General features: G+C 43.0%; 5 protein-coding genes and 2 long non-coding RNA genes across 10 annotated transcripts; 3 read left to right on the forward strand and 4 right to left on the reverse strand.

Annotated features, from left to right (window-relative positions):
* Window positions 1-23,363: 23,363 nt before the first annotated feature.
* On the reverse strand, window positions 23,364-52,955 carry LOC124263513 (protein downstream neighbor of son homolog). The gene is given in 11 exon segments (XM_046698174.1): window positions 23,364-24,081; window positions 24,481-24,676; window positions 25,415-25,546; window positions 26,921-27,047; window positions 28,530-28,611; window positions 28,614-28,713; window positions 29,846-29,902; window positions 38,444-38,559; window positions 39,759-40,004; window positions 48,420-48,581; window positions 52,580-52,955. Coding segments are annotated over 11 exon segments (1,842 nt in total). The 5' UTR covers window positions 52,859-52,955; the 3' UTR covers window positions 23,364-23,736.
* A 230-nt stretch (window positions 52,956-53,185) lies between these two features.
* Window positions 53,186-72,554, forward strand: LOC124263507 (microsomal glutathione S-transferase 3-like). Its single transcript, XM_046698167.1, has 5 exons — window positions 53,186-53,392; window positions 62,846-62,922; window positions 65,380-65,437; window positions 70,050-70,122; window positions 71,612-72,554. The coding sequence occupies exons 1-5, from the start codon at window positions 53,267-53,269 to the stop codon at window positions 71,710-71,712; spliced, it is 435 nt and encodes a 144-aa protein (XP_046554123.1). The 5' UTR covers window positions 53,186-53,266; the 3' UTR covers window positions 71,713-72,554.
* Window positions 72,555-73,750: 1,196 nt separating this feature from the next.
* LOC124263509 (uncharacterized protein C2orf16-like) lies at window positions 73,751-74,776 on the reverse strand. The gene has a single exon (XM_046698169.1). The coding sequence runs from the start codon at window positions 74,774-74,776 to the stop codon at window positions 73,751-73,753; it is 1,026 nt and encodes a 341-aa protein (XP_046554125.1).
* An 8,615-nt stretch (window positions 74,777-83,391) lies between these two features.
* Window positions 83,392-84,839, reverse strand: LOC124263506. Its single transcript, XR_006894860.1, has 2 exons — window positions 84,665-84,839; window positions 83,392-84,479 (listed from the first exon to the last, which is right to left on the reverse strand). It is a non-coding gene; the product is annotated as an uncharacterized LOC124263506 (long non-coding RNA).
* Window positions 84,840-85,154: 315 nt separating this feature from the next.
* Window positions 85,155-85,601, forward strand: LOC124263505. The gene is made up of 2 exons (XR_006894859.1): window positions 85,155-85,231; window positions 85,335-85,601. It is a non-coding gene; the product is annotated as an uncharacterized LOC124263505 (long non-coding RNA).
* LOC124263504 lies at window positions 85,365-115,291 on the reverse strand. Of its 4 annotated transcripts, none has more exons than XM_046698163.1 (6): window positions 115,168-115,291; window positions 100,870-101,116; window positions 99,593-99,722; window positions 89,325-89,454; window positions 88,735-88,874; window positions 85,365-85,950 (listed from the first exon to the last, which is right to left on the reverse strand). In XM_046698163.1, the coding sequence occupies exons 2-6, from the start codon at window positions 101,054-101,056 to the stop codon at window positions 85,812-85,814; spliced, it is 726 nt and encodes a 241-aa protein (XP_046554119.1). In that variant the 5' UTR covers window positions 101,057-101,116; window positions 115,168-115,291; the 3' UTR covers window positions 85,365-85,811. The 4 variants fall into 4 exon arrangements, with proteins under 4 accessions (XP_046554119.1, XP_046554121.1, XP_046554122.1 ...); XM_046698165.1 differs by lacking the exon at window positions 115,168-115,291 and adding an exon at window positions 113,420-113,511; XM_046698166.1 differs by lacking the exon at window positions 115,168-115,291 and adding an exon at window positions 106,867-106,985.
* A 15,582-nt stretch (window positions 115,292-130,873) lies between these two features.
* Window positions 130,874-142,134, forward strand: LOC124263510 (probable beta-D-xylosidase 7; the record flags this gene model as incomplete). Its single annotated transcript, XM_046698170.1, has 5 exons — window positions 130,874-131,181; window positions 131,520-131,679; window positions 134,186-134,356; window positions 138,617-138,767; window positions 141,839-142,134. Coding segments are annotated over exons 1-5 (1,086 nt in total), but the record flags the coding sequence as incomplete, so codon positions are not given.
* Window positions 142,135-144,179: the final 2,045 nt, after the last annotated feature.

Consider the following 144,179-nt stretch of genomic DNA (forward strand, 5'->3'; position numbering starts at 1 on the left):
AAAGGTATGTTATACATTCTCCCAGCTCACGATCTCTGTGTCCTAGAGCCACAGTGTCAATAGTATGTAATACATTCTCCCATCTCACGATCTCTGTCCCCCGAGCCACAGTGTCAAGGTATGTAATACATTCTCCCATCTCACGATCTCTGTCCCCGAGCCACAGTGTCAAGAGTATGTACAATACATTCTCCCATCTCACGATCTCTGTCCCGAGCCACAGTGTCAATAGTATGTAATACATTCTCCCATCTCACGATCTCTGTCCCCGAGCCACAGTGTCAATAGTATGTAATACATTCTCCCATCTCACGATCTCTGTCCCCGAGCCACAGTGTCAAGAGTATGTAATACATTCTCCCATCTCACGATCTCTGTCCACGAGCCACAGTGTCAAGAGTATGTAATACATTCTCCCATCTCACGATCTCTGTCCCCGAGCCACAGTGTCAAGAGTATGTAATACATTCTCCCAGCTCACGATCTCTGTCCCTGAGCCACAGTGTCAATAGTATGTTATACATTCTCCCATCTCACGATCTCTGTCCCCGAGCCACAGTGTCAAGAGTATGTAATTCATTCTCCCATCTCACGATCTCTGTCCCCGAGCCACAGTGTCAAGAGTATGTAATTCATTCTCCCATCTCACGATCTCTATCAATAAAGTCCAGCATACAAATAATGCATGGTTTCATAGGGAAGTAAAGAGGCGAAACGTTCATTGGAAACAAGGACAATGTCCAATCAAAATTAATGCAAAAATATATATTTAAAAACTAATCCGCGAGGAACAATGCCTGTTTTTAGAAAAAGATAAACTTTGAAAACTATCCGACATCAAATGCCAACCATTCTTGTAATAAATATGTAACATACAAAATACAACTGTGCCGAGTCACAAATAACATCACTATTAAAGGCAGAATTCACTTAAGACTTGTATAGAGGAACTAAATAGAATGACAATATAAGTAATGAATTCCTAACATCAATCAATATGCACATTGTTCAGTGATGTGTTTAAATCAGGACACTTTCCTAGCATACGGACAGCATCAGTCATCACACCACTTTGGTAAACTTACGCGAATAATTACAGAGGTATTGTGACCGGCGTATCGCACTAATGCACAATAAATAACATACAAAGAACCATGTTAGTCCAAAGTAGTCATGTTACGACAGCACAACACAAGGAACAAACCACTGAACTGGCCAGCACAAGGAAGGCCAGTATCTGGTCATACAGCGTCATGTAAAATGGATAGTCCGTAGATTTGTATACAATCAAAAATAATATTGTTCACGCTGATGTTCCAGTAAAACTAACAATAAATGATTAAAACGTCTCTGTTAAACATGTAAACAATCTCCAATTTTAAATAAATTCCACACTCCTCACTCCTCATACTGTTTTCATATGATCATACAACATGTTTTCAAAAGGGATAATGTACCTCATTTACATGTGCAATGTATCTGTGTATTTCTATATCACTATTGCTACCAAATATGTTGTCATAGTTAATAGAATGTAGCCACTCTTCCGTCATAGGATGTGCAATAACATCTTATTTTAAGTGCAGCTTCGGCAGTTCCCTTGACGTGAGTGCCTGATAGTGATGGCTGCATAATGGCCAGCTCGTCCCGTTATTAACATGTTGACCCTGTGAGTCAAGACCTCAACCACCATGCACAGTCTGGTCATTCAAACATGATGTCTGTGTTTTACCCTCGACAATGTAGCTGTGCTGGAACATTAGGGTCGCGACAGACAACGGTTGGGTCCCTGTGATGGCGGCACCAGCACGGCTGCATTGTTCCCGGGTAGTCGCCTGAGGGGTGCGCTGTTGTCTGCGGTGAGGTAGTTCTTGAGCTGCTCCTGTCAGACTTGTAAAAGACTTTCCTGTTTTCGAGTGGCAACTGAAGTTGATCTCCTCCTCAGTGTTGTCTCTCAAGATATCAACAAAGATGTGTAAGGGGACAATCACTCTGTTTGCGTGTTTGAAATCGACCGATTAATGTTTACAATAAACCGCTAAACAACCACTCGAAAGTTGAAGGTTTGGAAGATTAACTAAGTTGGGTTTTTTTTTGCTTGAATCAGTATGTGTAACAGACGGCGAGATGAGACACCTCTCGGCTGCTATCCGTGTGGTGTAGGTTACCCGAGTTACCCGAGTTATCGGAGTTACCCGAGTTACCCAGCACAAGCACACCCTGCAAGGGAACACGGCAGACACACAGCCATCGAATCAACATATATATCCGAACGATGTCTGAACTCGCCAATTTTGAATGTGGTTTTGGAAATATCAGTCCGTAACGTCTGCTTCAGGTATACCTGGAGTAAGCCAACAAAAAACAGACGGCTACCAAAACGTCATACCCGAGTGAATAGGTATAGTTAGTATACGTGTATTTACCAGGTAAAATTACAATTTATCATAGATACAAGCTGAGCAACTTCTGTAGTTTGCTGTGAGGCCTGCATGACGGAAGGAGTATGTATACATCCAAATGTTAACCCACACCTTTAAAACACGACTGACCGTCTGGTACAGATGTTTTCAAGTTGTGTTTACCGACAGGTAGCCAGGCCTCCCTGTATATCGTTGTTTACGTCATCAGTGTGTTGACATATGTGTCTGCGGAGACAATGACGCTTATCCAGCGACACATCAGAGCACGCCGTTGTGCCACCAGACCACCAGAGCCACTAGGGCCGGACCAGGCCGCTGTGTCCGCACCATCAATTTCACACTTTGTTAGCCTCAAAGCATGACAAGGTCACGCAATAGGCTATTTACGGCCATCTTGGCCACTTCCGTCCAGTGACCACTTCCATGTAGAGCCTAACGAAGGTAATCAGGCGATGAGTTACCACAAGCTTTGTTCAACACTCAGACAGATGGAGCTGAGCAATGTATTGTCGGTGATCATTGCTGCTTCCTATTTATCTCCCCAGACCAACAAGTGACGTCATGATGTCACAAACAGTCAGGTGTTATGTCGACGAAACCGGGATTTGACAGTTGAATTTGAATTTTGTCGATTGCGTTATACATTTCATTTGTTTAGCTACAATAGGAGTATGTTTAGCTTTCGCGGGTAGTTGATTTCGTCTTTTACAGTACCACCTTGCTTTTGTTTACAATATAAATGTTTTGCTGAATTTTGCTGAAACAATAGGTTGCTGAGGGCCCAAATTCTTAACCCTACAGGAAACCCAGAGTCATGGCAGACAAGTATAGGTTGGAAGATCAGTAAGTAGAGTCAAGGCAGACAAGTATAGGTTGGTAGAGTAGTAAGTAGAGTCAAGGCAGACAAGTATAGGTTGGTAGAGTAGTAAGTAAGTCAAGGCAGAGTAGAGGCGGGTCAAGGCAGATCGAAATATCCGTATAGACAACACAAGGTTGGTCCGTATAGTACACAAAGTATAGACGTGGTCCTCAACAAAACATAGATGTTTACGTGTCCGTATAGTAGTTGTCCATTTGTCCGTATAGACAACACAGCGTGGTTGTCAACGTCCGTATAATACACAAGTTGTCCACGTGTCCGTATAGACAACACAACGTGGTCCTCCACGTGTCCGTAGATAACAACAAAACATAGATGTCAACGCGTCCGTATAGACAACATAACGTTGTTGTCCACGTGTCAGTATAGACAACACAACGTGGTTCCTCCACATGTCCGTATAGACAACAAAGTATAGATGTTTACGTGTCCGTATAGCCAACATAACGTAGTTGTCCATTTGTCCGTATAGACAACACAGCGTGGTTGTCAACAGTCCGTATAGACAACACAACGTTGTTGTCCGTATGTCATGTATAGCCAACACAACGTCAAGGTACACATTTGTCCGGTACAGAACACAACGTGGTCCTCCACGTGTCCGTATAGACAACAAAACATAGATGTTTACGTGTCCGTATAGCCAACATAACGTAGTTGTCCATTTGTCCGTATAGACAACACAGCGTGGTTGTCAACGTGTGTATAGACTACACAACGTTGTTGTCCACGTGTCCGTATAGACAACACAACGTGGTCCTCCACGTGTCCGTATAGACAACAAAACGTAGTTGTCCATTTGTCCGCATAGACAACACAACGTGTTGTTCCGTCAACGTGTCCGTATAGACTAACACAACGTTGTTGTCCACGTGTCCGTATAGACAACACAACGTACGGTAGCCAACATAACGTAGTTGTCCACGTGTCCGTATAGACAACAACAACATATGATGTTGCACGTGTCCGTATAGACAACAACAACGTAGTTGTCCACGTGTCCGTATAGACAACACAACGTATAGATGTTTACGTGTCCGTATACAACATAAATTTGTCCGTATAGACAACACAGCGTGGTTGTCAACGTGTCCGTATAGACTACACAACGTTGTTGTCCACGTGTCAGTATAGACAACACAACGTGGTCCTCCACGTGTCCGTATAGACAACAAAACATAGATGTTTACGTGTCCGTATAGCCAACATAACGTAGTTGTCCATTTGTCCGTATAGACAACACAGCGTGGTTGTCAACGTGTCCGTATAGATAACACAACGTTGTTGTCCACGTGTCAGTATAGACAACACAACGTGGTTGTCCACGTGTCCGTATAGACAACAAAACATAGATGTTTACGTGTCCGTATAGCCAACATAACGTAGTTGTCCATTTGTCCGTATAGACAATAACAATAGATGTTGTACGTGTCCGTATAGACAACACAACGTTGTTGTCCACGTGTCCGTATATAGACAACATAGATGTACACGTGTCCTGTATAGATAACAACGTGGTCCTAGACAACACAACGTGTCCACGTGTCCGTATAGACAACAAAACATAGATGTTTACGTGTCCGTATAGCCAACATAACGTAGTTGTCCATTTGTCCGTATAGACAACACAGCGTGGTTGTCAACGTGTCCGTATAGACTACACAACGTTGTTGTCCACGTGTCAGTATAGACAACACAACGTGGTCCTCCACGTGTCCGTATAGACAACAAAACATAGATGTTTACGTGTCCGTATAGCCAACATAACGTAGTTGTCCATTTGTCCGTATAGACAACACAGCGTGGTTGTCAACGTGTCCGTATAGACTACACAACGTTGTTGTCCACGTGTCAGTATAGACAACACAACGTGGTCCTCCACGTGTCCGTATAGACAACAAAACATAGATGTTTACGTGTCCGTATAGCCAACATAACGTAGACAACACAACGTGTCCACGTGTCCGTATAGACTACACAACGTTGTTGTCACACGTGTCAACGTGTCCGTATAGACAACACAACGTTGTTGTAGTTGTATAGACAACACACGTGTCCACGTGTCCGTATAGACAACAAAACATAGTTTTACGTGTTATACGTGTCCGTATAGACAACACAACGTAGTTGTCCACGTGTCCGTATAGACAACACAACGTAGTTGTCCACGTGTCCGTATAGATAACACAGCGTAGTTGTCCATGTGTCCGCACAGACAACACAACGTGGTTGTCCACGTGTCCGTATAGATAACATAACGTACTTGTCCACGTGTCCGTATAGATAACACAACGTAGTAGTACAGGTGTCTGTATAGACAACACAACGTAGTTGTACACGAGTCCGTATAGATAACAACGTAGTTGTACACGTGTCCGTATAGACAACACAACGTAGTTGTACACGTGTCCGTATAGATAACATAACGTAGATGTACACGTGTCCGTATAGATAACACAACGTAGATGTACACGTGTCCGTATAGATAACACAACGTAGTTGTACATGTGTCTGTATAGATAACATAACGCAGTTGTACAGGTGTCTGTATAGATAACAAAACGTTTTTGTACACGTGTCCTTACAGACAACAAAACGTAGTTGTACACGTGACCGTATAGACAAAGCATAACGTAGTTGTACACGTGTCCGTATAGATAACAACGTAGTTGTACACGTGTCCGTATAGACAACACAACGTAGATGTACACGTGTCTGTATAGATAACATAACGTAGTTGTACAGGTGTCCGTATAGATAACACAACGTAGTTGTCCATGTGTCCGTATAGACAACACAACGTAGTTGTACACGTGTCTGTATAGACAACACAACGTAGTTGTACACGTGTCCGTATAGATAACACAACGTAGTTGTACACGTGTCCGTATAGACAACACAACGTAGTTGTACACGTGTCCGTATAGATAACACAACGTAGTTGTACACGTGTCCGTATAGACAACACAACGTAGTTGTACACGTGTCCGTATAGATAACATAACGTAGATGTACACGTGTCGTACACGTGTCCGTATAGATAACATAACGTAGATGTACACGTGTCGTACACGTGTCCGTATAGATAACATAACGCAGTTGTACAGGTGTCTGTATAGATAACACAACGTATTTGTACACGTGTCCTTACAGACAACAAAACGTAGTTGTACACGTGTCCGTATAGATAACAACGTAGTTGTACACGTGTCCGTATAGACAACACAACGTAGATGTACACGTGTCTGTATAGATAACATAACGTAGTTGTACAGGTGTCCGTATAGATAACACAACGTAGTTGTCCATGTGTCTGTATAGACAACACAACGTAGTTGTACACGTGTCCGTATAGATAACATAACGTAGATGTACACGTGTCCGTATAGACAACACAACGTCGTTGTACACGTGTCCGTTTAGATAACACAACATAGTTGTACAGGTGTCCGTATAGACAACACAACGTAGATGTACACGTGTCCGTATAGACAACACAACGTCGTTGTACACGTGTCCGTATAGATAACATAACGTAGATGTACACGTGTCCGTATAGACAACACAACGTAGATGTACACGTGTCCGTATAGACAACACAACGTAGATGTACACGTGTCCGTATAGACAACACAACGTCGTTGTACACGTGTCCGTTTAGATAACACAACGTAGTTGTACAGGTGTCCGTATAGACAACACAACGTAGTTGTACACGTAGATGTACACGTGTCCGTATAGACAACACAACGTAGATGTACACGTGTCCGTATAGACAACACAACGTAGATGTACACGTGTCCGTATAGACAACACAACGTAGATGTACACGTGTCCGTATAGACAACACAACGTAGTTGTACACGTGTCCGTATAGATAACATAACGTAGTTGTACACGTGTCCGTATAGACAACACAACGTAGATGTACACGTGTCCGTATAGACAACACAACGTAGTTGTACAGGTGTCCGTATAGATAACATAACGTAGTTGTACACGTGTCCGTATAGACAACACAACGTAGTTGTACACGTGTCCGTATAGATAACATAACGTAGTTGTACACGTGTCCGTACAGACAACAAAACGTAGTCGTCCACGTGTACGCATATTTTTCGAGCGTTCCTTGACGTCATGTTACCTGATTGTCAACCAGCAACTGTCTGGGTTCCCCTAGTGAGGATGTCACCTGCATACACGGTGACCAGGCGGACCCTTGTAAATACCGGGAAGTATCTGTCATAAACTGTTGAAGGCAAACCCTTTTATATTACTCTATTTCAAGCGTTGGGAAAAACACTTCACAAAATATCTAACAGATGAGAAAGAATACACCTAGCTATCTTCATTGATCTAAACATTAGTAACTATATCGCTGGTGTATTAAGGATGCAATGTGTGAAGCATAGACTGGAAAAATGGATTGTGGAAGAAACTGTTTAAAAGTGGCGAAAGAAATTGAACATAACAGACAGACATAACGAGCGCGCGCGCACACACAAACATACATACATACATACTTTAATATAATAATATGAATGCTGATTGGTAAACAGTTTTAGTGACATTGGCCTGTGGCAAGGCGACCATCTTCAGTCTTATTTACACTGTCCAATGATGATCTAAAGTGAGTGAGTTTGTAAACAGTGTTTCGGGCTTATCACAGTTTGTAAGGCTGATGTTTGAAGAAAACCGTTAATAGACAAACAAACGCTTCTCTTTACTTTCACACATCATTAAGATCGGAAACATCAAAATGTTTTCAAATATTCGAAACTGATTGTGAACAAGGAAACTGAAGGCGTTTCCTTCAATGCTACGGACTGGGGAAGGAACGGAGGATGTTGTCAAGACGGTAATACTTTCATGTCAAACAAATCTGTATTACATCCAGTTAGAGAATGTTGATTTAGAGACGCAGTATTTACAAATAATGGTGGATCCGCTAAAGCAGTGTATTCACTTTAAGAAAATATAGCAATTGAATAACCAGTGTTCAGTTTATCCTTGATGATGTTGTTCAGTCTGTTTCATTATGTGGATCGGAAATCTGGGGCGTTTAAAGTGAATGGAATACTTTTTAGAGCAAATAAATCTCAACATATCTTGTAAATGTTGTAATTCACTCCAGGTGTTTAGAGAGCTCTTCGAGTAGCTATAACTGCTGTGGCACAATCAATGTAATATGTGGCCTGCAGAATATTATCTGACGTTTATTTAGATAAGCAAGACCTTGACCCAAAATGCGGCCATAATGACAGAGTTGAGAGTTGAACAGAGCGAGTATTGCATCATATAGTTCTCCGAGTTAACCATTTCTCCCTGACCAGTTCGACCACAACCGTTATATTGTCACATGTTGTTGGTGAGACTGAAGCCAACAGAAGGTGTTCATGAACACTCCTGCAACTCCATGTTTGTCATCCTACGGCTTCGGTGGTTGTTCACGCTTATACAGGCTGTTTGTCTGTTCTAGATTCGACCGTCAACAGCCCGCCATGGTATAACTGGACCACACTGACGTGTATCACACAGCCGACTGTAACCACCATGGGTATGTGTGTCCGACAGGTGGCGCCACCAGCCGCCCCACCCTGCATGCTCTACCCAAACTGTATGTGCGCATTGGTCCCTGCGGGCAGCAAACCCCTTCCCAAGCTCCGGGCTACTACGGGGCTAACGCCCTTCCCTGACCACCGGTCAAACACTGACAGATGCCCTGGGACCCAAACAGAGGTGGGCTAATTTTACCCCAAACTGACCAGAGTTAATTTTTCAATTTACATTCAAGCTGTCTTTCTGCCCTCGCCAATAACCCTTACCGTTCCTGGGCGTTCTGCCCGAGGGGTAGTGTTGGGCCTGATCGACCCCCGGGCACAGGGTGCTTTGTGACGGTCCAGCGACCACAACATGGCAAATGAGATGTAAAAAGTGACAAGCATTGTCAAAATAATGTTTGAGAGAAACTGCGCGTTTTGTTGCAATGCTAGCATCCCGAGTTAAAGATGTTTGTCAATCACCCTGGCTTGACACTAATGGATTAGTAAATAACAAACTTCGCAGTTATTTATTAAGTAATGTCTTTAAAAAACGGTGCATATGAGTGCGTGCTTCAAGCCAGGCTAAGTATACCCTGTGTACAAACCAATCTAAAATCGCCTCAAGCTCCACAGAGCGCTGCTACATCAACTCGTCAGCCCATCAGCAGCTTGTATATGACTGTACCATGTCATTACTAGAGCTGACATAACTGACGATAAGGAAATAAACATTGAAGAGCAATAATAATAGATATAGTTGAGATGTTAATTGTTTTGCTTAAGGTTATTAATAGGAAAGTGACTCTCGTGTAGGAGACTGTGTGAGCCCTCTACTCCCTGCCACTGATGGAGTTACACGTGCAGCAGAGGACAACAAACAACCATTAGGTCCGTCTTTACCGTGTGGTGTACCTGTCAATGTGGGGTACTTCCTGGAAGGCGCTGATGTGAGAGTCCACAGTAGAAACAAAATGCACCTGAAGTATTAGACTCTTGTAAATACCATTACCTTACTGAGGGAGTTTATATACATATTTATATATCACACAGTTGACTGACTGACTGACTGAGTTTGGTTTTACGCTGCTCTAAGCAATATTCCAGCAACATCACGGCGGACACAGTTGACAGTGACACTGACGTTACAGGCATAATCGAGGCTAACAACTGCAGTTTACCATCACTGCATGTTTGTGTTGATGTACAGTTTATCACTGTAAGATGTTGGCCGCCATGTGTATAGTTTACCATCACGGCATGTTTGTGTTGATGTGCAGTTTATAACTGTAAGATGTTGGCCACCATGTTTATAGTTTACCATCACTGCATGTTTGTGTTGATGTGCAGTTTATCAGTGTAAGATGTTGGCCACCATGTGTAATAGTTTACCATCACGGCATGTGTGTGTTGATGTACAGTGTATCAGTGTAAGATGTTGGCCACCATGTGTATAGTTTACCATTACTGCATGTTTGTGTTGATGTGCAGTGTATCAGTGTAAGATGTTGGCCACCATGTGTATAGTTTACCATCACGGCATGTTTGTGTTGATGTACAGTGTATCAGTGTAAGATGTTGGCCACCATGTGTAAAGTTTACCATCACGGCATGTTTGTGTTGATGTACAGTGTATCAGTGTAAGATGTTGGCCACCATGTGTATAGTTTACCATCACGGCATGTTTGTGTTGATGTACAGTGTATCAGTGTAAGATGTTGGCCACCATGTGTATAGTTTACCATCACGGCATGTTTGTGTTGATGTACAGTGTATCAGTGTAAGATGTTGGCCACCATGTGTAAAGTTTACCATCACGGCATGTGTGTGTTGATGTACAGTGTATCACTGTAAGATGTTGGCCACCATGTGTATAGTTTACCATCACGGCATGTTTGTGTTGATGTACAGTGTATCAGTGTAAGATGTTGGCCACCATGTGTATAGTTTACCATCACTGCATGTTTGTGTTGATGTACAGTGTATCAGTGTAAGATGTTGGCCACCATGTGTATAGTTTACCATCACGGCTTGTTGACGCAGTTGTATCAGTGTAAGATGTTGTGTGTTGATGTACATGGTTTGTTATCATGCAGTTTGTAAGATGTTGGCCACCATGTGTAAAGTTTACCATCATGTGTATAGTTTCAGGTTGACCCACCATGGTTGATGTGCAGTTTTATAATCGATAAGATGTTGGCCACCCATATCACCATCACGGCATGTTTGGGCGTTGATGCGGTATCAGATGTAAGCATGATTTTACCATTCTACCGCATGTGTATCGGCGCAATAAGATGTTATACCATCACTGGGCATCAGCGTACGTTTGTGGCCGTATATGTGCAGTTTATATGTAATCAGTGCGTATGTAATGCCGCGCGATGCGTTGATGCCATCGCGGCATGTGTAAGATGTTGGCCATGTGTAAAGCTTACCATGCATGTTTGTGTTGATGTACAGTGTATCAGTGTAAGATGTTGGCCACCATGTGTATAGTTTACCATCACGGCATGTTTGTGTTGATGTACAGTGTATCAGTGTAAGATGTTGGCCACCATGTGTATAGTTTACCATCACTGCATGTTTGTGTTGATGTGCAGTTTATCACTGTAAGATGTTGGCCACCATGTGTATAGTTTACCATCACGGCATGTGTGTGTTGATGTACAGTGTATCAGTGTAAGATGTTGGCCACCATGTGTATAGTTTACCATCACGGCATGTTTGTGTTGATGTGCAGTGTATCAGTGTAAGATGTTGGCCACCATGTGTATAGTTTACCATCACTGCATGTTTGTGTTGATGTACAGTGTATCAGTGTAAGATGTTGGCCACCATGTGTATAGTTTACCATCACTGCATGTTTGTGTTGATGTACAGTGTATCAGTGTAAGATGTTGGCCACCATGTGTATAGTTTACCATCACTGCATGTTTGTGTTGATGTGCAGTTTATCAGTGTAAGATGTTGGCCACCATGTGTATAGTTTACCATTACTGCATGTTTGTGTTGATGTGCAGTTTATCAGTGTAAGATGTTGGCCACCATCAGTGTATGTTTACCACTGCATGTTTGTGTTGATGTGCAGTTTATCACTGTAAGATGTTGGCCTCCATGTGTATAGTTTACCATTACTGCATGTTTGTGTTGATGTGCAGTGTATCAGTGTAAGATGTTGGCCACCATGTGTATAGTTTACCATCACTGCATGTTTGTGTTGATGTGCAGTTTATCACTGTAAGATGTTGGCCACCATGTGTATAGTTCACCATCACTGCATGTTTGTGTTGATGTGCAGTGTATCAATGTAAGATGTTGGCCACCATGTGTATAGTTTACCATCACTGCATGTTTGTGTTGATGTGCAGTTTATCAGTGTAAGATGTTGGCCTCCATGTGTAAAGTTTTACCATTACTGCATGTTTGTGTGTTGATGTGCAGTGTATCAGTGTAAGATGTTGGCCGCCATGTGTATAGTTTACCATCACTGCATGTTTGTGTTGATGTGCAGTTTATCAGTGATGTTGGCCGCCATGTGTAAAGTTTACCATGGCATGTTTGTGTTGATGTGCAGTGTATCAGTGTAAGATGTTGGCCGCCATGTGTATAGTTTACCATCACTGCATGTTTGTGTTGATGTGCAGTGTATCAGTGTAAGATGTTGGCCACCATGTATAGTTTTACAATCACGGCATGTGTGTGTTGATGTACAGTGTATCACTGTTAGATGTTGGTCACCATGTGTATAGTTTACCATTACTGCATGTTTGTGTTGATGTACAGTTTATCAGTGTAAGATGTTGGCCACCATGTGTATAGTTTACCATCACTGCATGTTTGTGTTGATGTGCAGTTTATCAGTGTAAGATGTTGGCCGCCATGTGTATAGTTTACCATCACTGCATGTTTGTGTTGATGTGCAGTGTATCAGTGTAAGATGTTGGCCGCCATGTGTATAGTTACCATCACGGCATGTTTGTGTTGATGTACAGTGTATCAGTGTAAGATGTTGGCCGCCATGTGCAGTTTACCATCACGGCATGTTTGTGTTGATGTGCAGTTTATAACTGTAAGATGTTGGCCACCATGTGTATAGTTTACCATTACTGCATGTTTGTGTTGATGTGCAGTTTATCAGTGTAAGATGTTGGCCACCATGTGTATAGTTTACCATCACGGCATGTTTGTGTTGATGTGCAGTGTATCACTGTAAGATGTTGGTCACCATGTGTATAGTTTACCATTACTGCATGTTTGTGTTGATGTGCAGTTTATCAGTGTAAGATGTTGGCCACCATGTGTATAGTTTACAATCACGGCATGTTTGTGTTGATGTACAGTGTATCAGTGTAAGATGTTGGCCACCATGTGTAAAGTTTACCATCACGGCATGTTTGTGTTGATGTGCAGTGTATCAGTGTAAGATGTTGGCCACCATGTGTATAGTTTACCATCAGCGCATGTTTGTGTTGATGTACAGTGTATCAGTGTAAGATGTTGGCCACCATGTGTATAGTTTTACCATTACTGCATGTTTGTGTTGATGTACAGTTTATCAGTGTAAGATGTTGGCCACCATGTGTATAGTTTACAATCACGGCATGTGTGTGTTGATGTACAGTGTATCAGTGTAAGATGTTGGCCACCATGTGTAAAGCTTTACCATCACGGCATGTTTTTGTTGATGTGCAGTGTATCAGTGTAAGATGTTGGCCACCATGTGCAGTTTACCATCACGGCATGTTTGTGTTGATGTGCAGTTTATAACTGTAAGATGTTGGCCACCATGTGTATAGTTTACCATTACCGCATGTTTGTGTTGATGTACAGTTTATCAGTGTAAGATGTTGGCCACCATGTGTATAGTTTACCATCACGGCATGTTTGTGTTGATGTGCAGTGTATCACTGTAAGATGTTATCACCATGTGTATAGTTTACCATTACTGCATGTTTGTGTTGATGTACAGTTTATCAGTGTAAGATGTTGGCCACCATGTGTATAGTTTACAATCACGGCATGTGTGTGTTGATGTACAGTGTATCAGTGTAAGATGTTGGCCACCATGTGTAAAGTTTACCATCACGGCATGTTTGTGTTGATGTGCAGTGTATCAGTGTAAGATGTTGGCCACCATGTGTATAGTTTACCATCACGGCATGTTTGTGTTGATGTACAGTGTATCAGTGTAAGATGTTGGCCACCATGTGTATAGTTTACCATCACGGCATGTTTGTGTTGATGTACAGTTTATCAGTGTAAGATGTTGGCCACCATGTGTATAGTTTACCATCACGGCATGTTTGTGTTGATGTACAGTGTATCAGTGTAAGATGTTGGCCACCATGTGTATAGTTTACCATCACTGCATGTTTGTGTTGATGTGCAGTTTATAACTGTAAGATGTTGGCCACCATGTGTATAGTTTACCATTACTGCATGTTTGTGTTGATGTACAGTTTATCACTGTAAGATGTTGGCCACCATGTGTATAGTTTACCATCACGGCATGTTTGTGTTGATGTGCAGTGTATCACTGTAAGATGTTGGACACCATGTGTATAGTTTACCATTACTGCATGTTTGTGTTGATGTGCAGTTTATCAGTGTAAGATGTTGGCCACCATGTGTATAGTTTACCATCACGGCATGTGTGTGTTGATGTACAGTGTATCAGTGTAAGATGTTGGCCACCATGTGTATAGTTTACCATCACGGCATGTTTGTGTTGATGTGCAGTGTATCAGTGTAAGATGTTGGCCACCATGTGTATAGTTTACCATCACGGCATGTTTGTGTTGATGTACAGTGTATCAGTGTAAGATGTTGGCCACCATGTGTATAGTTTACCATCACGGCATGTTTGTGTTGATGTACAGTTTATCAGTGTAAGATGTTGGCCACCATGTGTATAGTTTACCATCACGGCATGTGTGTGTTGATGTACAGTGTATCAGTGTAAGATGTTGGCCACCATGTGTATAGTTTACCATCACGGCATGTTTGTGTTGATGTGCAGTGTATCAGTGTAAGATGTTGGCCACCATGTGTATAGTTTACCATCAGCGCATGTTTGTGTTGATGTACAGTGTATCAGTGTAAGATGTTGGCCACCATGTGTATAGTTTACCATCACGGCATGTTTGTGTTGATGTACAGTGTATCAGTGTAAGATGTTGGCCACCATGTGTATAGTTTACCATTACTGCATGTTTGTGTTGATGTGCAGTTTATCAGTGTAAGATGTTGGCCACCATGTGTATAGTTTACCATTACTGCATGTTTGTGTTGATGTGCAGTTTATCAGTGTAAGATGTTGGCCACCATGTGTATAGTTTACCATCACTGCATGTTTGTGTTGATGTGCAGTTGTATCAGTGTAAGATGTTGGCCACCATGTGTATAGCTTTTACCATTACTGCATGTTTGTGTTGATGTGCAGTTTATCACTGTAAGATGTTGGCCACCATGTGTATAGTTCACCATCACTGCATGTTTGTGTTGATGTGCAGTGTATCAATGTAAGATGTTGGCCACCATGTGTATAGTTTACCATCACGGCATGTTTGTGTTGATGTGCAGTTTATCAGTGTAAGATGTTGGCCGCCATGTGTATAGTTTACCATCACTGCATGTTTGTGTTGATGTGCAGTGTATCAGTGTAAGATGTTGGCCGCCATGTGTATAGTTTACCATCACTGCATGTTTGTGTTGATGTGCAGTTTATCAGTGTAAGATGTTGGCCGCCATGTGTAAAGTTTACCATCACTGCATGTTTGTGTTGATGTGCAGTGTATCAGTGTAAGATGTTGGCCGCCATGTGTATAGTTTACCATCACTGCATGTTTGTGTTGATGTGCAGTGTATCAGTGTAAGATGTTGGCCGCCATGTGTATAGTTTACCATCACGGCATGTTTGTGTTGATGTGCAGTTTATCAGTGTAAGATGTTGGCCACCATGTGTAAAGTTTACCATCACGGCATGTTTGTGTTGATGTGCAGTGTATCAGTGTAAGATGTTGGCCGCCATGTGTATAGTTTACCATCACTGCATGTTTGTGTTGATGTGCAGTGTATCACTGTAAGATGTTGGCCACCATGTGTATAGTTTACCATCACGGCATGTTTGTGTTGATGTACAGTGTATCACTGTAAGATGTTGGCCACCATGTGCAGTTTACCATCACGGCATGTTTGTGTTGATGTGCAGTTTATAACTGTAAGATGTTGGCCACCATGTGTATAGTTTACCATTACTGCATGTTTGTGTTGATGTACAGTTTATCAGTGTAAGATGTTGGCCACCATGTGTATAGTTTACCATCACGGCATGTTTGTGTTGATGTGCAGTGTATCACTGTAAGATGTTGGTCACCATGTGTATAGTTTACCATTACTGCATGTTTGTGTTGATGTGCAGTTTATCAGTGTAAGATGTTGGCCACCATGTGTATAGTTTACCATCACTGCATGTTTGTGTTGATGTGCAGTTTATCAGTGTAAGATGTTGGTCACCATGTGTATAGTTTACCATCACTGCATGTTTGTGTTGATGTGCAGTTGATCACTGTAAGATGTTGGCCACATGTGTATAGTTTACCATGTACAGTACAGTTATCACTGTAAGATGTTGGCCGCCGTGTGTATAGTTTACCATCACGGCATGTTTGTGTTGATGTGCAGTGTATCACTGTAAGATGTTGGCCGCCATGTGTATAGTTTACCATTACTGCATGTTTGTGTTGATGTGCAGTTTATCAGTGTAAGATGTTGGCCACCATGTGTATAGTTTACCATCACGGCATGCTTGTGTTGATGTACAGTGTATCAGTGTAAGATGTTGGCCACCCTGGGCAGTTTATCATCACTGCATGTTGGTGTTGATGTGCAGTTTATCACTGTAAGATGTTGGCCACCATGTGTATAGTTTACCATCACGGCATGCTTGTGTTGATGTGCAGTTTATCACTGTAAGATGTTGGCCACCCTGTGCAGTTTATCATCACTGCATGTTGGTGTTCACTAATAGTTTACCATTAAGCCTTATTGATGTACATGTGTAGTTTATCATAATCAGATGTTGGCCATCCTGTACAGTTTACCATTCCCAAGGTGTTGGTGGACATGTTTAGTTTTATTGTTGACTATTCACTGAATGGTGTACGTGAAGTGTTGTCTACACAACAACGAAACGTCAATTTTACTATCCAGGGCAATTCATAAACAGCAGATAGACATACGTGTTACATCAGATAGCCCACAATATTACAGTATCTTAGTTCTTCCATAGTATCTGGTTAAATTCAGATTATTGAAATTAATGTTCGTGTCACCGAGAACGCACCTTTTTCAGGCACTAACGCCTGCACGTGTTGGGGTGTGTCGATATAATGACGGCGTGTTGAAGTGGACGATCATGGTGCGTGTGACACGCATGGCACAGTCAACATGCAACTCTCCACGGTCAGCGTGTGGTCACCACCATAATACAGGAACACTACGACCCCCCGTCATCGCCCACTTGACCACAGCGCGGCCTGCTCCCGGTCAGCTCTGGACCTCCACCACCTCACCTACTCTGATTAGCTGAAACAATACTCCCTCGCCTGCTCCTCAGCATGACGTCATTGCTTATGTCACGTGTACACTGACGTCAATGAGGGGAAGACAATGGCGCATAATGTAGCGTGTCATGTGCAGATTGTCGTCAGTGCTGAGCCATTATGATACACTTGGATGTGACAGCAGTCATCGGTTAAGGATTACATGCTACTTCAGCCGGAGGTTTGAAACACTCCCTGGGATGTACGGAGAACAGGCGGAGACGTCAAGAGGGAATCTTCAATTAACAGGCATCAAGAAGTGAACATGAAGTTCGGTGCATTGTGAGTCACTTAGGTCAACAAATTAAAGATATTCGGGTGAAATGTAAACGTCACAAAATCAAGAACCTACCATCTTGAAGCTTTGTCAAGTTACACCTGGTGTTGGTTCGGCGGGCGAAAGCGTGTCATGCTCCACTTTCAGCACCCGTCGTAACTAAGGTCAAAGTCACGGTACATTTCGTTAAAGAAACAGGTAGTCTATTTTAACCGAAGGAATAAATGAAATAAAGAATATCATCCAACGAAGTAATTATAAACGACTTGTTCTAAGGAAACATGTTTTACTGTGAATTTAGTTAACACGTTATACATGTCTTTCACTTGACATGATCGACCGCCAAACTGACATTCATGAGAGTGTGAACGACGCATTTTGACGTCAATAAGTTTTCACGGGACTGTATTGTGTATATATGTCGTCGACACTACCGAACTACTTCCACATTTGTATTGAAAATACCTGGAAATCCCTCGCTGGAACAACACCTAGAGCTAACTATATATTAGAGTTTAGCAAACATCGGGGCAAGTCCAAGAAACGCTCATGTCAACAATGGTCTCGATCCGTCACACGGTCCAGATTGACAAGAGACAGTGGACAACACTATATACATTTGGTGTCCGCCCGGGAAAGCCACATTTGAAAAATACCAATTGTCGCTAAAGAACAAACCTCAGTGCCGCGACAGCCACAATGAATCAGGGAATCCATACCGTTTCTCCAAATAAGCGTCACCCAATGATCACAATGGCCGGCTTATTTTCGTTCATGTTTTTAGCTAACATATGATACCATTAATCTTCTTATATTTATTTTGTTCTTTAATCTTGCAATCTCTGTTATTATTGTAGATTGTATTATCTTAATTTCTATGTATAGAATCTGAGATAAAATGAAACATGCTAATGGGTCATTCTGTGCAAAAAGTCAATTTCAGCTTTTGGTCTTAAGAAAATTTCATTTTTTTTGTATTTATATGTCTTCATGTAAACTACTTTGGTTTGTATGATTGGTATATTGCATCAGCAGAGAAGTTTAGACATGAATTTTCCATAAACTTTATTGTGACGTTTCTACTTTAAATCAAAATGTCATTACCGCAACGGCGAAAAAAATACTGATTTTGGAAAATCTTTTCATAAATTTTGCATACACACAGCTATGAAATGGGAAGAGTTGTGAGGCGTCACACATGTGGCTGTTTATAAGTATATTTGTGCAATAAATGGTCATTCTTCTGAAATTCTTTTTTGTTTTAGTTTTTAGCTTGAATATAGACCTAATAACTCGGGCAACAATAGCTCTTATCTCAAACAGGTATCAGTAAAGGATAAAACATTGAACTAATTTGACACTCCCACAAGTTAAAAGTCTTCAAAGAAATGATTGGTTGTACAATCATAAATAATTCGTAAAAGGTGGGTAGAGTGCAGAAGTTTCACCAAGGACATGTGGAACCAGTCTGGGAATGATGGTCATGAAACCTATAACAACCTTGAGGGATGACATCACAAGGTCAACCAGTTAGCCCGAAAGTGCCACCCAACATTTAGAGATGTGACGTAAACCCAACTCAACTCAACTGAGATTGTCAAACTGTTCAAACGCGAACAATCATTTACGGAAGTTGCAGTCTTGAGACCGTCAACCTGCTCCATTTACAATGAACTATACTAAGCTATACTATGTGTTTGCTTGCGATTGATGCTGAGAATTAAGTATGAGAATTGATGATGATGATGATGTGAATTAAATATGAGTTATGTGAGTGTTATTATACTATGCTTGTTATGTCTGTGAAACCTCCCGTGAATAAAACTGAAAATAAATGGTATATATCTTTGCTTTTCTATGTTAAATACGGTACCATATTACGGGGCTAACAATGTTGGGATAGCATTGCCGCAAAAGCCACATTCCCTCCGTGTCCTTTGCCGGGAACGCCACACGAAGTTCATCCTGTTTTTTTCTCAAATGTGGCTTTGCCGGGCTGTAACCATACATTTACCTCAGTATCTGTTCACACATTGTTCTATATATTCACCTGAGCTGTGCAATGAACTTAAAATGTATTGAAAGGTATTGAAGGGACCAACAGCTATATGAATGGGAAAACCACCACACCACACCTCCCCGTCAGTTATCTCCTGCTAAATATGTAACTAGCATGAGAAATGCTGGAATGGCTTTGAGACGTATCGCAACTGAAACTGGCCCCAATCCCTCCACAGTCAACACATTAGCGTGGACCAAACCATTCTCTTCCCACAGAGGTTACTCCTGTCATATTTTCCTACGTAGGAAGATATGACAGGAGTAACCTCTGTGGGAAGAGAATGGGACCAAACAGGCGATGTGAAGGACAGGAAGCACAACGGAGAGAGATATGACGTCCGCAGCTCTGATGAACCTTGTAAACCGTAGTCCATTTGCTACAAATACGCTTCTCTATGTGACAAATACAAATACGCTATTTCAAGGTCAGGTTATAAACGGGAACCTTCCTACAGACGGTCAGAAATCACCTGGCAATAGAGGTATCGCGCCTGGAATCCTCCAGAAAGTGTCAGAAGTCTGACGAAACTACTCTGTGTGTTTTTTCCATGGCAGAGTACGTGTATGGCGTCATAGCAACACGGTATATGCACACAGAAAGCAGGTTCCAGTTGGTGGCGGGTCCGTTCCAGTTGTCTTACGAACGTAAACTTTAACTTGTTTCTGTGGAAGGCATTCTTCAGGGTTAAACGTATCAGTGAAGATACTGGAGTAGGTTGTAACATTTGGAGAACAACCCTGTTCTCACAAGTTCGGTTTACATGCATGACAACGCTAGTCCCCACTGAAGTGGTGCTATGTTGGATTGTCCACGAGCATTTTTTGGACATTTAGGAGGCAGTGGCTCCCCCGGTACAGAACCTTGGCTATTTGGAACAGGTTCTCAGCCAGAAGAACAGACTGCCTCACAGACGGATGCAGCATCAGGTGCCCTCGATGTGAAGACGCCTTCCCTGACGGGGTGTGTCTACACGCGGTATTGACATGATCTCCTGTTTCGGTAACTTTAAGTCCTTTCTAAGAATGCATCACACGTGTGATGTCTTGTTATCGCATATACTTCAGGTGTACACCATTATTTGTAACAACCATTATAATAGTAAAGTAAAACTGACTGACATTTTTCTTCGTATTTTCTATTCATACACACGCCTTCGTCACGATGTAATACGATATGCAAACATTTATCGCATTGTGATTCCATAAAACGCCAGGAACTTTCATAGGCCATCTAAAAACAAGATTGCAGGTTTGTGATTACACTTCCACAGTGGAAGCTGCGTTGGCTAAGTGGGTTAGATTGCTGACTTCGTGTGCTGGCGACTAGCCTGGCTCTGAGAGTGTGGGTTCGAATCACGGATGCGACTCAACCCAACAAAATTGCTAGAATCCGTTCTTTCTGAGAAAGTGTTACCTCAAATAACATGTTACATTTACCACTTTCTAAAGGCATAGGGTATTCAGACTATATAGAGGGACAACCACATCTCACGCATTACACCAAGACCACAATCTAGGAACTGCTTTTCGAAGTGATTCACATCAAAGGTGAGAATTTATGGATGTCAACTTCTGTACTATGATTAGCACTACGTGGAGTGTATTCTTACTCCATCATTCACCTGGTGAAGGGGTAAGAATATACTTCAAAATGCCGTGGTCCCTATAATAGAGAAGCTGACATCCATAAGTTCTTACCTTTTCTGTGAAGATAGTTATTCCCACCTGGGGTATCTCGGGAAAAACGCATTGATATCACAACTTTAATGAAAGCACGAGTATCCCCCAACTCACAAACCAGCAACGTGCACGTACCGTGGGTTGGCTTAATGCTCCGTTGCAGTAGTTGCACGAGCCGTGGGTTGTAGTCGTCAAACAAACAGTCTGTGGACCCTTTGTTCAACAACGGGTACTGTTGCATATCGTCCATAGGTTTTAGAAAACTTCCCAGCTTTCCAATGATACCAAATGGATCTTACCTCCGGCACACCTGTCGCCTCTGTTTTGCTAGTTTGCTTGAGATTTGTTACTGGTCGCATATAATATATGAAAGGCCTTGGGCGCCGAGTGTGATTTCACACATCAGGTTACGTCATCTTCGCAACAGATTTGGTCAATACCATCTACAGATATAGCTGTTCAGAGGTGGAACGTCAGCACAGACAACCAGGAATCCACTGCGCATCGCAAGTATCCGAGCTAGAAGACCATACACTGGACCGACCCAGACGTAATTTCATCGTGCTAAACGTTTACGATGGGTCCGCAGACACACCAGATTCAACCAAAGGCAGTAGAGCAGTGTCTTTAATGACGAGTCACGCTTCACACTGTGCTTTTCCGATGACAGAGAACGAGGGTTGGTAAAAAATAAGTCAGCCTAACTATATTCTCGATGTCCAATGTTTGCAAACAAAAGCTTCCATTCTATTTTGAAGGAATCATTAGCCAAAATTTCACATGTGGGTAATGTGGTTAACGAGATATTAGTCATCACAACACATTGGGGAGTAATATATTTTTAAAAATGCAGAAAATGAAAAACGATCTGTCATTTGGTACCTCGTGGATAATAGTATGCCCTCGGATATCATATAAAATATGTTCAGTATAGTATTGGATGACTTCTTGTCATAATCAACAGTCAAAGATTTGGATTGCTAAATTTAGATTTAGAGCTGACACTTGTGTGACCATTCAGTATTTAGTTTGAACCCTTGGCATCATACATGAATAAGTAAGAATGTCCTTATCATTATCTCATCTCAAAGAGAGGTGGGTAGTGTCTCCAAAACAAGCTCTTTCAATAAACGCAAAGAGGGGTGTCCCTTTAACAAGCAATTGTAGTTTCAAATTGCTCTTTTTATACACTTTAATATCTAAGTTTGATTCTAACAGTTTTCTACCTATCTCAAACACACAAAATGTTTCTTGCATATTTTGTTTCCTGAAGTTTGTGCTGCATTTATTGCAGATTTTGCGTTTTGGGGAGTACCAAGATAAAACGTCAAACAAAATGGGGATCGTGAGGCTGGGACATAGCAAATTCAATTTGCTTGAGATTGACATATAATATGCAGAAAAAGAAAACAAAAAAACCCAGCTGCATTTGTATCATTTTCTAGGTGAGGCTGACTACTTTTTGACCGACCCTCCTACGCTGGTGGCAAAAGCGGTGAACGCCGGTGTTCGTGATGTCGACCGATTTGGAGAGGACATATCGTGCTTAGTGCCAAACACCAAGTGAATGTCTGGCTGAGACCTCGTGACTGATTTGCCGGTGGATCGTGTTTATGGTGTAGGGTGGCATCTGGATACATCCGCTGCCCTGCTCCAACACCAGGTCAAGCACGGGCCTCATGTACATACATGTATATTCATATCTACTTATCTCGCTCGAGAATCTCATGAAACGCCTTAAATTGTATGAATAAATAGTCAATTCCCAATTTGTCTAAGTTTTCACATTTCAGGGTTATCACTCACGACTCTTTCAATACCACACGTTTTCCTCCTAATGATAAGTCAATGGATGTAAAAATACTGTATGTACCAGAGGCAACCAAGTGGTCCAGTCAACAGTTTTATTAACATGATAAAAAAGTATATCTAAAAACATTATGTAGATGACATAAATTAAATATATATTGTATATGTTCACTTTAACACAGATTTACATAAATGTGTCTGAAAAAAGAAACCTGCAACACTTCAGTTGAGTTATTATGAATTGTTGAAAATACACATTTATCAGCTTTTTTCATTGAGATCATTTTGATACAAAACAAAACTCAGGCATTGTTTGTGAAAAAACCTAAACCTGACAACATCTAAGATTTGGATCATTACCACACATTTACTGTGAAACCCTTCCCATTACCTTCACACCCCAAGATTTACTCAGAAAAGTCATCTTGATTTCAACCTGTTAGCTCCTTTCATAAAACCTTCAAAGGTTAAAGCTGAAGCCATGATGTGTGCTGGTCACTTCCTTGTACACAGTGTTGTCACGTAGGTTGAAGACGCTGGACAGTGTCTCCTCGGCTTTGGGGTGTAAGCCAGATGCTTCCACTTCCTTGCATGGATCACTCTGAAGCAATGTACCCCTTAGGTTCAGAGATGCTGTAGGTTCATGTGTGTTGAATGTCAAGGTGAAATCCTCCTCTTGGAGATCTCGCAGGAGGTGAGATACATTCAGCACATGGTGGGGAAGGATGGGTCCAGACATTTCTATCACGTGACCTTTCTGGATGTTTCCTGAAGCATCCGTCTGTTTGGCCACCGAGTGCTTCAGCTGCAGAAAGGAAATGTTAAGAATGTCTCAGAATGACACACAACAGTAAGCTCTTGTGAACAGAAGTGCTATTAGGAGCTTGGTTACAAACATAGGAGTGTTTTAGTTAAATCACAAGTGATATTATGAGTGCTTCAGCTGAATGACAAGTTCAGAGCATTTCAACATATGACCTGTGACATAAGAGTTTCGGCAAAATGACATTATCAGCATTTCAGCTGATGATATGATATAATGCACACTTCAGATGCATTACAAGTGATATGAAAAGTGCTTCAGCTAAATGACAATTACTATTATAAGAAGGAAAACTACTATGAATATGTCAGCAAAATGATATTATGAGCCCTTCAGCTGATGACAAGCCAGAGTATAAGAGTACATGTATGATTAACTCACTTTATTAGGCTTCAGTGTGGCACCTTTGAATGGTGTGGGAGCTAGGATGGTTGGGGGAACGCCAGCCTGAGGGCCGCTGGTGGCTGTGCAGCTCCTGCAGTTGAGGAGAAAGTTGAACATCGCCTGAACGTCAGCACCTTCCACGTATACCAGCGACTCTGGTCGGTTGTCTACACGCCGGAAACCTTCACGCTGACTCCAACAGTTAAGGAAATACTATCAGCATACTTCTGTGCTGTTGCAACAATGTCTACAAAAAAAATTAAAGCCGGGCTATCAGTGGATGACTACCTCTATCAGTGGGTGAGTTTGCCTATTATTATTATAATATCATTGGGTGAGTAGGTCTATCAGTAGTTCTGTCAGTGGCTGAGTAGGTCTATGTGTGGTTCTATCAGGGGGTGAGTAGGTCAATGTGTGGTTCTGTCAGTGGTTGAGTCGGTCTATGTGTGGTTCTATCAGTAGGTGAGTTGGTCTATCTGTGGTTCTGTCAGTATTGAGTCAGTCTATGTGTGGTTCTGTCAGTGGTTGAGTAGGTCTGTCTGTTGTTCTGTCAGTAGGTGAGTTGGTCTATCTGTGGTTCTGACAGTGTTGAGTCAGTCTATGTGTGGTTCTGTCAGTGGTTGAGTAGGTCTGTCTGTTGTTCTGTCAGTGGTTGAGTAGGTCTGTCTGTGGTTCTGTCAGTGTTGAGTTGGTCTATCTGTGGTTCTGTCATTGGGTGAGTAGGTCTGTCAGTACATGGGTAGGTGTATCAGTTGATGAGTAGATATATCAGAGGCTAATTTTATGGACGACTGAGCATCTACTCCACTAAATACGAAGGAGACAAGACAGTGAACCAATGACCTAGCATTAGTGTTTGGGGCTGGATGTACAAAGGGTTACTATTGCAGATGAAGACAGGCTACAACTCAGGTTGGATTGGGGAGGATACAGTTTGACCTTTTTGGGGTCAAGTGAGGGGAAGCTCTTCTTGTCCAGGCCCATGCTCTCCAGCCACACAGACGCGCCTTCATCATTGTCAATCAGATCATCATCATCTTCATCACCGTAGCTGCAGGCAGTCCTGTACAATAAACACAAGGACCTGTACTGGTGTAACACGGACACAATGGTCTACAGTTATAAAATAGACACAAGGAACTACTGTTATAAAATAGACAAAGGACCTATTGGTATCACAAAGACCCTACCATTATCAAATAGACACAAAGACATAGACACAGCAACCTATGGTTAAAGCACAGACATGACCTACTATAATAACAAACACAACCTGAAACATTTATAAGATCCACACAGAAACCTGTTATAACACAGACACATCAACACACAGGTTCTATCAAACACAATTAACTGTTACTGGTGGATTGTCCATCGTAAGAGAAACTGGTGAAGTTTTTGATGGAGTGTAATGTGATGATGGCTGTCTTGTCTGAGGTTGGGGAAGAGAAAGAGTGACTAATGTAAATGCCACATGGCCACACCACCCATTTAATGCTACAACACAGACACAACAACCTGCTGCTACAACACAGACACAACAACCTACTGCTACAACACAGACACAACAACCTATTGCTACAAACAGATACAACAACCTACTGCTACAACACAGACACAACAACCTACAGCTACAACACAGACACAACAACCTACTGCTACAACACAGACACAACAACCTACTGCTACAACACAGACACAACAACCTACTGCTACAACACAGACACAACAACCTACTGCTACAACACAGACACAACAACCTACTGCTACAACACAGACACAACAACCTACTGCTACAACACAGACACAACAACCTACTGCTACAACACAGACACAACAACCTACTGCTACAACAGACACAACAACCTACTGCTACAACACAGACACAACAACCTACTGCTACAACACACACAACGACCTACTGCTACAACAGATACAACCTGCTGCTACAACACAGATACAACAACCTGCTGCTACAACACAGACACAACAACTTACTGCTACAACACAGATACAACAACCTACTGCTACAACACAGATACAACCTACTGCTACAACAGACACAACAACCTACTGCTACAACACAGACACAACCTACTGCTACAACACACACAACGACCTACTGCTACAACAGATACAACAACCTACTGCTACAACACAGACACAACAACCTACTGCTACAACACAGACACAACAACCAACTGCTACAACAGATACAACAACCTACTGCTACAACACAGATACAACAACCTGCTGCTACAACAGAGACACATCAACTTACTGCTACAACAGACACAACAACCTACTGCTACAACAGACACAACAACCTACTGCTACAACACAGACACAACAACCTACTGCTACAACAGACACAACAACCTACTGCTACAACACAGACACAACAACCTACTGCTACAACACAGACACATCAACCTACCTATGAGGACCTGGTGTGTGATCTGGCTCTGAAGTGGCTACGGGGTCAGTGTTCTGGTCAGCAGAGACTATCTCTGCGGACAACTCCAGCTTCTTTCCCTCTAAGTTCGGCATCCGGAAACTAATTCCTGATTGAATGTGGCAAAGATATGAATGAGTTCGAGTACCTAACAGGCACAGCTGCTGTCAAACCACAAATTCTGCACAGAGAGACAGACAGAGCAGCAGAGTGGTGATGCTTGTATCACATGATGCACAGACAGACAGACAGAACGAGCAGCAGAGTGGTGATGTTTGTATCACATCCTGCACAGACAGACAGACAGACAGACAGACAGAGCAGCATAGTGGTGATGCATATATTGCATCCTGCACAGACAGACAGACAGAGCGAGCAGCAGAGTGGTGATGTTTGTATCACATCCTGCACAGACAGACAGACAGAGCAGCATAGTGGTGATGCATATATCGCATCCTGCACAGACAGACAGAGCAGAGTGGTGATGTTTGAGCAGCAGAGTGGTGATGTTTGTGCATCCTCACATCACATCCTGCAGACAGACAGACAGACAGAGCAGCAGAGTGGTGATGTTTGTATCGCATCCTGCACAGACAGACAGACAGCAGCAGTATCACATCCTGCACAGTGACAGTGCATAGTGGTGATGCATATATCGCATCCTGCACAGACAGACAGACAGAGAGCTGCAGACATGTTTGTATCACAGACAGACAGACAGACAGACAGAGCAGAGTGGTGATGCATATATATGCATCCTGCACAGACAGACAGACAGAGCGAGCAGCAGAGTGGTGATGTTTGTATCACATCCTGCACACAGACAGACAGACAGACAGACAGAGCAGCATAGTGGTGATGCATATGCATCCTGCAGACAGACAGACAGACATAGCGAGCAGCAGAGTGGTGATGTTTGTATCACATCCTGCACAGACAGACAGACAGACAGCATAGTGGTGACAGACAGACAGACAGAGCAGCAGAGTGGTGATGTTTGTATCACATCCTGCACAGACAGACAGACAGAGCAGCAGAGTGGTGATGTTTGTATCGCATCCTGCACAGACAGACAGACAGACAGAGCAGCAGAGTGGTGATGCATATATCGCAACCTGCACTAGACGTACAGATTTGTACCACACAAACGTGATGTCTATAAAGTTTCACATATTACTGAAATATATGCCCAGAACCATAAAGTTACATCTAAGGCAGGGATTGGGAAAGGGAGGGATTGGGAAAGGCAGGGATTGGGAAAGGCAGGGGCCATGGGCCATTTTGCACATTAGAATAAAAAATGGCCCATTAAAAGTTTGAAGTTTACTACTGATACAAGGGCAGTGGCTCATTCTATGTTCAGAAAATAGCTAATCATCATGAAAATGGCCCTTTGTCAAAGTTCTCTATCCCAATCCCTGCAAAAGTAATGAATCATACTATCTAACTTTGAAGACATGGTATGTCCCTTTTAACAGTGTTAAACCACTTTAGTCAGTATTTATTGGAAGTATAATGATTCCTGTTTTCCTTGCGGTGAACCATGCACTTCAAACATCAGCATGACTCCAGGAGCTTGTCAACAACATACCGTCTTGCTTGAAGGCCTCCCTGAGACCACGTGTTGTAGGCGTGAGACAAGCATTAATATTTGTCTGACTGTTGACGCCTACCCCACGGCACGGAACAACACGGTGAACTGATGAGTGCACAGGTAGAAGTACGGACATTTCCCAGCTCTCAGTAGGTGGAATACTGACGTCAAGCTATCAGTCCTAAAAGCACACAAACAATCTCATAAGAAGTTACTTTATTAATATATCAATAAATTTGTTATACTATGGTAACTTACTATAAGTTGTATGGTTCTCTCGAGGGTAATACAGTCTGATGTACGCCTCTTTGTAGCAGTGTCACCCAAGCCAGTAGGCAAGGGATGACACTGCTACAAAAAGGTGTACATCAGACCGTATTACCCGAGGGAGAAGCATACAACGTATTAACTAACCGCCATGTTAAATGTACAAAATATCATTTTATTTTATTTTGAATATCAATAAGCTCGCTACCAACTATAGGACATGTAAACAAAATGGTGTCTGTTTCCCGACTGGATTTTTAAAATCAGTGAAACATATTCTGACAAGGTTAAAGCTGCTATAAAAATGTCTAATTATGTTTAAGTTGAGTGTGCAAATGATTCAAAATATAAAATAGTTTTAAAAAATCAGTGAAAGTCGGTAAAATAAATGCGTGTACATAGTGAACTCAAAAACAGCTAATCAAACGGTTTTCGTACTCCGTGCACCACATGCGTCATATTATGATGTCATACGATTGTTAGCGATACAGCTTCTCGGTGGAGAGTTTGGCGGTTACCGTGGCAGCGGGTAATAATTTTTCCAGTTGTCACCCTCCTGGGAGTGGTGACACTGAAACTTGTTAAAGTGTCATTGACCAATGAAATTAAAGTATGTTACATGACGGTAAGATAAAATGTAATGTACAATGTGGAACAGCATCTTTGTTGGTCACTTTGTAGTGTCAGATTCTGATGATACAAACTTGACAGTTCATGGAACTTTTCAATAATATCATATCAGAAAGGAGAGACAAAAAATAAGTCAAGATTCTTCAAAACCATAGTACTTGCTCCATGCTCATTGGCATCAATAACAATTATCCAGTGGCTGAAATAACATAAACATCTAATCATGTCATTGTATTGTTTTAACAGGGGGCTTGTAAAAGACACATGTCTTCTTCATGTTTCAGTGGATTAAACTTGCATCCTTCAGATCTAGGGCCTAACTTAGATTGTGAGAAATTCCAAACATTGTGTTGATACCTTACATATTTCTGAAGGTTTATAGGAACAATCAGCCACTGGGACATGCAGGGCCTTACCAGTCTCTATGCAGAGCAAGTGTTGCTTCGTCATTGGATCCCACAATACTGACATGGCTGAAACAGAAAACACAGTACAAGTTACCTTCTTAAACAAGTAGGCAAGTACTCCTCCCATTGTAGCAGTACAAGTTATCTTCTTAAACAAGTAGGCTAGTACTCCTCCCATTGTAGCAGTACAAGTTACCTTCTTAAACAAGTAGGCAAGTACTCCTGTCACTGTAGCAGTACAAGTTACCTTCTTAAACAAGTAGGCTAGTACACCTGTCACTGTAGCAGTACAAGTTACCTTCTTAAACAAGTAGGCTAGTACTCCTCTCACTGTAGCAGTACAAGTTACCTTCTTAAACAAGTAGGCTAGTACTCCTCTCACTGTAGCAGTACAAGTTACCTTCTTAAACAAGTAGGCTAGTACTCCTGTCACTGTAGCAGTACAAGTTATCTTCTTAAACAAGTAGGCTAGTACTCCTGTCACTGTAGCAGTACAAGTTATCTTCTTAAACAAGTAGGCTAGTACTCCTCTCACTCTAGCAGTACAAGTTATCTTCTTAAACAAGTAGGCTAGTACACCTGTCACTGTAGCAGTACAAGTTATCTTCTTAAACAAGTAGGCTAGTACACCTCCCACTGTAGCAGTACAAGTTATCTTCTTAAACAAGTAGGCTAGTACTCCTCTCACTGTAGCAGTACAAGTTATCTTCTTAAACAAGTAGGCTAGTACTCCTTTCACTGTAGCAGTACAAGTTATCTTCTTAAACAAGTAGGCTAGTACTCCTTTCACTGTAGCAGTACAAGTTATCTTCTTAAACAAGTAGGCTAGTACTCCTTTCACTGTAGCAGTACAAGTTATCTTCTTAAACAAGTAGGCTAGTACTCCTCCCACTGTAGCAGTACAAGTTACCTTCTTAAACAAGTAGGCTAGTACTCCTCCCACTGTAGCAGTACAAGTTATCTTCTTAAACAAGTAGGCTAGTACTCCTTTCACTGTAGCAGTACAAGTTATCTTCTTAAACAAGTAGGCTAGTACTCCTCTCACTGTAGCAGTACAAGTTATCTTCTTAAACAAGTAGGCTAGTACTCCTTTCACTGTAGCAGTACAAGTTATCTTCTTAAACAAGTAGGCTAGTACTCCTCTCACTGTAGCAGTACAAGTTATCTTCTTAAACAAGTAGGCTAGTACTCCTCTCACTGTAGCAGTACAAGTTATCTTCTTAAACAAGTAGGCTAGTACTCCTCCCACTGTAGCAGTACAAGTTACCTTCTAAAACAAGTAGGCTAGTACTCCTCTCACTGTAGCAGTACAAGTTATCTTCTTAAAAACAAGTAGGCTAGTAGGCTAGTACTCCTCTCACTGTAGCAGTACAAGTTATCTTCTTAAACAAGTAGGCTAGTACTCCTCTCACTGTAGCAGTACAAGTTATCTTCTTAAACAAGTAGGCTAGTACTCCTCTCACTGTAGCAGTACAAGTTATCTTCTTAAACAAGTAGGCTAGTACTCCTTTCACTGTAGCAGTACAAGTTATCTTCTTAAACAAGTAGGCTAGTACTCCTCTCATTGTAGCAATTCAAGTTATCTTCTTAAACAAGTAGGCTAGTTTTCCTTTCACTGTAACAGTACAAGTTATTTCATCAACAAGACCCAGGTTGTCTCCCCATGTACTTAAACAAAATAGGTTGGTACTCCACTGTAGCAGTACTAAACTCACTCACTCTTAAACAAGTAGGCTAGTACTCCTCTCACTGTAGCAGTACAAGTTATCTTCTTAAACAAGTAGGCTAGTACTCCTCTCACTGTAGCAGTACAAGTTATCTTCTTAAACAAGTAGGCTAGTACTCCTCTCACTGTAGCAGTACAAGTTATCTTCTTAAACAAGTAGGCTAGTACTCCTCTCACTGTAGCAGTACAAGTTACCTTCTTAAACAAGTAGGCTAGTACACCTTTCACTGTAGCAGTAAAGGTTATCTTCTTAAACAAGTAGGCTAGTACTCCTCCCAATGTAGCAGTACAAGTTACCTTCCAAAAGAAGTAGGCTAGTACTCCTCTCACTGTAGCAGTACAAGTTACCTTCTTAACCAAGTAGGCTAGTACACCTTTCACTGTAGCAGTACAATCCAAGCAATGGAAACTCATGAGGAACATTTCATTTTTGTTAAAAAAAGAATGATTATGAATGTGCACACTTTGATTAAACAAGGAATATTGGAATTTTTTTACCATGAATTGTATGTTTATATACTTATCCTATCGCACAGTATGCACATCTCTTCTTCTTCTACAACCCATGCGTGGAAACGTGCTGTAGGCTAAGTTGAATCAAATCTTTACGGCCTCTGACCCACCTGACCTCTGCCCCTACTCCGATAGCATGACCCGTCAATCATCTCTATAAGTGTGCAGATCACTCAGATGATCATGTAACATCCCATTACTGTCATTCTTGTCTTGGAGCTTCCCGCAATCTGTGATGCAGGTCAGGTCGAGTGGGAATCAATCGCATGAGATAGGATAAGTATATAAATATACAATTCATGGTTAAAATTTCCAAATTCTAAACTTATCCTATCTCACAGTATGCACTATCCCACGGTTGGAAGGTGGGCCGAAGATTACTCTGTGTCAACTCTACAACCGTGAGGTCGCATAACACAAGGAGGCCAGGACAAAGCACCAACTCCCGATATGCTAACTCTGAACTTGTGATGGGTTGCTTCTGTGTGATAACCCCTTGGCTTACACAGCACAAAAACTCTAGAGGTGGACGGTCCCGAATTAATATGGTTTTCAGCCACAACTTTTGGCAAGTAGGCCCCGCCTTTCCACGATTTATCAGGTGACCCCAGTGAACTAAAGTCGAAGACCTTAATCGGGACAGCTCCTGCTTCGACACCATCCCCCCAGACACATGCTGGAATGGGGTGAAAAGGGAGAACGGCCCAGTTGCTCAACTTCGTTTAATGTTCAGTACCAATCCCCCTAATTTACCAAAGGTGATAAAGGACTTAGGAGCGGAAAGCTTCAAAAAACATGTAGGTAATCGGAAATCAACACTTCGCTGACGTAATTGCTCAGAGAGTAGAGGTCAACAAGTGGAGTGGTGACCACCTCTGCATGAAGTATAAGACTGGCCTCACAGTCTATCGAGTCATTGGTATGACAGGACTGACACGACCTCGTTCTAGCTAGGTGAGGTGATCTATGCCCAAATGAAGAAAGAATACCAAGAAAAAGGTAAGATCAATATCTTTGATTGATATACATAATGCAAGACTGACGCGAGGGAAGGATTGCATCTCATCTGCGATTGCGGGCCGACGACAGCTGCTGTGCCAGGACCAAGGGACCAAATTGGTGGAGACCTTCCACATCCATGACGGAGATATCCCGGAGGTAGTGTGAAGCTAAGACGGTGTCTGACTTCCAGAAGCAGCCCTCCATGATGGTGTGAAGTGAGCAGTTTCTGTGGAGCGCCATGGTAGAGGCCAATGCCCTCGGCTTGGGGGGTTGGCCGCAGATGGTGGAGGAAGGTCAGCATAGGTATAGGCGCGCAGGATGGTGGATCGCATCCAAACGCCAGAGTGGTACGAGAGACTTCTGTAGAAGAGGCAGTTGACAGAGGTATAAATAGTCTCTTGCGCAACCTACGACAGTCCTTGGATGCAGCGAGGTCCTCTGTGTCGTCAGGGCCCAAGATGGTGGAATGGCAAAAGTTCGATCCGGCTGTCCTGGTAATTGATTCTTGGTGACAAAATCCCACCACAAACCAAGAAAAACTTTAGCATGTTTGGACCTATCAAAACGCACCAGGGCGTGAAGCTCGGAAATGCGCGCAGCAGTTGCCAGAGCTAGGAGGAAGAAGGTCTTAAACGTGACCTGCTCAAAATCCTTCTCCGCCAGAGGTACGTAGTCCCCTGACATGAGATGGTTAAGAACCACGGAAAGGTCCCAAGCTGGTGGCAGGAACTTCTGGGATTGATCAGCAACTTTGTAAGATCTGAGGAGAGCCTGGAGCTCAGGGACTGTAGACACTGTCACAACCGTAACCGGCGCAATAACTGTGTTAAGCGCGGCCAGGTACGTAGACAAAGTCAAACGCTTCAGAAGTTGGAAGATGCTGGAGGTACTCTGCAACCACCTGCGGCAATGTTGTAGTGGGAGATACAATTCTCTCCACCGTGCATTTTGCTTCAAAATTCTTCCATTTGTCGTAATAGAGTGACCTGGTAGAAGAACGTTGCGCTGTGGTGATTGTTGTAGCGACTCGCTCGAATATCCCTTTGCAGTTAGCGATTTATGTAAATGCTCCACTCGTGAAGATGCAGCTGATCAGAGTGAGGATGAACCAGAAGATCGGCGCGATCGGGAAGTGGTAATGGATTTGGATCATCCACTTCTTGTAGGTCTATGAACCATCTTCTGGCCGGCCAATAAGGGACGTGAAGTAACTTGAGCAGTAATCGCGTGGAAGCAGAGCCACTGGTGGAAACTCCACAGCTGTCCCAGGGGATGGCTAGAGCGGCGGTTCTGGCCAACGGACCCAGATCGGGGACACACGAACTTTGGAAGCTGGTGATTGCAGCGAGCTGCAAACAGATCCACTGTCGGGTTCAACATCGGAAGACACAAAGTCTGGAACACCTGCGGGTGCAGCTTCCACTCCGTCAGGGATGGTCGAACCGGGCAGGACAGTCAATCTGCAATGATGTTTTTCACACCTGGGATGTGATTGGCCAAGTGGAAAAACTGTTGTGTCCACTGAAGCAGCTGAGGAGACCCTGTGGATCCCATTCAATTGATGTGCCACACAACTGCAGCTTTGTCCAATCAAATCAAAAGCTTGGTTGATTGTAGAAGGTGTTGCCAATGAATGATTGCTAAAATCACTGCCCTGAACTCCAGAATGTTGATGTGGCACGCATGGTCTGCGATCGAGAAGGTGAGCTCCCCACCCTTGTAGAGAGTCGTCTACGTACAGGTGGTGAGTCGGGACGAACGGCCTTAAACAAACTCTGCCACAAACATTCAATTCGTCCATCTACCACTGGAGATGGGGATGGAGCACCAGAGGAAGAGCGATCAACACATGAAGATCGCCTACCCTGATGTGCGGAGCCAGAAAGAGTTGGAGAGAACGACGTTGAAGTTGACCCCTGAGATTGAAAGCCTGGGCCGATGTCAATAAACCCAGAAGCTCTTGCCATTGACGAAGAGTCCTGGGTCATCACAGCGCAAGGGGAACTAACTGCTTGATCTTGTTGAAACGTTCCTTGGAATAAAGACTTTGTTGAGCTCAGTGTTGAACACCGCCCATAAACCGCTGGTGGCGTGTGGGGACTAGTTCCGATTTCCGCACGTTCATGAGCCACCCTAATTGGCAAAGTAGCTGAATCATGAAATTCATGTGATGAAAAAGCAATAGAGCATGATCAGTCTGTGCCTGAATGCCAAACGGGAGGACACGCCCCAGGTAATGGGTGCCCTCGAAGATGAAGCGAAGAAACTTGCGGTGTTCCGGGCAGATTGGCACATGAAGGTAGGCATCTTGTAAGTGAAGGCTGATCACATAATCACCCGGTTGATCACAGTTTTCAGCACAACTGAAACCATCCGGAAATAAGGAGGTTGTTGCAAAAACATCTCCTTGAAAATCTTCATGTTGAAGATAAGGCGTAACTTGTCGGAGTCCTTCTGATGGACCAGGAATATGGGAGAATAGAATCCCGGATCGGGGACTCTACCAGAGTTTCTATGGTGGACCGTAGGACTGCAGTCTGATGAGCGGGATATCAGACTGCAGTCCTAGAGTGAGGTTGATCCGGAAGAACAGTCAGAGGCGGGTTGCTGATCAACGGGAGTCGAAACCCCCTGGGGTCAGAGTTGTGAAAACGTAAGGGTCACCCAAAATGATGCAATTTTGGGCATAAGTCCCCAGGCTTCTGCCTACCAGGGAATCCACTACCAGTACGACTGGGGGCGGAAGGTCCCAATCTGGCTGTGATGTCTACAAGTCATTGTTAACCAGCTCCCGACGCAGAGGGATGGTCAGGTCTGGTGGTTGATCGGGAAGCCGTGAAGGAGAGGCGCTGGCGATCTTAACGACCTCTGGAAAAGCCTTTCCAACGAAAGGAGCTGTCAGGCTCCGATCGGAGGTCCAGGTTGTTAGGGATGTATCTGGCTGGTTGACGCTGTCGCAGAGAATCTTCCACCTGCAACCATTGGAATTTCAACAGCTCGATCGAGACCTGTAGGTGGGCATCCTGCCAGACCCTGGTAGCTATGTCATGAATAGCACCACTGAACATAGATCTGCCAGACCAAGTATGACGAAAGAAGTCAGTGCAGAATCTGTCCATCCCAGGACGACAAATGTAGAGGTCCCTTGCGTCTAACCGCTGTTAAATACAGCTGATCAATGGTCTGAAACTGCTCCTGCACCAGAACCATTGACGCCTGAATAAATGCTGGGGGGGGGGGGAGAGAGGTCGCATGAGACACAGACATGGCTACCGCTTCCGCTGCTGTTAACACCATGTTAAAAGGAGCCAAAATCTTCCTTACAGCGCCATCCAAATGAGACAATTCCCTGTCTTCAACCAAGAAGGGGGAGTATGTACGCTGTTTAGTCCCCAGTAAAGGGATGTCGTCATCCACGGGGGATGATGTACATGGGCAGAAGCAAGATGAAATTGAGACATAGCAAATCCATCTTTGACCTTCACCCAGAGAAGCCGCCAGCTGAATGCAGGAACGAGGAGAAAAAGTAATAGAGCTCATATCAAAGCAGGTGAGAAGGTCCGATGGCGATCTGCTCCGAGATAAGTGTAGATTGTCTGCAATCCAGGTTAACAACTGGGGCGTCTCAACCGCATCCACGCTTGTATCAGACGTTGAGATACAATGACACGCAGGAGAAGGCGTGGCCGAGGGAAGTGCTTCATCCAAAGACGGAGCCGACACGGTCCTAGGACCAGCCGACTGTAACACAGGAACTGAGGGGTTCTGACCCAGCCCCGAAGCCACCGCTCTAACTATGGAATCAAAGTTGAAGGGTTGGGGTGCAGTAACATCTGAAGACGGATTCGAAGACATCGGAAGAATCGGTCTAGAAGTAGATGAATACGTAGTCACAGGCACTGATCTAGTGTCGGGTATAGGAGGATGAAGCGATGGAGCAAAAGGGAGCGCCGAACATCCCAAAGGTTGAGCCAAAGACGTAGCCTTAAGCGGCGCATTGGACATAAGCCTAACTGGTTGAAAGCGTCGCACTGGAAAGGGGCCCAGATCCAACAAAGAAGGTGTACCAGAGGATAACCCAGTAACAAAAGGAAGCGGTCCAAAGGAGCCGATGGATGAGATAGTTGACTAGACTGAAGCGACGCAATTGGGTAGGAAACATAAGGCATCGATGTTGTAGCATGAGACCCTGCAGTGTGTGGAAGTGTTGGACCATATGAAAGCGGTGCATGGGAGGAAAGCAGCGTTCCGTAAGCAAGTGTGTGGTGTTGAAAACGCCATACTGGATATGACCAATGCTCCGGTAGACAGTGTAGGAGGGTAGAGACCAGACCAACGCATAGAGAAAAAGCGCCGAACTAGATGAAAGCGGCACATTCGAGTGAACGCTCTGACTAAGCACACACACTGCAGGCGTGGGAAGCGTAGTACCCATCCCAAGCGGCGCACTGGAAACAATCGGAGGGCCCGTCGTAAAAACAAGTGCCTGGGAAATTGTAACTAATGCTGAAGGTCGAGACTGCGATGGAGAAGTAGTTAAAACTACCACTCTCGGGGAGAAACAGCCTGTGTAGTGACGAAATTCGATGTTTGAGGGCGAAAAAGTCGACGCAAATTTTCACTCAGATATGAATCATAAGACACCTCTAAAAAATCTTCGTCTGGTGATGGTGATTTATATTGTCTAACAGCCACTTTAGTACGGCGGTCCGTCTTAGCATGTTTGGTAGATGAAGGGCCCTCAGAAGGTCTACGTCGATCTCTATCTGCCATTCTTCTAGATCCAACCCGTCAATAAGCCGAGAAATCATCGTCGTCCAGGTGAGCACAAAAAGAATAACGGTGCAACTAGTCACACCATCCCACGCAATCCACACACAAAGTATGTGGATCGGCGGCTGAAAAGTTGTGCTTGCATTTCTCACAATGTTTCCATTTACGTGAAGAACTTCGATTAGAATTGCCCATGATAAAGCAATCAAATTCTGTTGTCTAACTGAGGGAACAGCACACGTCCACTCAGTGTAGCGACAGCAATGGGATGTCACGTGATCATCTGAGCGATTCTGCACACTTTTTAGAGATGATTGACAGGTCATGCTATCGGAGTGGGGGCAGAGGTCAGGTGGGTCAGAGGCCGTAAAGATTTGATTCAACTTAGCCTACAGCACGTTTCCACACATGGGTCGTAGAAGAAGAAGAGATGTGCATACCGTGCGATAGGATAAGTTTAAAAATTTGCTTTGAACAGTATTACATTTCTATCATTGACACAGCATCAGCTTGTGTGAAGAAAGCAGTGACACTGATAGTGATCAGCAGATCTGGCCCATCTGTGTAAGAGAATGGCTATGTCTGCAGGCTACCTGATCTTCTGTTCTGCTACAATGCGTGGGAAGGGCTTGATCCAGGGGATGCTGGGATGCACCCAATACAGGCAGCAGCTGTGGAAAGCTGAGGTGCGATCAGCATCACTGTGCCACTGACAACAAACAACATCACAAATTAATAACTTCCAGTAATGTCATCCTAGTTTGTGATTATTGGGAAGTAAGTGCTGTGGTTTCCAGATCTTGAACACTTGAAACTGAAGAAACTAAACATATAGGATGTATAACAGACTTAGAAACTGTCATCTCATCGTAATACAGATTACATTTAGCTGAGGACCTGTTATTCTATTTCTTCTGGGAGAAATGTTCCCAGCGTCCTCTTCACAGTTTCCTATTAGCAATCCTGTTAGATCCCTAAAGGGCAGGTTAACAGTCTGCTATTATCAGGAGATCCCTACAGGGCAGGTTAACAGTCTGCTATTAGCGGGAGATCCCTACAGGTTAACAGTCTGCTATTATCAGGAGATCCATACAGGGCAGGTTAACAGTCTGCTATTAGCGGGAGATCCCTACAGGTTAACAGTCTACTATTATCAGGAGATCCATACAGGGCAGGTTAACAGTCTGCTATTATCAGGAGATCCATACAGGGCAGGTTAACAGTCTACTATTAGTGGGAGATCCCTACAGGGCAGGTTAACAGTCTACTATTATCAGGAGATCCATACAGGGCAGGTTAACAGTCTGCTATTATCAGGAGATCCATACAGGGCAGGTTAACAGTCTACTATTAGTGGGAGATCCCTACAGGTTAACAGTCTGCTATTATCAGGAAATCCATACAGGGCAGGTTAACAGTCTGCTATTATCAGGAAATCCCTACAAGGCAGATTAACAGTCTGCTATTAGCGAGAGATCCATACAGGGCAGATTAACAGTCTACTATAAGGGGGAGATCCATACAGGGCAGGTTAACAGTCTGCTATTATCAGGAAATCCCTACAAGGCAGATTAACAGTCTGCTATTAGCGAGAGATCCATACAGGGCAGATTAACAGTCTACTATTATCAGGAGATCCATACAGGGCAGGTTAACAGTCTTCTATTATCAGGAGATCCATACAGGGCAGGTTAACAGTTTGCTATTATCAGGAGATCCATACAGGGCAGGTTAACAGTCTACTATTATCAGGAGATCCATACAGGGGAGGTTAACAGTCTACTATTAGTGGGAGATCCATACAGGGCAGGTTAACAGTCTACTATTAGCGGGAGAAGGCTGCAAGGCAGGTTAACAATTTCCTGTTTGCCAGGAATCCCTGCAGGGAAGGTGTTGTTGATGGAGTACCTGTTGCTGCCCCTGCACATGCTGGCTGAGAGCCCGTGCCTCCTCACTCATCTTCAGTTGGGTACACCATGCCAGAGATGCCTTCGACACAATCCTCATCTTCACCTTCAGGCTCCAGTCTAGTGGCAGGTGCTTGTGACACTGTACCCTGGGGTGTGGGGAGTTTGTCTTCATGGTGGGCTGGTCAGCAACTAACTCTGACAACTCAGTGTCATGCAGTTGCTCATTCCTATTGACTGCATGTGCCTGAAAAATGTTAATAATCAATGTAATCATGATTTGATACTATCAAAAGACAAGTATACACAAACCGCAGCTACAAACAACTTCTTTGAGTGGCATTTTAGAAGCTGGGAAGTACAATATAGACAAACTTATGGATATAACTTCTTTATTGCAAGAGTGTGACGGGTTTTTTTGGTACCCAGAGGGAAAAAGTCATGAGACTACAACCCTCTTCGTCTAACAGCTTGGGCAATACGGGTAATAATAATCAAGATTGTTTGGGTGCTTCGAACATGCATTGTGCATGGTGCAATGCACATGATAAATGGACTATAATCATTATGATATGTTGAAATTGGGTACCTGAAATTCAACCTGCTGTATTGTAAAATTTTAACTATAAATATGTAATTTTCTGAGTAAAATTGATATTTTATACTTATCCTGACTCATGTATTATTGCTTGTCTCCTTCCCTTCCCGAACGTTAGTGGAACACTTGTATCTCCTTTTTGAAGCTCCCTTCAATAAAGCAGACGTAAAATCACTACTCACCATGAGTTGTCTTCCTCTCAGTTTTGGCGGGAAAACGGCGCCACCCGTCTTCCCACGCTTCACTCTCTCCGAATAGCTAGCCCGACACTTCGATTTACAGGGAAATCCAAAGTGCCTAGCGGGGAGGTTGGGAGGGCTTACCCCATGAGTCAGGATAAGTATAAAATATCAATTTTACTCAGAAAATTACATATTTTTCCTTATCCTGACTCATGTATTATTGCTTGGTGGTGGGACAAGCCACTTCTGGATTCCAATTAGTGATTTACGTCTTGCATACCCCCTATGGGAACTTCCTGGTAGCACTTCAATTTACTGCTAGGCTCTGCTGCTGCTGTAACCCTTTACTTCCAGCTTTCTCTGATGGGGGACCACAATTGTTAACTTTTGGTCCTTGCTTCTGTTAACATTTTTATGTGGATTTTGCAACTCCATCTCTTGATGCAAGCATCAAGTGGAGAAGCGACCCTTTTATGTACGAGTACGTCCTTACAAGTACTGGGTCTTATCACTTATGCTAGTCTGTCTTAGACGTGCATATGGACTCTAAAGCTGTAACTCTCCTGAGTGTAGGCTTTTGCAAGTCATGTGATAAAAGGGCTGGAGACTCCGTCTCAGCCTTTGTGGAACTGTCAATTGTTGTGCTACAACAAGTGGGCCGAAATGGTGAATGCCAGAGACGTCCTCGGTGGCGATGTCTCTCAGGTAGTGGTTGGCAAACACCATGTCCGATTTCCAGAAGCAGCCCTCCATTATCGTTGTGATAGAGCAATTCCCATGTAGAGCGAGTGTTGGCCTTAAAGAGCTCTAATTTCATGTGGATTGGAGGCTCTTGGAGGATCAAGTCCTGCTGCTTTGTAGGCCCGTAGTATGACAGTTCTCATCCATATTGATATCGTAGTGCGAGAGATCTCCGTCTGTGTCGCTGTCGATATTGGGATGAAAAAACGCTTGAATTTTCGTCTCCTGGTCCTAGACCTTTGTAGGTAGACTTTCAATGCTCTTACTGGGCATAAGGATAGGTCCTGTGTATCCTGTGGCCCAAGGACTGATGATAGTGCTTGGATGTGGAATTGTCTGTCCGGTTGACCTGGCAGTGGATTCTTTGCTATAAAGTCCCATCTCAGTCCCCATATGCACGATGTTTCGATTTTCGTCAAATCGTGTCCTCTTGAAGTCTAGAGCATGTATTTCCGACATCCTTGCTGCTGTTGCTAAGGCGATCAGGAATAGAGTTTTCTGCGTCAAGAACTCAAAAGATGTCCTATCTAATGGTTCATAAGCGTCACTGGTGAGATGCCGTAGAACTATGTTCAGGTCCCGAGCCGGAGCTTTAAATCTCTGTTGTTGGTCCTCCAGTTTAAAAGAGCGTAGTAAGGCCAGTAACTCTGGTACCTTAGTCAGTTTTACACTTGTCCTCATAGTGATAACTGAGCTCAGTGCCGCTAGGTTTGTTGAGAGTGTTGACCCTTTCAACCGCTTCGTTTGTCTTAGGTGACAAAGATAGTCCGCCACTTGAGGGTGTGTCGCATTTATGGCTGTGAAGCCTGTTTTCAAAGCGTAGGTCTCGAAGCTTCGCCATTTATCGTCGTACAAGTTGGGTGTTGACTTGCGTAAAGCTAGCGTGACTGCTTTCGCTGCTCTGGCCGAATATCCTCTCTTATTCAAGCACGCCTTGATACGCTCCACGCATGTAGCCGGAACACCTGTGGGTTGCCGTGTGCTTCCTTGTGTGTGGATGTACTAGCAAGTTAAGTTCGTCCACTCTGGTAGTTGCAGTTGAGGCGGTCCTAGTTCTTGTATGAGAATGGGGAACCATATTCTCGCTGGCCAGTAAGGCGCGACCAAAATCAGTTGCAGGTTCTTCGTCTGTATGATTTTCTGCAACACTTTCGGTATTAGAGCTGGTGGTGGGAACGCGTAAGCGTTTAGTCCTTCCTAAGAGATGCTTAGAGCATCTGTTGCCCATGCTCGTGGATCTGGTATTGGAGAGACGAATGTTACCAGTTGATTGTTGAATCTTGTGGCAAAGAGGTCTATTAGTGGCGCTCCTATCTCTTGTATGATCTGTTTGAAGATCTCTGGATGTAGCATCCATTCTGTTGGGGATGGCTGCGTTGGCCGAGATAGTGCGTTGGCCGAGATAGTGCGTCTGCTATCACATTCTTGGCTCCTGGGATGTGTCATGCTTTTATGTGGATGTTCAGATTGTCTATTATGCTGAACAGTTGAAAGCAGAGGTTCAGAAGGTTCGCCGACCTTGTTGATCCTTGTCTGTTTATGTAGAACGCCACTGTGGAGTTGTCCGTGTGTACCGTTAGATGAGCATTCTTTAAAATGCTGGTCCAGTGGAGTATGGCGTTTATCACTGCTTTCATTTCCAGCATGTTGATGTGCAGATCTTTCTCGTCTATTGTCCATTTCCCAGCTGACACTTCGTTGTCGAGGTGTGCTCCCCAACCTTGGAGAGATGCGTCCACATAGAGATGCGTCTTGCACTTCGGCTCTGCTAAGTAGGTGCCTCCGCAAACATTCGATCTCTGAGTCCACCATATTAGATATGGTTTTAGTCTGTCCGGGAGTCCGAAGGGGTCCGGATCGCCCAGATGTACATTCACGAAGACCTGTAGTGGGCGTAGTTGTAATCTCCCTCTGCGCGTCATATCCTGTGCTGATGTGAGGAGACCCAACAGGCTCTGCCACTGTCGTAGTGGCCACGGAGAGAGTAGAGCTTGCGATACCATCTGTTGTATCTCTAGCCACTATGATAAAGTTGTTTAATGATGACTACACACACTAGTGTACAACTTGGTGAGAACGATCTATGCCCAAGGAAAGTAGAACGAAGTTGTAACCAATACATCCTTATTTACTATTTACAAGGTAACTTGAACTTCGTATGCGAAGGGTGCCCCAATCTGCCGATGATAGTTGCTGCACCAGGACCAAAGAAAGGTCCAAACTGGTGGAGACCCTGTACATCAGTCACTGAGATGCCTCGTAGATAGCGGGAAGTGAAGACTGTTTCAGATTTCAAAAACACCCCTCCATGATTGATGGTAGTTGCTGTGAAGAACCATCGTGGAATCCAAGGCCCGAGTCTCATGAGGGTTCGATGTGGCTGCAGGGGAAAAACCAGCTAAGGTGTAGGCCTGCAGGATAGTTGACTGCATCCAAAAGGTCAAGACAGTACAGGAGACTTCCACCGATGATGCTGTAGGTAACGGGATGGAGAGATGTTAGCGGAGTCTGCGACGCTCTTGTGAAGCAACCAATGTATATTCTCAAAGCTCTCACTGGGCAAAGAGAAAGGTTCAAGTATGGTCGACAAATATGGAATGTTAAATAGCCTTTCTGGTTGTCCCAGCAGTTGATTTTTCACAATGAAATCCTAGAGAAGGCCCAGAAAAACTTTGCCATGTCTCTTCTCAAACCATACCTGGTTCACATGCAATGCCTAGAGTTCTGATATACGAGCAGCAGTGGCCAAGGCTACCGGGAAGTATGTCTTGAAGGTCAGTTGATCCAAGGGCTCATAGTCATCGGAAACTAGGTGTTGTAGAACAATCGACTAATCCCAAGCCGGGGAACAGAACTTCTTAGACTGGTCCACCAGTATATAAGAGCGTAGGAGAGACTAGAGTTCCGACACAGTCGAGATCTTGTTCCCCGTAGTTGTCGGTATTACAGAGTTAATGGCTGCTAGGTAGCTTGCCAGGGTAGAAGCCTTTAGCTTCTTAGATAAGCGCAATTGTTGAAGGTATTCAGTGATCTCATTGGCTGAAGCTGTAATGGGAGACAGAATATCATGCACTCTGCAATAACTTCAAATTTCCGTCCACTTATCATTGTAGAGAGATCTAGTGGAGGTACCATGGGCTGAAGTAATAGCCAAAGCTACTCATCTGGAGTATCCCTTGACGATTAGAATCTTTGTAAATGCGCCAGGCGTGAAAGCGGAACGTCTGTCGAGATCCATGTTGTTGGTCTGAATGAGGATGGGTTAACACATTGCCTCTGTTGGGTAGAGCTACTGGCGGAGGATCGGTGAGAAGTAACAGGTCGACGAACCAACTTCGAGCTGGTCAATAAGGCGTGACCAAAAGCAGTGTTATCTTCTTGGTGGACCATAGCTTTTGTAGTACCTGAGGTAGAAGGGCTGGTGGTGGAAACATGTAAGCATTTAGGTATTTCCCTGATATGGTGAGAGCGTCTTGATCCCACGCCAGTGGGTCTGGGATAGGTAAAACGAATCTGGGTAGCTGATTGTTGAACCTGGTTGCAAAGAGGTCGACTTGGGGATGCGCGAGTGGGAGACAAACGTATTGGAAGATCTGTGGATGTATCATCTCTGGATGTGGTCGGAATACCATAGAGAACTGCCTTGAACTTGAGTTCAATGTGATGTTCGTTGATGTGAGGAGATTGCTCTTCTAGTGACCACAGCCCTGCCGCTTGATGCTCACGAAGGTGAGCTCCCCAACCTTGGAGTGACGCGTCCATGAACAGGTGATGAGTGGGGTTGAACAGTGTCAAACAAACTCCTCCACAATAGTTCGATACATCAAGCCACCAAGAGATATGTGGATGGAGTGACGAAAGTAGACTAGATATTCTATAGTGCTAGTATCCAGTTTAGTAACTGCTCTGAAGCATTATGTTTCGGTGCAAAAGTGGGTTTTCAGCTGAAAAGTAATCGGGTTGCATTTTGACATTGCTGAAGCTTGTTAGACAAGGTGTTTCAGGATACCGTACAGCAATGCATTGCAGTAAACCAGGTGCAACAACACATAGAGACTAGAGTGGCAGCAGTCTTTACATTCAGGAATCTTCCTACTTGGCTGATGTTTCTGATGTTATAGAGTGTAATTTTACAGACTTTTGAAATGTGAGATTCTGCACTTAGAGATAAGTCAAAGGCAAAACCGAGGATGCGTGCTTTGAGAAAGTTTGTGGTCATCCACACCTTGATATTGTCCACGCATAGCATTATGCAATCGAAAGCATTCTGGACCGACAGGGTCTCTGATGGTTTGAATGCTAGATAAAGCTGAGGATCATCATCATAAATGTGGAATGACAGATGATGTACCCTTGCAATGTCCCATATGAGTCCACTGATTGCAGTAAGCTGAGAAGCTCCTGCCATTGACGTAATGACCTCTCATGAGACAGCACTAGAGGCACCAAAATGTTGTATCTTGGTACATCTGTCCTGGGGAACAAACATCTTGTCAAGATGTGTGTCGAAGATGGCCCCAATGAATTGTAGACGCTGTGTTGAAATCAACTCTGATTTCTTGATGTTGACAATCCATCCCAGTTGGTGAAGTAGTTGGGTGGTGAATCGTGGATGAGGCTCTTGAGAGGCATTTAGAAATAAAAACGCAAATATTATGGATGTCAACTCCTTCTTTATTGTATGTCACAACGGTTCAGGGCTATTCCTTGCCCCTTCATCAGGTGAATTGCATTTTACTTGAATCGGAGATGTCGATGGAGGACCTGAGGGTCTGCCTGGGCTTGAATGCAGTCGTCGATGTAAGCCTCAAAGACAATGCCCCAGCAACGAAGGAATGGGGTTCGTATTGCGGGTAAATAGCCACAGGGCCATAGAAATGGCAAATGGGAGTACACTCCACTGATAATGAATGCCTTGGAAAACAAAGCGCAGAGACTTCGATAATCTGGCAAAATCGGGACATGCAGGAACATGTCCTGCAAGTCAAGCTGATCATAATGTCTCCTGGTTTCAAGATCAGGCACAGAAGAGCCCACTGTGCTCCATCATGGAAGAGGAAGATCATCAAGTTTTCTTGGTTGGTCTGTCTTTCTCAGATGTCTTGGTGCAGAGGTAACATGTTCATCCGACTTGAAATGGGAGTCTCTATCCGTGAGGCGTCTGGTCCTCGGCTTTCTTGCAGACTGAGGAAGGTTTAGTCGTCAAGCTCCTAGCAATAGCTGCACCTATCAATGCATGAAGGGTGAAGGTCGGACTTGGAGAAAACATTCTTGCATTAAGGAATGGTTTTCCTCTTCCTTGACGAAGAATGATGCTTTCCCATTGTGACAAAGTATTAAACGGAAGTCACTTCAGTGACAGTAGTACAGTACGTCTGCACAGCTGCGTGACAAGAAAGAGACCGGAAGGGCGTGCTGCATGCTTCACAGAGGTTTCAGGATTCCAGGAAAGGAAGCAGTGGGGCATGTTCAGGCCAATAGTACAAGAGAGGCCAAACACTTCATTAGCATTTAGTTTCCACTCAGCTGTCGATTCATGAGAAAGAAAGAGTGTACAAATCGTGGGAAAGGATAAGTTTTCAAAATTTAACATTTTATGCACTTTAGATGTATTTTGAAAAGAAATATTCTTAAGAACACCACCAATTCAATGCACCATTTAATAAAGATTTCAGAGTCTGAATAATAAAACAAGAAAAAATTGTGTCCAGGGACACAGATGGCCCCGCTGACATTCATAAGACATATATAGATCAATAATTGAACAAAATTCACGAACAAGTTCAATAAACATCTATGCAACTAGGACATGCACACATTTCGAGTTTCAATGAAACACATGTATAAGCTTAATCAATTCTGTTGAGCAGTTTTTGTGGAGAAGTTGATAGACTTCATCCCCTATAACACTATATTCAGAGAGAAATTCAACAAAATTTATTCAAGTTTAAACGGCATTAAAATTGGAAAAATAAATAAAATCTAAAATCAAAATATGAGATGCACACCTTTAGAGTCCCTATAAAGCACATGTGTAATCTAAATGAATTCCATAAAGTAGTTTTTGAGGAGAAGTGGATAACGTACACCCCCTGTTGTATGGGACGAACTGGATGAATAGAACCAAATTCAACTAAGTTCAAACATCTGTAGAAGTGACAAAATGAAGAAATTGGATGAACAAGGTATGAGATGCACACCTTTAGAGTTCCAATGAAACACACGTAGAAGCTCAATCAATTCTGTTGAGCAGCTTTTGTGGAGAAGTGGAAAGACTTCACCCCCTACAACACTATATTCAGAGAGAAATTCAACAAAATTGACCTAAGTTCAAACGGCATTAAAATTGAAGAAATGAATAAAATACAAAATCAAAATATGAGATGCACGCCTTTAGAGTCCCTATAAAGCACATGTGTAATCTAAAAGAATTCCATAAAGTAGTTTTTGAGGAGATGTGGATAACGTACACCCCCTGTTGGATGGAACGAACACTGGCTGAATAGAACAAAATTCAACTAAGTTCAAACATCTGTAAAAGTGACAAAAGTAAGAAATTGCATAAAAAATTATGAAATGCACACCTTTAGAGTCCCTACAAAAGACATGTAGAAGTTCATTCAATTCTGTTGAGCAGTTTTTGTGGAGAAGTGGATAGACTTCATCCCCTATTACACTCTCATCATAGAGAAATTCAGCAAAATGTACCTAAGTTCAAATGTCTCTAAACTTACAAAAAAACCCAATAAAATAGAAAAACAAAATATGAGATGCACACCATTAGAGTCCCAAGAAAGCCCATGTATAAGTTCATTGAATTCCACAGAGTGGTTATGGTGGAGAAGTGGATAGAATACATTCCCTGTTTCGTACGGACGGACAGAAGGACAGACGGACGGACACCGAGGGTAACCCTATATGCCCCTGCCATATATGGCGGGGGCATAAAAACTTAATGGTTAAATGAGCGCTAAAAATACTGAACAGACATTTCTGTAAACAATAAATAAAACAAGAGAGAGCACACAACCCTGAGGGGCTCCTGTGGATGTGAAGGTAAAAAATATAGATCATTATTTGCTCTGTGGGCAAACTGAAGTGGATCAAGTAAATGTCCTGTCAATATGCATTTCATACATACAGATGTTAGTTTCACAGCACATCTTCTGGGTGATCCCTCGCTTGTCTGCCACTTCTGCTCATCTTGAAAGTTAGCCAGGCTTCTCTCTCCATCACCGCCGTCGGACGTAGCATGTGGATTGTGGCTGCTACCGTCCTCACAAATCGATGCATCATTCTCTCTCTACAACACATTTCATCAAGACTGTACAATGGAGAGTGAGGTCAAATGCATAAGTAGCTAACTACATTCTGCGCGTACAAGTTACATCGTACCTGGTTTAAGTTATTGCCCCAATCCTGATATTTCAGATATATCAATACAATTTGTCCTCATTATCAATACTGTTACAACTTAGGAACTGCAATAAATGTTATACTTTAATTTGTAGAAAGCATGAAACTTAAAAACTGATTAAAATATGTGTTGGTTTTCATCAAGTTACATTGACTGTGATCAGTCATTAATTCAGAGAGGTGACGTGATTAACCCACAGACCACCATAATAAAAAGAAAACATCATCCCATGAGAACTGTTGAGGAAATTATGTCGAGAATGCTAGGTGCCAAGCTGTTCACTGTTCTTGACGCAGAGTCTGGATTTTGGCTGATTCAACTTGATGAAAGCAGTTAAAGGTTGTGTACCTTCAATACCCTGTTCGGCAGATACCGATTCACTTGACTGCCTTTCGGAGTGAATTTTGCCGCCGGAGGTATTTCAGGGAACAATGTCACAGATGCTGGAAGGTTTGTCAGGCACAGAATGTATTGTTGGTGACATTTTGGTGTGGGGTACAGACGTACAGAATACAGCAGGGCTCCAGATAATATTTCAACATTAGGTGTACGTACTCCTTAATTTTTCAATATAGGAGTACTGGAAAATCTTAAGAGTACATATAGAGTACTGACTGGGAGTTAATGGTGTATCAGTAATCTTGTGTTTCGTTTCGTATATGCACCACAATTTTGCTACTCTTGTGTAAACAGGTCAATAAACAATAATACAATACTTTTTCAGATAAATATGTCTGTAAATGATTCTAAGACCGTACACCATTGCTGTGGTGCGTATCTGCTACGTTGTTTATATTATTTCCTACCGTATCTTGCATATTTTTTATCCGTACATACGCTGATACGGCCCTTATCTGGAGCCCTGATACAGTCAAGTGGTCTGAAATTCAATGTAAAAAAATGCAAGCTGAGAATGACGGAGGTTGCATATGTAGGGCATCTTCTGGGACTGAAGCCAGATCCTGAAAATGTGGAAGCTATTCGAGAAATGCTGGAGCCTGAAAACAAAACAGATCTGATGAAATTCCTCGGTATGATACAGTATCTGGGAAAGTTCATACCAAATCTCTCCAGTGAAACTGCAGCTCTACGAGAGTTATTGCCAAAAGACATTGCATGGCACTGGGAAGAAAGGCAGGGAACACGAATTTGAAACAAAGGGTGACAGAGACTCCAGTACCACAGTACCTGGATGTACTGTAGCATTCCAGATTGCCACATCAAATGACTCACATCTACAACAGCTGAAATCTGTGATTCTGTGCGGATGGCCAGAAAACAGAAATGATGTTCCACAAGTGCGAGAGACTACTTGAATATTCGTGATGAACTAACAGTTGTTGACGACCTCATCTTCAAAGCCCACAAAGTTGTAGTTCCTACAACACTTCAAACAGAGATGTTAAACGGAATTCATGATGCTCATTTCGTGTGACTAAGGGCATACTCAGAGCCAAAGATGTAATCTTCTGGCTAGGAATGACTGTTCAAACTGAAGAATTTGTATCACGATGTAATCTGAAACAAGCATTGAAAAGCCATGAAATTCCTGATAGACTGTGGGCCAAAGTCGCAGCCGACATGTTTATGTACAAGAACACTGACTATCTGTAGTGTGTAGACTATTTCTCAAAGTACCCTGAAATTGTGAAATTGTCTGACCTATCCAGTAAAACGACAATCACAGCAGCAACATCTATATTTGCCCATCACGGATAACGAACCACAGTTTGCGAGTGCAGAGTTTTGTAACTTTGGTCTATAATGGGACCTCGAACACACAACATTAAGTCCGGCATACCTACAATCAAACGGACAAGCTGTGCAGACAGTTCAGACAGTACAGAAACACACCAGTTGACATGGTCAACCTATCTCCAGATCAAATGTTAATGAATAGGTGCCCGAAGAGTCGATTACCTGTGTCCCATGCTTTGCTGAAACCTCAGATACAGGACCAGAAACAGCTACAGAATCATCTGAAAGCATGTTAGGACCAGCAAAAGTACTACTACGACAGCGGTAGTAGAGAGTTACCTCCCTTGACTCCCGGGCAACACGTCAGGATTCAAGAAAAGCAGTCATGGAAACCTGGAGTTGTCAAATCAGTTGATGATTCATCAGTCCTACAATGTAACGACATCAGATGCAAGACAGTATTGACGACTTTGCCACCATCTGCGTACAACTACTGCGAATCCAACAGCTCAGCTAAGTTAAAACTGTGAAGAGACTGTGAACTGTCTGATACAGATAATGAATCTGAGACTACAGACACTGTCTGTAACCAAACTACTAGTTCCTGACAGAAAATCAACATGCCAGAATGATACTGAGGGTGATATTGAGAACTATGGTGGAAAGTGCTCCATGAAAAGAAAGATGATATGTGTAAATGTTGAATTTCAGATTAAACAAGTTGAACTGTGTTAATTGCTAGAAAGCATATTTCATTATTTCTTTCAAAGTTTGAAGAAGTTAAAGAGTTTATCTTCTAAGTCTGCAAATTCATTTTCATGCACTGTTAAAATTTAAAGAAAATATGAGTCATTCTCAATATTTGTGCATATTTATGTTATATGATTGTACCCGACAAACTTAAGTCAAAATCAATAAATTTTTTATGGTAACTAATTTATCTCAATTTATTCTACACTTTACAGTAACAAACTTTGGAAAAAAATACTTTTATATTTATTTTAAAACCCCAAAACCACCCAATTTTCATGTGTCACAACTCCAGTGGCTGATGTGCAAGTTGTTGTTTTTTTGTCTTTTTCATGTTTTTCAAAAGGCATTTTTAAACATATCATAATTAATGATGCCACAGCTACATGCTTGGCGTGGTTTGTCATGACTGTCAAACACGGACACAAAACAATCATTTTTCTGAATTTTATCGCAGAAAAGGTGTGAACAAAATGATATCTGAGATTTTTGCATGTCATGGTGGCTGCCGCTGAAACCAATTAATTTTGTGAAGCCAAACAACACCTACAATCCGTTTGACTTCATTTGTGACCGATGAATTACTAACACAAAATCCGAATAAATGCAACAAAACCAAATTTTGCACACTCACATGAAATCGACAGACCAACTCTGATGATTTGTTTCATAATTTTGGACACCGGATAAAAATGTACATTTTTTGCCTACATGAAATATGCATGAATTTTGAGAATGACTCATATATGTTCATGGACTTTGAAGAAATTTGGATTGTAAGAATTGGATATAATAATGAATTGAACTTAATAATGAATATATAATTGAGTTTATGTGAATTTGGTAATTCAAGTTCCAAATAATATAAACTCTGTGTATATATAGACTACAATAATGCCTCTTGCAGTTTTCTAATGAAGGGAGATGTAATCAAATTGACTTTTCGTGGATGTGCACATAAAGTGTGACTACACTTTTTGTGATGTAGGACGTGTCTTATTGCATAATATGCAATACACATAGTAATGGCTGTGCCTCGTGTCATGTCATAATTTAAACCTTGTGAAACATATTTAATTTTTGGGACTCTGTGGTTCAGTATGGCTCAACTGCAGGACAAATGAAGACTAACAAATAGTAACATACTAACCTATGTTAAGCCTTAGGTTTGTTCTATTTTGTTGACCATATATAAACTTTATAAGCTCAAATTCATTATTTCAAGTGCTTTATTAAATGAAATAAGTATTTGCTAATGTAGATATGTGAATACGACAGGTAAATATAATTATCTATGGACATAACTTTGGGGTACAAAAATAGAGAATTTGGAGTATAACATCACAAGGGTTTACCATAAATTTGTTCTGAAGTACACTCTTCCTCTACCGCCATCTATCTACGACATGGGGAGGAGCTCTTAGTCTTAGACATACCTCATTCACAACATCTAACGCCTTAAAGAATTCTTTGGGATCCTCTTTAAGATTATTCCCATGATTCGGCCTCTTGTTGTGGTCTGACGTACAGCCAAACGGGTTCTTCCTCTTGCTGACTGGACGATGACAAGCTGATCTCGAATTCAGCAATGCAGACGACAGTTCAGTGGGGTCGTGGATAGTTTTTCTACGAGCTAGAGTTCGCCGTTTGATATTTCGAACTTTCATCACATCAGACGGATTCTTCCATTTTGGTGAACCTTCGGTGGCAGACATTTAGGCGAATGAATGAAATCAGCTTGCATATATATGATGTCCCTTATCAACTATTTTCACAATACTCGACTCACTTTGGTTCACAAATCCCGCCTGGTGTAAGGTGACTAGAAAACTTGGAATGTTTTGTTGTTGTTTTAGATGGAAGACGATAATCGTGTCAATGGGTCAGCTTTAACTGAATATAATGACGCCCTCGGAACAACTATAAAACATATACTTCGACCTTTTAATCATACTGATGGCATTTTTAACATTTGAAACATTATATAGAACCACGTAGATCCATCAACAAAACGCAGCCAAGTTTTACATTAAACAGTAAGACCTTGACCTTTGTCTTATCGGGAAATACCGAAGATCCGCTTGGTAGTTCTCGAAAGTTTTCGTTCATTATAACTGTTTATAATGGGTGTCAGTGTAGAGATTCATTCTGATTTTGGCTATGTGGTTTTAGTCATCGTGGCTACATGGGTTTTGCTGAACTGGCTTGGACTACAAGTTGTAAAGGCAAGACGAAAGTATGAAGTCCAGGTGGGAATGTTGGTTTCTTTCAGTTTGGGCACTCACCCGAGACACCTGTCGGTGGTTGTAGGTTGTCCTCGTGTTGATTGTCGGTAATGTTTACAGAGCTTTACATTCATAATGAAACAGTACTGTTCCCACTGGTCGGCAGCTTGTCCGACTTCGATGATCCAGAATTCATAAGGAACCAATTGACCATGCGCCTTGGAAGATTGAGTATATCTTAATTGCACTGCTTTTTTCATGGATCCAAGAACTAAGAATAAAGTCTGGGTAACTTACCTTGACAAGACACACTTGCAGGACTGGCCATTGGATGGGGTTGGTGCCAGGACTGTTGCTGTCCCACATTTTCTGTACCATTGGTTTCATGGTCGCTCCGATTAAATAAATAATAAATAAATACCACACAGACCCTCCCCTCTCACCACACAGACCCTCCCCTCTCACCACACAGACCCTCCCCTCTCACCACACAGACCCTCCCCTCTCGCCACACAGACCCTCCCCTCTTACACACAGACCCTCCCTAGTTCATATGAATAAACTCAGATTCCAGCCAAGGCCTACATCGAGCACACCTTGGTATTGTGCAAAGTCGTCTAGTTATATGCTGACTAAGACCCTCACCTCTAAGACCCTCCCTCTCACCACACAGACCCTCCCTCACACACAGACCCTCCTCTCACCACACAGACCCTCCTCCCACAGACTCCTCCTCTCACCACAGACCCTCCCCTCTACCACAGACCCTCCTCTCTCACCACACAGACCTCCCTCTCACACACACTCCCCAGACCTCCCTCTCACCACACAGACCCTCCCCTCACCACACAGACCCTCCTCCCTCTCACCACACAGACTCCTCCCTCTCCCTCACCACAGACCCTCCCTCCTCCCCTCACACCACACAGACCCTCCCTCACCTCAGACCACACACAGACCCTCCCCTCTCACCACACAGACCCTCCCTCACTCACACAGACCCTCCTCTCTCACCACACAGACTCCTCCCTCACCACACAGACCCTCCCCTCTCACCACACAGACCCTCCCCTCTCACCACACAGACCCTCCTCTCACCACATACAGACCCTCCCTCTCACCACACACAGGACCTCCTCCCTCACCACACAGACTCCTCCCCTCCTCTCACACAGACCCTCCCTCACCACACAGACCCTCCTCTCACCACACAGACACCTCCCTCACCACACAGACCCTCCCTCTCACCACACAGACCCTCACCACCCCTCACCACACAGACCCTCCCCCCTCACCACACAGACCCTCCCTCTCACACACACAGACCCTCCTCTCACTTACCACACAGACTCCTCCCCCCTCACACACACAGACCCTCCCTCTCACTCACACAGACCTCCTCTCACCACACAGACCCTCCCTCACTCACACAGACCCTCCCTCTCACCACACAGACCACAGACCCTCCCTCACCACACACACAGACCCTCCCCCTCACACACACAGACCCTCCCCCTCACCACACACACTCCTCCCTCCTCACCACCCTCCCCTCACCACACAGACCCTCCCTCACCACACAGACCCTCCCTCACCTCACCACACAGACCCTCCCCCTCACCACACAGACTCCTCCCTCCTCACCACACAGACCCTCTCCCCTCTCACCACACAGACCTCCCCTCTCACCACACACAGACCCCCTCTCACCACCACAGACCCTCCCCTCACCACACACAGACCCTCCCCTCTCACCACACAGACCCTCCCCCTCACCACACAGACCCTCCCTCCCCTCACCACACAGACCCTCCCCCTCACACACAGACCCTCCCCCTCACCACACAGACCCTCACCCTCACACACAGACCCACTCAGCTATAATTTTGTTTTGTAGAGTTTATATTGTTATTATTCTTGTGTAATCCCTCTCACCACTGACCAGTGGTCAACAGACCCATCTGTCCATGTCAATTCTACCACAGTGGTCCTCTCATCTGTCCATGTCAATTCTACCAGTGGTCAACTCATCTGTCCATGCTCAATTTACCAGTGGTCAACTCATCTGTCCATGTCAATTTACCAGTGGTCAACTCTATCTGTCCATGTCAATTTCTTACTCAGTGGTCAACTCTTATCTGTCCATGTCAATTCTACTCAGTGGTCAACTCATCTGGTCAGTTTACCAGTGGTCAACTCATCTGTCCATGTCAATTTACCAGTGGTCAACTCCATCTGTCCATGTCAATTTCTAGTGTCAACCACCCTGTCCATGTCTACCAGTGGTCAACTCATCTGTCCATGTCAATTTACCAGTGGTCAACTCATCTGTCCATGTCAATTTACCAGTGGTCAACTCATCTGTCCATGTCAATTTTACCAGTGGTCAACTCATCTGTCCATGTCAATTCTACCAGTGGTCAACTCATCTGTCCATGTCAATTTACCAGTGGTCAACTCATCTGTCCATGTCAATTTTACTCAGTGGTCAACTCATCTGTCCATGTCAATTTACCAGTGGTCAACTCATCTGTCCATGTCAATTTTACCAGTGGTCAACTCATCTGTCCATGTCAATTTACTCAGTGGTCAACTCTCATCTGTCCATGTCAATTTACCAGTGGTCAACTCATCTGTCCATGTCAATTTACTCAGTGGTCAACTCATCTGTCCATGTCAATTTACCAGTGGTCAACTCATCTGTCCATGTCAATTTACCAGTGGTCAACTCATCTGTCCATGTCAATTTACTCAGTGGTCAACTCATCTGTCCATGTCACTTACCAGTGGTCAACTCTATCTGTCCATGTCAATTCTTACCAGTGGTCAACTCCATCTGTCCATGTCAATTTACCAGTGGTCAACTCCATCTGTCCATGTCAATTTACCAGTGGTCAACTCCATCTGTCCATGTCAATTTACCAGTGGTCAACTCATCTGTCCATGTCAATTTACCAGTGGTCAACTCATCTGTCCATGTCAATTTACTCAGTGGTCAACTCATCTGTCCATGTCAATTTACCAGTGGTCAACTCCATCTGTCCATGTCAATTTTTACCAGTGGTCAACTCATCTGTCCATGTCAATTTTACCAGTGGTCAACTCATCTGTCCATGTCAATTTTACCAGTGGTCAACTCATCTGTCCATGTCAATTTAACAGTGGTCAACTCCATCTGTCCATGTCAATTTACTAGTGGTCAACTCATCTGTCCATGTCAATTTACCAGTGGTCAACTCATCTGTCCATGTCAATTTACCAGTGGTCAACTCATCTGTCCATGTCAATCTACTACCAGTGGTCAACTCATCTGTCCATGTCAATTTTACCAGTGGTCAACTCATCTGTCCATGTCAATTTACCAGTGGTCAACTCATCTGTCCATGTCAATTTACCAGTGGTCAACTCATCTGTCCATGTCAATTTTACCAGTGGTCAACTCATCTGTCCATGTCAATTTTACCAGTGGTCAACTCTCATCTGTCCATGTCAATTTACCAGTGGTCAAACTCATCTGTCCATGTCAATTTTACCAGTGGTCAACTCATCTGTCCATGTCAATTTTACTCAGTGGTCAACTCATCTGTCCATGTCAATTTACTCAGTGGTCAACTCATCTGTCATGTCCAGTGGTCAACTCATCTGTCCATGTCAATTTACAGTGGTCAACTCCATCTGTCCATGTCAATTTACCAGTGGTCAACTCATCTGTCCATGTCAATTTACCAGTGGTCAACTCATCTGTCCATGTCAATTTACCAGTGGTCAACTCATCTGTCCATGTCAATTTACCAGTGGTCAACTCATCTGTCCATGTCAATTTACCAGTGGTCAACTCATCTGTCCATGTCAATTTACCAGTGGTCAACTCATCTGTCCATGTCAATTTTACCAGTGGTCAACTCATCTGTCCATGTCAATTTACCAGTGGTCAACTCATCTGTCCATGTCAATTCTACCAGTGGTCAACTCATCTGTCCATGTCAATTTTACCAGTGGTCAACTCATCTGTCCATGTCAATTTTACCAGTGGTCAACTCATCTGTCCATGTCAATTTACCAGTGGTCAACTCATCTGTCCATGTCAATTTACCAGTGGTCAACTCATCTGTCCATGTCAATTTACCAGTGGTCAACTCCATCTGTCCATGTCAATTTACCAGTGGTCAACTCATCTGTCCATGTCAATTCTTACCAGTGGTCAACCTCATCTGTCCATGTCAATTTTACCAGTGGTCAACTCATCTGTCCATGTCAATTTACCAGTGGTCAACTCATCTGTCCATGTCAATTTACCAGTGGTCCACTCTCATCTGTCCATGTCAATTTACCAGTGGTCAACTCCATCTGTCCATGTCAATTCTACCAGTGGTCAACTCATCTGTCCATGTCAATTTACCAGTGGTCAACTCCATCTGTCCATGTCAATTCTACCAGTGGTCAACAACTCATCTGTCCATGTCAATTTACCAGTGGTCAACTCCATCTGTCCATGTCAATTTACTACCAGTGGTCAACTCATCTGTCCATGTCAATTCTACTTCAGTGGTCAACTCATCTGTCCATGTCAATTTACCAGTGGTCAACTCATCTGTCCATGCCAATTTACCAGTGGTCAACTCATCTGTCCATGTCAATTTACCAGTGGTCAACTCATCTGTCCATGTCAATTCTACCAGTGGTCAACTCATCTGTCCATGTCAATTTACCAGTGGTCAACTCATCTGTCCATGTCAATTCTACCAGTGGTCAACTCTATCTGTCCATGTCAATTTACTCTCAGTGGTCAACTTCCATCTGTCCATGTCAATTTTTACCAGTGGTCAACTCTTATCTGTCCATGTCAGTTTCTTACTTCAGTGGTCAACTCATCTGTCCATGTCAATTTACCAGTGGTCAACTCATCTGTCCATGTCAATTTTACCAGTGGTCAACTCATCTGTCCATGTCAATTTACCAGTGGTCAACTCATCTGTCCATGTCAATTTACCAGTGGTCAACTCCATCTGTCCATGTCAATTTACTCAGTGGTCAACTCATCTGTCCATGTCAATTTACCAGTGGTCAACTCCATCTGTCCATGTCAATTTACCAGTGGTCAACTCCATCTGTCCATGTCAATTTACCAGTGGTCAACTCCATCTGTCCATGTCAATTTACTCAGTGGTCAACTCTATCTGTCCATGTCAATTCTTACCAGTGGTCAACTCATCTGTCCATGTCAATCTTACCAGTGGTCAACCTTTATCTGTCCATGTCAATTTACTAGTGGTCAACTCATCTGTCCATGTCAATTTTACCAGTGGTCAACTCATCTGTCCATGTCAATTTACCAGTGGTCAACTCCATCTGTCCATGTCAATTTACTCAGTGGTCAACTCCTATCTGTCCATGTCAATTTACCAGTGGTCAACTCATCTGTCCATGTCAATTTACCAGTGGTCAACTCCATCTGTCCATGTCAATTTCTACTTCAGTGGTCAACTCATCTGTCCATGTCAATTTACCAGTGGTCAACTCATCTGTCCATGTCAATTTACTCAGTGGTCAACTCCATCTGTCCATGTCAATTTACCAGTGGTCAACTCTATCTGTCCATGTCAATTTTACCAGTGGTCAACTCCATCTGTCCATGTCAATTTACCAGTGGTCAACTCATCTGTCCATGTCAATTTACTACTAGTGGTCAACTCATCTGTCCATGTCAATTCTACCAGTGGTCAACTCATCTGTCCATGTCAATTCTACTCAGTGGTCAACTCTATCTGTCCATGTCAATTTACCAGTGGTCAACTCATCTGTCCATGTCAATTTACCAGTGGTCAACTCCATCTGTCCATGTCAATTTTACCAGTGGTCAACTCTTCATCTGTCCATGTCAATTTACCAGTGGTCAACTCCCATCTGTCCATGTCAATTTACCAGTGGTCAACTCCATCTGTCCATGTCAATTTACTCAGTGGTCAACTCATCTGTCCATGTCAATTTACCAGTGGTCAACTCATCTGTCCATGTCAATTCTACTCAGTGGTCAACTCCATCTGTCCATGTCAATTCTACCAGTGGTCAACTCCCATCTGTCCATGTCAATTTACCAGTGGTCAACTTCCATCTGTCCATGTCACAATTTACTCAGTGGTCAACTCTTATCTGTCCATGTCAATTTTACTCAGTGGTCAACTCATCTCTGTCCATGTCAATTTACCAGTGGTCAACTCATCTGTCCATGTCAATTTACCAGTGGTCAACTCATCTGTCCATGTCAATTTACCAGTGGTCAACTCCATCTGTCCATGTCAATTCTACCAGTGGTCAACTCCATCTGTCCATGTCAATTTACTCAGTGGTCAACTCATCTGTCCATGTCAATTTACCAGTGGTCAACTCCATCTGTCCATGTCAATTTACCAGTGGTCAACTCCATCTGTCCATGTCAATTTACCAGTGGTCAACTCATCTGTCCATGTCAATTTTACCAGTGGTCAACTCCATCTGTCCATGTCAATTTACCAGTGGTCAACTCTATCTGTCCATGTCAATTTACCAGTGGTCAACTCATCTGTCCATGTCAATTTACCAGTGGTCAACTCCATCTGTCCATGTCAATTTACCAGTGGTCAACTCATCTGTCCATGTCAATTTTACCAGTGGTCAACTCCATCTGTCCATGTCAATTTACTCAGTGGTCAACTCATCTGTCCATGTCAATTCTACCAGTGGTCAACTTCCATCTGTCCATGTCAATTTACCAGTGGTCAACTCATCTGTCCATGTCAATTTACCAGTGGTCAACTCATCTGTCCATGTCAATTTACCAGTGGTCAACTCATCTGTCCATGTCAATTTACCAGTGGTCAACTCATCTGTCCATGTCAATTTACTTACTCCAGTGGTCAACCTCATCTGTCCATGTCAATTTACCAGTGGTCAACTCATCTGTCCATGTCAATTTACCAGTGGTCAACTCATCTGTCCATGTCAATTTACCAGTGGTCAACTCATCTGTCCATGTCAATTTACCAGTGGTCAACTCATCTGTCCATGTCAATTTACCAGTGGTCAACTCATCTGTCCATGTCAATTTACCAGTGGTCAACTCATCTGTCCATGTCAATTTTACCAGTGGTCAACTCTATCTGTCCATGTCAATTTACCAGTGGTCAACTCATCTGTCCATGTCACAATTTACTCAGTGGTCAACTCATCTGTCCATGTCAATTTACCAGTGGTCAACCTCATCTGTCCATGTCAATTTCTACTTACTAGTGGTCAACTCATCTGTCCATGTCAATTTTACTCAGTGGTCAACTCCATCTGTCCATGTCAATTTACCAGTGGTCAACTCATCTGTCCATGTCAATTTACCAGTGGTCAACTCATCTGTCCATGTCAATTTACTCAGTGGTCAACTCCTATCTGTCCATGTCAATTTACCAGTGGTCAACTCATCTGTCCATGTCAATTTACCAGTGGTCAACTCATCTGTCCATGTCAATTTACCAGTGGTCAACTCCATCTGTCCATGTCAATTTACTCAGTGGTCAACCTCATCTGTCCATGTCAATTTTACCAGTGGTCAACTCCATCTGTCCATGTCAATTTACTTCAGTGGTCAACCTCATCTGTCCATGTCAATTCTACCAGTGGTCAACTCCATCTGTCCATGTCAATTCTTGTTACCAGTGGTCAACTCCATCTGTCCATGTCAATTTACTAGTGGTCAACTCATCTGTCCATGTCAATTTACCAGTGGTCAACTCATCTGTCCATGTCAATTTTACCAGTGGTCAACTCATCTGTCCATGTCAATTTACCAGTGGTCAACTCATCTGTCCATGTCAATTTACTCAGTGGTCAACTCTCATCTGTCCATGTCAATTTACCAGTGGTCAACTACCATCTGGTCAACCTATCTGTCCATGTCAATTTACCAGTGGTCAACTCATCTGTCCATGTCAATTTACCAGTGGTCAACTTCCATCTGTCCATGTCAATTTACCAGTGGTCAACTCATCTGTCCACGCCAATTTTACCAGTGGTCAACTCATCTGTCCACGCCAATTTTACCAGTGGTCAACCTTCATCTGTCCACGCCAATTTACCAGTGGTCAACTCATCTGTCCACGCCAATTTACCAGTGGTCAACTCATCTGTCCACGCCAATTTACCAGTGGTCAACTCATCTGTCCACGCCAATTTACTCAGTGGTCAACCTATCTGTCCACGTCAATTTACCAGTGGTCAACTCCATCTGTCCATGTCAATTTACCAGTGGTCAACTCCATCTGTCCATGTCAATTTACCAGTGGTCAACTCATCTGTCCATGTCAATTTACCAGTGGTCAACTCATCTGTCCATGTCAATTTTACCAGTGGTCAACTCATCTGTCCATGTCAATTTACCAGTGGTCAACTCCATCTGTCCATGTCAATTTTACCAGTGGTCAACTCATCTGTCCATGTCAATTCTACCAGTGGTCAACTCATCTGTCCATGTCACTTACTCAGTGGTCAACTCATCTGTCCATGTCAATTTACCAGTGGTCAACTCATCTGTCCATGTCAATTTACCAGTGGTCAACTCCATCTGTCCATGTCATTTACCAGTGGTCAACTCATCTGTCCATGTCAATTCAGTTACTCAGTGGTCAACTCATCTGTCCATGTCAATTTACCAGTGGTCAACTCATCTGTCCATGTCAATTTACCAGTGGTCAACTCATCTGTCCATGTCAATTTACCAGTGGTCAACTCATCTGTCCATGTCAATTTACCAGTGGTCAACTCATCTGTCCATGTCAATTTTACCAGTGGTCAACTCATCTGTCCATGTCAATTTACCAGTGGTCAACTCCATCTGTCCATGTCAATTTTACCAGTGGTCAACTCATCTGTCCATGTCAATTTACCAGTGGTCAACTCATCTGTCCATGTCAATTTACCAGTGGTCAACTCATCTGTCCATGTCAATTTACCAGTGGTCAACTCATCTGTCCATGTCAATTTACCAGTGGTCAACTCATCTGTCCATGTCAATTTACCAGTGGTCAACTCATCTGTCCATGTCAATTTACCAGTGGTCAACTCATCTGTCCATGTCAATTTACCAGTGGTCAACTCATCTGTCCATGTCAATTTACCAGTGGTCAACTCATCTGTCCATGTCAATTTACCAGTGGTCAACTCATCTGTCCATGTCAATTTACCAGTGGTCAACTCATCTGTCCATGTCAATTTACCAGTGGTCAACTCATCTGTCCATGTCAATTTACCAGTGGTCAACTCATCTGTCCATGTCAATTTACCAGTGGTCAAGCTCATCTGTCCATGTCAATTTACCAGTGGTCAACTCATCTGTCCATGTCAATTTACCAGTGGTCAACTCATCTGTCCATGTCAATTTACCAGTGGTCAACTCATCTGTCCATGTCAATTTACCAGTGGTCAACTCATCTGTCCATGTCAATTGATTTTCAGTATCCCCTCATGTACTGCACGGACACGTTCGGTGATGGCCAAATGTTCAACTGTATTCAGAGAGCTCATCAAAACACGTATGTAACACTCCATGCCAAGTGTCTGTAAATTAATCATGATATGCATTGTGCAAAATTTACGCTGGTCCTGTGGTCCCTGGCTAGTAAAAATTCATCAGGACCACTAAATACTAAGTTTGCAATGGTCCTAGTGGCCAGTGAATTTTGTATTGATAGTAAATCTACGAATGTTATTTTGGACCAGTGAAGTACCGACAGGACCACTAATTATTGTCCACTCACTGGTCCTGTGGTGTAGTAGGAAATTTTGAAAGGTTTCTTTCCCTGATATGAGTTGTTGTTGAACATAAAGAATTGTTTTAGTATGACCTGCTCAGCAGCTTATATTCAGCTCCACAACTGAAGCTGATGTAGGTACAATTTAACTGAATGTGAATGTTAGGTTCAATTAATGTAGATCTTTATACATAAGGCTAATACAATATCTTCCTCATGTTGCACTGAAAACAAAAACAGAGGACTAGATAACTCAAAAGATCACAACATTACACATAAGAGAATGTTGATTGATCAAACGACTGCAACATACAGGCAAGACCTCTGTTAACTCTTGACATGACTGCGACATACAGACTAGACAGTGTTAACTCTTGACATGACTGCAACATACAGACTAGACAGTGTTAACTCTTAACACAGTGCTCGATTTAAGAAATGTTAATCTACTTGCACCAGCTGCAGGTGCAACCTATGATAAAAACCTAGTTGCACCAACGAAATTCCAGTTGCACTGCTTTTATTGCAATATGTAATGAAAGAAATATGCTATTGAATTATTTAGATGTGTACAATCTCATCATAATGCAACCAATCCCTGTTTTTTTTCCCATTCCGCTTTAAAATTGTAAGTATGAATTTTTTTAGCATTGCTTGTGGCTAGATTTATGTATGTCTCTAATTTATGTTTCAATCATCATCTGTAGTTTTATCACCCGGCCTCAAAATGCCACACACATCGGCAATGTCAGTGGAATCACTCGGGTTCTTATTGGCAGGTTTCTTAGTTTCCGAGTTTTGTTTACCAAATTTGTCAACTACTTCATTTGATTTCTGTCTACAAGAGCTGTCATAGCCGAGAGCTAGCCATAGCCATAGCTATTCAACGTTTAGAAGAAAAAGGAGCTGACACAATTCTGTTTATAATGTTAGATTTATCGTTGATTTATTTCTCAAAATTGACTTGCACCTGGTGCAAGTTAGACTAATAGATAGGTCGCACTTTGTAATATTGGGTTGCACCAGTGCAAGTAACAAAGCACTAAATCGAGCCCTGTAACATGACTGTGGCATACAAACTAGACAGTGTTAACTCTTGTCTTGACTGCAACATACAAACTAGACAGTGTTAACTCTTGTCTTGACTGCGACATACAGACTAGACAATGTTAACTCTTGACTGCGACAAATAGACTGGACAATGTTAACTCTTGACATAACTGTGACATATAGGTAAGAGCTCTGTTAACTCTTGATATGACTGTGACATACAGACTAGACAGTGTTAATTCTTGACATGACTAATAAATGCGACATGCGGACTAGACAGTGTTAACTCTTGACTGTGACATACAGACTAGACAGTGTTAACTCTTGACTGTGACATACAGACTAGACAGTGTTCACTCTTGACTGACATACAGGCTAGACAGTGTTAACTCTTGATATGACTGTGACATACAGACTAGACAGTGTTAATTCTTGACATGACTAATAAATGCGACATACAGACTAGACAGTGTTATCTCTTGACTGTGACATACAGACTAGACAGTGTTCACTCTTGACTGACATACCGACTAGACAGTGTTAACTCTTGATATGACTAAGTGACATCGACATAGGGACTAGACAGTGTTAACTCTTGACTGTGACATACAGACTAGACAGTGTTAACTCTTGACTGTGACACATAGACTAGACAGTGTTACCTCTTGACTGTGACATACAGACTAGACAGTGTTCACTCTTGACTGTGACATACAGACTAGACAGTGTTACCTCTTGACTGACATACAAACTAGACAGTCTTAACTCTTGACTGTGACATACAGACTAGATAGTGTTAGCTCTTGACTGTGACATACAGACTAGACAGTCTTGACTGTAGACAGTCTTAACTCTTGACTGTGACATACAAACTAGACAGTCTTAACTCTTGACTGACATACAGACTAGACAGTGTTAACTCTTGACTGTGACATACAAACTAGACAGTCTTAACTCTTGACTGTGACATACAAACTAGACAGTGTTAACTCTTGATGTTGAAGACATTGTGTTTAGGGCATAAGGTTGTAAGATTAACACAAGACTATATTTTTTGGTGCACAAGATTCTAACATGCAACCAAGACTGTGTGATTTTGGTATATGGTTGTTACTTACAGACAAAACAGAGTGTATGGGGCACAAGGTTGTAACTGAAGGCACTTATCACAAGATGGTTTTGTTTCAGGCTTGAGGTGTATCCTGTGACTTTGGTACTATTAATTTTTGGGGGACTTGAATTTCCAGTAAGTATGAACAAGTGAAAAGGATACATACAAACTGTAGTTTGATCAGTGATATGACTAGTCGTACAATCAGTAGTATGATCAGTGATATGACTAGTTGTACAATCAGTAGTATAATCAGTGATATGACTAGTCGTACAATCAGTCTTATGATCAGTGATATGACTAGTCGTACAATCGGGCAGTATGATCAGTGATATGACCAGTCCTACAATCAGTCGTATGATCAGTGATATGACTAGTTGTACAATCAGTAGTGTGATCAGTGATATGACTAGTCGTACAATCAGTCTTATGATCAGTGATATGACTAGTCGTACAATCGGGCAGTATGATCAGTGATATGACCAGTCCTACAATCAGTCGTATGATCAGTGATATGACTAGTTGTACAATCAGTAGTATGATCAGTGATATGACTAGTCGTACAATCAGTCTTATGATCAGTGATATGACTAGTCGCATTAATCGGGCAGTATGATCAGTGATATGACCAGTCCTACAATCAGTCGTAGTATGATCAGTGATATGACTAGTTGTACAATCAGTAGTATGATCAGTGATATGACTAGTCGCATACAATCAGTCTTATGATCAGTGATATGACTAGTCGTACAATCGGGCAGTATGATCAGTGAAATGACCAGTCCTACAATCAGTCGTATGATCAGTGATATGACTAGTTGTACAATCAGTAGTATGATCAGTGATATGACTAGTCATACAATCAGTCTTATGATCAGTGATATGACTAGTCGTACAATCGGGCAGTATGATCAGTGATATGACCAGTCCTACAATCAGTCGTATGATCAGTGATATGACTAGTTGTACAATCAGTAGTATGATCAGTGATATGACTAGTCGTACAATCAGTCTTATGATCAGTGATATGACTAGTCGTACAATCGGGCAGTATGATCAGTGATATGACCAGTCCTACAATCAGTCGTATGATCAGTGATATGACCAGTTGTATAGTCAGTAGTATAATCAGTTATATGACTAGTCGTACAATCAGTAGTATAGACAGTGATATGACCAGTCGTACAATCAGTAGTATGATCAGTGATATGACTAGTCATACAATCAGTAGTATAATCAGTGATATGACTAGTCATACAATCAGTAGTATAATCAGTGATATGACTAGTCATACAATCAGTAGTATAATCAGTGATATGACCAGTTGTACAATTAGTAGTATAATCAGTGATATGACTAGTCGTACAGTCAGTAGTATAATCAGTGATATGACTAGTCATACAATCAGTGGTATAATCAGTGACTAGTCATACAATCAGTAGTATAATCGGTGTTATGAATAGTCGTTAAATCAGTAGTATGATCAGTGATATGACTAGTCATACAGTCAGTAGTATAATCAGTGATATGACTAGTCGTACAGTCAGTAGTATTATCAGTGATATGACTAGTCATACAATCAGTAGTATAATCAGTGATATGACTAGTCATACAATCAGTAGTATAATCAGTGATATGACTAGTCGTACAGTCAGTAGTATAATCAGTGATATGACTAGTCATACAATCAGTAGTATAATCAGTGATATGACAAGTCATACAATCAGTAGTATAATCGGTGTTATGACTAGTCGTACAATCAGCAGTATGTACAGTGATATGACTAGTCGTACAATCAGTAGTATGATCAGTGATATGAGTAGTCATACAGTCAGTGGTATAATCAGTGATATGACTAGTCGTACAGTCAGTAGTATAATTAGTGATATGACTAGTCATACAATCAGTGGTATAATCAGTGATATGACTAGTCATACAATCAGTAGTATAATTGGTGTTATGAATAGTCATACAGTCAGTAGTATAATCAGTGATATGACCAGTTGTACAATTAGTAGTATAATCAGTGATATGACTAGTCGTACAGTCAGTAGTATAATCAGTGATATGACTAGTCATACAATCAGTGGTGTAATCAGTGACTAGTCATACAATCATTAGTTTGACCAGTGATGTGACTAGTCGTACAATCAGTAGTATGATCAGTGATATGACTAGTGATACAGTCCGTGGTATAATCAGTGATATGACTAGTCGTACAGTCAGTAGTATAATTACTGATATGACCAGTCGTACAGTCAGGAGTATAATTAGTGATATGACTAGTCGTACAGTCAGTAGTATAATCAGTCATTATGACTCGTCTTACAATCATTTGTTTGACCAGTGATATAACTAGTCGCACAATCATTCATTAGTACAGTCATTATGACTCGTCTTACAATCGGTGGTATGGTTAGTAGCTTGACCATTTATGATGATTACCGCTTTGACCATTGATAATAATTGGTAGCAGTACCAGTAGTAGTAGTATGACCAGTGATAGTAGTATGACCAGTGATATTAGTATGACCAGTGATAGTAGTATAATAGTAGTATGACCAGTGGTAGTTATATGACCAATGGTAGTAGAATGACCAGTGGTAGTTATATGACCAGTGGTAGTAGAATGACCAGTGGTAGTTATATGACCAATGGTAGTAGAATGACCAGTGGTAGTAGTATGACCAGTGGTAGTAGTATAATAGTAGTATGACCAGTGGTAGTACTATGACCAGTGGTAGCAGTATGATAGTAGTATGACCAGTGGTAGTATTCTGACCAGTGGTAGTAGTATGACAAGTGATAGTAGAACGATTAGTGATAGTAGTATGACCAGTGGTAGTAGTATGACCAGTGATAATAGTCTGGTAGTAGTATGACCAGTGATAATAGTATGGTAGTAGTATGACCAGTGGTAGTAGTATGACCAGTGGTAGCAGTATGATAGTAGTACGACCAGTGGTAGTATTCTGACCAGTGGTAGTATTTTGACCAGTGGTAGTAGTATGACAAGTGATAGTAGTATGATTAGTGATAGTAGTATGACCAGTGGTAGTAGTATGACCAGTGATAATAGTATGGTAGTAGTATGACCAGTGATTATAGTATGGTAGTAGTATGACCAGTGGTAGTAGTATGACTAGTGATAATAGTATGGTAGTAGAATGACCAGTGGTAGTATGACCAGTGGTAGTAGTATGACCAGTGGTAGTAGTATGACCAGTGGTAGTAGTATGACCAGTGGTAGTAGTATGACCAGTAGCAAGACCATTGACGATTTGCAGTAGCCAGGACGACTATGATCATTGAAAATGATTAGCAGTGATAATGGTTAGTGCTATAACCAGTAGTTTGACCACTGAGAAGGATCAGTAGTTTGATCAGTGATGATAAGGTTGTAATATCCATAAAAAATATGTTTTGTAACGAGCAGAAAAAATGTGACAAAAAACTCTATTCTGTATACTTGATCATACTATCAAAAAAGCCGAAATACTTTGTTTCTAGCCGCCAGTATCTTGCCTCGTTGGTATGGAATTATCTCCCTTGTGTCCAGGGATGGCTTGATCACGTGACCTCATTGCTAGCAGACGATACCGAAGCTTTGCCATGACGTTACAAAACAACAGAAATCGACTCTTGGCATATTATGAAGCAGGTATTACATCCGTAACTAGACTTGTGAAACTGACGGGACTGCATCGGGCCTCTGTTTACCGAAATTTGAAGGAGGGTTAGGGACAGAGCGACAGGCTGGATTGGGACGTCGTGCTACTCTTGGGGCAAATGACAGATGACGTATCGCGCGTCTCGCGGCGGCGTACTCCAAACTGGTCTGCAAAACAGCTTGCCGCCGAAAGCGCCAAGTCAAGGAACCCCTAAGGTATCAGAATGGACAATCAGAAGATCTTTAAAGCAATCTGGATATGTCAAGCGAAAGTGTCGAAGAAAGTTCCATTGATGACAACAGCACATATGGAGAAAAGGCTCGAGTGGTGCAGGGAAATGCAGGGTACAGACTTTTCACATGTGATTTTTACGGACGAATCAAAGTTTCAGTTTTATAGGATCACAAGAGAGAGGTGGTCAAGAGGTGGACGTAGCTGCAAAATGGTTCCGAAGTTCTCACTCAGTGTCATGGTTTGGGGTGGTATAGGCAAACTCGGGGTAACGCCGCTGCTAACTATTACAGGAAGGATGAATTCATGCAAGTACTGGCAACTTATACAAGAAGGCATAGTGGAATCCCATATAGGACAGGGTGGAATACCTTTCAAACTTTTACAGGACGATGCACCTGTACACAAGTCAAGACACACCTGTAACTGGTTTGAAACGAGTCACGTGACCTTACAGAAATTTCCAGAGGCATCACCAGACCTGAACCCAATTGAAAATGTGTGGCAGATTATGAAGGACAAATTAAAAAAGTTGGAACCGAAGAGTGTCGTTGAGTGGTCTAATCTCATCAGTCAAATATGGGTAGGCCTACCCCAGGACTACATAGACAATTTGATTGACAGCATGGGACGCTGTATTCAGCAGTGTAAATGTAAACTTCAGTATCCAGAGTGGATGTATGAAAAATATAACTGAATTTATCAGTAAATAAATTTTGAAACTACGCCTGTGAAAAGTCGCAATTTTTCTGCTCGTTACTGTACATCAACTCAACAATAGGTGATTAAACAAGACGGAGGAATACATGACCAATATGTTGACAACTATATCTTCTGTACTTCAGAAAGTTAGTGCCCTGTGTGGAGTTGTGTGGATCATCAGTCGTGTCGTGTATGCACAGGGATATTACACTGGAGGTGAGTTGAAGGAATGAAGAGAGCACTTTGATGTAGGTAGCACCCTGTGATGTAGGTAGCATCCTGTGATGTAGGTAGCACCTTGTGATGTAGGTAGCACCCTGTGATGTAGGTAGCACCCTGTGATGTAGGTAGCACCTTGTGATCTAGGTAGCACCCTGTGATGTAGGTAGCACACTGTGATGAAGGTAGCACCCTGTGATGTAGGTAGCACCTTGTGATGCAGGTAGCACCTTGTGATGTAGGTAGCACCCTGTGATGTAGGTAGCACAATGTGATGAAGGTAGCACCCTGTGATGTAGGTAGCACCCTGTGATGTAGGGAGCACCCTGTGATGTAGGGAGCACCCTGTGATGTAGGGAGCACCTTGTGATGTAGGTAGCACCCTGTGATGTAGGGAGCACCCTGTGATGTAGGTAGCACCTTGTGATGTAGGTAGCACCCTGTGATGTAGGTAGCACAATGTGATGAAGGTAGCACTCTGTGATGTAGGTAGCACCCTGTGATGTAGGTAGCACCCTGTGATGCAGGTAGCACCCTGTGATGAAGGTAGCACCCTGTGATGTAGGTAGCACCCTGTGATGCAGGTAGCACCCTGTGATGCAGGTAGCACAATGTGATGTAGGTAGCACCCTGTGATGTAGGTAGCACCCTGTGATAGTACCCTGTGATGTAGGTAGCACCCTGTGTTGTAGGTAGCACCCTGTGATAGGTAGCACCCTGTGATGTAGGTAGCACCCCTGTGATGTAGGTAGCACCCTGTGATGTAGGTAGCACCCTGTGATGAAGGTAGCACCCTGTGATGTAGGTAGCACCCTGTGATGTAGGTAGCACCCTGTGATGTAGGTAGCACCCTGTGATGTAGGTAGCACCCTGTGATGTAGGTAGCACCCTGTGATGTAGGTAGCACCCTGTGATGTAGGTAGCACCCTGTGATGTAGGTAGCACCCTGTGATGTAGGTAGCACCCTGTGATGTAGGTAGCACCCTGTGATGTAGGTAGCACCCTGTGATGTAGGTAGCACCCTGTGATGTAGGTAGCACCCTGTGATGTAGGTAGCACCCTGTGATGTAGGTAGCACCCTGTGATGTAGGGAGCACCCTCTGATGTAGGTAGCACCCTGTGATGTAGGTAGCACCCTGTGATGAAGGTAGCACAATGTGATGAAGGTAGCACCCTGTGATGTAGGTAGCACCCTGTGATAGTACCCTGTGATGTAGGTAGCACCCTGTGATAGTACTCTGTTTGTAGGTAGCACCCTGTGATGTAGGTAGCACCCTGTGATGTAGGGAGCACCCTGTGATGTAGGTAGCACCCTGTGATGTAGGTAGCACCCTGTGATGTCGAGTGAACACTGTTGATATCAACCAAGGATCTGTTTCACTGAGACCTTAACTTGACCTTTCTGTTTGACTGAATGAAGTGGACAGTGTTGTCATCATTGTCAAGTGTTTACAAAGGAAAAAATATTTCCACTTTCTTTTAACAGATCCAGCAAAGAGGACCCGAGGTGTCTTCGGATATGCTGGGCTACTTGTGCTCCTGATCAACACCATCATCTTTGCCCTGGATATCCTGGACTTTGTGTAACATCATCACCTCCACCATGATATCCTGGACTTTGTGTAACACCATCACCTTGACCATGATATCCTGGACTTTGTGTAACACCATCACCTCCACCATGATATCCTGGACTTTGTGTAACACTATTACTTTTTGCCATGGACGTCCTGGACCTAGTATAACACCATCACTTTTTGCCCTGGACGTACATGACATTGTGTGTATATTTGCATCTTACAATTGACAGATATTGATATCCTTGGATGATTTTATATTATTACAACTGCTGGTTGTGTTCATGTGTGTTGCGATGTCGACATCACTGGTGGATAGACCATCATGCCTTACTTCTCCTTTAAATTCACAGTGAAATTGTATGACATTCTTTGACCACCCTTACTGGAACCTGCAGTAGATATAAATTTTAATATAGACAGTGATGTGTGTCTAGCTTAGAAATTGTTTTACTTCAGACTTACTGCTATATAAGTACATTACTCACGTGTTATCCTATGCTTGTCAATACAAACATGATTTCTTTATTACAGCAGTCTTGGAATACATAGCAACAATCAATGTCCTGAAACTTAGTTACCGTGATCTGTGAGCTCATCAAGTTATTGTAACTTAGTTACCGTGATCTGTGAATTTATCAGGACCGTTTCTTGTTGTACACATTTGATTTTTTAATGTCAGGAAAGCGTCGATGCTCAGTTTGCACTTGACATTCCGGAAATGCAAGAGCATTATAATAATCATACTACCTATCTTTTGTATAGTACTAGCAGTACTACTTGATCTTTTTGCTTTCTGATGTAGTTGAGCTGCATCATGAAATATGTACTCAGAATAAATGTGGAATGTTATGATGATGTTGAATCACTGATGTAGCTGTGTGGTTTGATGAGTCCAGGTACAGGCAAACAATGACAGTTGTTATATCATGTGTGGATCATCTCTCTCCATCAGGATGGAGGAGTAACTTATGTGACTGAAGTAATCACAGATTGAAGGCTTTCATTCCCCACATAGGTCAATTGTGTGAATTCCTTCAAATACGATACCTCACCTTAGTTTCAACAGGAACTGTGTGTATTCAGTCCCCATATGTCCATTCTCTGCTTATTATGTCTAGTGCTTTGCATTGCACGACCCCATAGCTACAAGGTGGAGCACACTACAAGACTTCAAGGAGCTGAAACATTTGGCGTCTACAAAAAATGGCAATCCCCAGCCAGGAAACCCGTCTTGGCAATTACCACGGAGAACTAGCAAATACACGGAGACGTCTAAGATATGTGACAGTGCGGGATGTCCTCCAAGTGATGCTAAGTGATGTAATCTATGTGACACTGCAAGATGTCCTCTGTGTGAGTGAGTGAGCGAGTTTAGTTTTACGCCGCACTCAGCAATATTCCAGCTATATGGCGGCGGTCTGTAAATAATCGACTCTGGACCAGACAATCCAGTGATCAACAGCATGAGCATCAATCTACGCAATGGGGAACCGATGACATGTGTCAACCAAGTCAGCGAGCCTGACCACCAGATCCCGTTAGTCGCCTCTTACTATAAGCATGGGTTGCTGAAGGTCAATTCTAACCCGGATCTTCATGGGTTGTCCTCTGTGTGACACTGCGAGATGTCCTCTATCTGATGGTAAGTGATGTCCTCTGTGTGACACTGTGAGATGTCGTCTGTGTGACACTGCCAGATGTGCTCAGTGAAATGCGTGTAATGTCCTTTGTGTGATGCTGTGACACAGTGCGAGATGTCCTCCATGTGATGCTGTGTGATGTCCTCAATGTGGCACTGTAAGGTGTCCTCTATGTGACACTGTGAGATGTCCTCCATGTGACTCTGTGAGATGTCCTCCATGCGACTGTGTGATGTCCTCTGTGTGACACTGAAAGATGTCCTCCATGTGACTGTGAGATGTCCTCCATGCGACACTGTAAAATGTCCTCTGTGTGACACTGTGAGGTGTCCTCTATGTGACACTGTAAGATGTCCTCTCTGTGACACTGTAAGATGTCCTCTGTGTGACACTGTGAGGTGTCCTCTATGTGACACTGTAAGATGTCCTCTCTGTGACACTGTAAGATGTCCTCTCTGTGACACTGTGAGAAGTCCTCCATGTGACTCTGTGAGATGTCCTCCATGTGACACTGTGAGGTGTCCTCTGTGACACTGTAAGATGTCCTCTATGTGACACTGTAAGATGTCCTCTCTGTGACACTGTAAGATGTCCTCTGTGTGACACTGTGAGGTGTCCTCCATGTGACTGTGAGTTTTCCTCCGTGTGACACTGTGAGGTGTCCTCTATGTGACACTGTAAGATGTCCTCCATGTGACTCTGTGAGTTTTCCTCCGTGTGACACTGTGAGGTGTCCTCTATGTGACACTGTAAGATGTCCTCTCTGTGACAATGTAAGATGTCTTCTATGTGACACTGTAAGATGTCCTCTGTGTTACACTGTAAGATGTCCTCTCTGTGACACTGTAAGATGTCCTCTCTGTGACACTGAGAAGTCCTCCATGTGACTCTGTGAGATGTCCTCCATGTGACACTGTGAGGTGTCCTCTGTGACACTGTAAGATGTCCTCTATGTGACACTGTAAGATGTCCTCTCTGTGACACTGTAAGATGTCCTCTGTGTGACACTGTGAGGTGTCCTCCATGTGACTGTGAGTTTTCCTCCGTGTGACACTGTGAGGTGTCCTCTATGTGACACTGTAAGATGTCCTCCATGTGACTCTGTGAGTTTTCCTCCGTGTGACACTGTGAGGTGTCCTCTATGTGACACTGTAAGATGTCCTCTCTGTGACAATGTAAGATGTCTTCTATGTGACACTGTAAGATGTCCTCTGTGTTACACTGTAAGATGTCCTCTCTGTGACAATGTAAGATGTCGTCTGTGTGACACTGTAAGATGTCCTCTCTGTGACAATGTAAGATGTCTTCTATGTGACACTGTAAGATGTCATCTGTGTTACACTGTAAGATGTCCTCCGTGTGACACTGTAAGATGTCGTCTGTGTGACACTGTAAGATGTCCTCTCTGTGACACTGTAAGATGTCCTCCATGTGACTGTGAGTTTTCCTCCGTGTGACACTGTAAGATGTCCTCCGTGTGACACTGTAAGATGTCCTCCGTGTGACACTGTAAGATGTCGTCTGTGTGACACTGTAAGATGTCCTCTCTGTGACACTGTAAGATGTCCTCTATGTGACACTGTAAGATGTCCTCTCTGTGACAATGTAAGATGTCTTCTATGTGACACTGTAAGATGTCCTCTCTGTGACAATGTAAGATGTCTTCTATGTGACAATGTAAGATGTCCTCTCTGTGACAATGTGAGGTGTCCTCTATGTGACACTGTAAGATGTCGTCTCTGTGACAATGTAAGATGTCTTCTATGTGACACTGTAAGATGTCCTCTGTATGTGACACTGTAAGATGTCCTCCGTGTGACACTGTAAGATGTCGTCTGTGTGACACTGTAAGATGTCCTCTCTGTGACACTGTAAGATGTCCTCCATGTGACTGTGAGTTTTCCTCCGTGTGACACTGTGAGTTTTCCTCCGTGTGACACTGTAAGATGTCCTCCGTGTGACACTGTAAGATGTCCTCCGTGTGACACTGTAAGATGTCCTCTGTGTGACACTGTAAGATGTCCTCCGTGTGACACTGTAAGATGTCGTCTGTGTGACACTGTAAGATGTCCTCTCTGTGACACTGTAAGATGTCCTCCATGTGACTGTGAGTTTTTCTCCGTGTGACACTGTGAGGTGTCCTCTATGTGACACTGTAAGATGTCCTCCATGTGACTCTGTGAGTTTTCCTCCGTGTGACACTGTAAGATGTCCTCCATGTGACTCTGTGAGTTTTCCTCCGTGTGACACTGTAAGATGTCCTCCGTGTGACACTGTAAGATGTCCTCCGTGTGACACTGTAAGATGTCCTCTGTGTGACACTGTAAGATGTCCTCTGTGTGCCACTGCGAGGTGTCCTCCATGTGACAGTGCAAGATGTCCTCTATGTGACAGTGCAAGATGTCCTCCGTGTGATGCTATGTGATGTTATCTATGTGATAGTGCGTGATGTCCTCATGTGTGACACTGCGGTGATTTCACATTTATATTCTCGTTTGGGTTTACAATGCAATTGCCTCATCTCTGTTAGCAATTTAGTGCATTCAATATTGTAACTGTGTGAGACATCATCTCGTAGCTTGCTCACTTACACCTGCCAGAGACCACCTCCGAGACAAACTTACTGCCCCGTCCATAATTGTAAGACGGCCCGAACGGGAATAGAACGTGTAACTTTGGTAAACATTACGACGCTAGTGCGATCATAAGCAGTTGTCAGTACGTCTATCTCGTCTTTACCCCGTCCCCAGACAGCTGGTGTTACGTTTAGACTGGGTAAAGCTGCCCGTTCACCCCGCGTGGATAACGTGTTCAAGCAGTTCAATCCCATCCTTAGTTCATATCCGTTCTTAACTCGACCAACTCGTTTTCAGGCTGTTCCTCCCGTTCGCACTATGTTCTCACTCCTATTGTGTGCAATCGTAATAGCAATCTCGTCCTGGACCGATTTCTATAAGTACCCTGCACGCTCTTGCCCGTTTTGATTCCCGTTCTCAGTTTCAAGGTGGAAACATCGATATCACCATGCCTCCAAGGAAGAAGGACCAAGAAAGACAGGTCGTGGGAAATCCAGTCCAAGATCCACAAGTCCGGGTGTAGCCATAGTTGCTGAGCCTTTTGTGCCTGAATTCACCTCTCAGGTTTAAGCCAGTTCCTCGCCCAACAAGTTCTTGTTCTTTTTCTCCTTTCTTGCTCTACCAACTCGTACTCTTGCTCTGCTTCCAATAGAAATTGCAGGAAACCAGCATTCAACATGTTGACAGCTGCAAACTTGTTCATGTTTCACAGGTAGAAGTCTCTATCCCCGACGACGAGGGTGTTAAAAAGGCATGTATTTATACCCTCCCTTGTCATATCGTACTGCACGCCGTGTTGACGTAGTAAGAACTACGTGAGAACTATATAAACGTACTAACAACGAGTAGAACGTACAGTCTGTTTGGGTCAAAATGATACCGATGAATCACAATCTAACTCCAAATCGGTTCACGATCAAACATTCATTTCCCCGCAGAATGTAATGAGGACGTCATACCAACTCTGAAAAAAATGTTTCGTAACGTTCATTTCCAAAATAGAAATGTACGGAAGTGCTGAAGGGACATGGTGAAATAACATTTATCTTGAGCGCACAAGTTAGTATGTTGAGTGCACAAGTTAATATATTGTGCGCAAAAGTTAGTATCTTGAGCGCACACTTAAACTATCATCATTTTCTTTTGATTTTCCGTGCGAAGTTTTACGAGGGTAAAGTAACAGTAGTATTGTTGCAGGGACAGCCTCCAGGGCGGCAAGCACGTGCCGTTTAAGATGTCAACTTTCAGGGGTTGAAGTTTTTGAAAGGCATTTAGAAGTTGGATGAGCATGAATACATGACACTTTTATGGATAACAACTTTCTTTTTATTCTTTACACGACGTTTCAGAGCTAGTTCTTGCTCCATCGTCATTCACCTGATGAATTAGCAAGACTTAGCTCTGAAACGTCGTGTAAAGAATAACAAAGGAAGTTGTTATCCATCAAACGTGTGATGAATTCATTTAGGGGTTGTATCAAAACTGTTCCGGACTGGAATCTGAGGAAATTCCCGATTCACTATCACTACTCTCAGATTGTACACTTATGATGACTCGGGTAATCTAGACCACTTTTTATCCAGTACTGATTCTCTATTTCATTTTCAACTTTCTGTACACAGTTTTGCCAGGATGATGGTGTTATTTTGACTTATGGCTTTCTATACTTCGTGTTGAACGTCCGACAGTTTGAACGTGGTATTGTTGCGACCCACACCAGATCTTATGATACACCAGACAAGTTCTATTGGACTGAGATCGCAATGGTAGGGCTGTACAAAATTGGTAAGCAGGAGACAAGGGTACAAGAATCTGTATCGAAACGTCGCACTCTCGTAATAAAGAAGTTGTTATCCATAAAGTTTGTCAATTTTGTACTTCCCAGCTTCTAAAATGCCACTCAAAGAAGGTAGGGCTGTAAACGTAACGTTTCATGGCCATGAGCTTTGAGATATTGATGAAACTGAGAGATTGGTGTTGTTTTGTTGCGCTTTAATATCATACAAAACAAGTTTAGTTGCTTTTGATGGAAACGGAATATCTTGTTTTTTCTAGCAATGCTACCATATCACTTTTCCTCTGTTGGATGTTGGAGCTTTTGTATCTGGATCCTGCACGCTATGATATGGTGCGTTGTCCATGGCAATGAAACATCTGTGAGGAAGTGCTGGTACCAGCTGTAGTTTCACCCAGTGTAAGAAAACATTCATTTCAGACAACCCAGCTGCACATGCAGTGAATTTAACAAATTTACCTTTACCTATTTAAGGCGGCCTCTTTCACTTTCACCTGTAAAAATATCATAAACATTTAAAATAATGGATTTGATGTCAGAGGAGAATTTTATTGTCCCATGTACAGTGTCAATAAATCGATTGGCAATGTTTGATGTGACGTCACAATTGCACGTGCTTCCTGCCCTGGAAGCTGTTCCTGCAACAGTACTACTGTTACTTTACCCTCATAGGGGCGGTGGGGTAGTCTAGTGGTTAAAGCGTTGGCTCGTCACGCCGAAGACCAGGGTTCGAATCCCCACATGGGTACAATTAGTGAAGCCCATTTCTGGTGTCCCCCGCCGTGATATTGCTGGAATATTGCTAAAAGCGGTGTAAAACCAAACTCACTCAGTCAGTACTTTACCCTCGTAAAACTTCACACGGAAAATCAAAACAAAATGATGATAGTTTGTTAAGTAAATTTTCTATTTTGGAGACGAACGTTATAAAACTTTTTCCAGAGTTGGTCTGATGTTTTCATTACATTCTTCGTTGAAATGAATGTTTGAAGATGAACCGATTTGGAGTTAGATTGTGATTCATCAGTATAATTTTGACCGAAACAGAGTGAGAACCCATTGCGACCCTTTAGTACCGTGTAGCAACGTACTACGAACTTCTTCAGAACAGTTCATTCTGTTTTGAACATATTTGCACGTAATAGCAAGTAACTAATACCCCCTTCACACTTGAGGCGGAATGCCGTCGGAATGAAAATTCCTGGAGATTCCTGGAAATTCGTACTGCATTCTAAAACTTCTTACTCCATTCCGAATGCACTCCAACGATTCGTGTCAATTCTTGTAACATGCCCAAATGTTTTGAACATGTTCAAAACTTTCGAGGTACATTCGAAGTGGAAAAATATCGAACAGCATTTGAAGTGCGTTCTAACTGCATTCTAAGTATTCTTACTGCATTCTAAGTATTCTGAACGTATTCGAGGGCGAATCGAAAGAGCAAGCCACTTCAAATCCTGCAAGAATGTCCCGAATGCACCTCGAATGTACTTCGATTGCTGACGGAATTTAGGTGGAATACTCCTCAAACGTATCGGAATATTTCGATTGCACTTGGAATACAGCTCGAATGTACATCGAATGCACCTCGAATACAGTCAGAACGTCTCGAATGCTCTTCAAATGAGCCCTGGAGTCATCGGAACACAGCCGAATCCCTTAAAAACGTCACTGAAACTTCAGACATAGTTCACACCTTCAAGCTGGGCAAGTTGTCTCCAGCCTCCTGGCACCACGTTGTGCTGCTCATAATCCTTATCCAATGCCATTGTGGAGAGTAGGATAACGAGTCCTCATCATGTTGTGCAGGCAGACACAGCATTCAATGATGTCCTTCACAACGGAAGGCCTTGGCAGCATGGTGGTGAGGAGGATTTGCCAACTGTGGGCCATGATTCCAAATGCATTTTCCACTACCCGTCGGCCCCGACTGATCCTGTTGTTGTTGATTCTCTCGTCTCTCTGGAGAGTCATATGACCATACGGTTTCATCAAGAAGGCTCTTAATCAAAAGGCATCATCTCCCAGAATAAAGCGTGGCATACGCTAGTCATCTTGTGGTAAGGAGAACGGATCATGAAATCCTATCCTCCCGTCTTCAAGACAATCCTTGAGCTCGCACTTGTTGGCGATCTGAGCATCAGACCTACTTCCTTAAGCACCTATGTCCGCCCACAAGGGCCATGAGGACCACAGAAATGAAGCCCTTGTAGTTGTGGTACAATGAGCTGCCCTTGGCAGGTTTCCTAATGGCCACATGTTTGTCATCTAAAGCTCCTACGGCATGAGGTATATTCCACCTGTTTCTGAATACCTCTTCAATGGGTGTCCATTCTTCTGGAGTGGTAGGGCAGATGATAACCTCATCCTTGTATTCTCCCAAATGACCTTACATACTTCTGAGATGATCAGGTTGATTGTGCTCCTTGCCACGCGGAAGCTGTACATGATGCTGGGGTATCACCTGAAGTCAGGAACCTCAATGTGATGGCTACCTTCAAGCCTGGAGGTAGCACCTTTCTCATATATGTATCCTGCTTCTGTATTCTTGGTCCCACTTTCTGCACCAACTCATCAAACATGGCAGGCTCCATCCTAAGGTAGTTGAAGAATGACTGCGTGTCCCCAACTCTGAGCTCTTCCATCCGTCTTTTGTAATGTCAAACAGCCTCCTCCTTTCCTCTGTCAGTCATGGTCTGGTCTGGAATCTCCTGGGTCTTCTCCTGTTTTTTTCCACATCTCTTTCAATCTGGGCTTGCTGGAGGACAGCAATATGGAGCACTGCAACATGGTCCAGGTGGTCCATACTCTATGGGAGTTGGGCAGTGACTGATGAATAGTCCAGATTCAACCGGTTTTTATACCCCATCGTGGAAAATTCCGGCAGCATTCTTGATGCATACCGGACATTCGTGTTACATTCTAAGTGCATTTGAAGGACATTTGAAATATTCGAGCTGCATTCTGTTTTAATTCTTTAACATTCGACCCATATTCGGGGGCCATTCCAAGAAGATACTGAATGCATTCTATGTAAATTCGTGAATGCATTCTATGTAAATTCGTGCAGCATTCGAGGTACGTTCTAACTGAAATTCGAGTGCTATTCACGCAGTAATCGAACTGGACTCGTACTGCAGTCGAAATTAAGTATTCTTAGTGTATTCTAACGGCGTTCTAGTTATTTCTACTGTATTCCGATTCATTCGAACTGCATTCGTGATGTAGTACATTTGGAATGAGTAAGAATACTTTGAGGCGGGTTCGAAGTTCGTTCTAAGTATTCCAACAGCATTCTTACAAAGCTTGAACAAAATTGTTTATTTAGACATTCTCTCCCGAATGCGGTTCGAATTTTGGAAATATGTTTTTTCTGGCTGATTCTCCTTGATTCCTGTCAATTCGAAATAAGTGTGAAGGACCCTTAAGGACGTAATGCGGCCGAGTTAGGTCGAGTTAGGGATGCACGTGGTGGAAACACTGTACAAACGTATTACAATTGATGCCTGACAGCACTACGTCCGCACACGTCCCCACTAACATTGAAGTTCGACAATTTCGTTCGTAGTACCATGGAGACTAAAAGACTGGGTGTTGTAGATTATCCCTGGTAGTATGGCATTTCCGTTCGTATTACCCACTCGGTCCCATTTTAGAACGGGTAGAACGGTGGACATCTTCAACGTTCTGGAGCAACGTTCTGGAGCACCCTTCCGCCCCTAGTCTATAAATTTAAGTTCTTAAACAGACTGTAAACAGGTGCCTCTGCGTCCAGTCCGTTCACACTCAGTTTGAGCCCGATCCGAACATTTTTCAAGAACGTACTGAGAACGAGTTCGATTGGGTATAAGCATCCAGTGTCAGTTAAGCCAGTGTCACATGGAGGGTACAGGCCATACCTAACTAGGCAACTGTTACAGACAGTTCACTTCACGGGTAAGGTGTGTCCAAGGCAGCGGTTCACTTCACGGGTTAGGTTTCTCCAAGGCAGCAGTTCACTTCACGGGTTAGGTGTGTCCAAGGCAGCGGTTCACTTCACGGGTTAGGTGTATCCAAGGCAGCAGTTCACTTCACGGGTTAGGTTTCTCCAAGGCAGCAGTTCACTTTGCGGGTAAGGTGTGTCCAAGGCAGCAGTTCACTTCACGGGTTAGGTATGCCCAAGGCAGCAGTTCACTTCACGGGTTAGGTATGTCCACGGCAGCAGTTCACTTCACGGGTTAGGTGTGTCCAAGGCAGCAGTTCACTTCACGGGTTAGGTGTGTCCAAGGCAGCAGTTCACTTCACGGGTTAGGTGTGTCCAAGGCAGCGGTTCACTTCACGGGTTAGGTGTATCCAAGGCAGCAGTTCACTTCACGGGTTAGGTATGTCCACGGCAGCAGTTCACTTCACGGGTTAGGTGTGTCCAAGGCAGCAGTTCACTTCACGGGTTAGGTGTGTCCAAGGCAGCGGTTCACTTCACGGGTTAGGTGTGTCCAAGGCAGCAGTTCACTTCACGGGTTAGGTGTATCCAAGGCAGCAGTTCACTTCACGGGTTAGGTATGTCCAAGGCAGCAGTTCACTCCACGGGTTAGGTGTACCCAAGGCAGCAGTTCACTTCACGGGTTAGGTGTGTCCATGGCAGCAGTTCACTTCACGGGTTAGGTGTGTCCAAGGCTGGCGGAAGTACCTCAGGGAAACAATACTGTAGTTCATGTCAAACTTCATGCAATCTGTCAGCAAGTGTAATTACATATCCAGGTAGAGCTATGCTTTGTAATGTGTAGAAGGTACATGTGATGAGTGGTTTTAATCTGAATATAGACAAGTCTTACTCCGCCGGTGGTAAGAATCCTCTTGTTATCATTGACTTACAGCGTTGCGCCCTATGTGATCAGAAACACAAGGCAGCTTCTGATGCCATAACCGACTGCCTTACAGCAAGCCCAGTACTTGCCTGTGCATACTTACGGTGTGATAGCATGCACCAGTGGAGATATTACCCGGTTCATAAACTAGAATTCTTAGCTCTACATTGGGACTTCGGTTTACTCGTGATATTCAGTCAGATGCAGTCAAAGCAGAATGTTCTTGTCAGACCATGAATGTCAGTGTTTGGCTGTGTCCGACTGATCCTTTCAATCAAATAGATTGGCTGTTTGAACAATCTCAGGATCCTGATATACCAGGGTAGCAGGTTTTATTTTGAGTGACAGAACACCGCGTCAATTTGGTATGGACGACTGGGTAACCAAGTCAGCACAAGGACTCTGGTCTTCTCTCGGACTCCAGTGATTGTGAGGACTGGGTATTTGTCACAGACTAAAATGTGCTCCATACATTCCAACACTCTCTGATGTTGGTGTAAACAGCCCACCTTACTTGTGGCCTGACAGGAACATCCTGGGCTTTGGCACACGCAGTTCCAGCAAATGTAGAGGCAGGTTACGTGACTGCCGTCTTTGAACACTCCATGGGGCTCAGTACACAACATGTCGGATAACATGTTGTTGTTAGAATCCACGGTTTTCTTTTAAAAAAAGAACACATCAGCCAGAGTTTAGATCTAATTGTTCCTGCAACACTTGTAAAATACTAACAGTGACTTTAACTATTAAATAAACAGCCACTCTCGTACAAAGCAATAGCAGCATTATGTATAGTACTGATCTTGCAAGAAACTACTTCAATACTGTGTATAAGAATAACGAAGAGTTTATTGACAATAACTTCACTCTGTTATATACAGTTGCCATATAGACATTACAGTCAAATCCAAACAAGACAATATATTCTGTTCACGATATACAGATGCAAGTTGACCGGAAGTAATGCTGCCTGTGCGGTACAGGCTGGGCAAGATCTTGTGATGGGTGTCTGGTCAAGGCAGATCTTGTGATGGGTGTCTGGTCAAAGCAGAATCTGTCCTGAGGGAGACACACTATCCCCACACGGTATTCTGACAAGGCAATATTACTGCCCCGGCAACCACGCCCAATACCATTTGAATAAATGTCATTCACCAAAATAAACATATAAATAGCGAAACGATTTATAGATATATAATTGATAAAACAATAGGAATTTATAAAAAAAAGACGTTCCTAGTTCCCTTGGCTGCTGTTGCTGAGATCATCCCAGATGTATCACGGGCTATATACAACAGATACAGACATCATGCGTCACTACACCAAGAGAGCAACAGGAACAATAGCACCAAGTAGGAGGCAATATCAGCTGTGTTCAGTATACATAACATTATATACTAGTACCTTTGTGTTCCAAGAATTATTACACTTTCCTGAGTATACTTATAAAATCATTCATAAAATCTGTTCGTACGCTGTCATTTTGACGAGTTAACAACTGCGCCTGAGTCCCTTCCCGGACTGCGTGTGTCCAGACACGGGCCAAACACAGCGGTTATTATGCAACTTGTTGGCAATGTGTTTCGTTGAACTTACTTTTCGTTATAATATGTATCTCGTTATAACATGTATCATGCAATACTCACTCTCTCCTTGCTAAAGATCATTCTCGCCGAACATTAGGCATGGTAAGTGTGAAGACAATAACTCTGTGACACATATTTACAGCCGCAGTGTCCCCACACTAAACACTTGATACCTCAAGGCCTATCATCAGTTACGTATCTTAAGTACACGTCAAAAGCGAAGACAAATTACATCGTTTATATTTTGGGTATAAATATATGCGTCAGACTATAGTAGTGTAATATGGTAACTGGAGCAAGCAGTTAATGCCCGTGTGTCTACGTACGTGACATCTGTGTATAGGTAAGTGACATCTCTCTCTGTGTAGGTACGTGACATCTGTGTGTATTTGTACGTGACGTATGTGTGTATAGGTAAGTGACATCTCTGTGTGTGTGTAGGTACGTGACATATGTGTGTGTGTATATGTACGTGACATTTGTGTGTATGTATGTAGGTGCGTGACGTATGTGTATACGTGTGTGTATCGGTACGTGACGTGTGTGTAGGTACGTGGCATCTGTATGTGTGTCTAGATACGTGTCACATGTGTGTGTATGTGTCTAAATACGTGACATATGTGTGTGTATGTGTGTCTAGGTACGTGACATCTGTGCGTATGTGTGTGGAGGTACGTGGCATCTGTGTGTATGTGTGTCTAGGTACGTGACATCTGTGTGTATGTGTGTGGAGGTACGTGGCATCTGTATGTGTGTCTAGGTACGTGACATCTGTGTGTATGTGTGTGGAGGTACGTGGCATCTGTGTGTATGTGTGTCTAGGTACGTGACACCTGTGTGTATGTGTGTCTAGGTACGTGACATCTCTGTATGTGTGTGTCTAGGTACGTGACATCTGTGTGTGTATGTGTGTCTAGGTACGTGACATCTGTGTGTATGTGTGTCTTGGTACGTGACATGTGTGTATGTGTGTCTAGGTATGTGACACCTGTGTGTACGTGTGGAGGTACCTGACATCTGTATGTGTGTCTAGGTACGTGACATCTGTGTGTATGTGTGTCTAGGTACGTGACATGTGTGTGTATGTGTGTGGAGGTACGTGACATCTGTGTGTATGTGTGTCTAGGTACGTGACATCTGTGTGTATGTGTGTCTAGGTACGTGACATCTGTGTGTATGTGTGTCTAGGTACGTGACATCTGTGTGTATGTGTATCTAGGTACGTGACATCTGTGTGGCAAGGCACATGGTCTCGATGTATGGATACATGACAGATACATGGTTCAGTATATATCAGGGTACGTGGCCACTGTGTGTTTGGGTTGTGTGACTCTGAGAGGAATACAAGACATACAGATACTCTAGCCTTCCTCACCACAGCACGATGTACTTGGTTCAGTGTCTCCCGGGCTGAATATAGTCAGTTGGGTTCACAGCGATTCAACAATACTACAAGAACACCACTATTGTGGCAGGTTCGACAGTATTACAGGTATAGGACTGGTGTGGTGGCTGCGACACTACAGCGGGTATTATAGCACGGCTACTGAGTTGGGTGGAGAGGGAAACAAGTCAGCTCAATATAGCCGAGTGTTGTCGAGTGCATGGTTTGTAGCGGCTTATTGTAAGTACATCACAGTTACATTACAACATGGAAATATGAAGTTAGGAGAAGATTAGCATCGTCATCGTAAACAGACATAAAACTGGAGACAGCTTAACCAGTTCTGCTGCGTTGTCCCTGTCGCGAGGGAATGAGCCAGTGCCTGCCTCGGCCCGGGAGTAGGTTTTCTTGAAGACTGCCCTGTAACAGTGACAGGAAACATTAGCTATGGTGTCAACAATGTAATGTAGACTGGCCTGTAATGAAACATTAGCTATGGTGTCAACAATGTAATGTAACAGTGACAGGAAACATTAGCTATGGTGTCAACAATGTAATGTAGACTGGCCCTGTAACAGTGACAGGAAACATTAGCTATGGTGTCAACAATGTAATGTAGACTGCCCTGTAACAGTGACAGGAAACATTAGCTATGGTGTCAACAATGTAATGTAGACTGGCCTGTAACAGTGACAGGAAACATTAGCTATGGTGTCAACAATGTAATGTAGACTGCCCTGACAGGAAACAACAGTGACAGGAAACATTAGCTATGGTGTCAACAATGTAATGTAGACAGGAAACATTAGCCTGTAACATGTGAATGTAACAGTGACAGGAAACATTAGCTATGGTGTCAACAATGTAATAGACTAGACTGCCCTGTAACAGTGACAGGAAACATTAGCTATGGTGTCAACAATGTAATGTAGACTGCCCTGTAACAGTGACAGGAAACATTAGCTAATGGTGGTGACAGGAAAATTAGCTATGGTGTCAACAATGTAATGTAGAATGTAGTGACAGGAAACATTAGCTGTAATGTAATGTGACAGGAAACATTAGCTATGGTGTCAACAATGTAATGTAGACTGGCCTGTAACAGTGACAGGAAACATTAGCTATGGTGTCAACAATGTAATGTAGACTGCCCTGTAACAGTGACAGGAAACATTAGCTATGGTGTCAACAATGTAATGTAACAGTGACAGGAAACATTAGCTATGGTGTCAACAATGTAACGGTGTAGGAAACATTAGCTATGGTGTCAACAATGTAATGTAACAGTGACAGGAAACATTAGCTATGGTGTCAACAATGTAATGTAGACTGCCCTGTAACAGTGACAGGAAACATTAGCTATGGTGTCAACAATGTAATGTAGACTGCCCTGTAACAGTGACAGGAAACATTAGCTATGGTGTCAACAATGTAATGTAGACTGCCCTGTAACAGTGACAGGAAACATTAGCTATGGTGTCAACAATGTAATGTAGACTGCCCTGTAACAGTGACAGGAAACATTAGCTATGGTGTCAACAATGTAATGTAGACTGGCCTGTAACAGTGACAGGTAACATTAGCTATTTATCCTTTAGCAAGCGAAAGTTGTATGTAGCTTTTGTAGATTTCAAAAAGGCGTTTGATTCTGTAGATAGAGGTAGAATGTGGAAATGCTTAAGAAATATAGGTTTGAGAGGTAAAATGTATGGTATCATAAGATCGATGTATTCCAATGTAAAGTCATGTGTCCGCTGTGGCTATGGTGTAAGTGACTTTTTCGATTGTCCTGTCGGTCTGCGTCAAGGATGTATTTTAAGTCCTTTACTTTTCTCCTTTTTCATTAACGAATTATATTTAGATATCATGAAGTCTGGTAAACATGGCATCCAACTCTCTCCCGATGTAATAGAACTTTTATGTTATTATTTGTTGATGATGTCATTCTTATGTCCAGCTCTGTAATTGGTCTTCAAAATCAAATAGATATACTCTCAGCGTATACAGATAAATGGCAGTTGAGTGTGAATCTAGATAAAACAAACATCGTTATATTCCGAAGAGGTGGTCCTTTGTCGGCTAGAGAGAAATGGTTTTTAAAGATAAACGTATGAATGTTGTGAATGATTATAAATACCTTGGCATATTGTTTACCCATACGCTGAATCTGAATAAGTCCGTACTTAACCTGGCGAGGAGAGCAAAGAAAGCTCTTTTACAACTTCACTCTGTTGTTCCTATGCTCGGTCTTGTTCCACCGACTATTGACTTCAAATTATTTGACTCTCAGATACAACCGATTTTACTGTATGGATCTGAAATGTGGGTTTTAAAGAGTATTATACCATAGAAAAAATTCATTTACTTGCCTGTAAAAAGTTTCTAAATGTTGGTTTGTCAACACCAAATGTTATGGTTTATGGTGAATGTGGGAGGTTCCCATTGTACATATCATCTTATTGTCGTTGTTTAAAATATTGGTGTAAAATAATTAATATGCCTGAACATCGTTTACCTAAAAAAGCTTTCAATATGCTTTTACATCTTGATTATCTTGGAAAGAATAACTGGACATCTCATATTCGCACCTTACTATTTAGATATGGTTTTGGTTGTATTTGGTTATCACAGACAGTTGGCAATGCAAATATGTTTATTAAACAGTTTCGTATGCGGGCTATTGATATGTTTAAGCAGGAATGGCATTCAACTATTAATGAAAGTTCTAGATACGATTCATATCGTCAGTTTAAGTCGTTGCTTGAGCCAGAGTGTTATCTTGCTCACATTAGCTATGGTGTCAACAATGTAATGTAAAAGTGACAGGAAACACTAGCTATGGTGTCAACAATGCAATGTAGACTGCCCTGTAACAGTGACAGGAAACATTAGCTATGGTGTCAACAATGTAATGTAACAGTGACAGGAAACACTAGCTATGGTGTCAACAATGTAATGTAGACTGCCCTGTAACAGTGACAGGAAACATTAGCTATGGTGTCAACAATGTAATGTAAAAGTGACAGGAAACACTAGCTATGGTGTCAACAATGTAATGTAGACTGCGCTGTAACAGTGACAGGAAACATTAGCTATGGTGTCAACAATGTAATGTAGACTGCCCTGTAACAGTATCCTGTTACTCTCTCTGTCGTGTCCCAGTGACTTCACGGTAACCTGTTACTCTCTCACATATTCTCTTACCTGTATCGTCTAATCATCTCCTTGATTCCCTCGGTGATCGTGTCCTCGTCATCAAAGAAAGGCCTGACATCGACCGTGATCTCCACAATCAGGTTGTCCTTCAACGCCCTGCCTGCTGACGTGCCCGTCATTGTGTACAGCTGGATCACAAACAAAGACATCGTCTACACCACACTACCTCTCATTATATACATAGTCGCCTTTTTAGACAACAATGATGAAAACGAATTCTAACCTGGATCTTCACGGGTATGCATAAAGTTTAATGACAGTATTTTCAAGCAACTAGATGACAATACCACTGGGCAACAGTCACCACCCACCAATATATTATCTCACCAATATATTATTTAACCAATATATTATTTAACCAATATATTATTTAACCAATATACTATCTAACCAATATACTATCTAACCAATATATTATCAATAACCTAACCTGTATTGTCTAACTACAGCAAATCCATCTGTCCCACTCCCCAGCCCCTCAGTATGTATAACTGATGTATTGTCTAACTACAGCAAATCCATCTGTCCCACTCCCCAGCCCCTCAGTATGTATAACTGATGTAACTGTGATGACATACCACGTTGTCGGCCTTGGAGTAAACGATGAGAACCGTTTCGTTACAGTTGCCAGTCAGTTTCCATCTCTTTGTGAGGAGGTAGGCGAACAGTCGAGCGTTCTTCAATCGGTCCATGATTTCCTCACCTTCCCTGGAACAGAGAGTTCGGACCTGTTGCTTCAGGACTGCATCAGACACAGAGCACGTTAAACCCCAGATCTGACCAATGGATACCTTACTCCCTTACTCATAGGTTACATTAACTGTAGTACTGTCGTAAGGTTTCGCTGACTCTCGTCCCGAGCATTACCATTGTTCTGACCACAGGTACCATAACATGGGTCTTTACCTTAACAGTGGTTCTGATCACAGGTACCATAACATGGGTCCTTACCTTAACAGTGGTTCTGATCACAGGGTTCCTTAACAGTGGTTCTGACCACAGGTACCATAACATGGGTCTTTACCTTAACAGTGGTTCTCTGATCACAGGTACCATAACATGGGTCTTTACCTTAACAGTGGTTCTGATCACAGGTACCATAACATGGGTCCTTACCTTAACAGTGGTTCTGATCACAGGTACCATAACATGGGTCCTTACCTTAACGGTGGTTCTGATGACAGGTACCATAACATGGGTCCTTACCTTAACGGTGGTTCTGATCACAGGTACCATAACATGGGTCCTTACCTTAACAGTGGTTCTGATCACAGGTACCATAATATGGGTCCTTACCTTAACAGTGGTTCTGATCACAGGTACCATATCATGGGTCCTTACCTTAACAGTGGTTCTGATCACAGGTACCATATCATGGGTCCTTACCTTAACAGTGGTTCTGATCACTGGGTACCTTAACAGTAGTTCTGACCACAGGTACCATAACATGGGTCTTTACCTTAACAGTGGTTCTGATCACAGGTACCATAACATGGGTCCTTACCTTAACGGTGGTTCTGATCACAGGTACCATAATATGGGTCCTTACCTTAACAGTGGTTCTGATCACTGGGTACCTTAACAGTGGTTCTGACCACAGGTACCATAACATGGGTCTTTACCTTAACAGTGGTTCTGACCACAGGTACCATAACATGGGTCTTTACCTTAACAGTGGTTCTGATCACAGGTACCATAACATGGGTCCTTACCTTAACAGTGGTTCGGACCACAGGTTCCATAACATGGGTCCTTACCTTAACAGTGGTTCTGATCACAGGTACCATAACATGGGTCCTTACCTTAACAGTGGTTCTGACCACAGGTACCATAACATGGGCCTTTACCTTAACAGTGGTTCTGATCACAGGGTACCTTAACAGTGGTTCTGATCACAGTGTATCATAACATGGGTCCTTACCTTAACAGTGGTTCTGATCACAGGGTACCTTAACAGTAGTTCTGATCACAGGGTACCTTAACAGTGGTTCTGATCACAGGTACCATAACATGGGTCTTTACCTTAACAGTGGTTCTGATCACAGAGTACCTTACCAGTGGTTCTGATCACAGTGTATCATAACATGGGTCCTTACCTTAACAGTGGTTCTGATCACAGGGTACATTAACAGTGGTTCTGATCACAGGGTACCTTAACAGTGGTTCTGATCACAGTGTATCATAACATGGGTCCTTACCTTAACAGTGGTTCTGACCACAGGTACCATAACATGGGTCCTTACCTTAACAGTGCTGCTGATCACAGTGTATCATAAAAGTGGTTCTGACCACAGGGTACAACAACAGTGGTTCTGATCACAGTTTACAACAACAGTGGTTCTGACCACAGGGTACCTTAACAGTGGTTCTGATCACAGTTTACCACAACAGCGGTTCTGACCACAGGGTACAACAACAGTGGTTCTGACCACAGGGTACAACAACAGCGGTTCTGACAACAGCGGTTCTGACCACAGGGTACAACAACAGCGGTTCTGACCACAGGGTACAACAACAGCGGTTCTGACCACAGCGGTTCTGACCACAGGGTACAACAACAGCGGTTCTGACCACAGCGGTTCTGACCACAGGGTACAACAACAGCGGCTCTGACCACAGGGTACAACAACAGTGGTTCTGACAACAGCGGTTCTGACCACAGGGTACAACAACAGCGGTTCTGACCACAGGGTACAACAACAGTGGTTCTGACCACAGGGTACAACAACAGCGGTTCTGACAACAGGGTACAACAACAGCGGTTCTGACCACAGGGTACAACAACAGCGGTTCTGACCACAGTGGTTCTGACCACAGGGTACAACAACAGTGGTTCTGACCACAGGGTACAACAACAGCGGTTCTGACAACAGCGGTTCTGACCACAGGGTACAACAACAGCGGTTCTGAAAACAGGGTACAACAACAGTGGTTCTGACCACAGGGTACAACAACAGCGGTTCTGACAACAGCGGTTCTGACCACAGGGTACAACAACAGCGGTTCTGACCACAGGGTACAACAACAGTGGTTCTGACCACAGGGTACAACAACAGTGGTTCTGACCACAGGGTACAACAACAGTGGTTCTGACAACAGCGGTTCTGACCACAGGGTACAAAAACAGCGGTTCTGACCACAGGGTACAAAAACAGTGGTTCTGACCACAGGGTACAACAACAGTGGTTCTGACCACAGGGTACCTTAACAGTGGTTCTGATCAAAGTTTACCACAACAGCGGTTCTGACCACAGGGTACAACAACAGCAGTTCTGACAACAGCGGTTCTGACCACAGGGTACAACAACAGCGGTTCTGACCACAGGGTACAACAACAGTGGTTCTAAAACACAGCGGTTCTGACCACAGGGTACAACAACAGCGGTTCTGACCACAAGGTACAACAACAGCGGTTCTGACAACAGCGGTTCTGACCACAGGGTACAAAAACAGCGGTTCTGACCACAGGGTACAACAACAGCGGTTCTGACCACAGGGTACAACAACAGTGGTTCTGACTACAGGGTACAACAACAGCGGTTCTGACAACAGCGGTTCTGACCACAGGGTACAAAAACAGCGGTTCTGACCACAGGGTACAACAACAGTGGTTCTGACCACAGGGTTCAACAACAGCGGTTCTGACAACAGCAGTTCTGACCACAGGGTACAACAGCGGTTCTGACCACAGGGTACAACAACAGCGGTTCTGACCACAGGGTACAACAACAGAGGTTCTGACAACAGCGGTTCTGACCACAGGGTACAACAACAGCGGTTCTGACCACAGGGTACAACAACAGCGGTTCTGACCACAGGGTACAACAACAGTGGTTCTGACTACAGGGTACAACAACAGCGGTTCTGACAACAGCGTTTCTGACCACAGGGTACAACAACAGTGGTTCTGACCACAGGGTACAACAACAGTGGTTCTGACCACAGGGTACAACAACAGTGGTTCTGACCACAGGGTACAACAACAGCGGTTCTGACCACAGGGTACAACAACAGCCGTTCTGACCACAGGGTACAACAGCGGTTCTGACCACAGCGGTTCTGGTCACAGGGTACCATAACATGGGTCCTTACCTTAACAGCGGTTCTGACCACAGGGTACAACAGCGGTTCTGACCACAGGTACCATAACATCGGTCCTTACCTGAACAGTGGTTCTCACCACAGTGTACCATAACAGTGGTTCTGACCACAGGGTACAACAACAGCGGTTCTGACAACAGCGGTTCTGACCACAGGGTACAACAACAGCGGTTCTGACCACAGGGTACAACAACAGTGGTTCTGACCACAGGGTACAACAACAGTGGTTCTGATCAAAGTTTACCACAACAGCGGTTCTGACCACAGGGTACAACAACAGTGGTTCTGACCACAGGGTACAACAACAGCGGTTCTGACCACAGCGGTTCTGACCACAGGGTACAACAACAGCGGTTCTGACCACAGGGTACAACAACAGTGGTTCTGACCACAGCGGTTCTGACCACAGGGTACAACAACAGCGGTTCTGACCACAAGGTACAACAACAACAACGGTTCTGACCACAGGGTACAACAACAGTGGTTCTGACCACAGGGTACAACAACAGCGGTTCTGACAACAGCGGTTCTGACCACAGGGTACAACAGCGGTTCTGACCACAGGGTACAACAACAGTGGTTCTGACAACAGGGTACAACAACAGAGGTTCTGACAACAGCGGTTCTGACCACAGGGTACAACAACAGCGGTTCTGACCACAGGGTACAACAACAGCGGTTCTGACCACAGGGTACAACAACAGTGGTTCTGACCACAGGGTACAACAACAGTGGTTCTGACAACAGCGGTTCTGACCACAGGGTACAACAACTGCGGTTCTGACCACAGGGTACAACAACAGTGGTTCTGACCACATGGTACAACAACAGCGGTTCTGACAACAGCGGTTCTGACCACAGGGTACAACAACAGCGGTTCTGACCACAGGGTACAACAACAGTGGTTCTGACCACAGGGTACAACAACAGTGGTTCTGACCACAGGGTACAACAACAGTGGTTCTGACCACAGGGTACAACAACAGCGGTTCTGACCACAGGGTACAACAACAGCCGTTCTGACCACAGGGTACAACAGCGGTTCTGACCACAGCGGTTCTGGTCACAGGGTACCATAACATGGGTCCTTACCTTAACAGCGGTTCTGACCACAGGGTACAACAGCGGTTCTGACAACAGGTACCATAACATCGGTCCTTACCTGAACAGTGGTTCTCACCACAGTGTACCATAACAGTGGTTCTGACCACAGGGTACAACAACAGCGGTTCTGACAACAGCGGTTCTGACCACAGGGTACAACAACAGCGGTTCTGACCACAGGGTACAACAACAGTGGTTCTGATCACAGGGTACCTTAACAGTGGTTCTGATCAAAGTTTACCACAACAGCGGTTCTGACCACAGGGTACAACAACAGTGGTTCTGACCACAGGGTACAACAACAGCGGTTCTGACCACAGCGGTTCTGACCACAGGGTACAACAACAGCGGTTCTGACCACAGGGTACAACAACAGTGGTTCTGACCAACAGCGGTTCTGACCACAGGGTACAACAACAGCGGTTCTGACCACAAGGTACAACAACAACGGTTCTGACCACAGGGTACAACAACAGTGGTTCTGACCACAGGGTACAACAACAGCGGTTCTGACAACAGCGGTTCTGACCACAGGGTACAACAGCGGTTCTGACCACAGGGTACAACAACAGTGGTTCTGACCACAGGGTACAACAACAGAGGTTCTGACAACAGCGGTTCTGACCACAGGGTACAACAACAGCGGTTCTGACCACAGGGTACAACAACAGCGGTTCTGACCACAGGGTACAACAACAGTGGTTCTGACCACAGGGTACAACAACAGCGGTTCTGACAACAGCGGTTCTGACCACAGGGTACAACAACTGCGGTTCTGACCACAGGGTACAACAACAGTCGTTCTGACCACAGGGTACAACAACAGTGGTTCTGACCACAGGGTACAACAACAGCGGTTCTGACCACAGGGTACAACAACAGCCGTTCTGACCACAGGGTACAACAGCCGTTCTGACCACAGCGGTTCTGGTCACAGGGTACCATAACATGGGTCCTTACCTTAACAGCGGTTCTGACCACAGGGTACAACAGCGGTTCTGACCACAGGTACCATAACATCGGTCCTTACCTGAACAGTGGTTCTCACCACAGTGTACCATAACAGTGGTTCTGACCACAGGGTACCTTAACACTGGTTCTGACCACAGGGTACTACAGCGGTTCTGGTCACAGGGTACCATAACATGGGTCCTTACCTTAACAGCGGTTCTGACCACAGGGTACTGCAGCGGTTCTGACCACAGGTACCATAACATCGGTCCTTACCTGAACAGTGGTTCTCACCACAGTGTACCATAACAGTGGTTCTGACCACAGGGTACCTTAACACTGGTTCTGACCACAGGGTACTACAGCGGCTCTGGTCACAGGGTACCATAACATGGGTCCTTACCTTAACAGCGGTTCTGACCACAGGGTACTGCAGCGGTTCTGACCACAGGGTACCATAACAGCAGTATTTGAATGAATGAAACTCACACATACATCGGTGTGCTGCCTTATGACGATGTTGATGCTACACGACTTACTGCCATCTGTTTCATCCATCTCAAACAACACCACTCAATAACTCATGGACAGCGATAGACTGTTTCGTGATACAATTGTCTGGCTATAATACAACTGATCAAACAGCCTGGTGGCAGAAGCATTTCATTGGGATATTTTGTGTTTCATTCATACTTGTGGTTGACGACATTAGTACTGTCGGAAATAGAAAAAAACTGTTTTTTTACATATATCTTTAGGTAGGTAATATGTGAAAGTGTGAAATATCTGTTAAACTAAGTTCGGCCTAACTACAGTCTCAGTGGGAGGGAGATAGGAAATGTTAAAGAAGGATTTTACTGAGGAGAGATTAGTGCAGAAATGAGCAATGCGGTTTTTTTCAGTCTGAAGCGACTTATTTGGAGCAGACCATGGATTTATGCAAGTTAGTGTGCGATGATATTGTATAACAAATGACACTTTTTGAATATCCATTATGAAATTAGACTTAGTTTTATTATAAACTATAGCAGACGTAAAAAATAACAACTTTAATACTGAAACTATTAAGGAGATAGATACCATTGAGTCTCACTATCACTATAAAAAGAAACAGGTAGGAGGGGTCGTCTCAAAAGCAACTCCGAGACGGGTGTTGCTGACGGTAGTTGGGGTCGGGCTTGGGGATAGAGTCATAAGCTACGATTAGATAATCAATAGAGACATATTCAATACACATGAAGAAGCATAAAATATATCTGAGATGACCCCTTGTGTCTGTGGGCAGCACGTGCATTTCATGTCAAGTGAGTCGACGGTCCGTCGTCATACCTGGCTGAGCGACCTAATTGCCATCTATAGTCTGATCTATTGTTTTCAGCAGCTATTCGTATTTTTTCTAAGTTTTGCCCGATTTTACGAGTAAACATGCTTTTCTGGATATCCTATTACGCATCCCCTGAACGCCCAGTTGGGCCATATGGGTTATTTCGACATATGCTATTTGCAATTGTGTCAATTTTAGGGATACAGAGTAACAGCCTAAAACCAGGGTTTTTTCTATTTCCGACAGTACTTAGTCTAATACCACTGTTAGTGCTGTCCAGGACTCCAACAGACGCTGGCTAGATATAAAGTAGCTAGATATAGATAGGTGGTGTTGTGACGTCCAGGACGCCAACAGAGGATGGCTAGATATAGAGAGACGGGGTTGTGACGTCCAGGACTCCAACAGAGGCTGGCTAGATATAGAGAGGTTGGGTTGTGAAGTCCAGGATTCCGACAGACGCTGGCTAGATATAGAGAGGTGGGGTTGCGACGTCCAGGACTCCAACAGACGCTGGCTAGATATAGAGAGGTGGGGTTGTGACGTCCAGGACTCCAACAGAGGCTGGCTAGATATAGAGTGGTAAGATAAAGATAGGTGGGGTTGTGACGTCCAGGACGCCAACAGAGGAGGGTTAGATATAGAGAGCTGGGGTTGCGATGTCCAGAATTCCACCAGACGCTGGCTAGATATAGAGTGGATAGATAAAGAGAGGTGGTGTTGTGACGTCCAGGACGCCAACAGAGGATGGCTAGATATAGAGAGACGGGGTTGTGATATCCAGGAATCCAACAGCCGCTGGCTAGATATAGAGTGGCTAGATATAGATAGGTGGTGTTGTGACGTCCAGGACGCCAACAGAGGATGGCTAGATATAGAGAGACGGGGTTGTGATATCCAGGAATCCAACAGCCGCTGGCTAGATATAGAGTGGCTAGATATAGAGAGGTGGGGTTGTGATGTCAAGGATTCCAACAGACGCTGGCTAGATATAGAGTGGATAGATATAGAGAGGTGGGGATGTGATGTCTAGGACTCCAACAGACGGCGAGATATAGAGTGGCTAGATACAGAGAGGTGGGGATGTGATGTCTAGGACTCCAACAGACGCTGGCTAGATATAGAGTGGCTAGATATAGAAAGACGGGGTTGTCATGTCCAGGACTCTCCAACAGACTCTGGCTAGATGTAGAGAGGTGGGGTTGTCATGTCCAGGACTCCAACACACGCTGGCGATATATAGAGAGGCTAGATATAGAGAGACGGGGTTGTCATGTTCAGGACTCCAACAGACGCTGGCGATATAGAGAGAGGCTAGATATAGAGAGACGGGGTTGTCATGTCCAGGACTCCAACACACGCTGGCGATATATAGAGAGGCTAGATATAGAGAGACGGGGTTGTCATGTCCAGGACTCCAACAGACGCTGGCGATACAGAGAGAGGCTAGATATAGAGAGACGGGGTTGTCATGTCCAGGACTCCAACAGACGCTGGCGATATAGAGAGGCTAGATATAGAGAGACGGGGTTGTCATGTCCAGGACTCCAACAGACGCTGGCGATACAGAGAGAGGCTAGATGTAGAGAGACGGGGTTGTCATGTCCAGGACTCCAACAGACGCTGGCTAGATATAGAGAGGCTAGATATAGAGAGACGGGGTTGTCATGTCCAGGACTCCAACAGACGCTGGCTAGATATAGAGAGAGGCTAGATATAGAGAGACGGGGTTGTCATGTCCAGGACTCCAACAGACGCTGGCTAGATATAGAGAGGCTAGATATAGAGAGACGGGGTTGTCATGTCCAGAACTCCAACAGACGCTGGCTAGATATAGAGAGGGGGGTTGTGCTGGACTGTAGGGAGTTGGGAAAGTGATGTGGTGACACGACCTGAATATGTTTACATTGATCGTCTTATTCATTTAAATTCCAAGGATGGGCTTCAGGCAGTCCTACCGGTGACTGAGTACATTTGCACGTACCTGCTTATAAATATAGAAGGGTAACTTTGGACACATTTGTCCTGCTCAATTACATGTGCATAACTGTTAAAGAGTGAATAGAGTGATACAAGATTGAAAGGAGTGAATAGAGTGATACAAGAGTGAATAGAGTGATACAAGAGTGAATAGAGTGATACAAGAGTGAATAGAGTGATACAAGAGTGAACAGAGTGATACAAGAGTGAATGGAGTGATACAAGAGTGAATGGAGTGATACAAGAGTAACTAGAGTGATACAAGAGAGATACAAGAGTACATCGTGTGAAACAAGAGTGAATTGGTGTTACAAAAGTGAATCGAGTGATACAAGAATGAACAGAGTGATACTGGAGTGATACGAGAGTGAAACAATAGTGAATACAAGAATGAATGGAGGGTTACAAGAGTGAATAGAGTGATACAGGAGTGAATAGAGTGATACAAGAAAGATACAAGAGTGAATAGAGTGATAGAAGAGTGAACAGAGTGATACAAGAGTGAATAGAGTGATACAAGAGTGAATAGCGTGATACAAGAGTGAACAGAGTGATACAAGAGTGAACAGAGTGATACAAGAGTGAGCAGAGTGGTACAAGAGTGATACAAGGGTGCATAGAGTGATACAAGAGTGACACAAGGGTGCATAGAGTGATACAAGAGTGATACACGAGTGCATAGAGTGATACACGAGTGATACAAGAGTGAACAGAGCGATACAAGAGTGATACAAGAGTGAATAGGGTGATACAAGAGTGAAACAAGGGTGAATAAAATGATACAAGAGTGAATGGAGCAATACAAGAGTGATACAAGAGTGCATAGAGTGACACAAGAGTGAATATAATAATACTTCGGAACAACATCAGCACCCTAGAAGCCAACCGGTCAGATTACAAGATAAGAAAACTCTTAGAGGCAATCAACATCAAACGATTCAACCCAACAATCAACAGAGATCAAGGTTATTACATCCTTACGGCTTACGATCAACTAATCAAGCCTAATCAAGCCTAATCAAGAATAACCCACCCTTTGTCTACTGGCTTCAATCATTTCTATCACAACAAGTCTCATGTCAACACACCGTACGTCAACCTCTTCTATTGTATAAACCAATACCCGCCATGTATATATTTCTCCTTGTGCAAATGTTGTGCATCATTTGCTTGATAACGGTGTTAGGATCTACACCGAAACGTCGCAACTACTACTGCAACAAAGAAGTTCTCTATCCAAAAATGTGTTCCACTTTACCTTCAAACGGCAAATACCGTGGTCACAGCTAACCTTGGTCGTTGTTGACAGACTAGGTGACACAAGAAACAAACAAAGACATGTGAACCTGACCAGCGAGGATGGGAGAGACGCTCCTGTATACTCACTCCAGAAGGTTTTCCATTTGATGCATGAGAGCCACACGGATGACATAACCACGCTGATTGCTCACACAGTCGTAGCAGGGGCAGCGCGTGTCTACAGCAACAGCTTCGATCAACCGGTCGATGTCATTGGCTGGAACAGTAATGCACATCAGTCAGATCAGGAAAGGGAAGATAAGCAGAGTGGTCCTTATGAAGGAAATTATATGCTGCAGTCTTATAATGAGGGACAAGCATTGACGAAAATAGGCCCAACAGAAATGTCTTATCTCTGTATTGAATTTGGAACAAATCAATAAGTGCAGTACATTGAAGTGGAATAGGATAGCTAAGATATATGAAACTGATGACCACCTTAACATCAGGTTGCAGCGCCGGTTTGGTCTGTTGATCCTCACCAAAAGCCTGTCTGGCCCGCAGCCCCTATCAAGACCTGTTTGGTCTGTTGATCCCCACCTAAAGCCTGTCTGGTCCGCAGCCCCTATCAAGGCCTGTTTGGTCTGTTGATCCCCACCCTGTCTGGCCCGCAGTCCCTATCAAGGCCTGTTTGGTCTGTTGATCCCCACCCTGTCTGGCCCGCAGCCCCTATCAAGGCCTGTTTGGTCTGTTGATCCCCACCCTGTCTGGCCCGGAGCCCCTATCAAGGCCTGTTTGGTCTGTTGATCCCCACCCTGTCTGGCCCGCAGCCCCTATCAAGGCCTGTTTGGTCTGTTGATCCCCACCCTGTCTGGCCCGCAGCCCCTATCAAGGCCTGTTTGGTCTGTTGATCCCCACCTAAAGCCTGTCTGGCCCGCAGCCCCTATCAAGGCATGTTTGGTCTGTTGATCCCACCGTGTCTGGCCCGCAGCCCCTATCAAGGCCTGTTTGGTCTGTTGATCCCCACCTAAAGCCTGTCTGGCCCGCGACCCCTATCAAGGCCGGATTAGTCTGTTGATCCCCACCAAAAGCCTGTCTGGCCCGCAGCCTCTATCAAGGCCTGTTTGGTCTGTTGATCCCCACCTAAAGCCTGTCCCCGCAGCCCCTATCAAGGCCTGTTTGGTCTGTTGATCCCCACCTAAAGCCTGTATGGCCCGCAGCCCCTATCAAGGCCTGTTTGTTGATCTGTTGATGGCCCGCAGCCCCTATCAAGCCTGTTTGGTCTGTTGATCCCCACCTAAAGCCTGTCTGGCCCACAGCCCCTATCAGTGGCATGTTGACCCCCACCAAAACCTTTTCGGCTAGATGCCATCCTGATTGGAGAAGAGACCCTCTCTTTGGCACTAAGGAACCTGTTTGCTTACCTTGTTGTTTGGTAACGATGCCATTAGGATCACAGACAGCCGATTTGTTGTCACGGTTACACTGCTCTGGGAACCACCAAGGATCGGGGTATTGGTTCACGTGCCACACCCGGGTGTCGGAGGACCTATACTGGGGGGTTACACATGGCAGCAGAGCTACCATCACAGCCAGCACAACCGTCCACATTGTCACTTTTATGTATCCTCAGGTGCAATAACAACAGTCTCGTGATCTGTAGCTCTGTTCCTGAAATGTCAAACGAAACGCATTCAATACCTAAAGTATGTCATTGGTTATACATGGATGTTTCTTAGAACATAAACCACCGCCAAATTAGATGTAGGTAGACTAAGGTACATGTAGTTATTGGACCAGGTAAATATATGGGTAGGTAGGTAGATTTATGTTAATCATTGTTGAACTCACTTTTTTAAACGATATTGGCAGCAAAAACGACAGTTGCAATACAGGAAGATGTAAGTAAGGCAGATTAGACAGAGATAGGTATAGGCACAGGTAGGTATAGATACAAGCAGATTACACACAGATAGTTGTAGACACAAGCAGATTAGACAAATACTGCTGTAGATACAAGCAGATTACACACAGATAGCTGTAGATACAAGCAGATTAGACACAGATAGATGTAGATACAACTAGACTACACACAGATAGCTGTAGATACACGCAGATTAGACAAATACTGCTGTAGATACAAGCAGATTAGACACAGATAGCTGTAGATACAAGCAGATTAAACATAGATAGATGTAGATACAAGCAGATTAGACACAGATTGATGTAGACACAAGAAGATTAGACACAGATAGTTGAAGACAAAAGCAGATTAAACACAGATTGATGTAGACACAAGAAGATTAGACACAGATAGCTGTAGACCAAACCAGATTAGACACAGATTGATGTAGACACAAGAAGATTAGACACATATAGCTGTAGACACAAGCAGATTAGACACAGATTGATGTAGACACAAGAGGATTAGACACATATAGCTGTAGACACAAGCAGATTAGACACAGGTTGATGTAGACACAAGAAGATTAGACACAGATAGCTGTAGACACAAGCAGATTAGACACAGATTGATGTAGACACAAGAAGATTAGACACAGATAGCTGTAGACACAAGCAGATTAGACACAGATAGTTGAAGACACAAGCAGATTAGACACAGATTTTTGTAGACACTAGAAGATTAGACACAGATAGCTGTAGACACAAGCAGATTAGACACAGATTGGTGTAGACACAAGAAGATTAGACACAGATAGCTGTGGATACAAGCAGATTAAGACACAGACTGGTGTAGACACAAGAAGATTAGACACAGATAGCTGTAGATACAAGCAGATTAGACACAGACTGGTGTAGACACAAGCAGATTAGACACAGATAGCTGTAGATACAAGCAGATTAGACACAGATTGATGTAGACACAAGAAGATTAGACACAGATAGCTGTAGATACAAGCAGATTAGACACAGATAGTTGAAGACACAAGCAGATTAGACACAGATTGGTGTAGACACTAGAAGATTAGACACAGATAGCTGTAGACACAAGCAGATTAGACACAGATTGATGTAGACACAAGAAGATTAGACACAGATAGCTGTGGATACAAGCAGATTAAGACACAGACTGGTGTAGACACAAGAAGATTAGACACAGATAGCTGTAGATACAAGCAGATTAGACACAGACTGGTGTAGACACAAGACGATTAGACACAAATAGCTGTAGATACAAACAGATTAGACACAGACTGGTGTAGACACAAGAAGATTAGACACAGATAGCTGTAGAAACAAGCAGATTAGACACAGACTGGTGTAGACACAAGAGGGTTAGACACAGATAGCTGTAGATACAAGCAGATTAGACACATATAGGTGTAGGGACAGATAGGTGTAGGCACATACAGAAAAGACAAGATATGTGTAGTTGCAGGTAGATAAGACACAGTTTGTTTTTCGTAGATTATTCGAGTTCATCTGAATGAAGTTCAAAGCACACACCTTGACCTACTTTCGACACCTGCGTGCAAGGTGTGGACTGTGGAAGTCATATCCAAACAAATAACCGTACCGTCATGCTGTGTGATTGCACTATATACAATGTTACAATCTACCTGGTCAGACAGGGACATGGTCAACAAAGTAATAAAGGTGATATCAAATCCATGTCACTCGTGCGAACATTTCTTAAACCCTACACCTACCTACCTACCTACCTACCTACTTACCTATCTGTCTGTCTGTCTACCTACCTATCTGTCTACCAACCTACCTACCTAGCTATCTGCCTACCTACCTACCTACCTATCTGTCTACCAGCCTACCTACCTACCGATCTGCCTACCATCCTACCTACCTATATATATCTATATTTACCTATCTACCTATCTATATATCTGTATATCTATCAGATAGCGCTGATGAAATTCAATACAGAAGCGCCGATACTTACAGCTGACCCGGAGCACGGTATGTCCACGAGACGTTTATTTGACGGACTGCTGTATACTCAGCCAGATTTAGACGGATAAGGGTGCGACAACTTGTTCAACTGCTGCCATGCTCCCTGACTCTCCGCACCTAGCAGAAATATGCTCTCAACCCGCAGAGGCACAGTTCGACTACCCACTCGTGTCCCGCCCGCCGTGCGGCCAGCATTACCAGGTTAAGTGAAGACGGGTCGCCGATAGACCGTGGCATAACAAGATTCGTAGTCAGGCTGAGAAACTAATGTTGACGGTGACCCGGGAGTATGATATTATGTACAAAACGATCCATTTACACACAATACCTGGTCATAACACGATCCAAATACTGTTTATCGTTGTTATTTAACGTTGAACATGGAATAGGCCCAAGCATGTCCTTATTTCTCTGCTTGTATCATACAGTCAATGCACGCACCTGTCGCTCTGTTTGTAGCATACAGTCAATGCCCGTACATGTCTCTGTTTGTAGCACACAGTCAATGCACGTCCTAGTCTCTCTGTTTGTAGCACACAGTCAATGCACGCACCTGTCTCTCTGTTTGTAGCATACAGTCAATGCACGCACCTGTCTCTCTGTTTTTAGCATACAGTCAATACACGTACATGTCTGTTTGTATCATACAGTCAATGCACGTGCATGTCTCTGTCTGTAGCATGCAGTCAATGCACGCACCTGTCTCTCTGTTTGTAGTACACAGTCAATGCACGCACCTGTCCCTCTGTTTGTAGCATACAGTCAATACACGTACATGTCTGTTTGTATCATACAGTCAATGCACGTGCATGTCTCTCTGTATCATACAGTCAATGCACGTACATGTGTCTCTGTTTGTAGCATACAATCAATGCACGTACATGTCTCTCTGTTTGTAGCATACGGTCAATGCACTTACATGTCTGTTTGTATCATACATTCAATGCACGTACATGTCGCTCTGTTAGTAGCATACAGTCAATGCACGTACATGTCGCTCTGTTTGTAGCATCCAGTCAATGCACGTGCATGTCTCTCTATATCATACAGTCAATGCACGTACATGTTTCTGTGTTTGTAGCATACAGTCAATACACGTACATGTCGCTCTGTTTGTAGCATACAGTCAATGCACGTACATGTCGCTCTGTTTATAGCATACAGTCAATGCACATACATGTCGCTCTGTTAGTAGCATACAGTCAATGCACGTACATGTCTCTGTGTTTGTAGCATACAGTCAATGCACGTACATGTCTCTCTGTTTGTAGCATACAGTCAATGCACGTACATGTCTCACTGTTTCTAGCATACATTCAATGCACGTACATGTCTCTGTGCTTGTATCATACAGTCAATGCACGTACATGTCTCTCTGTATCATACATTCAATGTATGTACATGTCTCTGTTTGTAGCATACAGTCAATGCACGTACATGTCTCTCTGTTTGTATCATGCATTCAGTGCAGGTACATGTCTCTCTGTTTGTAGCATACAGTCAATGCTCGTACATGTCTCTGTGTTTATAGCATGCAGTCAATGCACGTACAGGTCTCTCCGTTTGTAGCATACAGTCAATGCACGTACATGTCTCTCTGTTTTGATATGCAGTCAATGCACGTACATGTCTTTATCTCTGTTTTGATATGCAGTCAATGCACTGTTTCTAGCATACATTCAATGCACTACATGTTTGTGCTTGTATCATACAGTCAATGCACGTACATGTCTCTCATCATACATTCAATGTATGTACATGTCTCTGTTTGTAGCATACAGTCAATGCACGTACATGTCTCTCTGTTTGTATCATGCATTCAGTGCAGGTACATGTCTCTCTGTTTGTAGCATACAGTCAATGCTCGTACATGTCTCTGTGTTTCTGTTCAATGCACGTACATGTCGCTCTGTTTGTAGCATACAGTCAATGCACATACATGTCGCTAGTAGCATACAGTCAATGCACGTACATGTCTCTGTGTTTGTAGCATACAGTCAATGCACGTACATGTCTCTCTGTTTGTAGCATACAGTCAATGCACGTACATGTCTCACTGTTTCTAGCATACATTCAATGCACGTACATGTCTCTGTGCTTGTATCATACAGTCAATGCACGTACATGTCTCTCTGTATCATACATTCAATGTATGTACATGTCTCTGTTTGTAGCATACAGTCAATGCACGTACATGTCGCTCTGTTTGTATCATGCATTCAGTGCAGGTACATGTCTCTCTGTTTGTAGCATACAGTCAATGCACGTACATGTCTCTGTGTTTATAGCATGCAGTCAATGCACGTACATGTCTCTCCGTTTGTAGCATACAGTCAATGCACGTACATGTCTCTCTGTTTTTGATATGCAGTCAATGCACGTACATGTCTTTATGTTTGTATCATACAGTCAATGCACGTACATGTCTCTCTGTTTTTGATATGCAGTCAATGCACGCACATGTCTCTGTTTGTGTCATACAGTCAATGCACGTACATGTCTCTCTGTTTGTGTCATACAGTCAATGCACGTACATGTCTCTCTGTTTTTGATATGCAGTCAATGCACGTACATGTCTTTATGTTTGTAGCATACAGTCAATGCACGTACATGTCGCTCTGTTTGTAGCATAAAGTCAATGCACGTACATGTCGCTCTATATCATACAGTCAATGCACGTACATGTCTCTGTGTTTGTTGCATACAGTCAATGCACGTACATGTCGTTCTGTTTGTAGCATACAATCAATGCACGTACATGTCGCTCTGTTTGTAGCATCCAGTCAATGCACGTGCACGTCTCTCTATATCATACAGTCAATGCACGTACATGTTTCTGTGTTTGTAGCATACAGTCAATACACGTACATGTCGCTCTGTTTGTAGCATACAGTCAATGCACGTACATGTCGCTCTGTTTGTAGCATACAGTCAATGCACGTACATGTCTCTGTGTTTGTAGCATACAGTCAATGCACGTACATGTCTCTCTGTTTGTAGCATACAGTCAATGCACGTACATGTCTCTGTGCTCACTGTTTCTATGTCTCTCTCTGTATCATACATTCAATGTATGTACATGTCTCTCTGTTTGTAGCATACAGTCAATGCACGTACATGTCGCTCTGTTTGTATCATGCATTCAGTGCAGGTACATGTCTCTCTGTTTGTAGCATACAGTCAATGCACGTACATGTCTCTGTGTTTATAGCATGCAGTCAATGCACGTACATGTCTCTCCGTTTGTAGCATACAGTCAATGCACGTACATGTCTCTCTGTTTTTGATATGCAGTCAATGCACGTACATGTCTTTATGTTTGTATCATACAGTCAATGCACGTACATGTCTCTCTGTTTTTGATATGCAGTCAATGCACGCACATGTCTCTGTTTGTGTCATACAGTCAATGCACGTACATGTCTCTCTGTTTGTGTCATACAGTTAATGCACGTACATGTCTCTCTGTTTGTATCATACAATCAACGCACCTGAGAACCTGAGAGTGAAGTAAAGGCGATGCTCGATATCGGCGTAGCCGTTCCGCTCTAGTCGTTGTCTCCGCGCTACTGTGGGGAACGAGGTTAGCAGTTTGTCATCACAAGCATATATCACCAGCGGAAATGTGATTACAATAATCGTTTGTCCGCTTCAATACCGAAGGACAATCCTAGAATAGTGGCAACACGCGGCTGGATTGCTTTCTACATATATGCCAGGCTTGGCGCGGGCGGGCGGGCGTCCAGTGTTTGATCAGTGCACGGGCTCGGCTGCTGTAGTAGGTGTTGCGCTGTAGTCGGTGTCACACATCAGCGCATCCTTCCCTGCTTCTCGACTACAGTGGCGGTGGCGGAGACATTACTGTGCAACATACGAACTGTATATAGTTGACGTAAATCTATGTCAACACGCGTGTTTACCCAGACACACAGCCGATCCCTGCATCATGTTAAACACTAGTGTCTGATCTATGCCTGTATCATGTAAAACACTAGTGTCTGATCTATCCCTGCATCATGTAAAACACTAGTGTCTGATCTATCCCTGTATCATGTAAAACATTAGTGTCTGATCTATCCCTGTATAATGTAAAACACTAGTGTCTGATCCATACATGTATCATGTAAAACACTAGTGTCTGATCTATCCCTGTATCATGTAAAACATTAGTGTCTGATCCATGCCTGCATCATGTAAAACTCTAGTGTCTAATCTATGCCTGCATCATGTAAAACATTAGTGTCTGATCTATCCCTGTATCATGTAAAACCCTAGTGTCTGATCCATACATGTATCATGTAAAACACTAGTGTCTGATCTATGCCTGCATCATGTAAAACACTAGCGGCTGGTCTATGCCTGCATCATGTAAAACACTAGTGTCTGATCCATGCCTGCATTATGTAAAACACTAGTGTCTGTCTATCCCTGTATCATGTAAAACATTAGTGTCTGATCTATACCTGTATCATGTAAAACACTAGTGTCTTATCTGTGCCTGCATCATGTAAAACACTAGGGTCTAATCTATGCCTGCATCATGTAAAACATTAGTGTCTGATCTATACCTGTATCATGTAAAACACTAGTGTCTGATCTATGCCTGCATCATGTAAAACACTAGTGTTTGGTCTATCCCTGTATCATGTAAAACACTAGTGTCTGATCTATCCCTGTATCATGTAAAACACTAGTGTCTGATCTATGCCTGCATCATGTAAAACACTAGTGTTTGGTCTATCCCTGTATCATGTAAAACACTAGTGTCTGATCTATCCCTGTATCATGTAAAACACTAGTGTCTGATCTATGCCTGTATCATGTAAGACACTAGTGCCCGATCTATCCCTGTATCATGTAAAACACTAGTGTCTGATCTATCCCTGTATCATGTAAGACACTATTGCCTGATCTATACCTGTATTATGTAAACACTACTGTCTCATCTATGCCTGTATCATGTAAAACAATGAGTGGTATATCACTAATGCCTCTTCTATGCCTGTATCATGTAAAACACCAGTGCCCGATCTATGCCTGCATCATGTAAAACAATGAGTGGTATATCACTAGTGCCTGATCTATGCCTGTATCATGTAAAACAATGAGTGGTATATCACTAATGCCTCTTCTATGCCTGTATCATGTAAAACAATAAGTGGTATATCACTGGTGCCTGATCTATGCATGTATCATGTAAAACAATGACTGGCATATCACCAGTGCCTGATCTATGCCTGCATGTAGCTCCAGGAGTTGTGTCAGAACAACACTTACCTTGGTCTACCGACACCTTGCCACGCGAAACAGACACTGACACATACAAGAACATATCAACCTTACGGGCTCTCAACACTACCATTTAAGGTAAAAAAATAGGATACATGTCCCGTCAGCCGTCGTATCAGTATGTCACCTGACGTGTAGTGTGTAAGTGTATGTGTGTGAGTGTGTGTGTGTATGCGTGCGTCTGTGTGCGTGCGTTCGCGTGCGTGCGTGTGTGTTGGGGTGTGTGTTGGGGTTGGGGGACGAATAGAGTGTCCCTGTGCGGGACAGAACTATAAATATCACGTGAAGCATCCCTCTCCACCATTTGAGCCTCGGGGGACACGCGATAGGACGTTATCCCGAACAGAACAGTGGGTACACAAGCCTTACTAATCAGAGGAACACAATCCCTGGCAAGCGAGTTGGCCTACATGTCACTGAATTATTAGTGATAGCAACATAACAATATGAATTCCTTGATAACTGAATACATGGCAGGCATGGATATATACCGATGCATTGAGTTGTGTAGTTAGCTGGTTCAGGTTCGGGCAATATACGGCACGGGTGAGATGCCTTTTACGACTTGTTTACGATATCTGTGTTGTCGGAGAAACATCTTGCCTTGAGTCACGTGTCAGTAACCGCAGAACCCGGACGAGCCCTGACATATCGAGGATGGTTGGTTTGTGTGAATGTCTGGATGACCACGTTGCCAGAACACGTGATATGTCTGGGATAGTTGGACCCCCAGTATCCATGGTGTCTTGTACAGATTGATCATTGCTTCTATCTAATGTCTACCAGAAAGTACCGGGGACTCTTACCAGCAGACATTAGCCATCAAAAGACACGGCGACAGCTGATCAGGAAATGTGTGATGACTGATTTTTTGTTTTCATTTCAGGAATTAAAACACACGTTTTTATATAAAAATGCTACGTAGGACAAAGTGTGTGCTTATTCACTTCAGCTCCTTTGCATGCCACAGGAAAATGGGACATCTATTAAACTCTCGCCAGGGGTCGTCATGTGCAGCCCACTGTGACATTTGGGACGTGGTATACCGAGGGGAAATACCTCCCCACACAGCAACACAGCTGGCGCTGAACCCGAATCGGACACTTCTGTGTGCTGTGTATGTAGGCTGGAAGCCGTATATGTGCATACAAGTGCTCTGGAATACCCTCCTACTTATATCAGCTGATTACACCACGGGCCTAATGTCGCCCTCCTGTATACACTAGACGATGTAACGTTATAAGTATACATTAGACGGTGTAACGGTAGAATTATATACCAGACGATGTAACGGCGTAACTATATACTAGACGGTACTACAGTATATGTATACTAGACAAAGCCCTACCCAGTGTTCCTGCTTTATGTTCCTTGTTTATAAACAAATTATACTTGATAACAAAACCTGGCCAGTAACAGAGGTAGCATGACTGAGTCTCACCTAAAATCACCGTTGTAATAACGTAGTGACAAAAATAGATCTGATCTGTATACTACACCATTACGAGGCTCGCAAGTTAGAATGACAAATAGCAGACAGTCGTGGGTATTCACTTTGAAATAGTGGTTTGTGTCCACTATCAACAACCACACAGCTGCACCACTGACACAAGCACTGGTAACATCGATATCACGCCTCGACTGTTGTAATTCTCTTCTCTTTGGAATCACAAATCTATGGAATCCGAGAAGGGACATACATTGTCGCGTTGCCGCGTTGTCGCGTTGTCGGCCTCTCAAGCAAAATGAGGCAAAATTAACCAAAGCGCGACCATGCAACAATGCGACAACGCGACATTTCGGCCATGTGTCGCATTGCCGCGATATCGCATGTTGCGTTTTGAATAATATTTTACCATTCCTCCAAAGGGCGACAATGCGACATAGCGACAATTTTCAAGGTCAAAATATGTCGCGTTGTTGCATTGTCGCCCCATCTAAGATGTGTGAAAAAGCCCAAAAATGCGCAACGCGACAATGCAACAACGCAACATACTGAATATGTCGCAGTGAGATGTAACATAACATTTTCCATTAAAAGCAACAATATAAAATAAAACAAGACCCGTAGTTCGAGTCTGGCTAATCACGTCCCATTTAGGGTTTAATGCCATTGCATATCTTCACAAACCGATGCTGTTCAGCATTGTCCTAACTCACCAAAATGCACCCCTCTATCAACCCTTTCTTCTCAAACAAGTAGGTATATAACTGACTGTATAACTGTTTCCTGTAACCTTAGGAGAGACACGATGTGAACTGAAAAATATCCGTCCATTGTTTGTTGGTTTATGACATGGTACCTAGTTTCCGGTGCCATTACAAGAGATACATTATACTCTGACATAGAACAGGCGGTCGTGGGTGAATAACCAACATATAATAAACTATAGCGAGTGTTACAACATGCACTATAACTGGCTGCAGTTCCCTGTTTACAGCACTACTACGAGTGATAAAACATGCATTGGGATATAACTGTCTATAGTGTCCTGTTTACAGCACTATTACGGGAGATACAACATACACGGGGATATAACTGTCTATAGTGTCCTGTTTACAGCACTATTACGAGAGATACAACATACATTGGGATATAACTGTCTATAGTGTCCTGTTTACAGCACTATTACGGGAGATATAACATACACTAGGATATAACTGTCTATAGTGTCCTGTTTACTGCACTATTACGCGAGATACAACATACACTGGGATATAACTGTCTATAGTGTCCTGTTTACAGCACTATTACGGGAGATATAACATACACTGGGATATAACTGTCTATAGTGTCCTGTTTACAGCACTATTACGGGAGATATAACATACACTGGGATATAACTGTCTAAGGTGTCCTGTTTACTGCACTATTACGGGAGATATAACCACACTGGGATATAACTGTCTATAGTGTGCTGTTTACTGCACTATTACGGGAGATATAACATACACTGGGATATAACTGTCTATAGTGTCCTGTTTACTGCACTATTACGGGAGATATAATATACACTGGGACATAACTGTCTATAGTGTGCTGTTTACAGCACTATTACGGGAGATATAACATACACTGGGACATAACTGTCTATAGTGTCCTGTCTACTGCACTATTACGGGAGATATAATATACACTGGGACATAACTGTCTATAGTGTCCTGTTTACTGCACTATTACGGGAGATATAATATACACTGGGACATAACTGTCTATAGTGTCCTGTTTACTGCACTATTACGGGAGATATAATATACACTGGGACATAACTGTCTATAGTGTCCTGTTTACTGCACTATTACGGGAGATATAACATACACTGGGACATAACTGTCTATAGTGTCCTGTTTACTGCACTATTACGGGAGATATAACATACACTGGGACATAACTGTCTATAGTGTCCTGTTTACTGCACTATTACGGGAGATATAACATACACTGGGACATAACTGTCTATAGTGTCCTGTTTACTGCACTATTACGGGAGATATAACATACACTGGGACATAACTGTCTATAGTGTCCTGTTTACTGCACTATTACGGGAGATATAATATACACTGGGACATAACTGTCTATAGTGTCCTGTTTACTGCACTATTACGTGATATATAATATACACTGGGATATCGCTGACTCCAGTGAGACTCAACATAGACCGGAGTAAGTTTCTGTATGGGATTTCCATCGCTTTGGTTCCCCTGCACATTGCGGCAGTACAGCGAGGCAGGTGGTGGGATGCCGCTGACTAAGTGAATGAATACGCCGACCTTGGCTCCACCCTGTGCTGCTTCAGCAACACAACGTGGATGCTGTTGCTATTTACAGGGGAAGCTGCTGAAACATCTGCGACATCTGATTACAATAGACCTCTGGGTGTAGATTGGTGCCGAATATAGGTCAGCATACACGTACACGAGAACACGTTCATCGCGGGCCTTGTCATTACACTCATAGACATCATCTTAACCATTCGCAATATATGACCGTTAATCGTTAAGAGCATGGTGACTGTTCACAGAAGGTATTACACTGATATTCCACAACAACCAACATGCTGTGGTACTGTTCTTGTCCACGGGAAGACAACTCTAGCTGACAACTATGAGCTACAAGCCTCTGCCTACTGTGTTGTTCACGGGGTCTGGTATAAGAACCTGTAACAGGTATGTGTGTGTTAGCCAGTGTGTACTAGCAAACATACATTGGCATGGGTGCAGTATTCCGTGTGTACTGGGTGTACAAGGCTCGGTGTGTATCAGCAAACATACATTGGCATGGGTGCAGTATTCTGTGTGTACTGGGTGTACAAGGCTCGGTGTGTACCAGCAAACATACATTGGCATGGGTGCAGTATTCTGTGTGTACTGGGTGTACAAGGCTCGGTGTGTACCAGCAAACATATATTGGCATGAGTGCAGTATTCTGTGTGTACTGGGTGTACAAGGCTCGGTGTGTACCAGCAAACATATTGGCATGGGTGCAGTATTCTGTGTGTACTGGGTGTACAAGGCTCGGTGTGTACCAGCAAACATATATTGGCATGAGTGCAGTATTCTGTGTGTACTGGGTGTACAAGGCTCGGTGTGTACCAGCAAACATACATTGGCATGAGTGCAGTATGCTGTGTGTACTGTGTTTAGAAGGCGATGTGTGTTCTGGCTCTGTGCATCCAACCACACATCCCTGTAAGGCATGCCACCCTGTCATCGCCCAGGACACACGTTCCTAACAATTCAAGATGTCCTCACCTGTATTCATCAACTTCAAGCCCATCACACATCTACACAGCCCTCCTGCTACTAGCCCAGGTCAGGACGTCTCCCGAGGTAATCGATGTTGTCGGTATACTCGACACGCCTGACAGGACCAGTACCAGCCTGCAGCTGGCGGTCAATATTAATAGCGTCTACAGCATAGTGAATACATGCAACTGTAGACAACATAATGAAGACAGGGACGTGAACTAGGATAGTGCATACAACAAGGTGAATCTCGAGAATAAAGGGTAACTTATACAACATAGTGAATAGAGGATGGTGCATACAGCAAGGTGAATCTCGAGAATAAAGGGTAACTTATACAACATAGTGAATAGATACAGCAAGGTGACATCTCGAGAATAACAATGAAGACAACATACGTGAACTAGGGTAGCATACAGCAAGGTGAATATCGAGAATAAAGGGTAACTTATACAACATAGTGAATTAAGATAGTGCATACAGCAAGGTGAATCTCGAGAATAAAGGGTAACTTATACAACATAGTGAATACAGCAAGGGATCGAGAATAGAGGAATGCATACAGCAAGTGTGAATCAGTCGAGAACACAGGGTAATGTATGGAACTTATAACTTGAATACAACATCAAAGTGAATAGAGGATAAGTTTTGGGAGTGACAGAGCATACATATTTTACGAGGTACAAAAACCTAATGTGAAAATGTGAATTAGTTTGCATTTTGTGAATTACCAACGATGATGTTTGATCAGTTATCAACACAACTGCTCTATATCTATGCAAGACATGATTTGGTGACATCGTGATTGTACAGCATTGTGTGTATGACATTGTGAGTATGACATTGTTGTATGACATCGCGTAATGTTTAATATTCTTATTTGTGAACCTCGTGTTCATTTGTTTGGGATGAGATGATGCTCTTTAAGGAGAAGCATGTACAGTGTGAATCGACCAATTCCCACACCACACCCCACCCCTAAAATATGTGTGGCGCACCCACCTAGTTCTTGTGTACAAAATTAATTACAACCCACCCACCCACACACACACCTACCCAAGGTAACAAAACGGGCAACCCGTATGGTGAGGTTAAAGCAACAAGCAAATGTTATATTGGAAATGTTTTAACATGTCGATACTATATGTTGCATAGCAACAGAATAAACAAGTGTGATTGAAGCAACGAAGGACAGCTCCATCACTGGAGATGCTGTCTTGAAAGAGTGGCACAGGTCAGGGATAAGGTACGCGATCACACGCACGCACACACTCACACACGCACGCACGCACGCACGCACGCACACACATTGTCCCTTCAATGGAATAAGTCATGAAGCACGTTCAACATGGCATCTAAAGCAGAGGAAAGCGTTGAATCAAACCATGTTGACAGGTTGTATCGAACAGGTCCCCATGACCAAGCGCTGACCTTTACCTTCCAGTGGCAAGGCCGATAGGGTGCCTGGCTTGGGGTCTCCATGTACACAACGAGACCATCAAGGAACTTCTGTGATCATCTGAAAACACGGGCGTATAGTGGGCGACAGAGTGTTCTTATCGTGTTTCCTATAACCCTACTGAGAGTACAGCCAGCGCAACAATCCACACAACCACCACGCTACATTCATCATTGTTTCCACAGCCAGATCGTTCATCGCAATTCTTCTACTGTCGTGTACCGGATGACATACCCAAATGAACACCGAGCAGATTACACACTCACACCAAAGTTCTCCAGTACCCCAGTCTTACCTTGGTGGCCAGCCACAGCTAGATCCCTACACACAGATGGGATGTAACTCACATGAACACCGAGGTAGATCACCTGCGTGCAGTTCGTGTGGGGGAGGGCTGGTCTCCCCCCCTTCAGCCAGCAATACACAGCTACCAATCTGCTGCTGCTGCCTTCCACGCTCAACCAAAAATGGCAAGTGGGTTCTGTTAGCTTCACCATGTGCTGGGGGATTTATACATAGACTTGCCTTGGGTTCCTGCTTGTGGATTGATCCGCAGTGCGCATTGTTTCATGAACGAGTGTGTGTGTGTGTAGAAATATAATGTAAACAGTAAATTCATTAACACCCATCTAATATGTCTGTAAATATAATCAGTGTACTGTATTGTAACCAACACTTGTTCTGTCGCCCGTCTGTCCGAGCTGTCTGTAATAGCGAAGGATCTCGTCATATTGTACTCGATCCCTCCAGCAAAATTTTTCCGACTCACTGCATATGGTCCGCCTCGATTAACCTGTTTGGCTTCACTGGACCTGTTACATCTCACTATACTTGTGTCGTGCAACTTCAAATTTACACTCACTGTGTATGTAGTTGCGTCGTTCAACTTCAAATATTTCCTCTCACTGTACTTGTGTAATCTCCATATCCCTATACCACCACCCCATATCCTCAATCCTCATACCTCTACCCTATACCCCTATACCTCCATATCCCTTTTACCACCACCCCATATCCTCATACTAAACCCCTACCTATATACCACTCACCCCTATACTCATACCTCTCCCCATATCCCTATACTACTACCCAACATCCTTTTTACTCACCACTGCATATCCTCAACTCTCTCATACCTCTACCCATATCCTCAATCCCTTTCATACCCATATACCACCTCCATACCCCCTATACCACCCTATATCCCTATACCACTCCTATATCCCTATACAACCCCTATAACCCTATATCACCCCATACTGCTATACCACCTCCCATACCCTATACCACCCCACATCCCTATACAACCCCATATACCCTCTATACCACCCCTCTATATTCCTATACCACTCCATACCTATATTACTTCACCCCTATATCCCTATACCATTCCAATACCTTATAGCACCCCCTACCTCTATACTCACACCCCCATACCCCCTATACCAGCCTAATATTCCCTATACACCCCTAATCCTATACCACCCTCTATATCTTCATACCAACCCCTTACTCCCCTATACCACTCCCCTATATACTCATATACCCCTATATCCTTATACTCACTGCCCAACATCCTCATACCAACATTCCCATTTCTATACTACTACCTAATATCCCCCCTATATCCCTCTATACCACTCACCCTATATCCCCATACTACTACCCTATATCTCCATATACTACTCTACCTATATTCTCCATACTACTAATTCTATATCCCTATACCTTCCACACACTCCTATATCCCTATACTACACACACTCCTATATCCCTATACTAACCTAATATCCCCTCTATATCCCCTATACTACTTTCACCCTATATCCCTATACCACTCACCCCATATCCCCATACTAGCACCCTATATCTCCATACTACTCTACCCATATCTCCATACTACTACCCCTATATCCCCATACACACACCCTATATCCCCATATACTACACACCCTATATCCCTATACCACACACCCTATATCCTCTATACTACCACCCTATATCCTCCTATATCCCCATACTACTACCCCATATCCCTATACTTTCACACACCCTATAGTCCCCATACCACACACCCTATATCTCCCTATATACTACTACACCCCCATATCCCCCTCATATATCCCATACCACTACTCACCCTATATCCCCATACCACCACCCCCTATATCCCCATACTACTTCACCCCCATATCCCCCTATATCCCCATACTACTGCACACCCCATATCCCCATACCACACACACCCCATATCCCTATATACCACACACCCTATATCCCCATACTACCACCCCTATATCCCCCCATATCCCCATACCACCACCCCATATCCCCATACCACCACCCCTATATCCCCATCATACTACCACCCCATATCCCCATACCATTCACCCCATATCCCCATACTACTTTCACCCTATATCCTATACCACCACCCCATATCCCCATACTACTCACCCCTATATCCCCATACTACCACCCCATATCCCCATACTACCACCCCATATCCCCATTGTAACTAATTCCCATATCCCCATATACCACCACCATCCTATATTACCACCCCATATCCCCATACCACCACTCCCATATCCCTGTACTACTTTCACTCCTATATCATCCCTGAACTACCACCCCATATCCCTATATACTACCACCCCATATCCCCATATCCCCATACTTTCCACACCCATACCCCATATACCATCCATTTTCCCATACTACCACCCCATATCCCCATACCACTCACCCCATATCCCCATACTACCACCCCATATCCCCATACTACCACACCTTATATTCCCATACCCCCTAATATCCCCATACTACCACCCCATATCCCCATACTACTACACCCTATATCCCCATATCCCCATACTACCACCCCCTATATCCCCATGCTACCACACTGATATCCCCATATACCCTCCATTTTTTTACCATACTACCACCCCATATCCCTATACCACTCACTCCTATATCCCCATACTACTACATCCCATATCCCCTATACTACCACATCCATATCCCCATACCACCACCCCACATCCCCCCATATCCCCATACCACCACACCATATCCCCATATCACCACCACCCCATATCCCCTATATACTAACCCCTTATCCCCATACTACCACACCCATATCCCCATATCCCCCTATTTCCCTATACTACCACACCTATATCCCCATACTAACACCCCTTATCCCCATACTACCACACCCTATATCCCCATATTATCCCCCATTTCCCCATACCACCACCCCATATCCCCTATATGCCCATACCACCAATCTCTATATCCCCAAACCACCACCCCATATCCCCACCTATATCCCTTATACCACCACCACATATTCCCCCACACACCTATCCTCATACCCCACCCCATATCACCAATATATCTCACTCTCTGGGTGGACAGTGACATACATATTCACAGTACATAAATATTCACATACATATTCACATACATATCCCCATACTACCACCCCCAATATCCCCCCATATCGCCATACCACCACCCCATATCCCAATCCTACCACCCCATATCCCCATACTACTACCCCATATCCCCATACTACCACCCATTTCCCCCATACTACCACAACATATCCCCATACTACCACCCATTTCCCCATACTACCACAACATATCCCCATATACTTACTAACCCTATATCCCCATACTACTACCCCCATCCCCATTGCCCCCATTTCCCCATACTACCACCCCATATCCCCATACTACCACACCCATATCCCCATACTACTACCCCCATATTCCCCATTGCCCCCATTTCCCCATACTACTCACCCCATATCCCTATACTACCACCCTATACCCACTACTACCCCCATATTCCCCCATTTCCCCTATACTACCACCCCATATCCCTATACTACTACACACCTATATCCCCTATATCCCCATTTCCCCATACTACCACCCTATATCCCCCATATCCCCATACTCACTACCCCATATCCCCTATATCCCCATACTACCACCCCATATCCCCATACTACCACACCATATCCCCATACTTCTACTCCCATATCCCCATACCACCACCCCATATCCCCATACTACCACCCCATATCCCCATACTACCACACCCATATCCCCATAGCCCCCATTTCCCTCATACTACCACACACCCATATCCCCATACCCCCCATTTCCCCATACCACCACCCCATATTCTATTATATCCCCATACCACCACCCCACATCCCCATACTAACACCCCATATCCCCATACTACCACACCCATATCCCCATACTACCACACCCATATCCCCATATCCCCCCATTTCCCCCATACTGCCACCCCATATCCCCCATATGCCCATACCACCACCCCATATCCCCAAACCACCACCCCATATCCCCACCCATATCCCTTATACCACCACCCTATATTCCCACACACCCCTATCCTCATACCCCACCCCATATCACCCACTCTCTGGGTGGACAGTGACATACATATTCACAGTACTTTGTCCAAGTTTACTACACCTTGCTGTACCCGCGACTAGGTGTTTGCACGTATTCATGTGGCCACCATCTGGTCAATTACCAACGGATTCGTGGGTTCTTTTAAGTGCATAGGGTTGTGTACTGTATACTAGGGATCGTGACAACACTGAAAAGTCTGTACACAAAGTTAAGATTCCAAGGTTTTTACACCCGGTAATAGGTGGGCTCGATCCCGGCACCTTAAGATCGCTGGATCACTAGCCTGGCGCCTTAGAAACAAGGGTCAACCCGCCTCAGTAACAGTAGTTTGTTGCACCGAGGTATGTCACAGACACGTCGGAACACGCCTCGTGCCGACCTCCAGTGTATGCGGCTATGACTGTCAGAGTTTCCTCCCTTTGTTATCGGAAGCTCACAATCCGGATTGTGTCCGGATCGAAACGTTTCCTCCGATAAACAATACACACATAAGGAAGTAATAACAGCTTTAAATAGAATTATTGGACGATGTCGCAGGATATCACAGTTTTGAAGTACAGTAACACACAATGAAACTAGTACACACATATTAAACTGCCCATACACTTGCACATAAACGGGTAGAGTGAGTGAGTGGGTGAGTAAGTGATTGAGTGAGTAAGATGCGTTACCATCGGTCACCCGGATGTTGTCTGGAACCGTTCAGGGAGAACGGATCTAGTGCTGCCCATAAAGGGGGTCTGGAACGCACTGTATATATCTGAAAACCTTTTAACTGTCTGTTGTATATCATATTTTCAAAGAAGATTTCAGAATTTCATATTTCAATATACATGAGACAGCTTTAAACCAGAATATGTTATTTTGTAGCATTACTAATAGCGTTAAAATATGGATATTTAAGATTGTTCGACTCGGTTCCAAAGAACGGCAGCTGAAATATCATTCACATGAGGTCGCAGGAATTAACTATCAGGAGGCGCCTTCTCTACAATATTATGTTTGAAACTAACAGATTAAATAAAAAAGCTTTATGAATGCTGGTTGATTTTGAAAAAACAAAAACATTTGACGCGGTTTCTAAAGATTTAATTACGATGGTCCGGAATAAATTTGGCTTTGGGAGCAAATTACAGAAATGGGTTGGTAAAGTAATGTCCAACTTCTTGTACAACACGGACAGTTATCTACTTTCTTCCAAAATGAAAGAAGTTGTAGGCAAGGAGACCCTATGTCACCGTAACTGTTTTTGTTTGTTGCCAAAATACTAGGGATTATGATTAGCAATTATGTGGAAATAAAAGGAGTCACTTTATATGATATCGACTACATAACAGGTCAATATGCGGTATGAATCTTTTTTAAAATCTCAATAACGCGGTTATGGCAGAATTGAGATCAACATAGCGTGTGGGAAAATAAGAGGTATATAACAAAATTATAATAGCTCTACATTTTTTATTTAGAGCTATTATAATCTATTTATATACCTCTGATTTTCCAAAACAATATGTTTATCTCTTAATTATAAACTAGTTCCTATCTGGTCAAGATTAAGATGGCATCAAGTAACAAGAGCTCCTTCTGTTGTGATGGCATTGGAACTCTAGTTCATTTATTTTGGGAGTGCAGTTGTGTTCAAACTTTCTGGAGACCGCCATCAGACATGTTACATAAAATGTTCTCATGTTTGTAACTTAGTTTTTACTTCAGATCTTGTTATTTTTGGCTACAAAGAGAATTTTATATCTGACGAGGTGTTTGATCGCACCATATCACTTGCAAAATTTCATATCTACACACACATGCACACACACACACACGCACACACATACATACTCAATGTCTGCCCAATTTATTTTGAATCTCGTGTCATATATCATGGTTTTGTTACCTGTAACACATTTGACCGCCGTGATGTTGCTGGAATATTGCTAAAAGCGGCGTAAAACCAAACTCAGTCAGTCAGTGTAACACATTTGCAATGATAACTTCATATTATCTGTTGTCGGCAAAGTTTTTATGTCTACAATCTACATCAAAAGTATTGCCTATTATCTCCCATCATATGTATATAAAGTGTGAATGTGTGAGCGAGTGTAGTGTCCTGGTCTAGTGTAAAAAAAATCCACAAAAATACTCAGAAAGTATTTTTTTCCTTCATTCTTTTTTGTGGAATGGGGCCCCTGCTACCCTGGGCAAGAGCTTCTATTTGTAACAGGGCTTTCTGAAATAACAGTTTAATATATATATATATATATATATATATATATAGAGAGAGAGAGAGAGAGAGAGAGAGAGAGAGAGAGAGAGAGAGAGAGAGAGAGAGAGAGAGAGAGAGAGAGAGAGAGAGAGAGAGAGAGAGAGAGAGATTTGGGCGACCTTTAGATCCTCACGCCGAAGGCCCGGGATCGAGTCCCCACATGGGTACAATTTGTGAAACCCATTTCTGGTGTCCCCCGCCGTGAAATTGCCGGAATATTGCTAAAACGGCGTAAAATCATACTCAGCCAGTCAGTCACTGCTCCCACGCTCGCAAACTTCTGTCAGCAAATTGTCCGTCGCTAAAACACAGCATATCCCATTGTCTCCTGTTCCAGGCCAGGTGCAGTTATGTCCGGCGTAGACGTTCATTACGGTTTACCTGTGTCAGAACCGGCCTGACATAAGGACGTATGGCATGAAGACGAGGACTGCGCAAGCGGTTTCATGTGGCCTGGGCACTTACTCGACTCCTGTGATGTATATTTTCATTGCATATGTACACAAATCTATATCGTATTACGCCGATTAGGCTGCATTCATTTAATTCAGTACGGCCGGGAGCTGATGCTGTGCGCGAAATGTGAAAGTATTGTTATGCAATGTGTGAATTTCGTCGTGAATTTTATCCGTCATATTTTTGTATGATTGTGCGTGTGTACTTTGATAATACATTACACACGCATGACTTTATTCAGTCATTGTGCATAAGTATTATCTGTTAAATTTGTAAAAATATCAATAAATGCATACACATCTACATGGAAAGATTGTGGGGTTAAATTCAAATTTATGTCACCGAAAACATATTTGATATTACAAACAGACATAACGCTAAAGTTTCTTCGAGAACAGTTGAATGAAAATGATTGGATGGTCACAATGATCTGTTGTTTGTTGAGACAAATCTCTGTAAATGACTACTTTTGAGGAGTATATTTTATAGCAAACAGTTAACTTTTGTAAGAAATGAATCAATAAATTAGCATATATAATGACTCACAGCACTGACTGATGGGCACATTTTATAAGGGCTAAATATTTCATTTCAAACTATGATGACTGGTATTTATGCTGCAACCGACTAATTGGATAATAGGTGTATGGTACATTAAGTATGCGTCAGAAACATAGTGTCAGAATTTAAAAACAAAATGAAATGTGTGAGGAACTGCTGACCAGAACGTACTATGCATATTTATAACTAAATGTTACATTCTACACGAATTTCTTCAATTGTCAGGGATGTGTAGTAATTACAAATTTGCGCTAAAGGCCTTCCAGGGGATACAGGTCCGTTGGTTGGAGGTAATATGCGGCAATAGTTGAAGAATTGCCGTCGGAAATGACATACGTACTGATATATAAAGTGAGTTTTCATTATTTCATAGATGCTATGACACCCGAGACTTACACTGTCTCGTGTTTTGTCGTAGGAAATGCCGTGGCAATATACCGATTTTCCATGGTGTTTTTTCCCCGTTATCTTCTATCGTGTCAATTTGTATTGCACTTGGAAATTAAACAAACTGTGGACCTGGACGACAGCCTTTGACCCGTGGCACAAAAAGCGATAAATCTCTCCAACAATAGCCAAAGTGGCAGTCTTGAAGAACTGACTTTGTTGTTGTATTCTGATCAAATGTGACATTTAAAGAGGCTCTATTAAAAGTTTGTAGCATAACGTATTTAATTAAGAATCAATATATGCATTCTCTCAGGATTTCAATATATATACTCTTTGTTATGGTCTGGGTACTGTAGTAGGGTCATTTTCTGTCACCAGCTTGAAAAGAAGATGGCAAACTGCTTTTTGTGCTTTTTTTGTTTGTTTTTTTTCGCCCGCCCGCCCCTCATCAGCACCAGTTTGGAGATGAGAAACATAAAAAAAATGTGGATGGCCTTACCGTCAACACCCTGCAATAGTAAAATGTTACGCTGTGTTATCTTAACATAAAGGAACGGGTTCCATTACCATCAACACCCTGCCATATTAAACTGTTACGCTGTGTTATCTTGACATAATGGAACGGGTTCCATTACCATCAACACCCTGTAATATTAAACTGTTACGCTGTGTTATCTTGACATAAAGGAACGGGTTCCATTACCGTCAACACCCTGTAATATTAAACTGTTAAACTGTGTTATCTTGACATAATGTGACACATACAGTGCGGGATAAAACACACTGAACTTGCAAACATTGACCAAACTGTATGGAAGCAAACTTTAGGAACGCAGGATACACATGAAACAAATGCCATGAAGCGACAAATACTTTCAAATCCTCTGAAAGTTCAATCAGGAAACATATGTGTCATCTATTTAAGGAGGAAACATGATTTAATAGTTTTCCAACCACTATGTATAAACCACTATATAGGTAACGAACATCGTCATGCCTTAAAAAACACTGTCTTGTCCTCAAATAAACTTAAACTGGACAGATTTCAAGATACTGAAAACTGAATGCAACCATATTTAAGATTTAATAAGCATTTTTGGAGCTATTTTTTGCAAACTAGAAATCGACATTATTTTCATAAGTCTAAATTGTTTCAAGGCAGAAAAATAAACTATTCTCAAATCTACTTATTATCATTCAATCTTTTTGAGGTATAAATTTCAAGTAATGATACTGTAATTACTTAACATTAGACTAGCAACGAAAATTCTGGAAATATAGGACTGCAGCTCAATTTTAATCCAATCGAAGCGACAGAAATGTCCGTTACTAGGATGAAATGTTCCTTGTGGCTGCTATTGATGTTATGGTAATTTTTCTATTGCCTAATTGTAGGTCTGTCTTGTCAAATACAGAGTGACATTACATTGTAAACCCCGAAACGTGAATAATAATTAAACAGTAAGTGATGGTGTCAGTTTTATAGTTTGAAATGAAATACTTCCTATTTCAGATGGATCTCATTTGTAAGTCTTAGGTGATAGTATAAATCCTCTTTGACTTCCCAGACAGGATAGAATCACGTGATATTTGAAAAATCGTATCAGAGCTTCACAAGCCATGTAGTTTCGAATAGCCTGGTAACGAACATTTCAGTATCAGAGCTTCACAAGCCATGTAGTTTCGAATAGCCTGGTAACGAACATTTCAGTATCAGAGCTTCACAAGCCATGTAGTTTCGAATAGCCTGGTAACGAACATTTCAGTATCAGAGCTTCACAAGCGATGTAGTTTCGAATAGCCTGGTAACGAACATTTCAGTATCAGAGCTTCACAAGCGATGTAGTTTCGAATAGCCTGGTAACGAACATTTCAGTATCAGAGCTTCACAAGCTATGTAGTTTCGAATAGCCTGGTAACGAACATTTCAGTATCAGAGCTTCACAAGCGATGTAGTTTCGAATAGCCTGGTAACGAACATTTCAGTATCAGAGCTTCACAAGCCATGTAGTTTCGAATAGCCTGGTAACGAACATTTCAGCATCAGAGCTTCACAAGCCATGTAGTTTGAATAGCCTGGTAACGAACATTTCAGTATCAGAGCTTCACAAGCGATGTAGTTTCGAATAGCCTGGTAACGAACATTTCAGTATCAGAGCTTCACAAGCGATGTAGTTTCGAATAGCCTGGTAACGAACATTTCAGTATCAGAGCTTCACAAGCGATGTAGTTTCGAATAGCCTGGTAACGAACATTTTCAGTATCAGAGCTTCACAAGCGATGTAGTTTCGAATAGCCTGGTAACGAACATTTCAGTATCAGAGCTTCACAAGCGATGTAGTTTCGAATAGCCTGGTAACGAACATTTCAGTATCAGAGCTTCACAAGCCATGTAGTTTCGAATAGCCTGGTAACGAACATTTCAGTATCAGAGCTTCACAAGCGATGTAGTTTCGAATAGCCTGGTAACGAACATTTCAGTATCAGAGCTTCACAAGCGATGTAGTTTCGAATAGCCTGGTAACGAACATTTCAGTATCAGAGCTTCACAAGCGATGTAGTTTCGAATAGCCTGGTAACGAACATTTCAGTATCAGAGCTTCACAAGCCATGTAGTTTCGAATAGCCTGGTAACGAACATTTCAGTATCAGAGCTTCACAAGCGATGTAGTTTCGAATAGCCTGGTAACGAACATTTCAGTATCAGAGCTTCACAAGCCATGTAGTTTCGAATAGCCTGGTAACGAACATTTCAGTATCACAGCTTCACAAGCGATGTAGTTTCGAATAGCCTTGTAACGAACATTTCAGTATCAGAGCTTCACAAGCGATGTAGTTTCGAATAGCCTGGTAACGAACATTTCAGTATCAGAGCTTCACAAGCGATGTAGTTTCGAATAGCCTGGTAACGAACATTTCAGTATCAGAGCTTCACAAGCTATGTAGTTTCGAATAGCCTGGTAACGAACATTTCAGTATCAGAGCTTCACAAGCGATGTAGTTTCGAATAGCCTGGTAACGAACATTTCAGTATCAGAGCTTCACAAGCGATGTAGTTTCGAATACCCTGGTAACGAACATTTCAGTATCAGAGCTTCACAAGCGATGTAGTTTCGAATACCCTGGTAACGAACATTTCAGTATCAGAGCTTCACAAGCGATGTAGTTTCGAATACCCTGGTAACGAACATTTCAGTATCAGAGCTTCACAAGCGATGTAGTTTCGAATACCCTGGTAACGAACATTTCAGTATCAGAGCTTCACAAGCGATGTAGTTTCGAATAGCCTGGTAACGAACATTTCAGTATCAGAGCTTCACAAGCGATGTAGTTTCGAATAGCCTGGTAACGAACATTTCAGTATCAGAGCTTCACAAGCTATGTAGTTTCGAATAGCCTGGTAACGAACATTTCAGTATCAGAGCTTCACAAGCGATGTAGTTTCGAATAGCCCTGGTAACGAACATTTTCAGTATCAGAGCTCACAAGCCATGTAGTTTCGAATAGCCTGGTAACGAACATTTCAGTATCAGAGCTTCACAAGCGATGTAGTTTCGAATAGCCCTGGTAACGAACATTTCAGTATCAGAGCTTCACAAGCCATGTAGTTTCGAATAGCCTGGTAACGAACATTTCAGCATCAGAGCTTCACAAGCGATGTAGTTTCGAATAGCCTGGTAACGAACATTTCAGTATCAGAGCTTCACAAGCCATGTAGCTTTCGAATAGCCTGGTAACGAACATTTCAGTATCAGAGCTTCACAAGCCATGTAGTTTCGAATAGCCCTGGTAACGAACATTTCAGTATCAGAGCTTCACAAGCCATGTAGTTTCGAATAGCCTGGTAACGAACATTTCAGCATCAGAGCTCACAAGCGATGTAGTTTCGAATACCCTGGTAACGAACATTTCAGTATCAGAGCTTCACAAGCGATGTAGTTTCGAATAGCCTGGTAACGAACATTTCAGTATCAGAGCTCACAAGCGATGTAGTTTCGAATAGCCTGGTAACGAACATTTCAGTATCAGAGCTTCACAAGCCATGTAGTTTCGAATAGCCTGGTAACGAACATTTCAGTATCAGAGCTTCACAAGCGATGTAGTTTCGAATAGCCTGGTAACGAACATTTCAGTATCAGAGCTTCACAAGCGATGTAGTTTCGAATAGCCTGGTAACGAACATTTCAGTATCAGAGCTTCACAAGCGATGTAGTTTCGAATAGCCTGGTAACGAACATTTCAGTATCAGAGCTTCACAAGCCATGTAGTTTCGAATAGCCTGGTAACGAACATTTCAGTATCAGAGCTTCACAAGCGATGTAGTTTCGAATAGCCTGGTAACGAACATTTCAGTATCAGAGCTTCACAAGCGATGTAGTTTCGAATAGCCTGGTAACGAACATTTCAGTATCAGAGCTTCACAAGCGATGTAGTTTCGAATACCCTGGTAACGAACATTACAGTAACGGAGATTACATAATCTGGCAAATCAAGCAGTAAGTTACCATTAACCACACATAAGCTTTGAATATTTGTTTTTCTTTTCCGATCTGGCATACTTCATGTTCTAAATCATCATCATTTTAAAAACATGTCGCCAGTTCCAGTTCAACAGTACTTCTCAGGAGCGGTCTCCGAACAACTCGAGAATGTAAAGTTAGAAACTGTATGTTTTCTTAAAAAGGTATGTCTTCAGTTTAGATTTGAAAATCTTCAGGTTGTTAATTGTCCTTAACTCAAGTGGAAGTTGATTCCAGAGAATGGGTCCTGCCACCTGAAATGATCGATCCCCAAACCTGGTACACGGAGACTAAGATGTTCAGATCGGAGACTTCGGTTGTGCTGATATCTGGTGACCAGGTCAGGTAGATACTTTGGAGCTGGGTTATTGAGACACTTGAAAAAACAATGTTGAGTTTGTGTTGGATTCTGTCTGATAAGGGAAGCCAGTGTAATCTCTGCCAAACAGGAGTTATGTGAAAGAATTTCTGTGATCTGGAGACAAGTCTAGCAGCAAAATTCTGTACGCGTTAGAGTTGTTATCAATGCTTGATTGCCCGTTAGTAGCTGACAATTTGCGCAAATGCGCTAGTGGATGACAGGCGACAAGTTGACTGAAGGACAGATACAACTGTGTGTCATCAGCGTAAAGGTGGAAGGAAAGACTGTAACTGGCTATGTCTACGGGCAGGTGTAAACTGTGAATAACAGGGGGCCTAAAACAGATCCTTGCGGAACTCCACAGGCAAGCTCCTTGGAGTCACATCATGCATACAGTTCTTCAGGAGCCATGTTGGCATCACGTTAAGTTGACAGGATTTGTAGGGAGACTGCTGTATGAATCTTTGCACTTCTTGTTCGATGGTGGGACGAAAAGAATTCAAACTACATTTACTGTCATTGACGATTTGTAGTGGACTACAATCGTGATAAAATGCATTTTGATTCGACAAAGTTTATGGTATATTGATAATCTTATCAATGAAGTAGTCAGAGAAAAAGGTGGATAGTGCAGCCCCGGAAACAGAGAATGGTAACAGTGTCTTGTTCTGTCTGAACAGGAGCTTATTGGTGACAGCTTAAACCTCTCTTTTTTCTCCCTTGACATTGTGCAGCATGTCCTTAAAGTAGCCACGTTTTGTGGTCTCCGCCAGTGCACTGACATGATTTCTCTGGGTGCGATGTCGGTCCTCATGAATAGAAAGGCCACAGGACCGCATCTGCTTCTCAAGGCAGCATCGCCTGCGTTTTGCTTGACGGATTTCAGTGAGCCTCTGCATGAACTGTAATTGTACAACGTTCCTCTGGTGCATGTGTATCTGCAATACTTGTTGTGTTGCCATCGTATATATCATAAGCATGTTAGCATATCATAAATGTAACTTAAACTATTTGAAAACGAGCACAATTCCCTACTTTAGAAGTGGAAACGTTCATTTTACTCCTATTTCTACGCATGGAATATTTTGTATGTACTGAGATGTGTTATGCAGTGAAATATTCTTAGCTCCAAATAATGGCAAATACCATTAATGTAAACACAAAGTGTATTCATTCAAAGTGAATGAGTAAGATTATGCTTCGTTTTCTACACATGTACATGTCAAGCTGAAAATTAGTCACGGATATTTCCTCAAAACTGGCGACATGGCATGAGACCAAATTCGTTTATCTAAAAAGAATGCATTGACTTAACAACTGGCAGAAAATGAGACCTTTGACCAATATCAATTTCCTAATGTACTCACATCCAGGTATTTGTATACCAAACTGCATGACGTTAAGATGCAAAGTAAGGTAATTAAATTGACCGATTACCTTAGCTGTAACAAATATACATTTGGGGTTATTGGACTGTTGGATGTTGGCCATGTTGGTACCATTATCCGACGATAGTGATGTGCAATAACATTTGCTAAATAAGTTTAAGGGAAGCATGGCGGTGACAGCATTTGTTCCCCGTTATTGAGAATGAGTGTTAAGTATTTGCCATATGTCAGCAACACGACATGCCATATCACCCCAGAAGGCCTGATGTCAGCAGCACGACATGCCATATCACCCCAGAAGGCCTGATGTCAGCAGCACGACATGCCATATCACCCCAGAAGGCCTGATGTCAGCAAAACGACATGCCATATCACCCCCAGAAGGCCTGATGTCAACAGCACGACATGCCATATCACCCCCAGAAGGCCTGATGTCAGCAGCACGACATGCCATATCACCCCCAGAAGGCCTGATGTCAGCAGCACGACATGCCATATCACCCCAGAAGGCCTGATGTCAGCAGCACGACATGCCATATCACCCCAGAAGGCCTGATGTCAGCAGCACGACATGCCATATCACCCCCAGAAGGCCTGATGTCAGCAACACGACATGCCATATCACCCCCAGAAGGCCTGATGTCAGCAACACGACATGCCATATCACCCCCAGAAGGCCTGATGTCAGCAACACGACATGCCATATCACCCCCAGAAGGCCTGATGTCAGCAACACGACATGCCATATCACCCCCAGAAGGCCTGATGTCAGCAACACGACATGCCATATCACCCCAGAAGGCCTGATGTCAGCAACACGACACGCCATATCACCCCAGAAGGCCTGATGTCAGCAGCACGATATGCCATATCACCCCCAGAAGGCCTGATGTCAGCAGCACGACATGCCATATCACCCCAGAAGGCCTGATGTCAGCAGCACGACATGCCATATTACCCCAGAAAGCCTGATGTCAGCAACATGACATGCCATATCACCCCCAGAAGGCCTGATGTCAGCAACACGACATGCCATATCATCCCCAGAAAGCCTGATGTCAGCAACATGACATGCCATATCACACCCAGAAGGCCTGATGTCAGCAGCACGACATGCCATATCACCCTAGAAGCCTGATGTCAGCAACACGACATGCCATATCACCCCCAGAAGGCCTGATGTCAGCAACACGACATGCCATATCACCCCCAGAAGGCCTGATGTCAGCAGCACGACACGCCATATCACCCCCAGAAGGCCTGATGTCAGCAGCACGACATGCCATATCACCCCCAGAAGGCCTGATGTCAGCAACACACGAGACCGTGGCTAAACACTCATCACATCACACTTGTGATAGTACACAAGTCATAGTCATACTACACAAGGCCACTGCTCTCTACACTTGTACTTGTTTGTTATCTCGCAATCTGTTCGGTATTTTCAGAATGTGTTCTGAAGGCGGTTTGTAGGTCAGCAAGTGTCCTTGAAACCACAACTGTTAGCTTTCGGCTCAGCACGCCTTTCCCACGTGCTGACTCGTATATAAGCATGTATATTAGTTTAGAATACGCACACCTGAGACACTTCTGACCATGACAGACCTGCGTCCCCTCCTCGTCTTGGTATATGTATTGACCGCCTGTCATGGCGACTTCCCCTTCAGAAACACCAGTCTGTCCTGGGACGAGCGTGTGGAGGACCTTGTTGGTCGCCTCACCGTCGAGGAGATCATGTACCAGATGACGAAAGGAGGCACTAGTCCGGGCAATGGCCCCACCCCTCCCATAGCTAGACTTGGCATAGGACCCTACTCCTGGAACACGGAGTGTCTGAGGGGAGACGTTGAGGCAGGGAATGCTACTTCCTTCCCTCAGTCTCTGGGTTTAGCGGCCGCCTGGGAGTGAGTAGTCGGATATGGGTTGTGATGTAGATTGATTGGATGATCGTTTGGTTTATATTGCAATATTGGTTATTTTTGCCTCTTCCAAGACACAAACCAGTGGACAATTGATCTTTGTCACTGTTATCAACTTTGTGAAGTTAACAGATTCTTTGTGTGAATGGATATGCCACAAGATAACCGAGGCTGGTATGTATGGCTTTATGCGGGTATGGATGGAGGAACGCATTTGCCAGTTGGATAGACCACACCTAAATATACAATCTGAGATCTCACGTATCTTACACATATGTGGACACATTAAGTCTGAAATACATACAAGTTGTCTTGGGTTGCAGCCCTGAGGTTGTGTTCAAAGTGGCAGAGGCGACGAGTGAAGAAGTTCGAGGAAAGTACAATGACTTCGTGAAGAACAAGCAGTACGGCACCCACAAGGGCATCAGCTGCTTCAGCCCCGTCATCAACATCATGCGCGACCCCAGGTGGGGCAGGAACGAGGTAGGTGTACTTAAATGATAGATGGTCCTACCCACCATGTTTGTTGTATACATCCTTAGGACGAGATATAGAATGTTTAGTGATCGCAAGTGAAGCAGGCACACATTATCATGAAATCATATAAGGAATCATAAAAGGATCGCTCACTAAGTAGATACATTTTACACGGAAAGATTTCAGTTGGTCACTAAGTAGGTCAGTGTTGTACAAAGCGTTCAGTTGGTCACCAAGCAGGTCAGTGTTGTACAAAGCGTTCAGTTGGTCACTAAGTAGGTCAGTGTTGTACAAAGCGTTCAGTTGGTCACTAAGTAGGTCAGTGTTGTACAAAGCGTTCAGTTGGTCACTAAGTAGGTCAGTGTTGTACAAAGCGTTCAGTTGGTCACTAAGTAGGTCAGTGTTGTACAAAGCGTTCAGTTGGTCACTAAGTAGGTCAGTGTTGTACAAAGCGTTCAGTTGGTCACTAAGTAGGTCAGTGTTGTATAAAGCGTTCATTGGTCACTACAAAGTCACTAAAAGTACAAAGCGTTCAGTTGGTCACCAAGCAGGTCAGTGTTGTATAAAGCGTTCAGTTTTGTCACTAAGTAGGTCAGTGTTGTACAAAGCGTTCAGTTTGTCACTAAGTAGGTCAGTGTTGTATAAAGCGTTCAATTGGTCACTTAGTAGGTCAGTCAGTTGGTCACCGAGTAGGTCAGTGTTGTACAAAGCGTTCAGTTGGTCACTAAGTAGGTCAGTGTTGTACAAAGCGTTCAGTTGGTCACTAAGTAGGTCAGTGTTGTACAAAGCGTTCAGTTGGTCACTAAGTAGGTCAGTGTTGTACAAAGGTTCAGTTGGTCACTAAATAGGTCAGTGTTGTACAAAGCGTTCAGTTGGTCACTAAATAGGTCAGTGTTGTACAAAGAGTTCAGTTAGGTGGGCAAGGTACACCGGACGTCACCTACTCTCACCTACTGTCAGTTGTACAAAATATATCTGGGTCGGTAGGTCTAAGTTAATGTCAGTTGTGCAAAAGACATCTGTGTCTGTAGGTCTAAGTTGATGTCAGTTGTACAAAAAGACATCTGTGTCGGTAGGTCTAAGTTGATGTCAGTTGTACAAAAGACATCTGTGTCTGTTGTCTAAGTTAATGTCAGTTGTGCAAAAGACATCTGTGTCGGTAGGTCTAAGTTAATGTCAGTTGTGCAAAGACATCTGTGTCTGTAGGTCTAAGTTAATGTCAGTTGTGCAAAAGACATCTTTGTCGGTAGAGTCTAAGTTGATGTCAGTTGTACAAAAGACATCTGTCTCTGTGAGGTCTAAGTTGATGTCAGTTGTACAAAAGACATCTTTGTCAGTAGGTCTAAGTTAATGTCAGTTGTACAAAAACATCTGTGTCTGTAGGTCTAAGTTGATGTTAGTTGTACAAAAAAATCTGTGTCGGTAGGTCTAAGTTGATGTCAGTTGTACAAAAGACATCTGTGTCTGTAGGTCTAAGTTAATGTCAGTTGTACAAAGATATCAGTGTCTGTTGTCTAAGTTAATGTCAGTTGTACAAAAAGACATCTGTGTCTGTAAGCGTCTAAGTTGATGTCAGTTGTACAAAAAGACATCTGTGTCGGTAGGTCTAAGTTGATGTCAGTTTTACAAAAAGATATCAGTGTCTGTTGTCTAAGTTAATGTCAGTTGTACAAAAGACATCTGTGTCCGTCAGGTCTAAGTTGATGTCAGTTGTACAAAAGACATCTGTGTCGAGTAGGTCTAAGTTAATGTCAGTTGTACAAAAACATCTGTGTCTGTAGGTCTAAGTTAATGTCAATTGTACAAAAGACATCTGTGTCAGTAGGTCTAAGTTGATGTCAGTTGTACAAAAGACATCTGTGTCTGTAGGTCTCAGTTAATGTCAGTTGTACAAAAGATATCAGTGTCTGTTGTCTAAGTTAATGTCAGTTGTACAAAAGACATCTGTGTCTGTAGGTTTAAGTTGATGTCAGTTGTACAAAAGACACCTGGGTCCAGGTCCAAATGCATATCACTCATACCGATGTCATATCTCATTGTGCCCAAATGCATGTAACTTTTGCCAATATCGTATCTCATTGTGCCAAAATGCATATCACTTATAACGATGACATATCTCATTGCGCCCAAATGCATATCACTTATACCGATTTCGTATCTCATTGTGCCAAAATGCATATGACTTACACAGATGTCATATCTCATTGCGCCCAAATGCATATCACTTATACCGATTTCATATCTCATTGTGCCCAAATGTACATCACTTAAACCGATGTCATATCTCATTGTGCCCAAATGCATATCATATCTCATTGTGCCCAAATGCATATCACTTAAACCGATGTCATGTGTCCCTGTCCAAATACGTGTTAAGTGTGCCGTAGTTACGTTATAAAATACATGTCAGTTATGCCGCCGTAGTTACGTTATAAAATTCATGTCAGCTATGCCGTAGTTACGTTATAAAATACATGTCAGCTATGCCGTAGTCATGTTTCTGTATCGCCAGGAAACGTATGGAGAAGATCCCTACCTGACTGGTCAGTACGCTGCCCACTTCGTGTGGGGTCTTCAGGGAGACCATCCCCGCTATGTCCGAGCGAACGCTGGGTGTAAACATTTCGACGTGTACGCCGGCCCAGAGGACATCCCCGTCAGCAGGATGTCCTTCAATGCCAACGTAAGTAAACCACGTGTCATCAACAGTAATTCACGTGTCAATCACCAGTAAATCACGTGTCATCACCAGTAAACCACGTGTCATCACCAATAAACCACGTGTCTGTATCACTGAAGCACGTGGTTTCACCACTAGACTATGTGCCTGCATCCATGTATAATAGGTCTGCTGCAGTAAATCCCCTGACTGTATTTATTAACCGGACGTCTCTACCTACAAATCTCAATCAGATCTCCACATGCCTTATCCGAAATACATTTTCTGTTTTCCTTGGTGTTTCGGTTGTGAGAAGTCGGGTATTTAAGGCAAAAACATGTCTAGAGTGCCCCATTAACTCTCCTTAGGTCACAGAAAGAGATTGGCGGACAACCTTCCTGCCCGCCTTCAGAACATGCGTCAAAGCAGGAACATACAATATTATGTGCAGTTATAACAGGTATGTGTTGTCAGAACATGTGTCAAAGCAGGAACGTACAATATTATGTGCAGTTATAACAGGTATGTGTTGTCAGAACATGTGTCAAAGCAGGAACATACAATATTATGTGCAGTTATAACAGGTATGTGTTGTCAGAACATGCGTCAAAGCAGGAACATACAATATTATGTGCAGTTATAACAGGTATGTGTTGTCAGAACATGCGTCAAAGCAGGAACATACAATATTATGTGCAGTTATAACAGGTATGTGTTGTCAGAACATGCGTCAAAGCAGGAACATACAATATTATGTGCAGTTATAACAGGTATGTGTTGTCAAGACATGCGTCAAACAGAAACATACAATATTATGTGCAGTTATAACAGGTATGTGTTGTCAGAACATGCGTCAAAGCAGGAACATACAATATTATGTGCAGTTATAACAGGTATGTGTTGTCAGAACATGCGTCAAAGCAGGAACATACAATATTATGTGCAGTTATAACAGGTATGTGTTGTCAGAACATGCGTCAAAGCAGGAACATACAATATTATGTGCAGTTATAACAGGTATGTGTTGTCAGAACATGCGTCAAAGCAGGAACATACAATATTATGTGCAGTTATAACAGGTATGTGTTGTCAGAACATGCGTCAAAGCAGGAACATACAATATTATGTGCAGTTATAACAGGTATGTGTTGTCAGAACATGTGTCAAAGCAGGAACATACAATATTATGTGCAGTTATAACAGGTATGTGTTGTCAGAACATGCGTCAAAGCAGGAACATACAATATTATGTGCAGTTATAACAGGTATGTGTTGTCAGAACATGCGTCAATGCAGAAACATACAATATTATGTGCAGTTATAACAGGTATGTGTTGTCAAGACATGTGTCAAAGCAGAAACATACAATATTATGTGCAGTTATAACAGGTATGTGTTGTCAGAACATGTGTCAAAGCAGGAACATACAATATTATGTGCAGTTATAACAGGTATGTGTTGTGAGAACATGCGTCAATGCAGGAATATACAATATTATGTGCAGTTATAACAGGTATGTGTTGTCAAGACATGTGCCAAAGCAGAAACATACAATATTATGTGCAGTTATAACAGGTATGTGTTGTCAGAACATGTGTCAAAGCAGGAACATACAATATTATGTGCAGTTATAACAGGTATGTGTTGTCAGAACATGCGTCAAAGCAGGAACATACAATATTATGTGCAGTTATAACAGGTATGTGTTGTCAGAACATGTGTCAAAGCAGAAACATACAATATTATGTGCAGTTATAACAGGTATGTGTTGTCAGAACATGTGTCAAAGCAGGAACATACAATATTATGTGCAGTTATAACAGGTATGTGTTGTCAGAACATGCGTCAAAGCAGGAACATACAATATTATGTGCAGTTATAACAGGTATGTGTTGTCAAGACATGTGTCAAAGCAGGAACGTACAATATTATGTGCAGTTATAACAGGTATGTGTTGTCAGAACATGCATCAAAGCAGGAACATACAATATTATGTGCAGTTATAACAGGTATGTGTTGTCAGAACATGTGTCAAAGCAGGAACATACAATATTATGTGCAGTTATAACAGGTATGTGTTGTCAGAACATGTGTCAAAGCAGGAACATACAATATTATGTGCAGTTATAACAGGTATGTGTTGTCAAAACATGTGTCAAAGCAGGAACATACAATATTATGTGCAGTTATAACAGGTATGTGTTGTCAAAACATGTGTCAAAGCAGAAACATACAACACCCAATCTAGTTGTGACGGGTAAGTGTTGTAAAGACATGCGTCAAAGCAGGAACATACAACACCCAATCTAGTTGTGACAGGTAAGTGTTGTAAAGACATGCTGCAAAGCAGAAACATACAATATTATGTCTAGTTATAACAGGTATGTGTTGTCAGAACATGCGTCAAAGCAGGAACATACAATATTATGTGCAGTTATAACAGGTATGTGTTGTCAGAACATGCGTCAAAGCAGGAACATACAATATTATGTGCAGTTATAACAGGTATGTGTTGTCAGAACATGTGTCAAAGCAGGAACATACAATATTATGTGCAGTTATAACAGGTATGTGTTGTCAGAACATGTGTCAAAGCAGGAACATACAATATTATGTGCAGTTATAACAGGTATGTGTTGTCAGAACATGTGTCAAAGCAGGAACATACAATATTATGTGCAGTTATAACAGGTATGTGTTGTCAGAACATGCGTCAAAGTAGGAACATACAATATTATGTGCAGTTATAACAGGTATGTGTTGTCAAAACATGTGTCAAAGCAGAAACATACAACACCCAATCTAGTTGTGACGGGTAAGTGTTGTAAAGACATGCGTCAAAGCAGGAACATACAACACCCAATCTAGTTGTGACAGGTAAGTGTTGTAAAGACATGCGTCAAAGCAGTAACATACAACACCCAATCTAGTTGTGACAGGTAAGTGTTGTAAAGACATGCGTCAAAGCAGGAACATACAATATTATGTGCAGTTATAACAGGTATGTGTTGTCAGAACATGCGTCAAAGCAGGAACATACAATATTATGTGCAGTTATAACAGGTATGTGTTGTCAGAACATGTGTCAAAGCAGGAACATACAATATTATGTGCAGTTATAACAGGTATGTGTTGTCAGAACATGTGTCAAAGCAGGAACATACAATATTATGTGCAGTTATAACAGGTATGTGTTGTCAAAACATGTGTCAAAGCAGAAACATACAACACCCAATCTAGTTGTGACAGGTAAGTTTTTGTTACTATGTTCCACACTTCCATCTCATCATTTATTATTAAAATGTTAAGCTTCTGTTTCCTCTGTCCCCTTTGTCCCTCTGTCCCTCTATTCCTTCTTGTTCCTCTGTCCATTCTGTGCCTCTGTGCCCTCTGTCCCCTCTGTTCCTCTGTCCCCTCTGTCCATTCTATTCCTCTGTGCCCTCTGCCCCTTCTGTTCCTCTGTCTCCTCTGTCCTTTCTGTTCCTTTGTTCCCTCTAATCCTTCTGTTCCTCTGTCTCCTCTGTCTTTTCTGTTCCTCTGTCACCTCTGTCTTTTCTCTTCCTCTGTTACCCCTGTCTCTTCTGTTCCTCTGTCACCTCTGTCTTTTCTCTTCCTCTGTTACCCCTGTCTCTTCTGTTCCTCTGTCACCTCTGTCTTTTCTCTTCCTCTGTTACCCCTGTCTCTTCTGTTCCTCTGTCACCTCTGTCTTTTCTCTTCCTCTGTTACCCCTGTCTCTTCTGTTCCTCTGTCACCTCTGTCTTTTCTCTTCCTCTGTTACCCCTGTCTCTTCTGTTCCTCTGTCACCTCTGTCTTTTCTCTTCCTCTGTTACCCCTGTCTCTTCTGTTCCTCTGTCACCTCTGTCTTTTCTCTTCCTCTGTTACCCCTGTCTCTTCTGTTCCCCTGTCACCTCTGTCTTTTCTCTACCTCTGTTACCCCTGCCTCTTCTGTTCCTCTGTCAGCTCTCCTTTTCTCTTCCTCTCTCCCCTCTTTCCCTTCTGTTCCTGTCCCATCTATTTCTTCTTTTCATATGTCCACTCTGTCCCTTCTGTTCCCCTGTCCCGTCTGTTCCTCTGTCCTTTCTGTTCACCTGTTACTTCTGTTAATCTGTCACCACTGTCCCTTCTGTGCCTCGGTCCCGTCTGTTCCTCTGTTTCTACTATTCATTGTCGTCTGCTAATATTACTCATCGTTCCTCTGGTCGTAATTCAAGCATTAATGGTGTACCTGCTTGCGCCAACAAACGGCTGTTGACGGACATCCTTAGAGGAGAATGGGGTTTCCAGGGCTACGTCGTGAGCGATCAAGGGGCAATAGAAAACATCATCGGCTCCCACCACTACTTCAACAACACTGTAGACACTGTGGCAGCCTGCGTCAATGCTGGATGTAACCTCGAACTCACCAGCAGAGCCGACGCAGTGTATCTGTCCATGAGTGAGTAACTACATCTCTAAAACACAACCTACCCATGTTAGTGTAATAAACACAACCCACCCATGTTAGTGTAATGTTAGTGTAACTGCTTCTCTAAAACACAACCCACCCATGTTAGTGTAACTACGTCTCTAAAACACAACCTTTTCATGTAGTTTAAGTACTTCTCTAAAACACAACTCATTCATTTAGGACTAACTACATCTCTAAAACATCGCTATTGACCAGACAGTGGAATGTTTTTGTTTGTCCTGAAAGTAAATTCTTCGTTATCCAGACTGTGTTCGGACAGTAGAGTTCATCTTTGTCGGGTCATATGTACAGACAGTTTTTTTACTGATTGTGAAGTGCTTGTAAGGCAGACAGTGGCTTGTATGCTGTCGACAGGGCGGTTGAAGCTCAAATCCGCCATTTTGCTTTTATGACGTCATCACACCAGTGTGTGACCTTTTTATGACCTAATCGATTTGGACAGTGAGTTTTGAACCCTTAAGCCCCACCCCCTTTGGGAAGAGTTCCCTTCCTGCCCAGGTGTGTGTCACCTTCAGGTTGACCTTAGTGGTCTGTGATTATTATTCAATTATTTTATGAGTGGTATGAGTGTGATTTGCTGACTTGAGTGTTCACACAGCAAAATCTTTTAGTGAATTTTGTAGAACTAATATTACACTATGAATATTAGGTGAATTTAGATGCTATTTATTAGGTCAAAAGCCAGTCTTGTTCGAAATATCAGAGCGCATTTTTGGTTAATCAAAGGGCGAGGTATCACTAGGCATTTTAAAATAGATTATGCTGTCATCAGATTTCATTCTTAACCACTCGCTATTTGGTACAAGGAACAACTCAGAAGTTCTGAGTATTTATTTTCCATATATGTGAACAATAAACGATTGTAGCTGCTAGCAAATAAAATTCATGCGCCAAACGTTAATTTAGTGCGTGAGTGTGGCGCAGCCTATATACAGGTTCCACTACACTAATGCAGAATCGCTTACTCACTGAGCCGGGCCTTAACTGAAGAGACAGAGCAGAGACATGTGACAGCTGTGATTGGATGAAATAGTGTAAGATATTTATGTTTTTTTAAAGCACCTCCATCCAGTCATTAAAACTGACCACAATTTTAAGTATTTAGTGCTGTCAAGAAATCGTGTTTTATTGTAGTTTAAAGGCCAGACTGTACCCATGTGTACATGGAATGGCTGTTGATAGCCTGGATAATTTTTAACGTGAATGGGGCGCAGCCTAGAATGAATGTATACTCCGGGGTCAGCTTCCGTCATTAAGTGTCTGACCAGATACGGGAAGTAGTAAGCAGTTGAGGACTGGTGGTCACTGAATATCTCAAGTAGGGTGAAGAGTCAAGTGGTTGTACAAGTAGCTATACAGTGACAAATGTCAAATTACGTGATCAACTCTTCTTTTATTTCATACTGGTGTCACGTGACTGATAATAGTATGTTCTGTATAAACAGGTGGAGACCCCCCTTGAATTGGGCGTATCAAGGTATTCACTGGATTCAGTGAAATAGTGTTGTTTATCAGCAATAGAATAAAGAATTGTACAGTTGTCTACTGTCAGTCAGCAAACGGATATACATCAAGAAACAAGAGAGATATGCACATTTTGTTGTTTATTAGCTCCGTTTCTATCAGCAGACATTAGGATAGGAACACTCCTAAAATATACTTAACATCTTTCGTGAATTGTCTCATTGCCCCTCCTCATTGCCCTGTCCTTTGTATCACTCAATCAAGTCTTCCACCCAAGATTTAGATTTGTACAGTTTTGAAAACATGTCATGATACAGATAAGTAATAAATCGTGCATATGTCTCTTTAAAAGTGATCCAGATTAATGTCTTCATTTTGGATTCTATCATGTCTTCATTTAAACCTCTTTTCATGTACAGCTGTCGTTTCTCATCCAAAAAGTCTTTATTAAGCTCATGCGTAAGTGAATACATTTGTCTTATACCTTGCTCTTCGAGATCAGCCATCTTATTTTTCCTGTTAGTTTGTGTGACATCACTTAACGATTCATCAAAATCATCATTATCATCATTTTCCATTTCAGGACATTGTTTATCGTGTAAATGTCTTTGTAAGTTGTGGTTATTGCTGAACACTTGTCCACAATAATCGCAATCTGGCAAAGGACGTGGTGTCTTCACAGAAAAGAAGTTGTCGTCGTCTTCCTCTCACTTCCTCTTGAAGCCCACTTGGGATATCCCAGGTTGACCCACTTTAGACTTTTCGGGACACCAGTTTCTTCTGTGTTGATGCAAATCATGCACGTCTTAAAACATGAGTCCACAGTCGTCACAAGATGGTAGTTTTTCTTCACATGTCTGCTCACACTGAAAGTCTAACTCGGACTAAATGGAGAGGTGTTTGTGGTTTTAGATCTACCAACAAGTATACATAAGGTTTCTATGTATTGTCCGACTTTATTGTTCAAACACAAATCACCCCACCCTACCCCCCAACACTTACACACCCCTATATGCAACAATTGTCTTGATTGTGGAGTGCATGAAGTACAGACAGCAGAGAGGAGAGGAGTTCTTGTTTTCCTCTCAGGGAGATGAGTGCATGTTGTCCAGAAAGCACAATGCTTGTTGTCCAGAAAGTAGTGTGTTTGTTGTCCCGACAGGAAAGTGTTTGTTATCCAGACTGGAAAGTGCTTGCTGTCAAGACTGGAAAATGCTTGTTGTCCAGACTGGAAAGTGCCTATTGTCCAGACTGGAAAGAGTTAGGTTGTACAGTGAGGAAAGTGCGTGTTGTCCAAACTGGAAAAGGGTTTGTTGTCCAGGCTGGAAAGTGCTTGTTCTCCAGACTTGATACACGCTTTTGTCCACACTTGAAAGTGTTTTTTTCTCAATACTGGAAAGTGCTTGTCTAGACAGCAGTGTGTTTCTTGTCCAGATTGAAAAATGCTTGTTGTCAACACTTGAAAGTGTGTTTTCTTCTCCAGACAGGAATGGCTTGTTGTTCAGACAGGAAAGTGTTTGTTGTCCAAACTTAAAAGTGCTTGTTGTCCAGACAGGAGTGTGCTTGTTGTCCAGACAGGGAAGTGTTTGTTCTCCAGAGAGGGAAGTGCTTATTTTCAGTGGATGCCATTAAGCAGGGAAAGCTGACAGAAGAGCTAGTGAGGGAAAGAGTAAAGAAACTGTTCTACACCAGGATGAGACTTGGAGAGTTTGACCCTCCTTCCATGAACCCCTATTCTACATATGACCTCTCGTATGTGGAGACCAAGGCGCACAGAGACCTCGCCGTGTGGGCTGCAACAAGAACATTTGTCCTCCTGAAGAATGATGGAAACTTTCTTCCTCTCAAGCAGACGTTCGGAACCGTTGGGGTAAGTATTAACCTTCATCGTACTTGGGGTTTTTCTTTGATAGTTCTTTAAAGCTTTCTAATCAAAACAAAAAATAAAACCGTGATTAACTATATACCATACATCTCCAGGTTGTTGGTACAATCACTAACTATATACTATACATCTCCAGGTTGTTGGTACAGTCACTAACTATATACTATACATCTCCAGGTTGTTGGTACAATCACTAACTATATACTATACATCTCCAGGTTGCTGGTACAATCACTAACTATATACTATACATCTTCACTAACTATATACTATACATCTCCAGGTTGCTGGTACAATCACTAACTATATACTATACATCTCCAGGTTGTTGGCACAGTCACTAACTATATACCATACATCTCCAGGTTGTTGGTACAATCACTAACTATATACTATACATCTCCAGGTTGCTGGTACAATCACTAACTATATACCATACATCTCCAGGTTGTTGGTACAGTCACTAACTATATACTATACATCCCCAGGTTGTTGGTACAGTCACTAACTATATACTATACATCTCCAGGTTGTTGGTACAGTCACTAACTATATACTATACATCCCCAGGTTGTTGGTACAATCACTAACTATATACTATACATCTCCAGGTTGCTGGTACAGTCACTAACTATATACTATACATCCTCAGGTTGTTGGTACAGTCACTAACTATATACTATACATCTCCAGGTTGTTGGTACAATCACTAACTATATACTATACATCTCCAGGTTGCTGGTACAATCACTAACTATATACTATACATCTCCAGGTTGTTGGTACAATCACTAACTATATACTATACATCTCCAGGTTGCTGGTACAGTCACTAACTATATACTATACATCCCCAGGTTGTTGGTACAGTCACTAACTATATACCATACATCTCCAGGTTGTTGGTACAATCACTAACTATATACCATACATCTCCAGGTTGTTGGTACAGTCACTAACTATATACCATACATCTCTCCAGGTTGTTGGTACAATCACTAACTATATACTATACATCCCCAGGTTGTTGGTACAGTCACTAACTATATACCATACATCTCCAGGTTGTTGGTACAGTCACTAACTATATACTATACATCTCCAGGTTATTTGGCACAGTCACTAACTATATATACCATACATCTCCAGGTTGTTGGTACAGTCACTAACTATATACTTTACATCTCCAGGTATTTGGCACAGTCACTAACTATATACCATACATCTCCAGGTTGTTGGTACAGTCACTAACTATATACTTTACATCTCCAGGTATTTGGTACAATCACTAACTATATACTATACATCCTCAGGTTGTTGGTACAGTCACTTACTATATACTATACATCTCCAGGTTGTTGGCACAGTCACTAACTATATACTATACATCCCCAGGTTGTTGGTACAATCACTAACTATGTACTATACATCTCCAGGTTGTTGGCACAGTCACTAACTATATACTATACATCCCCAGGTTGCTGGTACAGTCACTTACTATATACTATACATCTCCAGGTTGTTGGCACAGTCACTAACTATATACTATACATCCCCAGGTTGTTGGTACAATCACTAACTATATACTATACATCTCCAGGTTGTTGGTACAGTCACTAACTATATACTATACATCTCCAGGTTGTTGGTACAGTCACTAACTATATACTATACATCTCCAGGTTGTTGGTACAGTCACTAACTATATACTATACATCTCCAGGTTGTTGGTACAGTCACTAACTATATACTATACATCTCCAGGTTGTTGGCACAGTCACTAACTATATACCTATACATCTCCAGGTTGTTGGTACAGTCACTAACTATATACTTTACATCTCCAGGTTTTGGTACAGTCACTAACTATATACTATACATCTCCAGGTTGTTGGTACAGTCACTAACTATATACTATACATCTCCAGGTTGTTGGTACAATCACTAACTATATACTATACATCTCCAGGTTGCTGGTACAGTCACTAACTATATACTATACATCCCCAGGTTGTTGGCACAGTCACTAA

This window comes from Haliotis rubra, unplaced genomic scaffold (assembly GCF_003918875.1).
Source record: "Haliotis rubra isolate DU_JTF1 unplaced genomic scaffold, ASM391887v1 Scf887, whole genome shotgun sequence".
NCBI classification, from domain to species: domain Eukaryota; kingdom Metazoa; phylum Mollusca; class Gastropoda; order Lepetellida; family Haliotidae; genus Haliotis; species Haliotis rubra.

Bases quoted from the DNA above. Each gene is read 5' to 3' on its own strand.
- LOC124263504 (XM_046698163.1), bottom strand. From the start codon at position 101,056: ATGTGGACGGTTGTGCTGGCTGTGATGGTAGCTCTGCTGCCATGTGTA. The intron at 89,455-99,592 runs GTGAGTATACAG...TCTCTGTTCCAG, and splicing joins CAAATGGAAAACCTTCTGGA to GGAAGGTGAGGAAATCATGG. The intron at 85,951-88,734 runs GTAAGAGAATAT...TCACTGTTACAG, and splicing joins GAGATGATTAGACGATACAG to GGCAGTCTTCAAGAAAACCT.
- LOC124263509 (XM_046698169.1), bottom strand. From the start codon at position 74,776: ATGGAGGACATCTTACAGTGTCACAGAGAGGACATCTTACAGTGTCAC.
- LOC124263507 (XM_046698167.1), top strand. From the start codon at position 53,267: ATGGGTGTCAGTGTAGAGATTCATTCTGATTTTGGCTATGTGGTTTTA. The intron at 53,393-62,845 runs GTGGGAATGTTG...ATTGATTTTCAG, and splicing joins GACGAAAGTATGAAGTCCAG to TATCCCCTCATGTACTGCAC. The intron at 62,923-65,379 runs GTATGTAACACT...GTTTTGTTTCAG, and splicing joins CAGAGAGCTCATCAAAACAC to GCTTGAGGTGTATCCTGTGA.